The sequence below is a fragment of the Hypanus sabinus genome, chromosome 3, assembly GCF_030144855.1.
Source record: "Hypanus sabinus isolate sHypSab1 chromosome 3, sHypSab1.hap1, whole genome shotgun sequence".
NCBI classification, from domain to species: domain Eukaryota; kingdom Metazoa; phylum Chordata; class Chondrichthyes; order Myliobatiformes; family Dasyatidae; genus Hypanus; species Hypanus sabinus.
Genome location: NC_082708.1, coordinates 63,597,757 through 63,741,935, shown reverse-complemented (window position 1 = coordinate 63,741,935; position 144,179 = coordinate 63,597,757). Strand labels below are relative to the sequence as shown.

General features: G+C 41.7%; 1 protein-coding gene across 4 annotated transcripts; it reads left to right on the top strand.

Moving 5' to 3' along the window:
* Positions 1-36,165: 36,165 nt before the first annotated feature.
* On the top strand, positions 36,166-111,944 carry rab30 (RAB30, member RAS oncogene family). 4 transcript variants are annotated; one of them, XM_059964508.1, is made up of 7 exons: positions 36,166-36,309; positions 39,400-39,465; positions 39,698-39,743; positions 68,152-68,252; positions 79,712-79,795; positions 101,916-102,099; positions 107,485-111,944. In XM_059964508.1, exons 4-7 carry the CDS (start codon positions 68,160-68,162, stop codon positions 107,733-107,735), a joined length of 612 nt encoding a protein of 203 aa, XP_059820491.1. In that variant the 5' UTR covers positions 36,166-36,309; positions 39,400-39,465; positions 39,698-39,743; positions 68,152-68,159; the 3' UTR covers positions 107,736-111,944. The 4 variants fall into 4 exon arrangements, with proteins under 4 accessions (XP_059820491.1, XP_059820492.1, XP_059820493.1 ...); XM_059964509.1 differs by lacking the exon at positions 39,400-39,465; XM_059964510.1 differs by lacking the exon at positions 39,698-39,743.
* Positions 111,945-144,179: the final 32,235 nt, after the last annotated feature.

Sequence of the window (144,179 nt, the reverse complement as noted above, 5' to 3'; positions counted from 1 at the left end):
TCTCCCCGTCACCATCTTATCTATCTCACCGTTGTGTCACCTCGACACCATCTGATCTATCTCACCACTGTGTGTCTCCTCGTCACCATCTGATCTATCTCACCACTGTCTCCTCGTCACCATCTCATCTATCTCACCTCTGTGTGTCTCCTCGTCACCATCTCATCTATCTCACCGATCTGTGTCTCCTCGTCACCATCTGATCTATCTCACCGCTGTGTGTCTCCTCGTCACCATCTGATCTATCTCACCGCTGTGTCTCCTCGTCACCATCCGATCTATCTCACCACTGTGTCTCCTTGTCACCATCTGATCTATCTCACCACTGTGTCTCCTCGTGACCATCTGATCTATCTCACCGCTGTGTCTCCTCGTCACCATCTGATCTATCTCACCACTGTCTCGTCGTCACCATCTGATCTATCTCACCGCTGTGTCTCCTCGTCAGCATCTGATCTATCTCACTGCTGTGTGTCTCCTCGTCACCATCCGATGTATCTCACCGCTGTGTCTCCTCTATTCCATCTGATCTATCTCACCTCTGTCTCCTCGTCACCATCTGATCTATCTCACCGCTGTGTGTCTCCTGATCACCATCTGATCCATCTCACCGCTGTCTCCTCGTCACCATCTGATCTGTCTCACCGCTGTGTGTCTCCTCATCACCATCTGATCCATCTCACCGCTGTCTCCTCGTCACCATCTGATCTGTCTAACCGCTGTGTCTCCTCGTCACCATCTGATCTATCTCACCACTGTCTCCTCGTCACCATCTCATCTATCTCACCACTGTGTGTCTCCTCGTCACCATCTCATCTATCTCACCGCTGTGTCTCCTCGTCACCATCTCATCCATCTCACCGCTGTGTCACCTCGACACCATCTGATCTGTCTCACCGCTGTGTGTCTCCTCGTCACCATCCGATCTATCTCACCACTGTGTCTCCTTGTCACCATCTGATCTATCTCACCACTGTCTCGTCGTCACCATCTGATCTATCTCACTGCTGTGTCTCCTCGTCAGCATCTGATCTATCTGACTGCTGTGTGTCTCCTCTTCACCATCTGATGTATCTCACCGCTGTGTCTCCTCTATTCCATCTGATCTATCTCACCTCTGTCTCCTCGTCACCATCTGATCTTTCTCACCACTGTCTCCTCGTCACCATCTGATCTATCCCACCGCTGTGTCTCCTCGTCACCATCTGACCTATCTCACCGCTGTCCCCTCGTCACCATCTGATCTATCTCACCGCTGTGTGTCTCCTCGTCACCATCTGATCTATCTCACCGCTGTGTCTCCTCTATTCCATCTGATCTATCTCACCTCTGTCTCCTCGTCACCATCTGATCTACCTCACCGCTGTGTGTGTCCTCGTCACCATCCGATCTATCTCACCGCTGTATCTCCTCTATTCCATCTGATCTATCTCACCTCTGTCTCCTCGTCACCATCTGATCTATCTCACCACTGTGTCTCCTCGTCACCATCTGAACTATCTCACCACTGTGTGTCTCCTCGTCACCATCTGATCTATCTCACCGCTGTGTCTCCTCGTCACCATCTGCTCTATCTCACCGTTGTCTCCTCATCACCATCTGATCTATCTCACTGCTGTGTGTCTCCTCGTCACGATCTGATGTAGCTCACCACTGTCTCCTCGTCACCATCTAATCTATCTCACCGCTGTCTCCTTGTCACCATCTGATCTATCTCACCGCTGCGTCTCCTCGTCACCATCTGATCTATCTCACCGCTGTGTCTCCTCGTCACCATCTGATCTATCTCACCGCTGTCTCCTTGTCACCATCTGATCTGTCTAACCGCTGTGTCTCCTCGTCACCATCTGATCTATCTCACCGCTGTGTCTCCTTGTCACCATCTGATCTATCTAACCGCTGTGTCTCCTCGTCACCATCTGATCTATCTCACCTCTGTCTCCTCGTCACCATCTGATCTATCTCACCACTGTCTCCTCGTCACCATCTGATCTATCTCACCGCAGTGTGTCTCCTCGTCACCATCTCATCTATCTCACCGCTGTGTCTCCTTGTCACCATCTGATCTATCTCACCACTGTCTCCTCGTCACCATCTGATCTATCTCACCGCTGTGTCTCCTCGTCATCATCTGATCTATCTCACCGCTGTGTCTCCTCGTCACCATCTGATCTATCTCTCCGCTGTGTCTCCTCGTCACCATCTGATCTATCTCACCTCTGTCTCCTCGTCACCATCTGATCTATCTCACCGCTGTGTGTCTCCTCGTCACCATCTGATCTATCTCACCACTGTCTCCTCGTCACCATCTGATCTATCTCACCGCTGTGTGTCTCCTCGTCACCATCTGATCTATCTCACCGCTGTGTGTCTCCTCGTCACCATCTGATCTATCTCACCTCTGTCTCCTCGTCACCATCTGATCTATCTCACCGCTGTGTGACTCCTCGTCACCATCTGATCTATCTCACCGCTGTGTCTCCTCGTCACCATCTGATCTATCTCACCTCTGTCTCCTCGTCACCATCTGATCTATCCCACCGCTGTGTGACTCCTCGTCACCATCTGATCTAACTCACCACTGTGTCTCCTCGTCACCATCTGATCTATCTCACCTCTGTCTCCTCGTCACCATCTGATCTATCCCACCGCTGTGTGTCTCCTCGTCACCATCTGATCTATCTCACCACTGTGTGTCTCCTCGTCACCATCTGATCTATCTCACCGCTGTGTGTCTCCTCGTCACCATCTGATCTATCTCACCGCGGTGTGTGTCCTCGTCACCATCTGATCTAACTCACGGCTGTGTGTCTCCTCATCACCATCCGATCTATCTCACCACTGTGTCTCCTCTATTCCATCTGATCTATCTCACCTCTGTCTCCTCGTCACCATCTGATCTATCTCACCGCTGTCTCCTCGTCACTATCTGATCTATCTCACCACTGTGTGTCTCCTCGTCAGCATCTGATCTATCTCACCGCTGTGTCTCCTCGTCACCATCTGCTCTATCTCACCACTGTCTCCTCATCACCATCTAATCTATCTCACCGCTGTCTCCTCATCACCATCTGATCTATCTCACCGCTGCGTCTCCTCGTCACCATCTGATCTATCTCACCTCTGTGTGTCTCCTCGTCACCATCTGATCTATCTCACCACTGTGTGTCTCCTCGTCACCATCTGATCTATCTCACCGCTGTCTCCTCGTCACCATCTCATCTATCTCACCGTTGTGTCACCTCGACACCATCTGATCTATCTCACCGCTGTGTGTCTCCTCGTCACCATCTCATCTATCTCACCGATCTGTGTCTCCTCGTCACCATCTGATCTGTCTAACCGCTGTGTCTCCTGGTCACCATCTGATCTATCTCACCGCTGTCTCCTCGTCACCATCTGATCTATCTCACCGCTGTGTGACTCCTCGTCACCATCTGATCTATCTCACCGCTGTGTGTCTCCTGGTCACCATCTGATCTATCTCACCGCTGTCTCCTCGTCACCATCTGATCTATCTCACCGCTGTGTGTCTCCTCGTCACCATCTGATCTATCTCACCACTGTCTCCTCGTCACCATCTGATCTATCTCACCGCTGTGTATTCCATCTGATCTATCTCACCTCTGTCTCCTCATCACCATCTGATCTATCTCACCGCTGTGTGTGTCCTCGTCACCATCTGATCTAACTCACCGCTGTGTGTCTCCTCATCACCATCCGATCTATCTCACCGCTGTGTCTCCTCTATTCCATCTGATCTATCTCACCTCTGTCTCCTCGTCACCATCTGATCTATCTCACCGCTGTCTCCTCGTCACTATCTGATCTATCTCACCACTGTGTGTCTCCTCGTCAGCATCTGATCTATCTCACCGCTGTGTCTCCTCGTCACCATCTGCTCTATCTCACCGCTGTCTCCTCATCACCATCTGATCTATCTCACTGCTGTGCGTCTCCTTATCACGATCTGATGTAGCTCACCACTGTCTCCTCATCACCATCTAATCTATCTCACCGCTGTCTCCTCATCACCATCTGATCTCTCACCGCTGCGTCTCCTCGTCACCATCTGATCTATCTCACCGCTGTGTCTCCTCGTCACCGTCTGATCTATCTCACCGCTGTCTCCTCGTCACTGTCTGCTCTATCTCACCACTGTGTCTCCTCGTCACCATCTGATCTATCTCACCGCTGTCTCCTCGTCACCATCTGATCTATCTCACCACTGTGTCTCCTTGTCACCATCTGATCTGTCTAACCGCTGTGTCTCCTCGTCACCATCTGATCTATCTCACCGCTGTCTCCTCGTCACCATCTGATCTATCTCACCACTGTGTCTCCTTGTCACCATCTGATCTGTCTAACCGCTGTGTCTCCTCGTCACCATCTGATCTATCTCACCGCTGTGGCTCCTCGTCACCGTCTGACATATCTCAACACTGTGTCTCCTCGTCACCATCTGATCTATCTCACCGCTGTGTCTCCTCGTCACCATCTCATCTATCTCACCGCTGTGTCACCTCGACACAATCTGATCTATCTCACCGCTGTGTCTCTCCTCGTCAACATCTGATCTATCTCACCACTGTCTCTTCTTCACCATCTGATCTATCTCACCGCTGTGTGTCTCCTCGTCACCATCTGATCTATCTAACCGCTGTGTCTCCTCGTCACCATCTGATCTATCTCACCACTGTGTCTCCTTGTCACCATCTGATCTATCTAACCGCTGTGTCTCCTCGTCACCATCTGATCTATCTCACCACTGTCTCGTCGTCACCATCTGATCTATCTCACCGCTGTGTCTCCTCGTCACCATCTGATCTATCTCACCGCTGTGTCTCCTTGTCACCATCTGATCTATCTCACCGTGTGTGACTCCTCGTCACCATCTGATCTAACTCACCGCTGTGTCTCCTCATCACCATCTGATCTATCTCACCGCTGTGTGTCTCCTCGTCACCATCTGATCTATCTCACCGCTGTGTCTCCTCTATTCCATCTGATCTATCTCACCTCTGTCTCCTCGTCACCATCTGATCTATCTCACCGCTGTGTGTGTCCTCGTCACCATCTGATCTAACTCACCGCTGTGTGTCTCCTCATCACCATCCGATCTATCTCACCGCTGTGTCTCCTCTATTCCATCTGATCTATCTCACCTCTGTCTCCTCGTCACCATCTGATCTATCTCACCACTGTGTGTCTCCTCGTCACCATCTGATCTATCTCACCGCTGTCTCCTCGTCTCCATCTGATCTATCTCACCACTGTGTCTCCTTATCACCATCTGATCTGTCTAACCGCTGTGTCTCCTCGTCACCATCTGATGTATCTCACCGCTGTGTCTCCTTGTCACCATCTGATCTATCTAACCGCTGTGTCTCCTCGTCCCCATCTGATCTATCTCACCGCTGTGGCTCCTCGTCACCGTCTGATCTATCTCACCACTGTGTCTCCTCGTCACCATCTGATCTATCTAACCGCTGTGTCTCCTCGTCACCATCTGATCTATCTCTCCGCTGTGGCTCCTCGTCACCGTCTGATCTATCTCACCACTGTGTCTCCTCGTCACCGTCTGATCTATCTCACCGCTGTCTCCTCGTCACCATCTGATCTATCTCACCACTGTGTCTCCTTGTCACCATCTGATCTGTCTAACCGCTGTGTCTCCTCGTCACCATCTGATCTATCTCACCGCTGTGTCTCCTTGTCACCATCTGATCTATCTAACCGCTGTGTCTCCTCGTCAGCATCTGATCTATCTCACCGCTGTGGCTCTTCGTCACCGTCTGATCTATCTCACCACTGTGTCTCGTCGTCACCATCTGATCTATCTCACCGCTGTGTGTCTCCTCGTCACCATCTGATCTATCTCACCGCTGTGTCTCCTCGTCACCATCTGATCTATCTCACCGCTGTGTGTCTCCTTCGCACCATCTGATCTATCTCACCGCTGTGTCTCCTCATCACCATCTGATCTATCTCACAGCTGTGTCTCCTCATCACCATCTGATCTATCTCACCGCTCTGTCTCCTCATCACCATCTGATCTATCTCACCGCTGTTTGTCTCCTCGTCACCATCTGATCTATTTGACCGCTGTGTCTCCTCGTCACCATCTGATCTATCTCACCGCTGTGTGTCTCCTCGTCACCATCTGATCTATCTCACCGCTGTGTCTCCTCGTCACCATCTGATCTATCTCACCGCTGTCTCCTCGTCAGCATCTGATCTATCTCACCACTGTGTGTCTCCTCGTCACCATCTGATCTATCTCACTGTTGTGTGTCTCCTCGTCACCATCTGATCTATCTCACCGCTGTATGTCTCCTCGTCACCATCTGATCTATCGCACCGCTGTGTCTCCTCATCACCATCTGATCTATCTCACCGCTGTGTGTCTCCTTGTCACCATCTGATCTATCTCACCGCTGTGTCTCCTCTTCACCGTCTGATCTATCTCACTGCTGTTCGTCTCCTCGTCACCGTCTGATCTATCTCACCGCTGTGTCTCCTCGTCACCATCTGATCTATCTCACCTCTGTGTCTCCTCTTCACCATCTGATCTATCTCACTGCTGTGTGTCTCCTCATCACCATCTAATCTATCTCACCGCTGTCTCCTCATCACCAGCTGATCTATCTCACCGCTGCGTCTCCTCGTCACCATCTTATCTATCTCACCGCTGTGTCTCCTCGTCACCGTCTGATCTATCTCACCGCTGTCTCCTTGTCACCATCTCATCTATCTCACCGTTGTGTCACCTCGACACCATCTGATCTATCTCACCGCTGTGTGTCTCCTCGTCACCATCTGATCTATCTCACCGCTGTCTCCTCGTCACTGTCTGCTCTAGCTCACCACTGTGTCTCCTCGTCACCATCTGATCTATCTCACCGCTGTCTCCTCGTCACCATCTGATCTATCTCACCACTGTGTCTCCTTGTCACCATCTGATCTGTCTAACCGCTGTGTGTCCTCGTCACCGTCTGATCTATCTCACCGCTGTGTCTCCTCGTCACCATCTGATCTATCTCACCACTGTGTCTCCTTGTCACCATCTGATCTATCTAACCGCTGTGTCTCCTCGTCACCATCTGATCTATCTCACCACTGTCTCGTCGTCACCATCTGATCTATCTCACCGCTGTGTCTCCTCGTCAGCATCCGATCTATCTCACCGCTGTGTCTCCTCGTCACCATCTGATCTATCTCACCGCTGTGTCTCCTCGTCACCATCTGATCTATCTCACCGCTGTGTGTCTCCTCGTCACCATCTGATCTAACTCACCGCTGTGTCTCCTCGTCACCATCTCATCTATCTCACCGCTGTGTCTCCTCGTCACCATCTCATCTATCTCACCGCTGTGTGTCTCCTCGTCACCATCTGATCTATCTCACCGCTGTGTCTCCTCTATTCCATCTGATCTATCTCACCTCTGTCTCCTCGTCACCATCTGATCTATCTCACCGCTGTGTGTGTCCTCGTCACCATCTGATCTATCTCACCGCTGTGTCTCCTCGTCACCATCTGATCTATCTCACCGCTGTGTCTCCTTGTCACCATCTGATCTATCTCACCGTGTGTGACTCCTCGTCACCATCTGATCTATCTCACCGCTGTGTCTCCTCTATTCCATCTGATCTATCTCACCTCTGTCTCCTCGTCACCATCTGATCTATCTCACCGCTGTCTCTCCTCGTCACCATCTGCTCTATCTCACCGCTGTCTCCTCGTCACCATCTGATCTATCTCACCGCTGTGTCTCCTCGTCACCGTCTGATCTATCTCCCCGCTGTCTCCTCGTCACCATCTGATCTATCTCACCAGTGTGTCTCCTTATCACCATCTGATCTGTCTAACCGCTGTGTCTCCTCGTCACCATCTGATGTATCTCACCGCTGTGTCTCCTTGTCACCATCTGATCTATCTAACCGCTGTGTCTCCTCGTCAGCATCTGATCTATCTCACCGCTGTGGCTCCTCGTCACCGTCTGATCTATCTCACCACTGTGTCTCGTCGTCACCATCTGATCTATCTCACCGCTGTGTGTCTCCTCGTCACCATCTGATCTATCTCACCGCTGTGTCTCCTCGTCACTATCTGATCTATCTGACCGCTGTGTGTCTCCTTCGCACCATCTGATCTATCTCACCGCTGTGTCTCCTCATCACCATCTGATCTATCTCACAGCTGTGTCTCCTCATCACCATCTGATCTATCTCACCGCTCTGTCTCCTCATCACCATCTGATCTATCTCACCGCTGTTTGTCTCCTCGTCATCATCTGATCTATCTCACCGATGTGTCTCCCCATCACCATCTGATCTATCTCACCGCTGTGTCTCCTCGTCACCATCTGATCTATCTCACCGCTGTGTGTCTCCTCGTCACCATCTGATCTATCTCACCGCTGTGTCTCCTCGTCACCATCTGATCTATCTCACCACTGTGTGTCTCCTCGTCACCATCTGATCTATCTCACCGCTGTGTCTCCTCGTCACCATCTGGTCTATCTCACCGCTGTCTCCTCGTCAGCATCTGATCTATCTCACCACTGTGTGTCTCCTCGTCACCATCTGATCTATCTCACCGCTGTGTCCCCTCGTCACCATCTGGTCTATCTCACCACTGTCTCCTCATCACCATCTGATCTATCTCACCGCTGTGTCTCCTCTTCACCGTCTGATCTATCTCACTGCTGTTCGTCTCCTCGTCACCGTCTGATCTATCTCACCGGTGTGTCTCCTCGTCACCATCTGATCTATCTCACCTCTGTGTCTCCTCTTCACCATCTGATCTATCTCACTGCTGTGTGTCTCCTAATCACCATCTAATCTATCTCACCGCTGTCTCCTCATCACCATCTGATCTATCTCACCGCTGTGTGTCTCCTCGTCACCATCTGATCTATCTCACCGCTGTCTCCTCGTCACCATCTGATCTATCTCACCACTGTGTCTCCTTGTCACCATCTGATCTGTCTAACCGCTGTGTGTCCTCGTCACCGTCTGATCTATCTCACCGCTGTGTCTCCTCGTCACCATCTGATCTATCTCACCACTGTGTCTCCTTGTCACCATCTGATCTATCTAACCGCTGTGTCTCCTCGTCACCATCTGATCTATCTCACCACTGTCTCGTCGTCACCATCTGATCTATCTCACCGCTGTGTGTCTCCTCGTCACCATCTGATCTAACTCACCGCTGTGTGTCTCCTCATCACCATCTGATCTATCTCACCGCTGTGTCTCCTCTATTCCATCTGATCTATCTCACCTCTGTCTCCTCGTCACCATCTGATCTATCTCACCGCTGTGTCTCCTCTATTCCATCTGATCTATCTCACCTCTGTCTCCTCGTCACCATCTGATCTATCTCACCGCTGTGTGTGTCCTCGTCACCATCTGATCTAGCTCACCGCTGTGTCTCCTCGTCACCATCTGATCTATCTCACCGCTGTGTCTCCTTGTCACCATCTGATCTATCTCACCGTGTGTGACTCCTCGTCACCATCTGATCTATCTCACCGCTGTGTCTCCTCTATTCCATCTGATCTATCTCACCTCTGTCTCCTCGTCACCATCTGATCTATCTCACCGCTGTGTGTGTCCTCGTCACCATCTGATCTAACTCACCGCTGTGTGTCTCCTCATCACCATCCGATCTATCTCACCGCTGTGTCTCCTCTATTCCATCTGATCTATCTCACCTCTGTCTCCTCGTCACCATCTGATCTATCTCACCGCTGTCTCTCCTCGTCACCATCTGCTCTATCTCACCGCTGTCTCCTCATCACCATCTGATCTATCTCACTGCTGTGTGTCTCCTCGTCACAATCTGATGTAGCTCACCACTGTCTCCTCGTCACCATCTGATCTATCTCACCGCTGCGTCTCCTCGTCACCATCTGATCTATCTCACCGCTGTGTCTCCTCGTCACCGTCTGATCTATCTCACCGCTGTCTCCTCGTCACCATCTGATCTATCTCACCAGTGTGTCTCCTTATCACCATCTGATCTGTCTAACCGCTGTGTCTCCTCGTCACCATCTGATGTATCTCACCGCTGTGTCTCCTTGTCACCATCTGATCTGTCTAACCGCTGTGTCTCCTCGTCAGCATCTGATCTATCTCACCGCTGTGGCTCCTCGTCACCGTCTGATCTATCTCACCACTGTGTCTCGTCGTCACCATCTGATCTATCTCACCGCTGTGTGTCTCCTCGTCACCATCTGATCTATCTCACCGCTGTGTCTCCTCGTCACTATCTGATCTATCTGACCGCTGTGTGTCTCCTTCGCACCATCTGATCTATCTCACCGCTGTGTCTCCTCATCACCATCTGATCTATCTCACAGCTGTGTCTCCTCATCACCATCTAATCTATCTCACCGCTCTGTCTCCTCATCACCATCTGATCTATCTCACCGCTGTTTGTCTCCTCGTCATCATCTGATCTATCTCACCGCTGTGTCTCCCCATCACCATCTGATCTATCTCACCGCTGTGTCTCCTCGTCACCATCTGATCTATCTCACCGCTGTGTGTCTCCTCGTCACCATCTGATCTATCTCACCGCTGTGTCTCCTCGTCACCATCTGATCTATCTCACCGCTGTCTCCTCGTCAGCATCTGATCTATCTCACCACTGTGTGTCTCCTCGTCACCATCTGATCTATCTCACTGCTGTGTGTCTCCTCGTCACCATCTGATCTATCTCACCGCTGTATGTCTCCTCGTCACCATCTGATCTATCGCACCGCTGTGTCTCCTCATCACCATCTGATCTATCTCACCGCTGTGTCTCCTCTTCACCGTCTGATCTATCTCACTGCTGTTCGTCTCCTCGTCACCGTCTGATCTATCTCACCGCTGTGTCTCCTCGTCACCATCTGATCTATCTCACCTCTGTGTCTCCTCTTCACCATCTGATCTATCTCACTGCTGTGTGTCTCCTCGTCACCATCTGATCTATCTCACCGCTGTGTCTCCTCATCACCATCTGATCTATCTCACTGCTGTGTCTCCTCATCTCCATGTGATCTATCTCACCGCTGTCTCCTCGTCACCATCTGATCTATCTCACTGCCGTGTCTCCTCATCTCCATCTGATCTATCTGACTGCTGTGTGTCTCCTCGTCACCATCTGATCTATCTCATCGCTGTGTCTCCTCGTCACCATCTGATCTATCTCATTGCTGTCTCCTCATCACCATCTGATCTATCTCACCGCTGTGTCTCCTCTTCACCGTCTGATCTATCTCACTGCTGTTCGTCTCCTCGTCACCGTCTGATCTATCTCACCGCTGTGTCTCCTCGTCACCATCTGATCTATCTCACCTCTGTGTCTCCTCTTCACCATCTGATCTATCTCACTGCTGTGTGTCTCCTCGTCACCATCTGATCTATCTCACCGCTGTGTCTCCTCATCACCATCTGATCTATCTCACTGCTGTGTCTCCTCATCTCCATGTGATCTATCTCACCGCTGTCTCCTCGTCACCATCTGATCTATCTCACTGCCGTGTCTCCTCATCTCCATCTGATCTATCTGACTGCTGTGTGTCTCCTCGTCACCATCTGATCTATCTCATCGCTGTGTCTCCTCGTCACCATCTGATCTATCTCATTGCTGTCTCCTCATCACCATCTGATATTTCTCCATGCATAAATATCTTTTTTAACTATACAATCTCCCCCGTTACAATCTTTTACCTGCAAATTTTCTCTAGATTACCTTTAATGTTTTCTTCCACTCTTTTTTTCTTGCATTCCATTTTGTCAGTATAATTCTCATTTCTCATATTGCTCCTGAGGTTGCTAGAAACTGCATGGTTTTCAGTTGTGTCGACAACATGGTGTCTGCTGTGCATTCTTTTTTCATACTTTCTATCTTTTCTTTCATTCAGGGAGCTTTGGCTTTAATTTCCAAACCCTTTTCCCCTGTTGAATGTACCAAGACTGTAGGTGTATCATCTCCAGTTCAAGTGCTACCATTACTCAATTGCAGTTCTGTCTACTAACATTTAAGTACAAGTTATTTAAATAGCTGTTCTCCAATTGATGAATTCTACTTTCATCCTCTTAGGGCCAGAGGCTTAGCAAAAACTTTCCCATAACAACAGTTACGAAGCTCCATACCGTCCTGGCCCTTTCGGTTATCTGCATTAGAAAGTTGATGTCCCTGTGTCTCGTTAATCTCTGCAAAGTTGCTCTTCAATTTCCTTCCCTCCAATTGCAGACTACAGAATAGCTAACCCATGCATTCACAGCTCTATTGTTCCATAAGTTTATGGACAGATAGATTTTTACTTTATCGAGTTAGGTGATCCTCTCTTTCCAACCCTGCAGTGTCCTGTTCCAGCAACATTGTCATTTCCCTTCATTCCTTCTCTTCCCGATATTTCAGATTACATTGTACCCAGGAATAGTTATTCTGACCTTTCATGAGTCAAATCTTGGTTATTGATACAAGTTCATAATCACACATGGTTAGTAGCCATGTCTGTAGTCTAGGTTTTTTTCTGTGTTGTTTTCATGTAGTTCAGTGTAGTTTTTGTACTGTTTCATGTAACATCATGGTCCTGAAAAATGTCTCGTTTTTACTGTGTACTGTACCAGCAGTTATGGTCGAAATGACAATAAAAAGTGACTTTACTTGACTTTAATCCTGTTATAAATCTTCTTGTACTTCGCCTTATTTGTCATTCCATGTGTGACATGGTGGTGTAGTGGTTAGCCCAATCATTTTGCAGAGTCAGCGATCACTGATTAGGGTTCAATTCCCATTTCTGTCTGTAAAGAGTTTGTATGTTCTCCAAAGCCGTGAGTGTTTCCTTTGGGGGTGGGGTCCAATTTCTTCCTGCGTTTTATGTACTGTCTGGTATTTCTCCAAACATCTTCATAAATTTTCTTCTGGTCATGGGGGATTTAAACATACAAGTAAATTGGGAAAATCAGGTTGGTGCTGGATCCCAAGAGAAGGAATTTATAGAAGGGCTATGAGATGGCTTTTTAGAGCAGCTTGTGATTGAGCATACGAGGGGAAAGGCAATTCTGGATTGGGTGTTATGTAATGAACCAGATTTGATTAGGGAGCATAATGTAAAGCATCCCTTAGAAGGCAGTGATCAGAATATGATAGAATTCAACATGCAGTTTGAGAGGGAGAAGCTAAAATCAGATGTATCGGTATTAAAGTTGAATAAAGGTAACTACAGAGGCATGAGAGAGAAGTTGGCCAAAGTTGATTGGATGATGACACGAGCAGGGATGACAGTAGGGCAGCAATGGCTGGAATTTCTGAGAGTAATTCAGAAGAAGCAGAATTCATTCCAAAGAAGAAGCATTCTAAAGGGAGGATGAGGCTGACAAGGGAAGGCAAAGACAGCATAAAAATAAAAGAGGGCATACAATTTTGCAAACATTGACGGGAAGCTAGAGGATTGTAAAGCTTTTAAAAACCATAAAAGGAAGGGCACCAGAAGGAGGTGATATGTAAATGAGGAGAAGAGAAGGGTAAGAGGAGAGCCAGAATGGAGAATGATAAAAAGAGAGAAGGGGAAGGGGGCAAAATTCTCTAGAGAAATCAATGTTCATGTCATCAGATTGGAGGCTATCAGAGGGAACATGAGGTATTGCTCCTATACACTTATAGGAACCTGGGCTGAATGGCCTAATTCTGTTTCCACTTATTATGGTCTTAAATATCTTTATCAAATCTTTTCATGGTCTTCATACTTAACGAACTCCAGTGAATTCTTTATCTCCTCAAGTTCCTTATAAGCATTCTATTATTTTAAACCTTTTTTTATTTTGGTTATTTATCTCTGTTGAAAGGGAAGTCAATATCTCAAAAGCCTTTTCCATTCTAAAGAGAATAATAACTCCAACTTAAACAGCCTTATCTCAATGTTAAACTTCCCTCAGATGATAACATCCATATAAATCTTATTGAAACATTCTCCTGTGCTAGTACATGCTTTCTATAATTTGGTGACCACAACAGTAAGTAGTACACTGACGGTAACTTAATTAGTGTTCTAACAGTAAACTTTCTCTTGTTTTTTATGCTTTAGCAACAAAAGAGGATAGTCCAGATGTCTTTTTAATTACCTTATCTATCTCTTCCTTGACCTTCAGTGATCAATTAACATGCACCTTAAATACCCTCTCTATCTTTACTTTTCTTGGTATCAATGCATTTACTGTTTCCACCCTTGCCTTCTCTGCCCTTCCCAAATAAATTCTCCAATACTTCTTTGGAGTGAATTCCAGTTGCTACTTTACTGCCCAACTCAACAGTCCACTTTCCCATCCATTTTCCTTAAGTGCCAAAGTGTCATTGGATCTTACTCGCGAATATACACAGTGTTTAAACAGCTGATTCATGGCCATCTGACCAAATAAAATTCATTTGATGCTAAATGGTTAACATCCTACCAGACTGGGACTTTTCATTCTTCAATCTCCGTCAGAGAAAACAGACAGTCAAACTTCATCTTGTCAAATATTCTAAGCCTTTATGCATTTCAAAAGGATCATTACATTCTTCTAAACTCAGGAGAATAGAGACCCAATTTACTCAATTTCTCCTCTTAAGACAGCCTTCTCATTCCAGAAAAGAATCTAGTGAACCTTCTTGATATATTCTCTTCCCTATGTAGGGAGATCAAAACTGATTGCAATCTCACTGGAGGTCCATATAACTGCAGCAAGGAATCTTTATTCTTTTATACCTGACCTCTTATAACAAAGGCATCGTCCCATTTTTCTTTCAGTGCAAGGACCTCCAAGTATCTTGGGATAAAAGATTTAAAAAAAATTCTGCTCATCTATTTTTTCTTTCCAATGCTACAATTTTTCAATTCCACATTCTGCTCTTTCAACATAGAAGGTCAGTTCCTAGTATTTGTACAGATTGTATTTATATATGCCTGGATGTTAATACTTTATTAACTGATTTATTCATTGTCATCTCATTGAATCCAAGGAAATATTTGTCTTAAGCAGCATTTTAACCCTTGTTGTGTATTTAATATTTCAGTAATATTGTAAACATATTATTTGATTAAGCATTCCTTGTTTACATAATTCATAATGGTTATATGTGCAAATTATGTGGACAGCATTATGCCACCATGTCATATGTAAGCACCTTACTAAAGTAAAACTAAATGTTAATGAGTTATCCCCAACTCCATGCTTTTCTTTCAATCAGTTTTATGTTTTGGAGGTACAAAACCTAACAGTAGTATGAGTAAGTTTTAAAATAAACCCAAGACGACTAGCTATTTGTGGGAGCACAGTGGGATGTTTGTATTTTTAAAAATGGCAGAAAACAGACCATGAATTCATGGGTTCATAAACAATGAGTACTGGGTGATAATAAACAAATAAAAAGCAGAAAGAGCTGGCTCATAGGAAAGATAGATGCTTTCAATTACACAACAGATAACTGGATTTTATATACTGAATTAATTGAGCAGTATTTTGAAGCAAATGAAGTAGCTAATGAGAAACACATGCCAGATTTGCTGAATGAAATTGGTGGAAGAGCATACAGTTTGTTTAGAAGTTTGACTGATCCAGCTAAATCAGCTGAAATGAGCGCTGCTGGTATTGTGAATGTAATGCAGGAACACTTAGAACTGAAACCATTGTTGATTGCAGACACTTTAGATTTCATAAGCAGAATCAAAAGGAAGGGAGACCATTTCAGCTTATGTGGCTGAATTGAAGAAATGGTCTGAGTACTGTCAGTTCAGTTTGTATGTGGTAAAAACAGGAGGACCAGCATTATGGGGATGTGATTGGCTGAGACAACTACAACTTGTTTGGAAACCCATTCACAATATGCTTGCCATATTCCCTGCAATTAAGCCAACAGAAAGTGAATTAAGAAAGGTACTGGATGATGCCACAACTGTCTCCATGCCATACACCACAAACTGTTGCCAAACAGAGGGCAAATATGTGTTGGTGCCAACCTCTGCGCCTCTGGTTGGAAAGCATATTGGAGCAAGGAAGGACCACACTGCTCAGAGGAAATGTGAAAGTGACCAAAGCAGTGGTCTGACTAGAACAATTTTTGCAGGGAACATACCTGAGAAAGATTCTAATATGTTAATCAGGCAGTTACTTATGAAATGTGACTTAGTTTTAAGCTGGAAAGAGTTCAAGCAGCCTCAGGAAAGTTGAAAGCATTTGGCTTTTATGACTATAAAGAACCAGAATCAACTCTGCATGCATTGAGGTTTTGCATGAACTGCAAGTGGGAGACAAAAAGCTTCTTGTAAAAGTTAATGCAAAGGCCAAAGCCCAGTTGGATGTTTGGAAGGTGAAAAAGAAAGGAGTCAATGGATATAAAAACAGAGGATTCATCAGATGATGTTATGGATGAGGAACCCAAGAGGAGATATCAGATCGTAAAGGGAGCAATAGGATTAATAACTCTCCAGTGTCAATTCCCCAGGATCAATGAAAAACTACACACAAAATGGACAAACAACCAGTGTGCCATAGATAACAAACTGTGCAAATACAAAAGAAAAAAAATAGCAAATAAATAAGCAATAAATATCAATAACATGAGATGAAGAGTCCTTGAAAGTCAGTCCATAGATTGTGGGACAGTTCAGTGATGGGGTGAATGAAGTTGAGTGAAGTTATCTCTTTAACTGGTTAAAGAGCTTGCTGATTGACGGATAACTGTTCCTGAAACTGGTGGTGTGGATTCTGATTCTCCTGTATCTTGTTCCTGATGGAAGCAGTGAGAAGAGAGCATGGTCTGGATGGCGGGATTCTTTGATGAGGGATGCTGCTTTCCTGCACTCCTTTAGATGTGCTCGGTGGTGGGGAGGGCTTTACCCAAGATGGACTTGGTTGTATCCACTACTTTTTGTTGGTTTTTCAGTTTAACACCTTTGGTGTTTCCATACCAGGCCATGACGTAACCAGTCAGTATAGTCTCCACTGCACATCCATACAAGTTTATCAGTGTTTTAGATGACATGCTGAATCTTCTCAAACTTCTGGGAAAGTGGAGGCATTGCTGTGCTTTCTTTGTAATGGCACTTATGTGTTGGGCCCAGGACAGATCCTCTGAAATGATAACACCGAGGAATTTAAAGTTGCTGACCCTCTCCATGTGTGATCCAGTGACAAGGGCATCCATTTTCCTCCTCCTGAAGTCAATAATCAGCTCCTTGGTCTTGCTAGCATTGAGTGAGAGGTTGCTGTTATGGCATCACTCAGCCAGATTTTCAATCTTTCTCCAAAATCGAGGATCTAGTTGCACAAGTCAACAACCTTGGCTATAATTTCACCAGTTCTAATTTGAAATACTTCTGAATTAAAAGCATTAATATGCTTTTTGTTGTATTAAAATTCATAAATGTTTATGTTATTTGATGATTTCTGATGAACAATATAACCATGCACCTATGCAACAAAGGTGTTTAGTATCTTTGAATCCTTGAATAACTACTTATAACAATGCAATTTAATTGATAGTTATTACCATATGCAGTTGTGTAAAATGATCCTAATTGCCTACAATGCACTTTTCTGTAAATTGAATATCTTCAACACATTCTTCCACGGCACATGTGCTATTTTATATATAGTGGTAATGTGATCATAATTTATCTCACTCATTATTCTGTTTATTCATAGGCTGCTCTTCAGTGCTGCAAAACATTTTAACATTCTCTCAAATTAGAGTTAAGTTTCTTTCATAAAGCAGTTACACTCTAATGACCTTCTGAAGTGAATATATTTTTCAAAGCAGTGGATGCCATTATAAAAAATAGATTCATATAACAGATGAATTGCAATAGTTCAACAAAATTATTGCAGGTATGATATGGCTGTTCAGTTAGATGTCAGGTCATCAAGAAAGTATTCCCAATAGGCTGCTACAAAACCTCTCATTTAATTTGTGCCATATGCAGTGAAACAGAGTAATCTGTTTACTTTTTGTCTGCTTTTCTAGCATTGAAGCTCCAGTCTGTTGCAAAAATATACTGGAACTACCAGGCTATATGACAGATTGAAATGGTCATGAAGCATATCAACTTCTGTCTGAGGAGAGGGTAGATCCACTCCAATTTGGCTACTATCACAACAGCAGATGCCATTTTATTGACTCTTCACTCAGACCCGGAACATCTGGACAGTGAAGATGCTTACATTAGGATACTCTTCATTCTTCATCAACATTCAGCACTATCATCCCCTTGAAACTAATCAATCAGCTCCAAGCCACAGGCCTTGATACCTCCTTGTGCAACTGGATTCTCAATTTCCTGACAGATCCCAATCAATTCAGATTGGCAATGATATTTTCTCCACAATCGACATCAACACAGGTGCACCACAAGGCTGCGTGCTTAGCTCCCTGCCCTACTTTATACTTATGACATAAAATACAACTCCAATGCTATATTCAAGATTATGACTAAAATACAACTCCAATGCTATATTCAAGATTGGTGATGACAACACTGTTGTTGGCTGAATCAAAGGAGGAGACAAATTGGCATAAAGGAAGGAATTCAAAATCTGCTTGAATGGTGCCACCAAAACAACATCTCACATTCTAGGAGTTTAAAAGAATTGGTGGGGGGGGGGGAATCTCACTTAAACTTTCCAAACATTGAAAGGCCGAGAGAGAGTCATGATTGAATGGTGGAGCAGACTTGATGGGCTAATTGGCTTAATTCTTCTCCTATGTCTTATGATCTAATAGTTTGTGGCAACCCGCTTCCCAGCGCACTTGAACCGGTTCACAAATCAGCACGCGCTGGCATTGAGGCCAGTCCCAAAAAGGGTGCCAAGTCTGCTTCACCAGCAAGGGGAAAAGCCCACGCGTGGGACGGGACTGTGAATATGCTATTTTTAGCATTCCCGCCCGGGGAGGGTGGGATCAGGAAGGCTTTAAAGCGAGGCCGCGAAGTTAGAATAAATCTCTTTTGCAACTGCAGCTCATCGACTACGTGTCGTTATTTCAGTGCTGCGTGTAGCACACCGCTACAATTGGTGACCCCGACAGCCCAAATGATATTCGGGCCGAAGATGAACGACGCCGCATCTGTTCATGCAGTTTTGTTAAAACTGCCAAGCTTCTGGACGCTGCGACCTCACCTATGGTCCCAGCAAGCAGAAGCCCAATTCCACATTCGGCAGATAACCTCAGAGGATACACGTTACTACTATGTGGTGAGCTCCCTCGACCAGGACACAGCGGCCCAGGTTGAGGAGTTCATACAGTCTCCCCCAGCGGATGGCAAATACACGGAATTCAAAGCCCTGCTCATAAGGGCTTTCGGACTCTCACGGCGTGAGCGAGCTGCCCGCTTACTGCACCTAGATGGTTTGGGAGACAGACCGCCATCAGCTTTGATGAACGAGATGCTGTCCCTGGCCGGAGGTCACAAGTCCTGCCTCATGTTTGAGCAGGCATTCCTGAAGCAGCTGCCCGAGGACATATGCCTGCTGCTGTCCGATGCGGATTTTAGCAACCCCCGGAAGGTGGCGGCCCGGGCGGACTTGCTCTGGAAAGCCAAGAAGGAGAGTGGGGCGTCCATCACACAGATCACCAGGCCACACTCTCAGCAGCAGACCAGACCAGGCCTGGCCGCACAGCCCACTAGCCCCAGAGGGAGGGGTGAGAAGACCAACGACCAATGGTGCTTCTACCACCAGTGGTGGGTCGCAGAAGCCCGCCGCTGTAGCCCGCCCTGCAAGTTCCCGGGAAACGCCAGGGCCAGCCGCCGCTGATGGCTACAGCAGCTGGCCATCGGGATAGCCTCCTGTATGTGTGGGACAAGCAGTCGGGATGTCGTTTTTTGGTTGACACCGGAGCCGAGATCAGTGTCTTACATCCGACGAGTTACGACACCTGCAACAGGGCACCAGGTCCCACCCTGAGGGCCGTGAACGGCAGCACAGTACGGACCTACGGCACCCATATGGTGCGGCTACAGTTTGGCTCCAGCCGGTTCACGTGGGACTTTACACTGGCCACCGTAGCCCAACTGCTTCTGGGTGCGGATTTTTTGCGGGCTCACAGCCTACTACTCGACCTGCAAGGGAAGAGACTGGTCCACGCCAAGACCTTTCAAACATTCTCCCTGGGTGAAGCCCAGTTGCCAGCCCCTCACCTCGACTCCATCACGCTGTCCAACAACGACTTCACCAGAGTCCTGGCGGATTTCCCATTGGCTCTGGCACTGCAGTTCACGGCAGCCATCCCCCGACACGGCGTACAGCACCACATCCCGACACAGGAACCACTCCTCCATGCCCGTGCTCGAAGGCTTCCCCCAGACAAGCTCCGACTGGCGAAGGAGGAGTTCAAGAGGATGGAGGAATTGGGGATCATACGGCGGACTGACAGCCCATGGGCCTCCCCCCTGCACATGGTGCCCAAAGTATCAGGGGACTGGAGACCATGCGGCGTCTACCGCAGGCTGAACGAGGCTACAACACTGGACTGCTACCGTGCCGCACATACAGGATTTTGCAGCAAACCTGCACGGCCTACGGATCTTCTCCAAGGTGGACCTCATCCGGGGATACCATCAAATCCCGATGCATCCAGACGACGTCCCCAAAATGGCACTCATCACCCCTTTCGGCCTTTTTGAGTTCCTCCGCATGCCGTTCGGCCTAAAGAATGCCGCACAGACGTTTCAGCAGTTAATGGACGTGGTGGCAGCAGGGATGGAGACAAATGATCTACCATGTGCCAAAACCTAACTTCACTTCAGAATGACAATCAGGTTCATTATCACTGACATATGTCATACACTTTGTTGTTTTGCAGCAGCAATACAGTGGAATACACTATAATTTACAATAGAAAATATATTTTGCATATGTACTGTATATATAAATAAATTAAATTAAATAAGTAGTACTGTGGTGAACTACATATACCTGTCTGGGCACGCCCCTCTGCTGACTGCTCCTGTGGCTCCTCCCACAGACCCCTGTATAAAGGCGATTGGAGGCACTGCTCCCCCCTCAGTCTCCGAGATGCTGTGCTCCGTTTTGCTGCTAATAAAAGCCTATCGTTCGCCTCCCGTCTCCGAGAGTTATTGATGGTGCATCAAGTACAAAAAAGAGAGGGATAAAATAGCGAGGTACTGTTAACGGATTCATAGTCCATTCAAAAATCTGATGGCAGAGGAGAAGTTGTTCCTAAAATACTGAGTGTGTGTCGTCAGGTTCCTGCATCTCATCATTGATGGTAGCAATGAGAAGAAGGCATATCCTGGGTGATAGGACTCCTTAATGATGGGTTACGCCTTTTGAAGATGTCCTCAATGCTGTGGAGGATAGTGCCCATGATGGAGTTGGCTGAGTTTCAACATACTGGTGACATTCCAAGTCTCCTCAAACTGCATGCCTTATGAAAACAGGTTGAGTGAGCTTGGCTTTTCCTCCTTGGTGCGATGGAGGATGAGAGGTGACCTGATAGAGGTGTGTAAGATGATGAGAGGCATTGATCATGTGGATAGTCAGAGGCTTTTTCCCAGGGCTGAAATGGTTGCCACAAGAAGACGCAGGTTTAAGGTGCTGGGGAGTAGGTACAGAGGAGATGTTGGGGTAAGTTTTTTGCTCAGAGAGTGGTGAGTGTGTGGAATGGGCTGCCAGCAATGGTGGTGGAGGCGGATACAATAGGGTCTTTGAAGAGACTTTTGAATAGGTGCATGGAGCTTAGAAAAATAGAGGGCTATCGGTAAGCCTCATAATATCTAGGGTAGGGACATGTTCGGCTCAACTTTGTGGGCCAAAGGGCCTGTATTGTGCTGTAGGTTTTTCTCTGTTTCTCATGAAATATAGCTGCTGGCATGTTTTCTTTGTAATTGCATCAATATGTTGGGACCAGGACAGATCTTCGAAGATGTTGATAATCAAGTACTTGAAACTGCTCACCCTTTCTATTGCTGACCCAGGACATAACCTTGTCATTGTTGCTATCAGGAAGGAGGTAAGGAAGCATAAAGGCACACATTCGATGATTCAGGAACAGTTTCTTCCCCTCTGCCGTTGATTCCTAATGCTTCAAAGGTTCAAATGTTTATCTTATTATCAAAGTATGTATGTAGAATACCAGTTTGAGATTTGTCTTCTGTAGATAGCCATAAAATACAGAAAACCATAGAAGTAGTTGAAAGAAAGACATCAATCCCCCCCCTCTGCATGAAAAGAAAAAGAAACAAAACAATATCCTCAATGGACATTGAACCCATGAACACTACATCATTAAAAAAAAATTATTTCTGTTTCTGTACTATTTTTGATTTAACTATTTAATATACATAGACACAGCACACATGTATGTGCCAGTGATATTAAACCTGATTCTGATCCATAACTAGTTCAACCCATCACAGGATTACATAGCCTATTGAAGTGGGCTTCCTGAACTGTAATATTGTCAGATGAGTAGGGCCAGATATCCACATCCATAGAATAGCCAGTCCTGCACCATGCATCTTTTGGACTGTCAATTTCAATGTTTCTGTACTGTTTAAATGTAACTGCTTCATATGTTATAAATTATGTGGAACAATTTGTACAGGAGGTAGTTGATGCGGAAAATGTTAAAGGTGAATTGCACAAATACATATTAGAGTAAATGAAAAAAAAGAGGTATGATGGATGGATTGTAAGTCTGGAAACTGAATTGCATGACTCAGTTTCTTCAGTCACTATGACAATAAGAGTCAATTTTACATGGAATAGTTGGCATTAGTGATTATTTATGGATGAAACTATGCCAATTGCCATACTGAATCAGAGATTTCCATGGGTAATCTATGCTGGAATACCAGATCTTCTTCCAGCGTCAGGAGTTCCTAATGGCATTACAATTCATGTGGTACTCATTCTCACTCGTACTGACACAAACTGAAGCTGAATCTGTGGCAACTGAGGAGCAGTGTAACTGGAACCAGGAGCACACCTTGCTGACTTATTGCTTTTTTTTGCAGGCATTTTACTGACATTGGGAGGGCTGACTGGGCTGCTTCGGAATCCACTGCAGAAATCTTCCAAAGTTGACAGGGTATTTAAAAGGACACTGAGTGTTTTCTTTAGCTGGCAGGCTGCTCATTTCTTGCATGCCACTGTAATGATACTGCTGAAAGCATGCATTGATATGGGTATTACTGGCCACTCAGCGAGAACTCAAGAAGACCTTGGCACAGAGGGCAAGGACAGGCACATTATTAAGAGCTAACTTCTAGAGAGGCTTCAGGGACACCATATCCTTCCTAGGCCTCTCTGATGAATAATTTTTTTTAGGTTCAGCTTTTATAAGTCTGTCATTATTGAGGTATGTGAAATTTTGCAGGGACTATGGTCGTGCACTTTGTCCAGACTAGTCATACCATGGGAGGCAGAGCATGTTGATTCTGATTCCTGATGAAGGGTCTCGGCCCGAAACGTTGCCTACTCTTTTCTCACGGATGCTGCCTGACCTGCTGAGTTCTTCTGGCGTTGTGTACGTAATCTTTGATCCACAGCATCTGCAGTTGTATTTTTGTCTCATATTGATTCTTGACTGCTTCACTGCAGGATGTCTCCAAATAGTCACAATAGATTTCTTACTACTCACCAGCACCTCAGAATAATCATACTGGCACTGAATTGACAATGATTTTATTTTATCAACTTGGTGATTTTGATTTGAGGAGACCTAATTTGTCATCAGTATTGAACATTTTTTTGTTGTGTTAAGAGTAAGTGAGATCTACTATGATCTATTAAAATCCAATTTCTAAGCAGTTAAATCTTACCTTTATCCATGACAAAGTCGATCATTCTGGTCCTGATGTCCCAGAAATTATACTTCAACATGACATGTCTCAGACTGACAAGTCAAATCTCCAAATTTGTGTTGGAATCCTCATTTAGTGGAATAAAATAATGAATCGTGCAAGGAATTTAGGATTACTCAGACATGGCAATTCTGATGCTTTGAGCCGTTAGTCGAGTGGTGGGCATGCATACTGAATTTAGTAATCTTATTGAGGGTTAGCTGAAATTTCTCTACTGTATAAATGTTCATGTACTGATGACTCACTATGGCCTGTTGAAGAATGTAGCTTATGCTATGTATCTGTAAGGAATGAAGACCACAGTACAGTATTTCAAATGCACTGTAATGCTGGTTTTCACGTTGGCTAAGTTCATACTCATCAATGATGCATCATACCAGTTACTGCTTGGTCAAGAAGCTACTTCCTGTTTGCTTACATGCTTAATGAAATAATGGCAATGTGCACATAAAGGAGCTTTGATTTTCAGCTGTGGTTTAATTAGGGTGCTGCATTTCAAAAATTACATAATGTCTGCTTGGATGTCATTTTATTGTAACTTTAACACGATATGCATGACAGTATATTATTTTGTAACCATGGAGTATCCATATTGCTGATATCTTATGGAATACAGATGAGGTTCCTGAGCTGAAAAGGCTGGATATGAAATCTGGGGACAATCATCATTAATGGAATTTTCCAAGATGCAGATTTGTTTACCATTCCTGAAGGTCAATATCAACATCAGCGCTGTTTATGGAAAATTTTAATGCTCAGTTTCACGGGAACATGGGAAAATGATCGATTAAGAGGCATTACCTTGCATGAATGTTTAGAAACTATTAAAAGGCTCCCTACTACAATAAGATGGGCACTTAACCTCACAGTCTACCTCATTATGATCTTACACCATGTTAACCCGCACTGCACTTTCTCTGTAGCTTTTACACTTTATTGTGCATTTGTTCTACCTCAATGCATTATATCATGACTTTATCTGTATGAACAAAATGAAGACAAGCTTTTCACTACATCTTGGTATATGTAACAATAATAAACCAATTCTAATTCTAATTTCAAGATATATGTGAACTTGCAGAGGCTAACTGCTTTTATGGTGTTCTTTATTGCAACAAATGTAACCAATTAGAAATACTGTAGAATATTTTCCTATTTCAGGGATTGAGCACTCCTAGTTGAAGCAAGGTTGGATGCAAGATAAGGTTGTTTCTACAGTAACACACACAAAATACTGACAGCAGGTCAGCTCTCTGCCTGACCAGCAGGTCAGGCAACATCAATGGAGCAAAATGAACAGTCGACGTTTCTAACAGAGACCTTCCTAAGGAGTCTTAAGGAGTCAGGTCTTGGCCTGAAACGTTGACTGTTCAGTTAAGTCAACCTCAGAAGATGTTATCCTCTTGTATTTATTTCTCACAGCAGCTTTTCTGCATGAATCACCAAATGAAAATGAGAATGCAGATGAATCCATGGAATTACAAACAAACTGCATTCATGTTACTTGGAATTTTCCAGTCAATTGGGAAAGGACAATTGAATTCCAGTAGCTTTAGCTATGTCTGATATCAAGAGCCAGAGTGAAAGGCTGGTATATTCTGCCATTGTGTTACCTTAATCTCTCAAACACCACCTCAAGGGTCTTGTGCCTTGAATGCATTGTATGCTTTTGCTGGATTATAGAGAAGTGTATGTGATATTATAAGCCATGATTTTTCACTTTGATTAGGAGATTTCCAGAGGTTCTGATGAGTATGATGATGGAGAGTTGCTTGGCAAACCTTAAGCTTGCTTTGCAATAGGAAGAAATATATCGCACTGTTTGATATTTCAGATTCACCGAATCTTTTTAGGTACTGTAATTAGCTGGACTGTGACATCAAATTTATCGTAATCAGTTAATCCATGGAAATAACAGAGGAACGCTAAAGGATATCATCCAATGCAATGCAAAATAATAAATGTGCTGGCTGATTACAGTCATAGAGTCATTGAACTGCACAACATAGAGATGGGCCTTTAAGCCAACAATGGCTGTGTTGACTTTCTATGCTTCGCCTATTTAAATGTTAGTTTAAATACCTCTGAAATGCAGTAATGGTATCTGATTCCACCACCTCCTCTGTTCCAGATAGCAATCATCTCTGTTGAAAAGTCTTCCCTTCAGATCCCCTCAAAAGCTCCTTCTCTCACCTTAAAACTATGCCCTAACAAGGGAGAAGGATTTTGGCTATCTACAGCTCTTGTAACTTTTCTCCTCAAGCAGGTCACCCCTCAGTCTCCTTCACTCCAGGGAAAACAAACACTCCCTGTCCAATTTCTTAGCATGACTAAAGTCCTGTAGTACAAGGAACATCTGGAGATTCTCCTCTGCACTCTTGCCAGCCTTAGTGTGGTGACCAGGCCTGAACACGATACACCAAATTAGCCTAAGCAATGTTTTATAAAGTTGCAACATAGCCTATACTGTGACTCTTGTACTCTGTGCCCGATCTATGAAAGCATACATCCTCTATGCTCTCTTCACCACTCAATCTACCTGGGCTGCCACTTTAAGGGGAGTAGGACTTACACCCTGAGGTCTTTCTATTCATTAACATTCATTTGTGGCCTACCATTTACACTAGTACCTCTATTTGACTTAACATACATCACTGCACTTTGCACTTGTCAGGATTAAATTCTATCTGCCAATACTCTACCCAACCTACTATCTGATTTATACCTTGCAGTAGCCATTCTATCCACAGTATCACAAATTTTCATGTTGTCTACATATTTCCTAAGGGGACCCACTCTTTTTCAAGCTATCCACTTCCTCCTAATATACTTATAGAGTGACTTAAGATTTTCCTTAATATTGCCTGTCAAGGTTATTTCACGGCCTCTTTTTGCCTTCAAAGTTTCTTTCTCAAGTACATTTCTACACCCTCTATATTTCTCGAGGGACTTGTGTAGCTGCCAATACTTGTCATATGCTTCCTTTTCATCCTGATCGCTCTTCAGTAATCTTCTTAATTTAAGGTTTCCTAATCTTGCCATCTTTGTTCTTCACCTTTACGAGTAATTCTTGCCTTTAACAGCAATCATAACTCTCTGTTAGATTCTCCTGCTTGTCTGATATTGTTTTTCCAACAATATCAAACAAAGTTCCCATTCTACTTTTATTCTTATGTTATTGAATTCATTCTTTCCCCCAATTTTGGAACCTAAACTGAAGACCAACCATATTCCTTCACATAGTTACCTTGAAGTTTTTACAGAATAAGCTCTGTTTCGAAGTGCTCGCCAACCAACACTTCCACCACCTAATTCCTTTTGTTAAGGTCAAGTCTAGCCCCATCAATGGTAGGACTGTCTTAAAAGACTATCTTGGACATGCTCAGCAAATTCTATCCCATGTAAGACCCTTGAACTAAGGCAACCCATTCAAATCTGAGAAAGTTAAAATTCCCCTGTACTATAATGCCGTTCCTTTTACAGATTTTTGCAATTTGATTACAAGTCATAGTTTAGAAGCAAGGTCTATGCAAAATACACTGAATGAGGTAAGAGTAGCACAAATTACTGTTATAGATATAACAGAAGTCACATCAATTCAAAATAGCAAAATATTTTGTTACATACCCCTTAACTGGGTGTCTTACCAGCAAAGATAGAAGTGTCCGTTGGAGTCTGGTGCTATTTTCAAAACAGTGTTTATTAGTAAAATATACAAATCAATATCAACAATGCAAATATACAGATAATACACGTTAGCAATGCTAAACCTAAAAGTGTGGGTATAATAATAATCAATAATAAAGAAGCTCTATCGTTGTCTAGGGGATAATGAATTATCATGGGAAAGTATAAAGTCTCGTTCTGTTCATGTAGGCTGAGGTAGTTGTTGGTTCTTTGTGTTGTAATTGTTGGAGGGGGAGAGAGAGAGAGAGAGAGAGAGCGAGAGAGCGAACAGTGACAGCTACAGTCATGCAAACCTTCCTTTATGTTCTTGATCTGGCGATGTGTTGTGGCCATTCAGGTATGACCCCTTTGTCCTTTAGCTAGACCGTTCCTCTTTGGTGGACTGGTCACCCAGGCAAGGGTGGACACACACACAAGCCCCCACCGGCCTCGGTATAAACACTGAGAGTTAAAATTGACCGATCCTTCGTTCGGTCTCCGATGCCCCACACTTTCTTGTGGGTTCCAAAACTTAAGCAGTGCTCACTAGTGTGTCTCCTGGTGCGCCTCAGGGGTGTCTCCCCAGACCTCACTTTTATCCCTACTCACGGGGTCTCAGGTGTCAATCAGTTTTGAATGGCTTAGCCCATCAAACCAGCCCACTCCGGCTGTCCACTGAGGAATTTTAATGAACAGAACAGTACCAAGTAAACAGCCCTGTCCGGAGCCGTGAGTCTTACAGGAGTCATAATATGGTCTCTCCACCCCGCACCCCCGGTGTTATCTCTCCCTTATCTGAAGCAAATGTTCCAGTCCCAGTATGTTTTTGTTCCATCTCTTTCTCTCTCATTAACAGCCTGGCAACAGCAACGGTTTGTAATTCTGCCAGGGGAGGAGGACATGGGCAAACTTGCACCCTTCTGCCCATCAGAGCTGTTCATCCTTCGTAACAATTTTAATTTAAAAAGATAATTGATCCTTCGTATGCTTCTATAAACAGGAGAGCTTGCTAAGCAAACTCCATTGATGTGATTTCTTCATAGACATTAAGTTTTCCCAATACAAAAAAAATCACAGACAGCAAGTCTAAGTACACATTATTGAAACAATTGGGAACAACATGTAACTTGGTTTATATTAAATAGCATTTATGCCACAGGCAGCAATATTGGAAAGCAAAAAAGCTTCAAGACAGAAGTATGTTTAAATGGTCACTAGACAGTAGATTGCTCAGTCTTCATAATGATACATTTCTGAGTATATCTGCCCAAGTAGCACTGATGAAGAATAATGAACTTCAATTTTTTTTTCAGAAGAAGTACAAAAAGCTGTTGGGCCAGATGAAATATTTTTAATGAATCACTTAGCAAATAAACTACCAGTGGTTACACTAATTGATTGACATAGGTGGGCAATGATTGGCTAGAACAGAAAGAGATGTTTACCAATAATGCTTCAAAATTATACTTAAACGCACTACTGGAAAATTATGCTGAAATGTTTAAATGTCCTGAATGTTTACAGTAGATGGTATTAGTAAAGTTACTTTCAAGGGTATATCAGGTTATGATGTATGTAGCTTTATCAAGCCAGGTGAAAATCAAATATGCTTTGAAGAACCAGCAAGGGGAAGAGTTAGATAATGTATAACAAAATGAAGTTCCAGTGAAAGCAAGGGAGAATGATTGGGAAACACCAACAGTATCACCAATTATGTATTATGGTCAATACTGAATTGGCACTAATGACAAAGTCTCCGTTACCAACTTCATAGGATCGATATATAACATAGAACATTACAGCAGAGTCCTGCCAAAGAGATTCAGCCCGAAACGTAGACTGTACTTTTTTCCATAGATGCTACTTGGCCTGCTGAGTTGCCCCAGCGTTTTGTGTATGTTGTCCAGATTTCCAGCATCTGTAGATTTTTTGTTTGTGATTTGAAAGCACAGTGATGTTTCGACTTTTAACCTACTCTAAGACCAATCTAACCCTTCCCTCCCACATATCCTTCTCTTTTTTATTTCATCCACGTACCTTTCTAGGTGTCCTTTAAATGTCCTGAATGTACCAGCCTCCACCATCACCTGAGAGAGTATGTTCCATGCACCCACCACTCAGTGTAAAAAACTTATCTTTGACGTTTCCCCCCCCCCCCCATACTTTCCTCCAATCACCTTAAATTGTGTCCCCTTGTATTTGCCATTTCCGTCCTGGGAAAATGTCTATGGCTGTGTACTCGATTTATGCCTCTTATCATCTTGTATACCTGTATCAAGTCACCTCTCATCTTCCTTTCCACCAGAGAGAAAAGCCCTAGATTTCTCAACCTATCCTCATAAGACATGCTCATAGTCCAGGCCACATCCTGGTCAGTCTCCTCTGTGCCTTCTCAAAAGATTCCACATCCTTCCTATAATGTGGTGACCAGAACTGAACACTATATTCCAAGTTTGCTCTAAGTGTGCAGGGTTTAATTGCAACAGTGCCTTGTGGCTCTTGAACTCAAACCCTTGACAAATGAAGGCCAACATATCATTATGCATTCTTAACCACCCTATCAACTTGCATGGCAATTTTGAGGGATCTATGGATCCCTCTGTTCCTCCACACTGCTAAGAATTGTGCTGTTAACCCTGTATTCTGCCTTCCAAAGTGAATCATATCTCGCTTTTCCGGGTTGAACTCCATCAGCCACTTTTCAGTGCAGTTCTGCATCCAGTCAGTGTCCCATTATGACCTAAGACAACTTCCTGCACTATCCACAACACCACCTACCTTCGTGTCATCTGCAAATTTAGTAACCCACCTTTCCACTTCCTCATCCATGTCATTTACAAAGAGGAGGGGACCCTGTGGAGCACCACTGGTCACGGATCTCCAGGTAGAATGTGCCTATTCTACAACCACCTTCTATAGGCAAGCCAATTCTGAATCCACATAGACAAATTTCCCTGGATCCCAAGCTTCTTGACTTTCTGAATGAGCCCACCATGGGGAACTTTATCAAACACCTTACTAAAAACCATATACACCATATCCACTACTCTATTTTCATCAATGCCTATTGTCATATCCCCAAAGAATTCCATCAGGTTAGTGAGGCATGACCTGCCCCTCATAAAGCCATGCTGACTATCTTTACTCAGATTGTGCTTCTCCAAGTGCTTGTAAATCCTGTCTATAATAATTTTTTTCCAACAGTTTTCCCATCACTTAAGTAAGATTCAGTTGTTGATGGTTACCGCTACTCTCTGTTTAAGAAAGTAAGAAAATTTGCCACCTTCCTGTGGCTCGTGATGACGCAAATATTATTGCTAAAGGCACAACAATCTCTTCCTCCTACATCTTGTCCAGCCCTGAGGACCTTCTACGAAGAGTAAACAAGAGCAAAATTTTCACCAAAAAGATTGGTCACATGCATAAAATAAACTGAATATACTTGAAGAAAATCAGGAATATTTTACTCTTGATATACATAAGTGTCTGCTATGAAACACTAAAATGACAAAATGGTGTGAAATCATCGCTGAAGATATTTCTGATACAGTATGCTTCAAGATCGAAATCATTGTCTGTGCAAGTAATAAAATATACCAGCAACCAAAATTAATGACGACGAAAATGTTTACACATTAGATACAGTGTTTAACTGGCTACACAATCTCAATGTGAAGTTCAAGTTTAAATTTATTGTTAGCTTAGGCATACATACATAAGGTAGAGATTTATTTTTTATAACAGTAGTACGGTGTATTATATGAGGAGGATAGCATAAGTTAACACCAATATAAATTAACATAATCATTATATAAATTACAAGTCTGCAAAATATCTATCAAAATAAGCTAATACACTAGTGTAATATGAAGAGAGAGAAAGAAGTAAAAATATAGCGCAAGTTAGTTTTGAGGTTTGCAGGCCAATTCAAAAACCTGATGGCATTTGGGGAGTAGAAAGGATAGCAGCTGTAGTTGAACATTCTTCGAGATGTGTGTCCTCAGGCTCCTGTACCTCCTCTAACATGGCAACAAGATGAGGGCATGAAATTCAAAAGAAGCAAATGTGCACTTGGACTGAAAGAATTTGCAGACTTTGGGCTTGGATAGATGTAAATGGTTTGCAAAGAAAAACCAGAAACAACTGAAAATCATGGAAAAACTCAGTAGGTCAAGCTGCATTTCTGAAGAAACAAATAAAGTTAATATTTTGAGTTGACAACTTTTTGCTAGAACTGGGAAAAGTTTGGACTTTAGAACAAGCTGAGAGAGCAGAGAAGGAAGATATATGGGAAAAATGGAGAGAACAAAGAGAAAGGTTTATGTTAGAGTGGAGAGATTGAGCAGAATCAACCATCATATCAAAAATAGAGTTCCTAAACATTGTCCGCTGACAATCAATACTAACATCATCAATGAGTTTCGACTAACCTGGTTCACTGAAATAAATCATATTACTGAATAATGAATAAGTGAATGAAATTTTATTTATTTCAGTCAGTACAAACATAACAAAAAGCATTGTTTTCAACGATGATTTCATAAGACAAAACTAAATAATAAAAAAATCTTTAAAAACAGACCAAAAGGGGGGTGTAGGCTGAAGCTACAGTTATGACGCCAACCTTCTTACTTATACAAAAACACATTTGGTGTCAATCATCACATCAAAACAAAAAAATTTATAATCTTTTAACACAAAATCCAATTCCAATTATCATTTATTTACATTACTCCCATTCATATTAAATCATGTATTTTATATTTGTTCATTAAATTATTTTCAAATAGTTTTTAAAACTTGTTAATTGTGGTACACGTTTTAAATTCTCACTACAACTGTTCCATAGATTCACCCCTGACTGAAATACAATGATTTTTTACATTTGTTCTTATCCTTTGTTTTTGAAATATACATGTTCCTCTCAAATCATGATGACTTTCTTGCATTTTAAACAATCTTTGGATACTTTGTGGTAACTGTCCATTTTTTTACTTTATACATAATTTGTATAATCTTAAAATCTACGAAATCTCTGAATTTTAAAGTGCTTAGTTGAATAAATAGTGGATTAGTTGGCTCATAATAACTTGTCTTATTTACAATTTGTATGGCTTTCTTTTGGAGTAGAAAAATTGAGATTTTATTTGTTTTGTGTGTATTTCCCCATGCCTCTACACAGTAAGTCATGTACGGGATGAAAAGTGAACAGTATAATGTATACAAAGATTCCTGATTTAAGAAATCTTGCGCTTTGTACATTATTGCAATAGATGTTGACATTTTTGCTTTGACATAATTTATATGTGTTTTCCAGCTTAATTTCCAGCTTTATTACTACTTCTAAAAATTTTGTTTTAGATACCTTACCAACTTCAACATCATTTATCTTAAGTTTACTATATGAGTTTAGTACACGGTTTCCAAATATTATGAATTTAGTTTTACTTAGATTCAGTGATAACTTGTTAGTATCATACCATTTCTTTATAGCTTTTAGTTCTTTCTCCACTGTATCCAAAAGCTGTTTCAGATGTTCCCCACTATAAAATATAGTTGTATCATCAGCAAATAATATACTTAAGATTTATATAGGATAATTTAAAATGAGTTAGTTTAGCAATAGGAGTAACAAACATTGAATTCTCCAGAAAATCTGCTGGTCTGACACCACCAAAATCCTAAGGATGCTAAATACTGGTGTTATGTTGCAATTCCTTTATCATTTCCATATTCAACTATTCTGATTCATTTCTGAAAAAAAGCCTTTTTAAAACTTAAATCTGTCCCTCCATAAATGTTGCCTGATTTTCCAACTATTTCCAAGTTTCACTTTAAACTTATTTGTGTATTTTAAATCCTTCATCTTCATCCGATCTCTCTAAAGTCTTCCAGCTTACAGCCTCTTGAAAACCTATACAATCCCCATCTCTTTCCCTCATACCTGAGCTCCAAGATCAGGAATTTCATTTTTAATTCATTCTATCTCAATACACCTTTGCCTCCTTTATTATACCCCTTTTTTTATATCTGGAACAAGTTTTTTGCTAACCCTATTAACATCTGCTTTGGTTTGCGTTCCTTTCTTTCATATTCCCTTTTCAAATGTTTGTGATGCTTTAAAAATGTTTTCTTTTTGCTGTAGTTAATTGAATCAGGCAAATTTAAAGAGAAATTAATTTGGTAAGTCATTTGACACTGGTGGAAATTCAGATTTTGCTTTGTTTTGATTCGATTAATTTAGGTGCCAGAATTCAATATTTTGTGATGCTTCCTACCAATAACATTTTTTGATGTTCATTAGGGGCCTAAAAATAATAAGCTGCTTAAATGTAACAGATCCAGAATTCACATTGTAGTCACATATGGGTAGGCATTGCTTACAATTTAAATGTGGCTGAATGAAAGATTATACCTGCATATCCAGCAGAGTCTTGGAAGATCTCAAGGCAATTAGCTCATTTGTAAATGTTTACATTGACAGCTATGGCTAAAGGATTATCTCACCATCTAATATATAAATGGACATTTGTTTTTATTCTACTGGACTTGTTCCAGTGCCTTGCAAATAATACCATCATATAAACAATATCGAAGAGTCAATATGCTGCCAGACCTGCTAATTATTAAACTTTTCCTGTTTTAATATCATCGAGTCAAAACAAGCAAAGTTTAATAATTACCAGGACAGGCAGCAAATTTGGATAAAGAAAACTAGATTAAATTCTAACAGAACAACTTTCAAAAACAAGATTTGTAAATGAATCCTTCCTCAGCTCTTTCTGCCAAGCATTTCAGATCTTCTGTTGTACCCTGCTTTTAAGTTCAGGAAATCTGCGTATTGAGATAAAGTTTCAATGTCCTTTTAACATTAAATATTGATTGAATTGAATGAATGATTATACATGGAATATTATTAGTATATTTAAAAAGAACCAAACATCTCCCTCAGGGTCGTTTCCCACATGCAGGGTTGATGTGCTTGAATTAAGTGTGGAAGTTTGTAGTGTCATGCTTCATAAGGGCACCAAAACCTATCAGCTCTCAATCCTCTGTTCAGAAATCTCTCAGTTTACAGGCTGATTGAGAGGAAGCTACTGGCATAATGAAGGAAGCCCTGAACACCACCAGTGATGAAGGGCCTTCATTGCTGCCCTAAATGCCAGCGGCCTAACGGACAATAACACACAGGTTGATGGGATTTCAGCTCTCCTCAGTGACTCGTCTTTTGGAAAAGACACAAAAATCAATATGGTAACCATGCCTCCACAATATTGTAATGAACAGCAAAAAAATGATACAGTAGTGACAAAAAGTGGGGAGAAATAAAACTAGTTCTGCCATTCGTAGGAATGAATTTATGTACGTACATTGTGCATATATTGACTGGTTGCATCGCAGCTTGGTATGGGAACACCAATGCCTTTGAATCGAAAAGCCTACAAAAAGTAGTGGATGTGGCCAAGTCCATCACAGGTAAAGCCCTCCCTGCCATTGAACACATCTAGACTAAAAGCTCTTTCAGACAAGCAGCATCCATCATCAAGGACTCACATCAATCAGACCATGCTCTGTTATTGCTATTGCCATCTGGAAGGACATGCAGGAGCAAAAGGCCCCACATCACCAGGTCAGGAACAGTTATTACCCCCGCAGCCATTAGGCTCTTGAACCTGAGGGGCTAACTTCACTCACCCCAACAGTAAATTGTTCCCACAACCTATGGACTCATTTTCATTGAATCTTCCATCTCATGTTCTTAATATTTAGAATTATAGAAAACTACCATAGAGAAACAGGCCCTTCAGCCCATCTAGTCTGTGCCAAACTATGATTCTGTACAGTCCCTTCACCTGCACCGATCCTGTACCTCTCCATAGCTATCACATCTATGTACCTCCCCAAATTTCTATGATTACTAATTAATTTCTTTCTTCTTCTTGTATTTGCACAGTTTGTTGTCTTTGGACATTGGTTGTCCGTCTTGTGTGCGTTTTAAAATTGATTCTATTGTGTTTCTTTGTATTTACTGTGAATGCCCTCGAGAAAATGTAGTATATGGTGACATATATGTAGTTTGTTAATACATTTACTTAGAATTTATGAATTTAATACTATTGGAACTCAATCTTATGTGGGGTGTCCATTAATCGGATGTTTGTAATCTAGGGATTTACCTTGGAGACAAATCCCCTTTGGGCTTCCTTCCCTTATTTTAAACTACCATATCCTCACTATAAGGTCACGTATTCCGGTATTGATGTGGACGGGTTTTCTTTGACCTTGATATCTGTTGCAGCTGACTTTTCTACTGCCTGGGCTCCATTACATTGGATCCAATAAAACAACTTGTGGTTGTATTTGGAAGTGTGCAACCCTACGACACCCAGTATTTTCATTAACGTCACAAAATGCAGTGATTATATGCATCAAGTTTTCTGGCAAGAACTATTGATTTACATAATGTCTACCCCACTTCCAAAACCCTTACAGCTCTTCGAAGACCTTGGGGCTAGAAATATACGGAGCGCATGCGCTACCGGCTAGCGACTACAAATCCCGACAAGCATCGCGGTCGAATTCCAGCTCCCGTTTCCGTTTCGAAAGAAATTACGTCATTGTTAAAGCTGGGAGAAAGTGGGTGCATTGTGCAATATAGCGTCCTGTGGTGCAGCGCTGGAGATAGAGTCAAAAGCAGGGCATGACTGCTGTACTCTCAAGCACAGTGTAACTACACCTTTCACACAGCGACGACGAGGGAAAATAAAACCCGAAGCAAGTAAGTTTCTATTTCAAAGTGGTTTTTGTGTTATGAACGACTTCTTACCTTCATTGGCATGCTTGTGTTTTCTCCCACTTCCAACAGTATTCATGGAAATCAGTCTGAAGTGGTCGTGATTTCTGGACTGATTTCATATTGGTCATTCGTGTATTTGACATTGTCAGAATTGCTCTTGTATTGTTTGATTTTTAAGTATTTACAGCGTCACGGCTCATTGTATGCAGAAGGCTAAAGGCTATTTTTAGTTTCCTAAAGTGCAAATATGTGATTTATCGTTAAATATTTTAATACTTTTGTATTTTTAACACTGAAAGTTTAATTTTAACAAAAGTTGTGATTCATTTTGTATCGTGTGCTTGATTTTTTTTTTAAAAACTGGTTTTAAAAATTACAACTTTTATTTTCCAAAGGGCATATAAGTATTTATGTCAGACTGAATTTGGGTATTGAAGAAAGAAGTGACTAGAGGATTTTCATTCAGTATTTGGCTCATGCATTGGAAAGGGCACCACTATTTTGTACAGTTCAGATATCCTGAGGGCACAAGGTATAATAATACATCAGTAAAATCTTTTTTGATAATGTGAGCAAAATGTCATTTAAATAAAGATATACATTATGTACTTGAAACAATTTGGTTCAGTTTTTTTCTTAAATGCTATTCATAGTCGACAAGCTTTTCTTGTGTTCAAGCAGCAGTGTTTTTATACAAAACTGAATCATAGAATACATTTGAGTCAAATGATCCTTGTGTATTTTGAGAGGTATTTAATGTTGGGGTTTAACACAGATTTGGTGTTTTACAAGCTTTTAATATGACTGAATTCAGTGGATTAGATTTCAAGTTATGCATTGATAACAATATTTGTTAGCTCCAATATACAACTTTTCAAAACTGATCCAGATAAAATCCAAATAAAATGTAGCAGATAAGTATTTTACTGTTTGCACAGTAGGTAATAACTGAAAGCATTGGTTTAGAAATACTCTTACTGAATATTGGGCAGATTTTGCTGAAGATTGTGATTTCAAATCCAAGTACTGGAATGGGTTATCCCCCAAATTGAAACGTGAAATATTTCTACTCTATAAATGTTTGTGTTTTTTTCACAAAGTAAGATTCTAAAATACTGCAATTTGTATACTTAAAAGTTCAGCTGTTGAGCTGTTAATGTCAGTGAAGCTGGGAGCAGAGTTGGGGTAATTTAATAAATGTCATTTTGAAAGTGAGCTGCCAAATATGTGGAGTACTGTAAGTGAAAATTAGAGAGTTAGTTTTGAAACAGTGAAATGTAGTATTTAATTTATTTGTGAATAATAAGTACTGTTACTTTTTGTAACCAAAATTTGGTCAAAGATTATTTTCAATTAAATAAGTTGAAGAGAATGTTTAATGTGAGAGATCAAACATAAAATCAGTGTGCTGCAGTTGCCACAGATACTTAGAACTAGTACTGTGAATGTAGTCACTGCAGATAATATCTGGTGATGATTTTGCTGTTGCAACAACAGTAGGAGTAGTTGTGGACTTTGTCATCAAGTAACTCTCAAATACAGAATCAGTAACCTTTGTTCTGCATGAATCTACAGGTTCTGTCTCTCATCTGACATTAGTGCTTACTTGTAACTATTTGAATCTTGATATCCAGAAACTCGTTATTTAAATCATTTTTTGTCACAATTAAGTCTCATTTTCTTTTAAAGATCACTTCAACTGCCAACTCTCATTATCCTGTCACTTAAATGTAGAGATGTTGGACACTAAATATTTTGTATAAAATGACTTCTCTACTTAAATGTGTTCCTAAAAAGGATTACTATGCCAATGACATTTGCTACCTTGCTTAACATAAGATCCAACCAAATCTAAAGGCAGAAAAGTCTAGTATGTTTCTATAATAATACGTATGTTGTGAATGTAGGCCAATCTTATGTTAAAAATAACTTTGCAGTATGGCTGTTAATTTTTTTTTAGCTAGAAAGAGCAAGATGTTTGGAACTGCCACCTGTAGTCTGAAAGGCCTATGCATCCTGAAGTTTAATGTGTGATTCAGACAATGACTGGGCTTGAGGATGGTGCAATGCATGGGTCATGGACTGATTGATTGCATTAAAAAATCTCTATTTAAAATTGTTGTTTCCTGTGTCCAATACATAACTGCCATTACAAAGAAGACAAGGCAAAGCTTCTTCTCAAAAGTTTGTGAAGATTTGGCATGTCATCTAAAACTTTGACAAACTTCTATAGATGTGCAGTGGAGTGTATGCTGTTTGGTTGCATCACAGCCTGGTGTGGAAACACCAATGTCCTTGAATGCAAAAGAGTACAGAAAGTAGTGGGTACAGCCACAGTAAAGTCCTCCCTACCATTGAACACATTTACAAGGAGTGCTGTCGCAGGAAAGCAGCATCCATCTTCAAGGACCCCTACCATCCCAGACCATCCACTCCACCGTTGCCACCAGGAAGGAGAGGTAGGAGCCTCAGGTACCATGACACCAAGTTCAGGAACAGTTCAACAACCATCAGGCTCTTGAACTAAGGTGGATATCTTCACTCACCCCAACCCTGAATTGATTCCACAACCTATGGACTCGCTCTCATGGACACTACAAGTCATGTTATTGTTGTTATCATAATCTTGTTTTTCTTCTCCCTTTTTCTTTGTGCATAGTTTTTTGTCTTTTGCACATTGGTTGTTTGTCTCTTTGTACAGCTTTTCATTGATTCTATTGTGTTTCTTTGTATTTACTGTGAATGCCTGTATGAAAACACATCCCATGGTGACATATGTACTTTGATGATAAATTTCCGTTTGAACTTAGAATGTCAGTGGTTCAGTTTGGAACATTTGTTTTCAAACTACTTGATTCTTCCTATTTCATGGTAAATGAAAAGTTAGGGAATTTTGTGTTAACTGTTTTGTCAAACATAAAATTACTTTTATCCTTTTTTCATTGTGCTTTACTGTTGTCAAATGAAGTATTTAATAAGACTAACAACTTTGGAAGTAATAAATTGAAAATTTTGTGGAAAAACATGAAGTGTATGGACTAATTCATTATATTACCAATATGATCTTGGCAGGTTGATGAAAATTAACTGATATAAAGAAAAACCCGGTGATAATGGAAAAAGATCAAACAAACTGAGGTCAGATCTAGTGAATATCTTGTTAGTGAACTGCAAAACTAATCAATTAAAAAGTTTATAGATAAGCTTTTCAGAGTATTTTGAATGGATTATATTTAATCTGTATGGTAATGTAATATTACTACTTGCAGTATCTGGACAGCAAAAATATGTCAATTATGTGTACTTATTAAAATGAAAGCAGTAGTCTTCGGAGAGATGTATTGACATTTTTGCCCTTGTGTCCTTTTAGCAAAGTTACTAATCTGGATTGCTGTAACCTGCAGGATGTGTTTAAGGTAAAAGTCTATGTATTTTTAATGGAAAATAGTTGGAAGTACTTTTAAAGTGGGTACAAATACAGAGCTACAAGAAGGAAGAAAAATGTTGATTAGTTTTGGATAAATCTACAAAGGACCGACAGAAATATGATGGGCTAATTGGTAGACCATGCATTGTTTTTTAAGTGTTGGATGGTGGGCAATTTTTGTTTTCTCTGACAGACTTTGATAAGGACTAATTTAACGTGCACTATCTGCACACTTAATTGTATTAAGCATGTGATGTTTTTGGTTTATTTGGTTCTGCTACTGATTAGATAAACTTGATGCTCCTAATGTGAAATATTAATTGGTTTTCTATTTTTTTAATAGTACTATGCATCCTTGGGACTTATTTAAAATTTGAGTTTTGTGCAATTTAACCTTTTTTAAAAAAACCTCTCCTATACACAATTAGTCATTGTCGGTGTGGAGAGGCCTGCAGGAGGTCACTGGCTACAGGAGATGCACTGCCCCCCGCCCCCCCCGCTGAGGTTAACAAAGCTTTGGCTGACGACCTTAATACCTTTTACTGTAGATTTGAGAGGATCCATCTTACACCTGTCCCTCCCCCCTCTTCGGTCTCTCTTCCTGCCTGCCCTCGACCATCACTCACTGGCACTCATCCCCCAATCACTGCAATCACCTCCCCACCATCTCTGCCCAGCCCCCCTAGATCACAGCTTAGAATCAGCGAAGGAGAAGTATGTCGACTGTTCCAGCGACTTAAGACCCGAAAATCTCCAGGCCCAGATGGGGTCTCCCCCTCCTGTCTACGAGCCTGTGCTGATCAGCTGGCTCCCATCTTCACTCATCTCTTTAATAGATCTCTGGAGCTGAGTGCGGTTCCGACTTGCTTCAAGCGCTCTACCATCATCCCGGTCCCCAAGAAACCCACCATCACAGGACTGAACGACTACAGGCCTGTCGCATTGACATCTGTGGTCATGAAATCCTTTGAACGCTTGGTGTTGAACCACCTGAAGACCCTCACCAGCAGCCTGCTGGATCCCCTGCAGTTTGCCTACCGGGCAAATAGGTCAGTAGACGATGCAGTCAACCTGGGACTGCACTATATCCTGCAACATCTGGATCGTCCTGGGACCTATGCTCGGTTACTGTTTGTGGATTTCAGTTCGGCGTTTAACACCATCGTCCCTCATACCCTCTGCTCCAAATTGTCTCACCTCACTGTGCCACCTAACCTCTGCGATTGGATTTCCAGCTTCCTGACAAACAGAAGTCAGCAGGTAAGAATGGGACAGATCACCTCGGATACTCGAATCACCAACACCGGAGCCCCCCAGGGGTGTGTCCTCTCTCCACTGCTGTTTTCCCTCTACACCAATGACTGCACCTCCTCCAACCCCAATGTGAAGCTTTTGAAGTTTGCAGACGACAGCACCATCATCGGACTCATCCAGAACAGCGATGAGTCTGTATATCGATAGCAGGTGCATTCAGAACAATCTGGAGCTGAACACGCTCAAGGCAAAGGAGATGATAGTGGATTTCAGGAGACATCCCCCTGTTATGTCCCCCCTCACAGTCCTCAGCTGCCCTGTGTCCACCGTGGAGAACTTCAGGTTCCTGGGAACCACCATTTCTCAGGATCTGAAGTGGGAGCAGAACATCAGCTCCATCCTGAAGAAGGCCCGGCAGCGGATGTACTTCCTGCGGCTCTTGAGGAAATATGGTCCGCCTCAGGAATTGCTGCTGCAGTTCTATACTGCAGTCATTGGGTCTGTCCTGTGCACCTCCATCACTGTGCGGTTTGGAGCCCCACCAAGCAGGATAGAACCAGACTACAGCGCACAGTGAGGACTGCCGAGCGTATCATTGGAGCCTCCCTGCCCTCTATTGTGGACCTGTACTCTTCCAGGTTGAAGAAGAGGGTGGGGAACATCATAAAGGACTCCTCCCATCCTGCGCACAGACTGTTTGAACTGCTTCCATCTGGTAGGCGCTTCAGATCCCTCCAGACTAAGACTAATAGGCACTGGAGAAGTTTTTTCCCTACTGTGGTCACTTTGCTGAACAGTTAACTGCCGGTTAACTGTCGGCTAACTATTACTTGGATTGCACTACTTGTATGTATAATCTATATTTTCATTTATATTTATCATCTGTTATGAGCAGAGAGACAACATCTGCCGGAAGTAAATTCCTAGTATGTGTACAGGTACTTGGCGATTAAAGTCTGATTCTGATTCTGAATTAGTAATGTTCTCTGCGATGTGAATCAGTGCATTGCTGGATACAATCAACAGTGGTTAAAACAACCTGCCTTTTAATACAAAGCAAAATTATACCAATCATTTAAGTAATGTGGTTGCACACACAGGATTGTGCTAATTTGTTATTGGCTGTTTAACTATGCAATTCTATATGGTAAATAGTAGAAATAAAACTTTGTAACTCCTTCCCACGTAACGTCCATAGATTTAACATCTGCTGAAGCCAGACATGATATTTTGTCATTAAGAAGTTGCCAGTTGCAATGTAGGTATTGTTTATATGTAATACTGTACCACTAATCCAATTGGATCTAAATATCTAATCATTGAGTCTAATGCTTCTGTGAATGATTCAATTATGAACTAGCTTCTTCTGACATCCACTTGTTGAAATACCTGTTAACTATGCATCAATGAGAAACCATACAAAAGTTAAACTTAAAAAAAAATCTCGACATTATTCCTTTACCTGCATTTATTTGATCCTTAATTTAAATTTATGTCAAATGCAGGTAACCACAGATTAGTTCTAAACTACCTTTCCTGTCAATGATCATAATAAAGCAAGGTATTCAAGCAAAAGACAGTAGATGAACAGATGAAGCTCTTTAGCCAGAATGTGCTAAATCTGTGGAATTTTGTTGCCGCAGTTGACTGTGTAGGCCAGATCTTTGGGTGTATTTAAAGTGGATCTTAATAGGTTCTTGATTAGTTAGGGCGTCAAAAGTTACAGGGAGAAGGCAGAGAATGGAGTTGAAACAGACAATAAATCAGTCCTGATAGAATGGTGTAGCGCACTCGATTGGCTGAATGGCCTAACTCTGCTCCTATTTCTTTTGGTCTTGCAAAAGGTGGACTAATTGCAATGTAAGCAGAACTGGAATTGCATAATTTTGGTCTTGGAGTTAAGTGTACAAACTTTAAATCTAATTTTGGAGTTAAATCGTGAAATATGTTTTCAGGGCATGATGCATTGCATTTCAACACAAGGAAGAGGGAAAGCAAAACAACCCCACAATTTTGGGCAGCCTGTGATTTGAATTGCCTTCAGGATTAATACTTAAAATATTAAAATTTCATTAAACTTGCTTGTTTAAAAATAGGACTAGATCCTGGACAGTAGGAAATACAGGTTCTTGGGTCTTGTGTTCAACAGAACGGGAATTTTGTTTTGTTTGTGAGTGATTCATACTGGTGAAGCTGAGATCTTTGTTTCATGGTCAAAAGTATCACGATGAACTCCTGATCAGTTGATAGGGGCAGTTAATTTTTGGAGCTTTGGCTGATTAAAGGCCAGAAGGAAAGATGACAAATCGTTACCTGTTGTTAAGAACTTTGGCACTCAGTTCAAGATATGTGCCACGTGCATATGTGCTTTGGAACTGTTCAAGGATAAGGCTTGGCCAATTGTATGGCAATATGATTAAGAAACTTATTTACTGCTCTCAACATTCCTAAAGAGAGCTAAGCCAAGTGGGTGTGACATTTGGTAGACAACTTACAAAGGAAAAGAGAGAAACACTAATTTGTTTGACTCCTCTTCCATTAATAGTTACTTTATAACAAGCCACCAACATATAATCTGTAGCACCAGAGGTCCCAACACCTAGATCACTGCTATACTAAAAGTAATGTCTACCATTCCGCTCCCAGACTGTATTTTAGGAAATTTGATCACTTGGCTGTTCTCCTACCTGCATGCAGGCAGAGGCTAAAGAACAAGGCTCCAAAGATGAGGGCAACAAAGAGGTGGTCATGGGAGGCAGAGGAGCAGCTACTGGAAGAGGGTGGACTGGGGCGTGTTCAAAGACTTGGAGGATCTGAGTGAATACACTGTGGTTGTCACAGAACAGTTGTAGGTGAGTGTGTTCCCAATTCAGTCTTCCCCACCCAGAAATCCTGGATGAATCATGAGATCCACAGTCTGCTGAGGGCCAGATCAGTGACATTCAGGTCTGGCAACCAGGAAAGTTACAAGAGATCCAGGTATCTCCGGAAAGTCACGTCACAGGCCAAGTGGCAATTCTGAACTAAACTTGGATCACTGAAGGATGCTTATCAGCTGTCGCAGGGCTTGAGTGCTATTACTTCTTACAAAGTGAAATCAAGTGACACAGGTGGTAACAGGGCTTTGCTTCAAGATGAACTCAATGCCTTCTTTGTTCGCTTTGACCATCAGAAAATGGAGGAACCATTTCAAACTCCTGCAGCCCCTAATGGTCCTGTGTTTTCCACCTCTGAGGCCGAAGTGCGAGCCTCCTTCTGGAGGGTGAACCCTCGGAAAGCATCCGGCCCAGTGGGATACTTGGCTGAGTACTAAAGACCTGTGCTGATCAACTGGCTGGAGTGTTGGCAGATATCTTTAAAATCTTGCTTGGCCGTCTGAGGTGCCCGCAGACTTCAATTATACCGGTGCAAAAGGAAAACATGGTTACCTACTTCAATGACTAGCACTTGGATCCTCTGAAGTTTTTTGAGAAGCTGGTGATGAAGCACATCAACTCTTGCTTGAGAAGCACCTTGGATCCACTCCAATTTGCCTATTGGCACAAAAGGTCCATGCCAGGTGCTATTTTATTGGCTCTTCACTCAACCCTGGAACACCTGGACGGCAAAGGTGCATACATCAGTATGCTCTTCATTGACTACAGCTCAGCATTCAATACCATCATCCCCTCAAAACTAATCGGTAAGCTCCAAGACCTTGGCCTCAATATCTCTTTGAGCAATTGACTCTTTGATTTCCTTGCTTGCAGACTCCAGTCAGTTTGATTGGCAACAACATATCCTTAACAATCACCATCAGCACAGGTGCACCACAAGGCCGTGTGTTTCGCTCCTTACTCTTCTCACATTTATACTTATAACTGTGTGGTTAAGCACAGCTTCAACACCATAATTTAAGGTTGCTATAGCCTATCCACTTCAAGGTTCGATGTGTTGTGTGTTCAGCGATGTTCTTGTGCACGCTACTGTTGTAACGTGTGGTTATTGGGATTATTGTCACCTTCCTGTCAGCTTGAACCAGTCCTGCCATTCTCATCTTACCACTCACATTAACAAGGCGTTTTGGCCTATAGAACTGCTGCTCACTGGCTGTTTGTTTTTTTTTTGCTCTTTTTTGTACCATTCTTGATTTTAAAATTATATTGAATTGAATTTTGGTCTATTATCATTTAGAAACCACAACTGCAATGCAGTTAAAAGATGAAACAACGTTCCTCCAGAATGATATCACAAAAGCACACGACAAAACAGACTACACCAGAAAATCCACATAACATTTGGCAATCCCCAAATCCAGAGTCCGGAGAGGCTGCTGCGTATTAATGTCGTGTGTGTCTTAGTGCGTCCCTGGAAAGGAGCTCCAAATTCACCAGACGAAACAAGACTACCCAGACACACCAAGTCAGAAGACCAACTCTACCACCCGACAAACCAAAAACTAAAGCTACAAGACCTACACAAAACCACATAGTTACATATAGTTATAGTTAACATATAGTTACAACAGTGCAAACAATATCATATTTGATTTAAAAAAAACAGACCAAGGCACAGTGAAAATAGTTCAAAGATGTTAAAAGCCTTTAAGTTCGAAAGAAACCACCACACTGTTTCCACAAGTCCTCAGGGTCCCGATAGACTCGTCATCCCACGCAGGCGGTAGAAGGGAATACCCGCACTATAGACTTCCACGGCGCTGCCGGACTCAGCCTCGCAAACGCAGCACACAATGAAAGCTCTGCTGGACCCAGCCTCACAGACACAGCACACAGTGAAAGCGCCCTGACTGCAGCGGACTCCGAGTTCGTTGAGCCTCCGACCATCCCCTCTGGCACAGCCACTCCGAGCACCATCCTCTGCCGAGTGCACTATGACGCCTCTCACTGCCGGCCACTGGCAACGCGACCCTGAGGACTGGGGGCCTGTTCTTCCCAGCAGAGACCCGGACCTCACAACAGCAGCAGCAACTAAGAAGGCCTTCCTGGAGATTTCTAGATGTTCCTCCATGCTCCCATGTCCGTTTTTCATCAGATTAGGATTGTGCACAGCACCCCACTTGACTAATAACAGATATCAACTCCGGGGAGGCCGCTGCAAACTGCGTCATGCTGCCATCTTGAAATTCCAGGAAATCAGCAGTTTGAGGTACTCAAACCACCCTGTCTGGCACTAACAATCATCCCACAGTCAGTCACTTAGATCATATCTCTTCTCTCATTCTGATGTTTGTCCGGAACAACAACTGCACCTCTTGACCATGCAATGAGTGACCGGCTGATTAGATGTTAGCATTGACGAGCAGGTATACTTTTATATCTAATAATGTGGCTTCTGAATACTGTATATTGTATAATGGTTCTTGTATCATACTGTTAGTTCCATTTCTCATCATTAAAAAAAGAGCTCCTGCAATATATTCAGTTATTTAAACAATAATATACAAGAGCATGTTAGGTGAATTAGCTGATCAAATATGCTCTGCCATTTATCATGACTGAATTATTTACCCTCTCAACCCCATTTTCCTGTCTTCTCCCTTTACTGATCAATAACCTATCGGCCTCCACTTTAAGCATACCTATTTTCTTGGCCTGCACAGACATTGGGGCTCAGGAATTCCACTGATTTGGCACCCTCTTGCTAAAAGAAATTCCTTCTTATTTCTATTCTGAGATTGTGTGCACTGGTCTTAGACTCACCTGCTATTTGAAGCTTACTCTCCATGTCCATCCTATCCAGGCCTTTCAGTACTCAGTAAGTTTCAATGAGATACCTCATTCTTCTAAGCTCTAAGTACAGGCCCAGAACCATCAAATGTTCTTTGTACATTAACCCTTTCAGTCCTGGGATATTTTTTAAATTACCTCTGGACCCTCCTCAGCACATCCTTAAACATAAGGCCCAAAACTGCTCACGATGTTTCACTTTCCCAGTTGTTTCTCTAAAGTCAGTCATTCCCCTCTTCCCCACCCCTTCTGAATTGTTTTCAAGTCTTACAGTTCTGACATAACTGTGATCAGTCTGTCCTGTGATACTTGTGGGAAGCTGTACTTGGCTGAAATTGGAAAGACTATAGTTGCTGTAATATCCTTCAAAGGGTCCTTGAAGCTTTGGTAGTATCTCCAAGTTGTGGCGTAATCCTCTAAAAAATGCCTATTCTATATATTGAATTGAGCTCATTTGATAATTTCGTAATTAACTTGTAGAGCATATGGAGTCTCATCTTTTTACTTTGCCAGACCAAATCATTAGCACTGCAACAAATTCAATTAAACCTATTGCCTCACTGTGTATATGGATTCTCGTAATGAGAGTTTTCCCAAAATTTCTGTGAACCTAGCTTTTAGTACTATTCAAATAGATTGGGATCTTCCTCTGAAGTTCTAACAGCTATGTTTAATGTTGGCCTCATTGTTCTGAAAATGCGAAGTGACATCTTAACTCAGATCTGTTAGTAGCCAATCATTTACTGAATGTGGAACATCTCACCTTGCTTCAAATTTATGCTCTAAAGATCTGAAAAGGGATATGAGCATTGTGAATACCTTTATAGGTGCTTCTGCAACCATCTTTTTGTCTCTGCATTTCTTTACCATATGCTTCAGTTGTTGACTGTAGGAGAAATGGGTAAATGCCAGCCTTCATTTGCTGTGCTGAACTTTCAGCACAGTAGATTCATGATTATTAAAGAATGCCTTCAATGAAACATTTTACAATATTATTTGCATAAGTATATAAATTGTGGAACCCTAAAGACAACATCCTTAATTAACACAACTCTTAAGAAAACAGCAGTGGTTAGATGCAAGAGGGTATCAAGAATCTTTGCATAGATTTTAAAGGTTCCCGATAGATAACAGTGGGCTGGCCAGTGAGTGGTGTAGTGGCATCAGCACTGGACTTCGAGGCCAATGGTCCAGAGTTCAAATCCATCTGGGTCCCTAACTGGGTGGCAGCAGCAGTATTTGAGCAGAAGAAAACTCTGGCAGTCTACTTCTGTATCTTGGCGTGAAAACCCTATGGACCGTTAGATTATCCATAGTCGCCAAGTCAATAACGACTTGATGGCAACATAGATTGTGTCAACAGGAAAGGTAATAATAATGACTGCACATTTTAGAGGTCTGTTGCAGTTTACTATTTTGTTTTCTCTTGCTCTGCTTCAATTCCCTGTTGAATCACTAGCTAATGCTTATTTCCTGACATTTAGAATACACAATAGACACTACTTTTCAATTCCAAAAAGTTGCCATAAATATAGCTGTTGTTCTGTGCTTTGTTGATGTGCAAGAAATTCTGAACTTGAAGTAGATTTTTTAAGTTGAGGAAAAAATTGAGGAAACCCCAGCTGGTGTTACAGTGTGACTTAGTCAGGATATGGTGGTCCAGTCCTTCATGTTAGGACTAATGTTGAATGAGCAGACTGATTGATATACAGTAGTGGATATAAAATATGAACAAGTTGGATGAATTACAACAAAGATCTTGGCCACTTGGATCAGTCATCAATCCATCTATAGTAGAGTGGTAAATTGTTCCAGCAGGGGCACAAAGCATTTGTAAATGTCTGATGTTATCCTCTCTGCCTTTATGACAAAGACCATGCACTTAATGGTGCATAGCCTCATGGGTATTGGCAGTCATACCTTCTGTATAGGTCCTGTATAGTGTAGGTCCTTGGATTTATATAACATTGACTTACATCAAAATGTTGATGAGTTGTCCAAGTACCAAACTTGCAATAATATCTCTAAGGATCTTCCCCAATGCATAAGATTCTGTGCTCTAATTTGACCTATTTACTTAACGTTAATTATTGTGTTTACAGGCCATCTGTCAATTCTTTCTTTTAAATCAGTTTTTTGGTCTGGTACCGTTGAAGAATGTGGCCCAGCAAAGGCAAACTCCTGATACTGAATTACCATATTAATTGGAATTTGTTGTTTTAGGAACTGATCTACTGACCTGCTGAGTTCCTCCAGTTTGTTGTTTGCTCCTTATTACAGCATTTGCAGTCTGTGTCTCTGCTTGTTTTCTAATTTATACTTTGATAACAACGTAGATTCAGTTTTCATTCTGTTTTGTGTTTATTCACTATGCTCTAATGTTAATATATTCTTGACTGGTATTTGATGCAACATTAATTGCTGAGAGTTGCTGCTGAATCGTGAATATCCAATACATAAACACAAGATATTGTTGCAGGCTTCCTGATTTATGTACAATGTTGTTGCAGCCCTAATTATAACTCTCCAATGCTCAGCAGCTGATTTTGCAATGAAGATTAAGGGGATTTGCAAAATAAGAGAGTGAGATAATAACATGAAATATATACATGTATGATTTTAAATTAATACTTTCTATCCTGATACCAAATTTATTTGTATTGATTAAGTCATTTGTGGTACCATCAGAAATGACATCAATGTGAAGGAAAAAAATTAACTCTTGGGTCACTGACAAAATTAAAGCCTCAATAATTGCTTTGGTTGTAACACCTTTAGAGTTCCACGATAATAAATTTACTGATTTAAATAATCATGCTTGTAATTGACAGAGGTGGTAGTCTAATCATCAAACAACAAATTTTATTTTAGTATTACAGTAATTACTCTGCTATTTTATTTTTCAGAAAAGCTAAATTCAGGAGTAAAACAAAAATATCGCGTTAGCTGGAAATCAGCAAGTCAGAAATATAAGCAAGATAATGCTGAAAATACATGCAGTCCAGCGGTGTTCATGGAGGGAAATGAGGTTAACATTGTAGATCAGTGACTGTCCAGGACTGGGAAAATTTAGAAAGCAGGCATGTTCCTCTCTGCAGAGAATGTCTGTAATAGTATGGAACCTGAAATTGATGATAATGGGAGAGAATAGAAGCAGGAATAGAATCAAGAAGAGAAACAGGGACCAATTTAATGGTAGTTGGAAGTTTTGCAATTGGAGGAGGAAGGTAAGGGAGAGAAGTTCTTAGAATTAAGGACCATGGCAGTTGTTGGAAATCTGTAATAAACATAGAAAACCTACAGTCTAATACAGGCCCTTTAGCCCACAATGCTGTAATGAACGTGTACTTTAGAAATTACCTACGGTTACCTATAGCTCTATATTTTTCTAAGCTCCAAATACCTGTCCAGGAGTTTCTAAAAGACCCTATTGTATCCGCCTCCACCGTCACCGGCAGCCCATTCTGCGCACTCACTATGCTGCATTTTTAAAAAAAAAACTTGCCCTTGACATCTCCTCTGTACCTACTTCCAAGCACCTTAAAACTGTGCCCTCTTGTATTAGCCATTTCAGCCCTGGAGGAAAAAGCCTCTGACTATCCACACAATCAATGCCTCTCATCATCTTATAGACCTCTATCAGGTCACCTCTCATCCTCCGTCGCTCTAAGGAGAAAATAGGTTGAGTCAACTCGGCCTTCTTATAAGGCATGCTCCCCAATCCAGGCACCATCTTTGTAACAACAACCCACACAAGATGCTGGTGGAACACAGCAGGCTAGGCAGCATCTATAGGGAGAAGCACTGTCGACGTTTCAGGCCTGAAACATCGACGGTGCTTCTCCCTATAGATGCTGCCTGGCCTGCTTTGTTCCACCAGCATTTTGTATGTGTTGTCGTCTGAATTTCCAGCATCTGCAGATTTCCTCGTGTTTACCATCCTTGTAAATCTCTTCTGCACCCTTCCTATAGTTTCTACATCGTTCCTGTTGTGAGGTGGGTACAGTACCCCAAGTAGGGCCTGACCAGGGTCCTATATAGCTGTAACATTACCTCTTGGTTCTAAAACTCAACCCCACGATTGATGAAGGCCAATGCATTGTATGCCTTCTGAACCACAGAGTCAACTTGCGCAGCAGCTTTGAGCGTCCTATGGACTCAGACCCCAAGATCCCTCTGATACTCCAGACTGCCAAGAGTCTTACCATTAATACTATATTCTGCCATCATATTTGACCTACCAAAATGAACCACCTCACACTTACCTGGGTTGAAATCCATCTGACACTTCTCAGCCCAGTTTTGCATCCTATCGATGTCCTGCTGTAACCTCTGACAGACCTCCACACTATCCACAACACCCCCAACCTTTGTGTCATCAGCAAATTTACTAACCATCCCTCCACTTCCTCATCCAGGACATTTATAAAAATCATGAAGAGAAGGGGTCCCAGAACAGATCCCTGAGGTACTCCACTGGTTAAGGACTTCCATACAGAATATGATCCTTCTGTGGGCAAGTCAATTCTGGATCCACGAAGCAAGGTCCCCTTGGATCCCATGCCTCCTTACTTTCTCAATAAGCCTTGTATGGGGTACCTTATCAAATGCCTTGCTGAAATCCATATATATTACATCTGCTTCTCTACCTTCATCAATGTGTTCAGTCACATCCTGAAAAAAATTCGATCAGGCTTGTAAGGTATGACCTGCCTTTGACAAAGCCATGTTGACTATTCCTAATCATATTATACCTCTCCAAATATTAATAAATCCTGCGTCTCAGGATCTTTTCCATCAACTTGCCAACCACTGAAGTGAGACTCACTGGTCTATAATTTCCTGAGCTATCTCTACTCCCTTTCTTAATAAGGGAACAGCGTCTGCAACCCTCCAATCCTTTGGAACTTCTCCCATCCCCATTGATGATGCAAAGATCATTGGCAGAGGCTCAGCAATCTCCTTCCTCGCCTCCCACAGTAGCCTGGCATACATCTCATCCGGTCCCAGTGACTTATCCAGCTTGATGTTTTTCAAAAGCTCCAGCGCATCCTCTTTGTTAATGTCTATGTGCTCAAACTTTTCAATCCGCTGTAAGTTATCCCTACAAATGCCAAGATCCTTTTCCATAGTGAATGCTGAAGCAAAGTATTCATTAAGTACCTCTGCTATTTCCTCCGGTTTCATATACACTTTTCCACTGTCACACTTGATTGCTCCTATTCTCTCATGTCTTATCCTCTTGCTCTTCACATACTTGTAGAATGTCTTGAGGTTTTCCTTAATCCTGCTCGCCAAGGCCTTTTCATGTCCCCTTCTGGCTCTCCTAATTTCCTTCTAAAGCTCCTTCCTGTTAGCTTTATAATCTTTCAGATCTCTATCATTAGCTAGTTTTTTTTGGAAAGCTTTTCTCATTAACTAGATCTCATGACAGCCTTTGTACACCATGATTCCTGTACCCTACCATCCATGTCTCATTGGAACGTACCCAGGCAGAACACCACACAGATGTCCCCTGAACATTTGCCACATTTTTTCTGTACATTTCCCTGAGAACATCTGTTCCCAATTTATGCCTCCAAGTTATGCTGCCTGATAGCTTCATATTTCCCCTTACTCCAATTAAACATTTTCCTAACTTATCTGTTCCTATCCCTCTCCAATGCTGTGGTAAAAGAGATAAAATTGTGATCACTGTCTCCAAAGTGCTCTCCCACTGAGAGATCTGACACCTGACCAGGTTCGTTTCCCAATACCAGATCAATACAGCCTCTCCTCTTGTAGGCTTAATGAACAATGGGGAATATATTGAGGAGCAGAAGGAGGTGGGCTGCAGGCAGAAGGAAAGAGTCCTCTGCAAGGTAGAATCCCCGGGGCAGGAAGCACAGTGTGCAAGGAAACCTTCCTGAGCACACCTAACAAACTCCACCCCATCTAAACGCCTCGCTCGAGGGAGATGCCAATCGATATTTGGGAAATTAAAATCTCCCACCGTGACAACCCTGTTATTATTACCTTTTCAGAATCTGTCTCCCTATCTGCTCCCTGATGTCCCTGTTACTACTGGGTGGTTTTAAAAAAAAACACCCAGTAGAGTTATTGACCCCTTCCTGTTTCTAATTTCCACTCACAGAGACTCAGTAGACAATCCCTTCATGACTTCCTTCTTTTCTGCAGCCATGACACTATCTCTGATCAGCAGTCCCCACCCCCACCTCTCTTGCCTCCCTACCTGTCCTTCCTGAAACATCTAAAGCCTGGCACTCTAAGTAACCATTCCTGCCATGAGCCATCAAAGTCTCTGTAATGGCCACAGCATCACAGCTCCACGTACTGATCCATGCTCAAAGCTCATCCTCTTTGTTCACAATACACTTTACATTAAAATAGACACATCTGAAACCATCAGTCTGAGCGTGTCCCTTCTATATCACCTGCCTATCCTCCTTGCACGCTTTCACTCCTTGCACTCCAAGCTTTCTCTAGTTGTGAGCCAACCGTCCCTTCCTCTGTCTCTTCAGTTTGGTTCTCCCCACCCCCCCCCCCCACCTGCAATTCTAGATTAAACTCTTCCCAATAGCTTTTGTCCCCCAGGGATTCAAGTGTAACCCTCCCCTTTGTACAAGTCACGCCTGTCCCAAAAGAGGTCCCAATGATCCAGAAATCTGAATCCCTGCCCCCTGCTCCAATCCCTCAGCCGTTTATCCTCCACCTCACTGTATTCCAATACTCACTGTCAGGTGGCACAGGCAGTAATCCTGAGGTTACTACCTTTTGAGGTCCTGCTTGTACCTTCCTTCCTAATTCCCTGTAGTCTGCTTTCAAGACCGCCTCCCTTCTACCTATATCATTGGTACCAATATGTACCACAACCTCTGGCTGTTCTCCTTCCCACTTCAGGATATTATGGATGCAGTCAGAAATATCACAGACCCTGGCACCTGGGAGGCAAATGACCACCCGTGTTTCTTCCCTGCATCCACAGAATTGTCTGTCTAACCCCTTAACAATGGAGTTCCCTATTACTGCTGCCATCTTCTACCTTTCCGTACACTTCTGAGCCTCCGGACCACACTCTGTGCCAGAGATGCATCATTGTTGCTTCCCCTAGGTAGGCTGTACCCCCCAACAGTACTCAAACAGGAGTACTTATTGTTAAAGGAGACAGCCACAGCTGTACTCTCTAGTATCTGACTCTTGCCCTTCCCTCTCCTGACTGTGACCCACTTGTGTCTCCTGAGGCCCCAGTGTGACTGCTTGCCTATAGCTCCTCTCTATCACCTCTTCACTCTCCCTGACCAGGCAAAGGTCATCAAGCTGCGTCTCCAGTTCCTTAACCCGGTCCCTAAGGAGCTGCAGCTTGACGCACCTAGCATAGATGTGACCATCCGGGAGGAAAGAGGAATGCTTGGCAAGTCCAGCAGTCAAGTCAGATGACAGCTGTTAAGAGAACCGGAGATTGGCCAGGTATTGGAAGGTGCAAAAAATTCAGACGCCTAAACTAAAAGCGCAGAATGTTAGAAAGTCTTCGTAGATCAGGTAGCATTCCAGAGAAAAATGAAGCCATTGCCCAGACTGTAATCCAATCTCTTTCACCATGAAAGATGATTGATTTGTGATGGAGCTTGATCCCTGAGCACCCTTTGCACTCTGGCTCTTGTATCAGGTGCCATCTCTTCTGATGTGAGCTGGGAAATGCTGATTGCTAAAATTGCTGGAATTGGTGGTGAACCCCAAGGAACTAAGCAAATCTTGAAGGAAGTGAAATGCCATTGCTTGCGTTTATATTGAAGTTTTAGTGTATTTCACTAGATAGTAAGAAAAAGAATGAAGAATTAAAGTAATGGACATTTGTAAGCTCACGGTCACCCTTGTAGGCTGAATGCAGGTGTTCTACAGGGCAGACCAAGTCAACATTTGATTTCTCAAATAGAGGAGAGTGCTTCATGAACCTGGTGTTCAGTAACATACACAAAATGCTGGAGGAACTCGGCAGGCAAGGCAGAATCTACAGAAAACAGTATAGTTAACCTTTTGGACCAAGATCCTTCATCAGGCTTTGGTTGGGGGGGGGGGGGAAGAAAAAGATGAGTCAGAGTAAGAAAGTAGGGGGAGGGGAGGAAGAACCACAAGGTGTAGGTGAATCTGGGTGGGGGTTGGAAGCGGTGAAGTAAAGCATTCAACATACTGAATTGCAAGAAGTACAGATGAATTGCTTCACCTGGAAGAAATATTTTAGTGTTTGGGATGGGAGAAGGTAAAACAGAAGGGAGTTGTGGTGGAAAGGTGGGTTAATGTTGGTGGCAATTTGCGAGTGAATCCAGGAGTCATAGATGGGACAGTCACTAGAATGCTGGAAGTGCAGAAGAGATGAAGATTTCTTGTGATAAAGTGTTGAGTGGTGGAAATTGCACAAAACTTTACATTGAATGTTAGTGAAATAGAAACTGAGGATGGGGAATTCTCTTTTCTCTATGTAGAAGGAGAGGAGGAAGTGAGCGGAAATAGAATAAATGTGCCTTCCGTTAGACAATTTCCCTAAAATTTCCCTTTGACATCCAACAATCAGTCAATAGTGTCATTGCAGGAATTTTCCACTGACTTTATCTAGATAATCAAACACAGGAAAAAACAAATGTAAAAAAAACCTGCAGCTACTGGAGATCTGAAATCAAACTGGGAGAACTGGGAACATAAGACTAGAAACACTCAGTAGAACAGACAGGACCTGTGAAGAGAAAAATGAAATTAACATTTGGGGCAGAAAACCTTTCATGAGAACCAAGAAAGATAAAAATTAATTTTTTAAATTGCAGAGAAGGTGGGAATTAAGTCCAAAAGGCATAGGAACAAATTTAAGCCGATTGGCTCATCAAGTTTGCTCTGCTCTGTGGCTAATTTATTATCCCTTTTCAATTTCATTCTCCTGCCTTCTCCCCACAACCTTTGATGCCTTTACTAATCAAGAACCTGTTAACCTCTGCTTTAAATATATCCAACGACTTGGCCCATAGTCATCTGTAGCAATGAAATACACAGATTTACCACCTTCTGGTTAAAGAAATTCCTTTGTTGTAAATGGACACCCTCTATTCTGAAGCCGTGCCATCTGGTACTAGACTCCCACACTATAGGAAACATCATCTTCACATCCACTCTATCTAGGCCTTTCAATATTCAATAGATTTCAATGAGATTCCCCGTCATTCTTCTAAACTCCAATGAGAACAGGCCCAGAGCCATCAAACAACCCTCATACCTTTCCATTTCTGGAACCATTCTCATTAAACTCCTCTTTACCCTTTCCAATACCAGCACTTTTTTTTAGATAAGGGGCCCAAAACTCCTTATAATACTCCAAATGCTGTCTGACCAATGCCTTATAAAGCCTCAACATTGCATCTTTGCTTTTATATTCGATTCCTTGAAATCAATGCTAGCATTGCATTTGCCTTCTTTATCACTGACTCAACTTGCAATCTCCCTAGCACCCTCTCTAAAACTTACTCATCCTTCCTATGACGAGGCAAACAGAACTGAGCAGAATACTCCAAGTGTGGTCCAACGAGAGGTTTTTGTAGAGCTGCAACACTACCTTGTGGCTCTTCAACTCATCCCCTAACTAATGAAGGTCAACACGCCATACCCCTTTTTAACCACCCTTGTGCGGCAGCCTTTGAGGGATCTGTGGACATGGACCTGCCATTTACCTTGGGTCTCTGTCTTCAGGATTGACCTTCCAAAGTCTATTACTTCACTGGATTGAATGCCACCTACCTCTTCTCTGCCCAAATCAATGTCCTGTTGTAACCTATAGCAACCTTCTACACACCAGCAAATGTCATGTCATCTGCAACCTTACAAACCAATTCATTCACTTCCTCATGCAGTCATTTATTTAAAAAAAAATCACAAAGAGCAGGGTTCTACGACAGATCCCTGTGGAACACCATTGGTCACAAGTGTCCAAGCAGAATATGCTTCATCTACAACCACTCTCAGCCTTCTGTGGGTACACCAATGCAGAATCCATACTTCCAAGCTTCCCTTGGTCCTGTGTCTTCTGACTTTCTATCATGAGAAACCTTTACGAATGCCTTACTCAAACCAATATATACTGCATCCATTGCAATATATACCTTCATCAATTTATTTTGTCACTTCCTCGAAGAATTCATTCAGGCTCATGAAGCATGAAATGACCTGACCCTCTCAGGCCATGCTCTCCCTAATCGGAATTGGCTACCCCAAATACTTGTTATTCCCGTCTCCAAGAATCCTCTCAGTAGTTTTCCAACCACTGATGTAAGACTCACTATCTATAATTACCAGGATTATCCCTATTACTTTTCTTGAATGAAGGAATATCATTTGCCACCTTTCAGTCTTTTGGTAATGCACTTAGGGCCTGTGCAGTAACTTCTTTGCTCATTTCCCTTTGTAACCTTGTATATAATCCTCATTTGGCTCTGGGGACTTGTCTATCCTAATGTTTTTCAAAAGTGGCAGCACATCCTTTTACTTAATGTCAATGTGTTCCAGCATATTAGACTATTGTATGTTCTGTGTCATGTTTGTCAAGGTCCCTCTTGCTGGTGTATACTGAAGCAAAGTATTCATTATGGACATCCCCCTACTACCTCTGACCCCAGGCACTTGTGTGTTCTTTTACCCCCAAGCAATCTTACTCTCACTCTGGCTATTCTCCCACTTGTCACCTAAGTGTAGAATGACTTGGAGTTATCCTTAATTCTACTCACCATAGCATTCTCATGTCCCCTTCTATGTCTCCTAAATCCATTGTTAAGCTCTTGCTTGGCTACCTTTTAGCTTTCAAGAGTCCTGTCTGGTCCTTTCCTCCTAAGCCTGAAATATGTTTCTTTCTTCCTCTTGACTAGGTATTCCACGTTTCTTGCAAACCATGGTTCCTTCACCCTATCATTTTCCCCCCCGCCTCAACTGGACAAACCTACTCAGGATCCCATGTATATATTCTCTAAACAACCTCCATATTTCATAAGACCATGGGATATAGGAGCAGAATTAGGCCTCTTGGTCCATCAAGTCTTCTCCGCCATTCTCCATTGTTCATCACCCTTTGCCATTTTGTCTCCATGTTATACTTCAACTCATCCCATTGACTGCAGTGTTGCCTTATCTGTCTGTCTTTCTTCAGTTGTCACTACACACTGCATTGATTTGTATACCAATTTTCCTGAGTACATCTGTTCTCAATTTACACTCCTAAGTTCTTGCATAATAGCATCATGATTCGCCCTCCCACCCCCATACCATCTATTATCGCTGTTCATGGTTACAGTAATGGTCAGGGAGTTGTGATCACTGTATCCGAAATGTTCAGACTATAAACCTGACCAGGCTCATTGCCTAGTACTACATCTAATATGTCTTGTGTTCCTATATTGTGGAAAAATTCTTCCTGGACAGTCTCTCCAAACTTCTCCAGCAAACCTGCCCACAAGGATATTGGTCCCTCTTGTTCAGATATAACCTGTTCCATTTGTCCAAATTATACCTTTCCCAGAAGAGATCCCAGTGGTCCACAAATCTTAAACTTTGCCCCTTCCACTAACTCTTCAGCCATACATTCATCTGCCATATCATCCTATTCCACTTTCACTGTTGCATTGCAAAATCAGCAATCCTCGGATTACTACTCTTCCTTTCAGCTTCCTAACTAGCTCCTATAGACCTTATTGCTTTTCTTAACTAGGTTTTCCACATCTTGCAAAAATAATATATCACTACCCTGAGATCCATTCCTGCTGCTCTAGCTGGGTACTAATAAAGAATGAAAGCAGAAACTTTGATATCCTTGATTAATAAAAGCTTATTTAAGTCTTAAATTTCAATTGGCCTTTTGTGGAGATTAGATCTAGATTTTCACTAGCTTTTTGTGTGTGCAATTGCTTTTCTTTGTCTTCATTACAAAGTAGAAATAGTATAATAGTCTATTTTGTTTTCCCCTTTATGGATTTCAAAAAGAAGATAGTGCTTCCATTGTACCTAGCTTATTAGTTTCACCATTCAGAGCACCTTGATTTGATCCATTCTGAAGAAACGGTAGCATATTGGTTGGCAAAACATTTTACTGTACCAGCCACCCAGGTTCAATTCCTGCTGCTGTCTGTGAGAAGTTTGTACATTCTCCCTGGTGACCATGTGGGCTTCTGGGTGCTCCAATTGTCTCCCCACAAATCCAAAGACATACCAGCTGATAGGATAATTGGTCATTTGAAGTTGTCTCATGATGAGGCTAGGATTAAATTGGTGTGCTGGGTGGCACAGTTTGAAAGGCCTATTCTGCACTGTATCTCAATTAATAAATAAAGAATCCATCCTGTGCATCCTCTCCTATAACTTAATTTTTCCAGTTCCTGTGCACCCTCTCCTATAACTTAATTTTTCCAGTTACTGTGCACCCTCTCCTATAACTTAATTTTTCCAGTTCTGGTTTTATTCTAGGAAGGTTTTACTGTAATCCTTCCAATATGTTTTACTGAATTTTAGCACCCTAAATTGAAATCTGGATGTCTGCATTTAAATTCTAAGACCCTGAAATAAAAACCTCTGTTTCATTATCTCAATTAATTCAGTATTTTATAATCTTAGTGGCTGGTTTTCATATATCTAAACTTTTTTGACTGTTTCACCTAACTTGCATCTGTCAGTGATCTCAAATTGAGCTGCATTTCTGACCCTTTATTCCAAATGGTGTATATTCCCTTGTAGTTTAATGATCTCTTGATATCTGGTCAAAAGTAGTGCCTTGAATACCATCGTGAATGTTATTAAGTGGAGAATACAATTCCCTCCTTAATCAGGTGCCTTCTCTCCCAACCAGTTACAGACTTGTATAAAACTTCAGATTGACAGAGACTCACCATCCACCTTGTAAGTCATCTCAAATGAAAACAAATAAGGCTAAAGTTGACGTGATCTATACTGTTGTCTTTTTCCAGTCAACTGATGTTTGTCCAAGTATTTGGTACCTCTTCCGTGATGGACTCTAGTAAATTTAGCATAATTGGTATTTACTGACAACCCTAATATGTTTGTTTCTTCCTCATTTGAATAATGTAACAGGATTTGTAATGTTCTAATTAAAAAGCACAGATATGAATTCCTATACTCTAGAAAATTATGGTTAAAGCTGCTGCTTCTCTTTTACATTTCTTCCAACATAGAATGGAAAGTTTAAGGTATTGTTCCAGTGCAAAAAATGGCCTATTTTAAGTTACCACTATTGTTACCACTTATGAAAGCCTTTAAGTCTGTTATATTCCAACCTTGTGTTTTTGGTTTCCCTAATCCAGCTAAACTTTTATCTGTTTTTCCACTGAATAAATACATGCTTATTTACCCAGGCTGACACGTCTTTATTTGTTGGATCCAATCTTCTAATAGGGTGATTTTTGATCTGTCATATGCTTTCTTTTTTTTTATCAGGTTTTATATCCCTTGCAAGTTTAATTTTAATTTTTCTCTTTGAATCTCTGTAATTGTTCATTGTATTGATCACCAGCTATTTTTTATTTTCATTACAGATTGGGGTAGTTGGACAGGCCCAAATTTATTTAGTTTCCTTAAGTTTTGTCGTTCACTTTTTTAATCGTAGCTGAATGAATCAAAATCGCCTCTCTTCCACTGCTCACCTTTTTGCATTAAATAACTGAGAAACTTAATACAGCTGTGCAGTTAATGGATTTTAATATTTGACCTTGAATATCCATGTTCTTTTTCTGAAAACAGGTGGTGAATTTATTTAACATCCTGTCTATTTTGGCACTTTTACTCTGAATTTATTGAATTTATCTTTTTTCATTTATTTTCAAAATTGCTGTTTGAACCAATCAGTTATTTTGTTCCTCTTTACACTCGTGTACTGAAAATAGCATTAAACAATTTTGAATTTTCTTCTGACTTTAATAATTTACATAATTTGCCTTAATGTGCTGCTTATTAAGGTCTTGCTGAAGTAAAAGTATTGGGCCAGTTAAATTCCACTTCTACTTTCTTGATACTGAGGTAAATAGCTTAAGCTTCATGGGTCTGTTGTAGTTTTCCTCACAGTCTACCTGGTGTTTCTATTGTTGACCTGAACTGTATTTTCTCTATAAACTTTATTCTGAATTGTTTGTGTTTTACCATGTTCTTCCTCAACACGCAGATCAATACAGATTTGATCTGCATTCACTGGCCCTACCTAGACTCCCCCATTATAGTGACAACAACAACAGAACAATTCTAATTCCTTGAAAGTAAGAACCAAAAAGGCTGTATCAGTAACTCAAGATCCAATGCCCTAAGTTTCTGATGAATTGTAAGATGCTTCCTTTGTGCATAGATCCTCAGTGAGGGAGAAATTTTGAAGTAGTATAATTTGCCATATATTTATGTGATACTGGTGAGGTGAACTACATATACCTGTCTGGACACGCCCCCTGCTGACTGCTCCTGTGGCTCCTCCCACAGACCCCTGTATAAAGGCGATCGAGGCCTGAGCCTGGCCTCTCAGTCTCCAGGATGTAGTATGGTGGTCACTCACTGCTTGTTCCTTCTTCCGGTCAATAAAAGCTGATATCTCGCCTTACGTCTCAGAGTGAGTTATTGATGTGCATCAATTTTATTGACTGGAAGTTTTAAAACATGGAAACTGTTTTACATCCGGAAAGATTGGATTTGGACCCCCAAGACCCTGAAGCAGCTCTTGCTTTTGAACTCTGGCTTGCATGCTTCCAATCATACTTGGAGGAGGTTTGTGCAATTGAACCCGCTGTTATGCACAGAATTCTCCTCTCGAGGGTCACCCCAAAAGTTTATTCATTTATCAGAGACCTGCCAACCTACGAAGGGGCCCTGGACTCCCTCAAAAGACAGTACCTGCGGCCGGTGAACACTGTCTATGCAAGACATCGTTTAGCCACCTGGCGACAGAGGCCTGGAGAATCGAGCGCCGAGTTTCTCCGAGCACTACAGACACTCGTCCGAACTTGTGACTGCAAGACGCTCACGGCGGAACAACATGCGGAGCTGCTAGTACGAGACGCCTTTGAAACAGGACTGAGGTCAGTGTACATGCGTCAGAGGTTGCTGGAAAAAGCCGATCTTAACTTACACTTGCCGACCGAGACGGCCGACACTCTGGAAGCTGCTCGGCACAACGCTGATGCTGTCCAGTCACGCGATTCCCCGCCGGTTCCGTGGACGCCTCAGACCCCGCTGCCGCCGGTTCCTGCGAGCGAATTCGCCAACGCCGCTGCCAGTCACGATTCCACGAGCTCCCCGAACCCGACCACGGCTGCGGCCCGTCAAAAGCCCATGCTGTGTTATTTCTGTGAAGTCGGAAAACATCCCCGAAAATGCTGTCCGGCCCGAGAAGCGACCTGCTCCAGCTGCGGAAAGCGGGGCCATTTCACCAAGGTCTGTAAGTCTAAACGAAGAGCGGAGTGCAGCGCTGCGGGTGAGACATGGGGGCCGCCATCTTGCATGCCCGGATGTGGGCGGCCATCTTTGTCGGCATCAACATGCCCCACCCCCGACCCACCGGTGTTTACCGGGCACCAAAACGGCTCAACTCTGGCCACTGTAACCCTCGACCAAAGCACCCCACACCAGCTTGCAAGGTCAATGATGGACATCCTGGTGGAGGGGCACAAGACTAGATGCCTGTTTGATATGGGCAGCACTGAGAGTTTTATTGACCCGGACACAGTGCAATGCTGCGGACTCGCAACGCGGCCGGTCAGTCGGAGGTTCCATTTGGCTTCTGGGTCGCATTCCACTGACATCCGGGTGGGTTGTGTAGCGACATTGGTGGTGCAAGGCACAGAATATCGGAACTTTGCGCTACTGGTCATGCCTCAACTGTGCGCACCTGTGCTATTGGGGCTGGACTTCCAGAGCCACCTCGAAAGTGTGACTATGGCATATGATGGGCCCCTCCCACCACTCACTGTCAGGAATCCTCAGTTTGGTGGGACTTCATCACTACTGACCACACACACACATACACACACCCCCCCCCCCCACCCAGCACCATGCCGACAGCTACGCTACTGACACCACTTGCAGTCTCTCCATCCTCAAGGTCCCTCCCCCACCGCTGTTCGCCAACCTGACCCCCGACTGTAAACCTGTGGCAACTAAAAGCAGGAAGTACAGCGCGGGGGACAGGGCCTTCATTCAGTCAGAGGTGCAGCGGCTGCTCAGGGAGGGGATCATTGAGCCAAGCACGAGTCCTTGGAGGGCCCAGGTGGTTGTTGTTCAGACTGGGCAGAAAGATAGGATGGTCGTGGACTATAGTCAAACCATCAATAGGTTCACACAGCTTGACGCGTACCCCCTACCCCGCATCGCGGATATGGTCAACCAGATAGCTCAGTACAAGGTGTACTCGACAATAGATCTGAAATCCACTTATCACCAGCTCCCCATCCGCCCAGAGGACTGCCCCTACACCGCCTTCGAGGCGGGCGGCAGGCTCTATCACTTCCTGCGCATCCCCTTCGGTGTCACGAATGGTGTCTCTGTCTTCCAGAGGGAAATGGACCGGATAGTGGACCAGTGCCAACTGAAGGCCACATTTCCCTATCTGGATAACATCACCATCTGTGGTCGCGACTGGCCGGATCACGACGCCAACCTCCAACGATTTCTCCAAGTGGCCGAAGCTCTGAACCTTGCTTATAACAGGGACATGTGTGTGTTCGGAACCACCCGACTCGCTATCCTTGGGTGTGTCGTGGAAAATGGGGTCATTGGCCCTGATCCCGACCGTATGCGCCCCCTGTTAGAACTCCCTCTTCCCACCACTCTCAAAGCCCTCAGACGGTGCCTGGGCTTCTTTTCTTATTACGCCCAATGGGTCCCCCATTTCGCAGACAAGGCCCGCCCCCTGGTCAAGTCCACCATTTTTCCCCTCTCTGCTGAGGCCTGCGTGGCCTTCAGCTGCATTAAAAGGGACATTGCCAAAGCTACGATGCATGCGGTGGATGAGACCATTCCCTTCCAAGTAGAGTGTGACGCCTCCAATGTCGCTGTGGCGCTACCCTCAATCAGGAAGGCAGGGCAGTAGCATTCTTTTCTCGTACCCTTCAAGGCTCTGAAATTCAGCACTCCGTGGTGGAGAAAGAAGCCCAGGCCATAGTGGAAGCTATTAGGCACTGGAGGCACTATCTCGCCAGCAAAAGGTTCACCTTGCTGACTGACCAGCGCTCGGTTGTGTTCATGTTCAGCAACCAACAGCGGGGCAAAATCAAAAATGATAAGATTTTGCGGTGGAGAATAGAACTGTGATATTCTGTACCAGCCTGGCAGACTCAATGAGCCCCCTGATGCCCTATCCCGGGGAACGTGTGCTAGCGCACAGCTCGACCAGCTCTACGCCCTTCATGCACAACTTTGCCATCCAGGCGTCACCCGATTTTTACCATTTCGTGAAAGCCCGGAACCTGCCATACTCCCTGGAGGACATCAGGACGATGACCAGGGACTACCAAATCTGCGCTGACTGCAAACCGCACTTCTATCGTCCTGACACGGCGCAATTTGTCAAGGCCACCCACCCTTTTGAGCGACTGAGTGTTGACTTTAGGGCCCCCTTCCCTCCACCGACCGCAATGTCTATTTTCTCAATATTATCGATGAGTACTCACGGTTCCCCTTTGCCATCCCCTGCCCCGACACCACTACCACGTCCGTCATAAAAGCCCTGCGCCAGCTCTTCACTCTGTTCGGATATCCCTGCTATATCCACAGTGATAGAGGGTCCTCCTTTATGAGTGACGAGCTGCGCCAGTACCTGCTAGCTAGGGGCATTGCTACTAGTCAAACCATGAGTTATAATCCCCGGGGAAATGGACAGGTGGAGAGGGAGAATGCCACAGTGTGGAAGGCCACACTTTTAGCCCTTAAGTCAAAAGGGTTGCCGGTCTCTCGATGGCAGGAGGTCCTCCCTGAGGCACTCCACTCTATCCGCTCCCTGTTATGTACGTCCACCAATGCCACCCCTCACGAACGCCTATTCTCTTTTCCCAGGAAGTCTGTCACTGGGACCACCCTACCAGCTTGGTTGACGTCCCCAGGGCCAGTGCTGCTCCGGAGACATGTGAGGAGTACTAAATACTCCCCGCTGGTCGAGAGGGTTCACCTTCTACATGCAAACCCCCAGTATGCCTACGTGGTCTTACCTGATTGGCGGGAGGACACGGTCTCCGTCCGCGACCTGGCGCCCGCAGTTGCAGCAGACCACTACCCTGAACACTCCACAGTAACTATGAACCCTGTACCCGAGGTGACACCGCACACACCAGGCCCTACACAGACTCCTCACGACACTCGTATACCGGGCGTTTCATACGCATATATACCAGGTGCCTTGCACATGCGTGAGGGATCACTGATGTCTAGTGGGCTGGAACCAGCACAATGTCCGTCTCCTGTGCAATCACCACCACCTGCACCGGCACTTGTGCAATCACAGCCGGTGCTACGTAGAGCGCAGCGACAGATTCGACCTGTAAATATACTTGTAAGAAACTTCGCCCCATGGGGACTCTCTTTTAAAACAAAGGCGGGGGGTGAATGTGGTGAACTACATATACCTGTCTGGACATGCCCCCTGCTGACTGCTCCTGTGGCTCCTCCCACAGACCCCTGTATAAAGGCGATCAAGGCCTGAGCCCAGCCCTCAGTCTCCAGGATGTAGTATGGTGGTCAACTACTGCTTGTTCTTTCTTCCAGTCAATAAAAGCCGATATCTCACCTTACGTCTCAGAGTGAGTTATTGATGGTGCATCAAATGGCAAGACTGATTTTGAAATTTTCAAACATTAGCTTTGTAATTTTACATACTATACAGCTTTGTCCATGATTTAGTTGGATACTTTAATGATTATACAGGGATAGAAGCGTGACTGATAAGTTAGTAGCAGCAGAATTACGATCAGAGCCAGATTCTCAGTGCATCACCATACAGTGTAAAAGTAAACATCTCTATTTTGAACAAAATCCTAAAGCCAGCTGTTGCCAACACGTCCCAGAAGATCTAGTTTCTGAAATTGTTTTGAGCAGAATAATTTATTTTGGGCATTGTCAGTGTCTCTGTAACGGTTCAATGATGTATTCCAGTGTGTGTGTGTGTGTGTGTGTTCCCATTACATCAGGAATTTTGTCCAGTGACCAGAAGAATAATGATTTAACAATGTTACAGTACATCAGTGGGTTAAGTATGTTTAAATGATGATTTTCATTTAACCAATTTTGTTTAAAATCATTTAGCCTCATTTTCTTCAACCATGCAATTTTAAAGTCATTTTCTCCACTGCTTAAGTTATTCACTTGCTGAAAACCTGTGCTTAATCTCAATTTAGTGTCTGTTACCCAACCGCATCATTCGTAGACTAGGTGCCAGTTTGAAAATCGGTTAAGTAGTTTCTAAAGTACTAGCTTCATTCATTATTTAGATAACATGTTATTACACCCGAGATGTGGATGCCATATGCATGTTATAATAAAGCTAATCTGGCTTGGAAGTATTCACTGAGTAATAAATCCAACCTCCGTATTGCCACATCAATCATCGTATTTAACTTTGTAAAAAGATGTGCTATTTATGAATGCAGTTTGCAATAGAGTATCGGTTTTTCAACATACCATGCTGTTTGCTTGAGTCTGTTGTAAAATGCATCTTGAATCCACAATCATGAAATATTTTATCTTTATCTACATGGTTTATGCTGGAATAAAGCAATTCTGTCTAGCCAGATTTGGGCCACAGCTCCAGAAAATAAGAGATGAGTACGTGTTGTATAGAAATCTATACTTCTATACAACTTTTCAAGTTACGAGGTGATTGATAAGTTCGTGGCCTAAAGTAGAAGGAGTCAATTTTAGAAAACCTAGCACGTTTATTTTTCCTACATTTACACACTTAGTCCAGTGGTCGTGGAGTATACAGATCCCTTCTATGTAGAAGTTGGCATCTAGGGCCATAGCATGGGGTGTTTGATAAGTTTGTGACCTAAGGTAGGAGATGAGTTATTAGCTGCAAACTTTGCATTTCCTCTCAGAGTTGAACTGCATATGCATGTAACGTGAACTGTATAACTCATGTCCTTCTACCTTGGGCCACAAACTTATTACCCCTTGTATTAGACTTCTTTACACCAAATATCCAGGTATTTGTTATTTCTGCCTCTTGAATTCTTTCTGGATTTTAATTTGGATATGGGAGATTTTTTTTGAGACACAGAAAAGGTCCAGAGGAGGTTAATAACAATGATCCCAGGAATGAAGAAGTTAAGTTGTGGGGAAGCATTTGATGGCACTGGACCTGTACTCACTAGTGTTGAGAAGAATGAGGGGATATCCCATTGAAACCTGTCAAATATTGAAAGGCCTAGATAGGGAAGATGAAAAGCTTTGGGGACGATGTTTTCTATAGAGGGGAGTCTAGGACCAGAGTGCACAGCCTAAATAGAAGGACGTCCCTTTAAACCAGAGACAAGGAGGAATTTATTTAGCCAGAGGGTGGTGAAACTTTGGAATCCATTGCTACAAATGGCTGTAGAGGCCAAGTGATTGTGTACATTTAAAGCCGGGTGAAGTTCTTGATTACCATAGTAAGATTGTCAAAGGTTACCAGGAGAAGGCAGGAGAGTGGAATTGCGAGGGATAATTAATCAGCAATGATGGAAAAGCAGACCAGACGCAGTGGCCTGAATGGCTTAGTTCTGCTCCTATGTCTTATGGTCTTGTTTTTTTTAATTTTTGTGTTAAAATAGAGAATTTTCCTACTATCATTTCTCAAAACAACTGACAAAATAGCAAATGAAAGTGTCTTGGAAATATTTAGAATCTTTTTCTTTACAATAACAAGTATTGAAAATTTCTTTTTACAAAAGGAATGTATTTTTGGAAAATATTTTAAGTTTTAAAAACTGAAAGGTTTATGCGGGATGTTATGAGGTATTTTAGTAGTACACATTCCGATATGCAGATGATGGCAAATTAAGAATAAGAAATCAAAGATGCCTACCACAGAGTTAATGGTATTATACTAAAAATGTGAATAAAAGGTTCATAATTTTAATAACTTTTTAATAAACTGAAAATTATAAGGGGACACCTGTTTCTTTGAAAGACAGCATGAATCACTTTAATATGTTTAAAAATGATACTAAAAATTAAGTGACTTTTAATGTTGTACTTTCAATATCAAGATTTATTACCTATGGTTATCAAATTCTTGTGTTACTGATGCTGGGAACTTTAAGAAACCAGCTGTTGAAATTACCCTTCTGCTCAACTACTTCACTGTCTTATGGAAGGGATTTAAAATTTAATCAGGTTATTGTTGACTTTGTAACAAAAGCTCTTGTCCTCCTTTTCCAGGTGTGTAAATGAGTATGGAAGATTATGACTACCTATTTAAAATTGTCTTGATTGGAAATGCTGGTGTAGGAAAGACCTGTTTAGTACGAAGATTTACTCAGGTAAGGAAGCTGAGGTCCTGAATATTAAAATTTAATATTGAATATTTAAAATTTAAATTGGGATTACTCTGGTATGGGTGAAGTGTGGTGCACATTTTGTTGTTTTGATTCAGTCATGTCTGGCTAATATGGGGAGAAATTCTAACCTAAAATGTATGTAGCTTGAGCTACAAAATTGAATTTACAGGAGGGGGTCACTTAAGTGACATGGGTAAGTTCCCAATATTTCTTATCAATTTGCCTCGAGTTTTTCGTTTTGGCAGGGGCTAATAATTGTGATTTTGGTAAGGAAGAGGAATCTAGTTCAACAGTTTCCTGTACCCGAAACTACTATTATCTTTGAGGTAGTCTTTGGATTGATGTGGTTAGTAAAACAATAAATGAAGGGGAATGGGATGGTTCTCAGAATTTATCTTTTTGACGTTTTATTTAAAGAGAAGGGGCAGACTTGGGTGATGTTGGTCAGGTAACACTAACTTGGGTGAGGTGTTTAGGAAAATGTATATCATGGAGCATTACTGTTATGACTCAAACAAAAACATAGGATTGCAAGTGTAGATTTGCATCTTTTATACCGATGAGCATTTGTATTTTATATGCATCTCCTTTGCACAATTCAGGATATGTTGAATTTGTAGATTATGCATTTCCTTCGCACCATCTGCGTTAATGTCATCAATCTGGTTGTTGTATTGCATTACGTCAGATCATCCAACGCCGCTTCATTGTTCTGTTTCAATTAATCACTTCTCTGTGCTCATCTTGCTTACCCTTAGACGCTTCAGAGCCAGATTTAATATCACTGGCATATGTTATGAAATTTGTTTTGTGGCAGCAGTACATTGCAATACATAACTGCAAATTAAAAATTTAGTGAGGTAGTGTTCATAGTTTGGTTCATTGTGCATTCAGAAATCTGATCGAGAGAGGAAGAAGCTGTTCCTAAAAAGTTGAGTCATCAGCTTCCTTTAACTCCTCCTCAGTGGTACTAATGAGATGAGAGCATGTCCTGGTTGATGGATGCGGCCATTTATGTATTTGCCTCTATTACGTGAGGTAGCAAGTTCCATATTTTAACAATATGTAAGAAATTTCATGAAATAGTTATTGAATTTGATAATAAACTGTTTTGACTGTGCATGTGGAAATAGTTCTGTGTATCCTGTCATCCTTTTGAAGACCATCTTTGAAGTTATTCATTGGCCTTCTCACTTCTAAGAAAACCCTGCTGAATCATTCTTTGCTTATTACAATGTTAGGTTTGGTTTCAGCCTCAAATATGTACTGTCCAGTTGTCAATATGTCCATATTAAAGAATATAGATAATCAGAATAAGGTTTACTATCACCGATGTGTGGCGTGAAATTTGTTAGCAGCAGCAGTTCAATGGAATACATAATCTAGCAGACAGGAAAAAAAATAATAAGTAAAATAAAAATAAATAAACAAGTAAATCAATGGTATATTGAATAGATTTTAAAAAGTGCAAAAACTGTATATTTTAAAAAAAAAGGTGAAGTAGTGTCCAAAAGTTCAATATCCATTTGGGAATTGGATGGCAGAGGGGAAGAAGCTGTTCCTGAATCGCTGAGTGTGTGCCTTCAGGCTTCTGTATCTCCTACCTGATGGTAACAGTGAGAAAAGGGCATGCCCTGGGTGCTGGAGGTCCTTAATAATGGATGCTGACTTTCTGAGACACCGCTCCCTAAAGATGTCCTGGGTACTTTGTTTACGAGTGACCAAGATGGAACTGACTAGATTTACAACCTTCAGCTTCTTTCAGTCCTGTGAAGTAGCCCCTCCATACCAGACAGTGATGCAGCCTGTCAGAATGCTCTCTCTGATACAACTATAGAAGTTTTTGAGTGTATTTGTTGACATGCCAAATCTCTTCAAACTCCTAATAAAGTATAGCCACTTTCTTGCCTTCTTTATAACTACAACAATATGTTGGGACCAGGTTAGATCCTCGGAGATCTTGACACCCAGGAACTTGAAGCTGCTCCCTCTCTCTGCTGCTTATCCATCTGAGGATGTGTTTTATAGTAACCATGTGTCGGTTTACAAAGATGTGAGCAAGGTTTAACATTGCTTTTCATTTGTATTCCTTCAGAAATGACTAATGCTTATTTTTTTTTTAGTGACCTTGCTATCTTGCATTCTACATTTTTAAACATTCATGAATGTATGTTGTTTGATTTTTCCTAATTTTGTACTTTATTTGTATAAGCAAGGCAGCCGTTGTTGAGAGTAGGTCAGTGGTGAGAGTAGGAGTGTCAGGCTTTGACTCAAAGGAGGCCTCGGCTCGAAAGAGACGTTTGCTCTGGGTGAGGTTCTGTTAAGGTCTCCTTTCTTTTCCTCTTGCTGCACCGAGTGTAGTAAATGGCTGTTGTGTGTTCAAGTTTGTGATGTCAGAGACCCAGAGTCTCCCTGGGAACTACACCTGCATGAAGTGCATCCAGCTGCAGCTCCTTGAAGACCATGTTGGGGATCTGGAGCTGCAGCTGTATGACCTTTGGCTTGTACAGGAGAGTGGGGAGATAATTGATCAGAGTTACAGGGAAGTAGTCACCCCCTTAGTTGCAGGAGGCGAGTAGCTGGGTGACTGTCAGGAGAAATGGAAATGTGAATAGGCAGCTAGCACAGAGCACACCTGTGGCCATTCCCCTCAATAATAAATATACAGGTTTGGATACTGTTGTGGAGGATGACCTCCCAGGGGTCAGTGCTGTACTGGCACTGAGCATGGGACAGTGGTGCAGAAGGAGAAGAGGGGAGTGGTAGTGATAGGGGATTCAATAGTCAGAGGAACAGACAGCAGATTCTGTGGACATGAACGAGACACATAGATGGTATGTTGCCAGGGTCAGGGATGTCTCGGATCGCATACACAACATTTTGGAGAAGGGGAGGGAGCAGTCAGATGACTTGGTACATATTGGTACCGACGACATAAGAAGGAAAAACAGTGATCCTGAAGAGAGAATTAAAAAGCTAGGCAGAAAGCTGAGGAGCAGGACCTCCAGAAGAGTAATTTCTGGATTGCAGCCTGTGCCACGCACCAGTGAGGGTAGAAACAGGATGATTTGGCAGTTAAATGTGTGGCTGAGAAGCTGGTGCAGAAGGCAGGGCTTCAGGTTCTTGGGTCATTGGGATCTCTACTGGGGAGGTATGACCTGCTCAAAAGTGATGGGTTGCACCTGAACCCAAGGGGTACCAATATTCTCGTAGACAGGTTTGTTAGAGATGGCTTTTTAGAGCAGTTTGTCGTTGGGGAAGTATTGTAAGGATAAGTACTGGGTAAGTATCATGTAATGAACCAGAGGTGATTAGGGAGCATAAGGTAAAAGAATCCTTAGGAGGCAGTGATCACTATATGATTGAGTTCAACTTGAAATATGATAGGGAGAAAATAAAGTCTGATGTAGCTGTATTTCAGTGGCATAAAATAAATTGCAGTGGTGTGAGAGAGGAGTTCGCCAAAGTAAATTGGAAGGAGATGCTGGCAGGGATGACAGCAGAGCAGCAATGGTGTGAGTTGCTGGGAAAAATGAGGAAGGTGCAGGATGGGTGTATTCCAAAAAGAAAAAAATACTTAAGGCAAATGGTACAACTAGGCTGACAAGGGAAGTCAAAGCTAATGTAAAAGCAAAAGAGAGCATACAACAAAGTAAAAATTAGCGGTACGAGAGACACTTGGGAAGCTTTTTGAAAACCTACAGAGAGCAACTAAAAGAATCATTAGGAGGGAAAAGATGATATATGAAAGCAAGTTAGCAAATAGTATTAAAGTGGATAGTAAAAGCTTCAAGTATGTAACAAAACGAGAGATGAGTGGATATAGAACTTAAAAATTAGACCGGAGAAATGATAATGAGGGCCAAGGGGCAGATGAAATAAATGGGTATTTTGCATCATTCTTCACTGTGGAAGACACCAGCAGTGTTCCAGGTGTTGAAGGGTGTGAGGGAAGAGAAGTGAGTGCAGTTAATATTACAAGGGAGATGGTGCTCACAAAGCTGAAAGACATAAAAATGCATAAGTCAAAAGGATCAGATGAACTGTGCCCCAGTGTTCTGAAGGAGGTAGCGGGAGAGATTGTGGAGGTATTAGTAATGATCTTTCAGAAATCATTGGTGTCACAGGACTAGAAAATTGAAAATGTCACTCCACTCTTTAAGAAATGAGGAAGGCAGCAGGAAGAAAATTATATACCAGTTAGCCTGACCTGAGTGGTTGGGAAGATACTGGAGTCAGTTGATAAGGATGAGGTTATGGAGTACTTGGTGACACAGGGCAAGATGGGACGAAGTCAACATGATTTCCTTAAGGGAAGATCTTGCTTGATGAACCTTGAGGAATTCTCTGAGGAGATTACAAGTAGGGTGTTGTGTATTTGGACTTTAAGAAGGCCTTTGGCAAGGTGCCACACATGAGGGTGCTTACCATGTTAAAAGCCCTTGGTATTACTGGCATGGTTAGAGAATGGCTGATTGGTAGGAGGAAAAAAGGACCAGCCTAATTTTGCTTCTAAGTCTTATGTTCTTAGTCTTACTAGAATTATTTCCTATATAATCTTCCTCGTTCCTTCTCTCTCGCATACTTTTCTCACTCTCCTCCGTCATGAGTGATATCAGACCACATTTGGCAGTTGTGCATCGAGCAATCTATATTTACTGTCTGAAGAGATTTCTGTTAAACTTGAGTGCCCGTAGGAGTTATTTTGGACCTAGCTAGCTTACAGCCATGTCCCATTGCACTGATTTTCTTTTTCCTTTTCAGTCTTGATTTTTTTTTTGAACTGCTGTTTGTTTTTTTTTCCCCCTCCCCTTCTGGGTACAGTTTTTTATTTCTTTTCCTTGCGTGCTGATCCTTTCCTAGCAATATGGCAAGTAACAAGCTCCAGGGGCTCTTTTGATAGCATTCTTGAGCAATTCCCTGCAGTATAGGGTAGTAAATGGGGCAGCAACTTCTTTTCTGAACAAGAGAAAATCTGCAGATACTGGGAATCAAAGTAACACACACAAAATGGAGGAACTGATCAGGCCAGGCAGCATGTATGAAAAACAGTAAACAGTTGACGTTACAGACTGAGACCCTTTATCAGGACTGATGAAGGGTCTTAGTCTGAAACATCGACTGTTTACTCTTTTTTCATGGGAGTTTGCCTTGATTTTTTTGTTCATTTTTTAAACTCCGTCTCTCAGATCTGCAAGATCTGTGGAATTAGAGTTTGGAATTGCAATCCAAAGAGAATTTCTGTGCTAAATCTTTTGAACAGTGCACTGGAGCATTGAAGTGCGACTAGTGCTATTTTCAGCTGTTGTGTTGCTCTTTTGCATTCTCTATTCATGTTTTTCCTTGTACATCAGAATTCAGATCCTCCCCATTTAGTCTTTTATTTACTGTATATGTTGCATGGCACTTTACATTATGTGTTTTAAGAATATACACATCACAGCAGTGTGAGCCACTTAAATTAGCTCTGCTTAAAGACTCATTTATCACTTTGTTTGTCAGATCGTAAATGTAATAAATTCAAAGCCACAAGTGTTTGCTAAACCACAGAGTATATGGCAAGTCATGGCTGAATTGTACTGGATACAGTCCTTTGTCTGCAGTGTCCAGTTGCCCAGTCCTTTTGTCCACATCCAGAAGACCGCTTTTGCTGTCTTTTTGCCTTCTAAGTCCCTGCCCCAGAACGACTGGAGGACTTTGACAAAAGGCAAAACTGGCATTGGAGGAGCTTTTATCTGCATTCAGCGAGGACAATTTTAATGTTTAAATGCCTGACATTATTTCACATTTTGCCAGTTCCTCCTCTTATACGCTTGTGATTGCTAATGTGATTCCCTCTTCTCCATCGAGCAAGAGAAAATCTGCAGATGCTGCACATCTGAGAAACACACACAAAAGTGCTGGAGGAACTCAGCAGGCCAGGCGGCATCTATGGAAAAGACATTTCCGGCCGAGACCCTTCATCAGAACTGGAGTAAAAAAAAAGTTAAGGTGTCAGAATTAGAAGGTGGGGGGAGGGGAGGAAGAAAGACATGGTGATAGTTGAAACCGGGAGGTGAGGGGAGGGATGAAGTACAGAGCTGGGAAATTGATTAGTGAAAGAGATACAGGGCTGGAGAAGGGGGAATCTGATAGGAGATGACAGAAGGCCATGGGGGAGAAAAAAGGGGAAGGAACACCAGAGGGGGGTGGTGGGCAGGTAATGAGATGAGGTGAGAGAGGGAAAAGGGGATGGGGAGTGGTGAAGGGGGGGGACACTACTGGAAGATTGAGAAATCGATGTCCATCCACCTTGCTTGTATCACAGGAACTATTTGGACGTGTCATTCTTTGGCTAAGTTGAATTATCTTTAAATATTCCACAGTAATCTTCATTTGCAAATATAAGATTTGCCCCCTTATAATCAATATACACTCCAGTATACACTAGTCTACCACCCAATGTACACTCAATGGCCACATTATTAGGTACATTATTACATTAATACAAATATTTAATCAGCCAATCATATGGCAACAACTCAATGCCTAAAAACATGCAGAGAGGGTCAAGATGTTCAGTTGTTCAGACCAAATATCAGAACAGGTAAGGAATGCGATCTAATTGATTTTGACCACAGATCGATTGTTGGTGCCAGACAGGGTGGTTTGAGTATCTTAGAAACTGCTGACTTCCTGGGACATTCATTAACAACAGTCTCTAGGGTAGTGGTCACCAACCTTTTTAAGCCCAAGATCCCCTATCTCAGCCTTAGTAAAAGGCAAGATCGACCCCAGATCAATTAGTTACATGCATGCCCACCAGGGCAGAAAAGACCGGAAGTAAAACCCCGCAACCTGGAAGTAGAAATAATGTTATATACACCAGGGGTACCTACCCCTTTTTTTTTGCACCGCAGATGGGTTTAATACAACGGGTTTGTCTTTAAGTGCAGGGTACTTGGACTCAGGGTACCGAAGCAGTTTTGAGGGCTTCATTGCCTCATTAAGCAGCCTCCAGGTCCGAGCTCCAGCCTCCTGCCCACCTGCCGCCAGATGCCTTGGCCAGGTGTGGCTGATGGTGGGTGGGGTGAGAGGACAAGGTCAGGGCCAAAGGTCCCCGTGCCGGGGCCGCGGCAGTCGCAGACCAGAGAGAGCGAGTGACCGAGCGAGGGGTGTGACAGGGCGCCTGCCCTCCCTTGTAGGACCTATCAACCAACAAAAGTTTGTTTCAGTAGATCGCAGTGCAGTAGCTGCTCTGATGCTTATGAAACCCTGAGCCCAAATTAGGTCTGCGAATATTTTAGCACCAGGTTCCCCACGAACATTCGGTGTGTTAAGCAGGTTTGGAGGTAGCGCTCCAGGCCAGTAGCGATAGCACTTCCCGCCAGCAGCCTGAGGCCAGCCAGTGATCCCTGGCGTGAGGGTATCACTGCGTGTAGGCAACTGATGACCTCGCGTTGGTTCAACTTCAACAGTGGGCGTGACAGGAAATGAGGAAAGATGCAGCTGACTCGTATCATTTCCTCGCGGACCAGTAGTTGGCGACCACTGAAGTACACTGCGTAGTGCAGGGGAGCTACACGCATGCGCACTGGGCAGAAAGAACGGAACTAAACCCCCGCAACCCGGAAACAATCTCTCAACAGTATTTGTGTATTTCTTTTTCTTTTTTTTCCGGGATCTACTGGGAAAGTCCAAAGATTGACGGGTTGGCGATCACTATGCTAGAGTTTACAGAGAATGGTGCAAAAACTTAAAAACATCCAGTGAGTGGTAGTTCTGTGGATGAAAATGTCTCGTTAATGAGTGGTCAAAGGAGAGTGGCCAGACTGGTTCAAGCCAACAGGAAAGTGATAGCAAATCAAATAACCACACATTGCAACAGTGGTGTACAGAAGAGCATCTCTGAATGTACAACATGTCGAACAAGATGTACCTATTAAAGTGGTCACTGAGTGTATACTGTCCTCTTCCTTTATAAGTGACTTAAGTGTAAGAGGTTGAAGTCCCAAATTCCTGGCAATAATGGTATCCTGCTGAATGAAATACATTAACTATATCCCACCTATGACTCTGTCCTTTTTCCATGTCTGTAATTAAATGTGTTCCATTTCTTGAATAAACATTTCAGAAGGCTCAGAAGACACTCCTTTTCAAAATGTTAGAAGTCTTCACAAAATTCTGTATGTTGGACGTAAAGTACAATTTCCAATGTTTGATCAAGTGCTCATTCATTCTGTAGCCCTTTAGCAGTTTTGAGTATTGAACTCCTTTGGTAATGGAAGACTTGGCTTATGGAATTGGACTTTATTCAAAATTTTCCATCAGTTTTAAAGAATTTTTCCAGATGTGTTAGTTAATTGCAGAAATGAGAACATTTTCAGGACTCGTGCAATAGAAATTGCAGCAATTTAATTAAAAATAAGAGCAGTCTTTAAAAATAAAGCTGTAAGGCCATCAAATCTACCCTTTGGACAAGGGACATTCTGACTCTGTCCCATTGTAACCTCATAAAAAGACAATAAATAAAAGGTCATCAATAGACCCTCATTGAAATGTCCATCTCTGGTTTGTGGAAATGTTAGTTTATGCATGGTTCTCAGGAACTGACCTTTGTGTAGCTGGGAACTGCCTGTAATTCCTTACACAGATTTTGGACTTAAAAGCCCCCAAGAAAATCATTCCACAATATTACAATGTAGCTTTAACTTTGTTCTTGAATTCAATGTATAATCAGAATTGTACAGCATTAAATAAATAGTAAAGATTTATAATGCAGCTTGACATAAGTAATTGTTACAACTTCTGTGCCTTCTAAATGGTGAATTTTTAATTGCCCATGTTAACATTGCTTTCACTACTTAACTCCCTGTGTTAAATAAATGGCTCAATTCTAAGTGAACATGACAACATTAAAGAAGATGAGCAGGAGTAGGCCATCTGCCCCATCAAGCTTGCACTGCCAATCAATAAGATCAGGGTTGAACTGGCTGTGGATTCAGCTCCAGCTACCTGCCTTTTCCGCACAGCCCTCCAGTCCACTGTTACGCAAAAATATATCAAATTGTGTCTCATGTTTAATAAGGCAGCCTCTACTGCTTCTCTGGGCAGAGAATTTCCTAGATTCACTTGTCTCTAGGAAAAGCAGTTTCTCCTCATCTCCATCCTCAATCTATCCCCCTTGAATATTGAGGCGATGTCCCCTGGTTTTAGTCTTACCAGTGGAAACAACTTTATTCTCTTTTAATGCATTTTAGATTTGTGTCCATTTCAAGGATTATACATTTAATTATTTTTTTAAAAAGAAGATTTCATGCCTTTGGCCCTGTCTCCAATCCCAAATCCAATCTTTAGGTCTGAAATTCAAAAAGAGTGAAATATTACAAATAGTGTAACCCTTCTCTACCAAGTTTGCACATTTTAGGGCAAGTATTATTTAAGTGAGCTGAAAAAAAGACTTGGGATACTCCCAATATCTATTTGCCCTTCTTAGTTTGGTGGGTCTACTCCTTATGGTAGGAACTTCTGCCCATTTAATAAAGATGATCAAGAAATACTAGACAATGACACAGTTTATGTCTAGGTTGTCCAATTTTACTAGAAACCGCTTGAAGCATATGTATTTCCTGTACTGTATCAAGTTTCTCTGAAAGAAATTATTGTGATCATAAAACTATCCACGTTATATTGCTATGATATTGCTATGTGTTCACAACCATGATGTCTTAATTTCCTTTTTTTTCTTTCATTTCTAGCAAGTGCATATGTATGTATGTTTAATCTATGCTTAAAAATCTACAATGTGCTCTTTATTTCTTGCTTTAGAAGGAAGTATAAATAGTGTTTCTGTATTTATTTATGCATCCGAAAGAACGGGATCTTTGCCGGTGTTCGGGAGTTGGAATTGGGTGTGATGATCAGATAAGTAGTTTGGGGTGGAAAGTCTTAGAAACTCTTCCCTTTGCTCTGGGGAAGAGATTATGTTCATTGCAGAAATCTGGGGGGGAGGGAGGGAAAAGTGGAATTTCAAGCCAGGTCTACAGGAAAGAAAATGGTGGACCAAAGGAGATTGTCTTTAAGGAGTAGGACCTTAAAAGAATGGGGAGTAGAGATAAAATTTTCAATGATTGTGTCCTTAGGCTGACACTGGGAGAATCTTCAATGATTATGATCTGGGAGGATGGATGGGAACTTCTCCATTGAAATAGGACCTAGCAAGAGTGGAAGTTTGGCCAAAAATCAGGGGTTAAAATTAGGAATGGGATCTTTGCCAGAGTTAGGAGACTGCAGTTGGGTGAGATGATCAGATAAATAGCTGGGGGCAGAAGCAAAGTTGGTAGAGATCAAAGACTGAATATAATTGGGTGAAACTAGCAGAACAATTGCAGGAATTGGGTTAGAAGTTGATCTGAGGAGTCTTGGAAGGTCATGAGTTGGATGGACATTAATGTTGGGGGTTGGGATCGTCAGGGTTGGCGATTAGGGAATGTTGTAGAGATGTGAGCTGAAAGACCATTGCTAAGTAATGTCCAGTAAACAGATGATTCAATCCGGTGTAGTATTATTAAAACATTGTTGTTCCTAGCGTATCTAATGGTAGTTGCTTCTGGCACAAGTTGACCTAAATTTCCCTGCAATATTTCAAAAGCAACATTATCTGGAATTAAATCATTCAAAGTTCAATGATGAAGTAAAATTTGGACACATGGACGAGGTTACTTTGTGTTGAGAATTGCCGGAAACGTCTTGGAAATGGTTCTTAACACCCTCTGCTCTTGGGCAGTGTTGATGTTCTTTGTAGAATTTTGGGGAAAAAGAGTGGAATTTCAAACCAGAGGAAGGATTGCTGCTTGAACTTGCTTGGCCTTCTGGGGAAATTCCCATTCTTTAGGCAGCACTAACTTGGAAGCAGAAGTACTGATGCTCAGCAAAAAAACACATTTTAAGAAATGTTTCCTTTAAAAATTACATTTGTGGTGATTTCCATGCTTTCCTGGTGGCTCTTGCCTGTTTGAAATGTACTTCCCCTGGTGTTCTGAAATCATCAGCTGATGCCAGGGAAATGGAACTGAAACTACTGTTGCTGATTACCATCCTAGAAACACAGAACATAATTTTATATAAAGTTCCATTTCCCATTGATTTGATGGAGGTGGTAAACTACTTAAAAATGGGGCAGGAAATGCTCCCAGTAATTTAGCAGGGGAAACATTATATTACCAGCTAAATTTCTGGTTATTTTAGTTTTAGAAATGTTTTTTATTTCTGGAGTTGATGACCTGTTAAATGACTGCAAATTCTTCCGAGTTCTGTTACATCAAGTTTCTCCACAACCCTCCCACCCCCCACACTATTTAGTCAAGAAAGGTGTCTTGATACAAATAAGGTTTATGTGGTTATTTCAGAATTGCATTGATCAAGGTGAATATAAAATTAATAAATGTATACTGTTGTTACAGGGTTTGTTTCCACCAGGCCAAGGAGCCACAATTGGAGTTGACTTTATGATTAAAACTATTGATATAAATGGAGAAAAAGTGAAGGTACAGTATTACTGTTCAAATCCCTTTGACATGTGACAAATTTTGACAAATCAAAAACTTGAGATTTGCAGAGTATTTTACATTTTATATAGCATTGCATTTAATTCAGTTTGGTACTTGATATACTGTTGATATAATTATGCTTATCACTGATGATACATTGTATTTCAAAGAATATTTATTCTCACTAAAATGAATTATTGGGCAAAATGTTTAAGGATTAAACAGAATAATAAAAGACTAGCTCTTAGTTCAGATATCATTCATTTAAAAAGAGCTATCAATATGAGGAACAGGTTGAACATAAAATTAGGATTACTACTGTTACGAACCCCGTAACTGGGTCACTTACCAGCAAAGATGGAGATGTCCTTTGACATCTGATGATACTATTTTTAACAGTATTTATTAGTAAAATTACACAAAAATAATATCAATGCAAATATACAGATAATATACGTCGTCAATGCTAAATCTAAAAGTGCGGGTATAATAATAATCAATAAGAAATAGCTCTATCGTTGTCTAGGGGATAATGTATTGTCCGATGGAAATATAAAGTTCACTCATTTTATGCAGGCTGCAGCCTTTGGGGACCGCTGTGTTGCAATGGTGAGAGAGAGAGAGAGAGATTTGGAGAAAAACTTGCCGATTTTCCTTTTATGATTTTGATCCGTTGGAGTCTCGGTGTGGCCGTTCACTTGTGGCCTCCCCTTTAGCTAAACCGTTCTTCCGTGGTGAGCCTGCCAACCCAGGCAAGGGAGGACGCACACAAGCCCCACCGGCTTTTGCTATAAAACGCTGTCACTGGATTTCCAGCGTTTCTCCTGGTGCATCTAAAGGGGTTGTTCTCCAGACCCCTCTTTTATCCTTACTCACGGGGTCTCAGATGTCAATCAGGTTGGAATGATGCAATCCCTCAACCAGACCACTCTGGTCGTCCCCTGAGGGGCTTCAATGAATAGTACAGTACTCAATACTCAATTCCATCTCCAAGAGACAATGGCCGTTATCAGTAGTTCCATTTCGCTGAGGCCAGGACACATTCCAGACCCTGTGTATTCTGGATGTCTCTCTCTCTCATTTCCTGGGTCTCAGACCCAAATTAATAGCGATCTTGCGATTCTCAAAAAGGAGGGGGCAACTTTGTACCCTTCGGTCCCTCAGAGTTGCGTCACATTCGTAACATTACTTAGTCCAATTGATGGATATTTGGTTTTGCAACATTAGGGGTGTCCTGATGGATTTTTAGGAACCAACTGGGAAGCTTTCATATTGACTGTTTAACTGTATGGTTCACTAATTGGGTTTTATTTGCACTCGTACGGGGACCAGTTTGGTTCTTGCAGGAATGAAAGAGGTGGCTCTTTCTTTTCTTCATCATGCAGTCCAGCATTAATGGTAGCTAGTATTCCCATTGGCAAGTTCGAGAGCAGCAGAATCTGTGAGGTTTTCTTTTGTGATGTTAGTTGCAGTTTGTTTCTGTATTTGGTGTAATTCTCTTGGGTTTCACCATCACTTCTCAGTGGGCCAGTTGTGTTTGGTCAGTTCTGTGGGATTATGGGAAAGAAAGTAATAACAAAAATGCCAGTGTACTTTGATGGAACACGGGTCATAAATGGGATGATTCCTAATTTACTGCAGTTGGAGAAGAAATGGCAGAACTACGTATTTTTAGATATTGTTGTCACTTTATTCCTCTGCGCAAAAAAAAAACAAGCAAATCTGATCAGGCACGGTGATCAACCCACAAATCCCTCCTCCTGCACAAAAAAAACAAACAAATCTGATCAGGCACGGTGATCAACCCACAAATCCCTCCTCCTGCACAAAAAAACTCAAACAAATCTGATCAGGCATGGTGATCAACCCCCAAATCCCTCCTCCTGCACAAAAGAAACAAACAAATCTGATCAGGCACGGTGACTGTGGTGAACTACAGTCTGGACTACCTGTCTGGATTCGCCCCCCCCCCCCCCCCCCCCCCCGCTGACTGCTCCTGTGGCCCCTCCCACTGACCCCGGTATAAAGGCGATTGAGGCCTGAGCCCGGCCTCTCAGTCTCCAGGATGTAGTATGGTGGTCACTCACTACTTGTTCTTTCTTCCAGTCAATAAAAGCCGATATCTCACCTTCACATCTCAGAGAGAGTTATTGATGGTGCATCAATTTCATTGACTGGAAGTTTTAAAACATGGAAAGTATTTTACATCCGGAAAAATTGGATTTGGACCCCCAAGCCCCTGAAGCAGCTCTTGCCTTTGAACTCTGGCTTGCATGCTTCCAATCATACTTGGAGGAGGTTAGTGCAACTGAACCCGCTGTTATGCACAGAATTCTCCTCTCAAGGGTCACCCCAAAAGTTTACTCACTTATCAGAGACCTGTCGACCTATCAAGGGGCACTGGACGCCCTCAAAAGACAGTACCAGCGGCTGGTCAACACCGTCTACGCAAGACATCGCTTAGCTACGTGATGACAGCTGCCTGGATAGTCGAGCGCTGAGTTTCTCCGAACCCTACAGACACTTGTGCGAATTTGCGACTGCAAAACTCTCACAGCGGTACGGCATGCAGAGCTCCTCATACGAGACGCCTTTGTTACGGGGATCAGGTCAGTGTACGTGCGCCAGCAGCTGCTGGAAAATGCCGATCTTACCTTGTGCTCGGCGATTGAGACAGCCGACACACTGGAGGCTGCTCTGCACAACGCTGACGCTGTCCAGCCGCGCGATCCCCCGCCGGTTCCGTGGACACCTCAGACCCCGTCGCCACCGGTTCCCATGAGCGAATTCGCCAACGCCGGTGCCAGTCGCAAGCCTGCGCAGTGTTACTTCTGCAGACTCGAAAAGCACCCTCGAAAACACTGCTCGGCCCGAGAAGCGACCTGTTCCAGCTGTGGGAAGAAGGGCCATTTCGCTAAGGTCTGTAAGTGTAAACCACGAGCGGGGTCGGGCAGCGCTGCGTGTGAGGCACGGGGGCTGCCATCTTGGTCGCACAATGGAAGCTATAATTGGTGCAGTGGGCCAGCAAACACTGGCTTGTGCCCCATCCTGCAGACTGCCTGCTACGAAGTTTGCTCACGTTGCCTCTGCCTCCCTGAATCCTCTCGGAGACTCCAGAGCACTGAAGCACCCAGGCGATCTCCAGGCAGCAAAACACAGGGTCGGACAGTTCCAGAATCACATTCAAGATGAGAAAGAAACATAACAGACATAAAAAGAAGTGAAAAAGATGGTTTCATGATCTATCCAGAAGATGTTGATCAATGGAGCAATTTACACAGGCACCACCTTGGCTGGAAGTCACTGTGGTCAATAAAACAGCGAATTACAGGTCAAAGGGGAAAAATTGTGGAACCCAATGAGTCTAGCAGCATCTGTGGGAGAAAGGGAATTGTTAATTTTTTCAGCTGAAATCCTGCATTAGGACTTGCTGTGGTGCCTGTCCCACTAGTTCCTCTGTTGCTCCTGATTCCAATATTTGCAGTCTTTTGTTTCTCAAGTGAGTTTGAGATGTTGTACAAACATCTGAGCAACCATTCAGGAAAAATTGGTTGCTGGATGTCGAGAATGACTTGTGGGGTGGAGAGGAGAGAGGTTGTTGGCATGGTCTCTGCCTGTCTACAGGAGTGTTAACAGCAAGAGCAAGTAGACTGTAGGGATTTTAGAGGACAGAGAATTTATCTGAGGATAAAAAAAATGTAATACCAGAAATAAATTTTTTAAAATATCTATTTTTGATAAAAGCCTGAGGAAGAATTATTTTTGAGGGGTCTAAATGTACCAGAAGTTGTTCAGAAAGCTCAATAATGTACATGGCATCCAACCTGAGATATGTAAAATTATGGATGTAGGGAAAAAATAAGGGGGAGAAAGAGAAAATGAGATACTGTGACATTAACATAGTGACATAAAATCAGTTAGACTAAAGAGGAAAGGCTGCATTTGGTGACCAATTTTACAGCCCATGAGAATGGAGATTACTCTGCAGTCAATCAACTTTAGTGATTGAACAGCTGTTAAGTGACCAAGATTAATATAGAGCAAGTAATTTCTACATAACAACCTATTGCTAACTGCATTTTGTTTGGAAAGTTAGTGTGGTTTTACTGAGGAAATGTTGTAGTTTGTTTCCTCTGCTGTTTAAGTAGACTGTTTGGTAGAGGAATAGGTTTTTGCTGTCCAAATGATCATTAGCTACAAATCATGCGCCCTGACGCCTCCAATTAATTGGCTGAATGGCCCTGGTAATAAAACCCTGAAAAGGAAGTTTTTCTATTGTAGTAGATGGACACACTGTAAGAGTTGAAATTTGGGAAGATGTGGAACAACCACTTTTGCTTCCATGGATTCTATATTGGGAGACTGGAACATGGACCTGTTCAGCCTCGTTGGCCCAAGATTTTGTTGATGTTGTGCCAACCATTTAACCTATTCCGAGATCAATGTAACTTCTCCCTCTCACATAGTCATCCATTTTTAATTTCATCCATGTGTCTATCTGAAAGTCTTTAAAATGTCCCTAATGTATTTGAGTTGACTATCACCTTTGACGATGTGTTCTACATACTGCGTGAGTATATATGTAGACATTTCCCCTCCCCCTTTACATACCTCCAATTACCTTAAAACTATAATAACACTAACACCCACACCCCACCAGAATTCAACAGGTTGGGCAGCAACCTATGGAAAAGAGTAAACATTTACAGTTGTGGATCGAAACCCTTCTTCAGGACTAAAAAGGAAGGGAGAAGATGCTAGAATAAAAAAAGTTGGGGGGGGGGGAAAGAGAGGAAGGAGGCTAGCTGGAAGGTGATGGGTGAAGCCTGGTGGGTGGGAAAGGTCAAGGGCTGGAGAAAGAATCTGATAGGGGAGAGGAGTGGACAATAGAAGAAAGGGAAGGAAGAGGCAACCCAGTGGAAGTAATACTTTTCCATATTGTCTGCTCCTATTCCTCTTTGAGGTTATGGTAAAGGTCAGGGAGTTGTGGTCACTGCCTCCAAAATGCTCACCCACTGAGTGATCTATCACATGACCAGGTTCATTGCCTAGTACCAGATCCAGTATGGCCTCTCCTCTAATCTGCCTGTCCTGGTTTTATGTTAGAAATTTTTCCAGGACACATCTAACAAATTCTGCCCCAGCCATAACTGCAACCCTGGATCTTTCCAGTATCAATCTGCTCCTCTGTTTTTTTGCTATTGCAGGTGTTTATAGAGTACTCCCAATAGAGTGATTGCCGCCTTCCTGTTTCTGACTTCCAGTCACACATTCAATGGGGAACCCCTCCATGCTAATTTCCTTTTCTGTGATACTATCCCTGATTAACAATACCACTCCTCTACCTCTTTTACTTCATTCCTTGTTTGTCCTCTTTGAAACATCTAACCTCCGGAACATCTGGTTGCCTCTCCTGCCTTGTGACAGTTATGGCTCTGTTATGGCCACAATACGTAGTTTCATGTACTGATCCATCCTCTCAGCTTATCACTCTTGTGTCTGATATTTCTTGCATTAAACACATTTCAACCCATCCAATGACTGCATTTATGCCCTAGCCACAGCCAGTTCTTCTGCACCATCTCTACATGTTGCATCTACCTTTACATCAGCTGCTCCATCCTCCGACCTATCATTCTTGTTCCTCTCCTTCTGCCAAATTAGCAGCTCGAGCAAACCTATCTGTAAGGACATTAGTCATCTCTTGAGTTCGGGTGCAATCTATCCCTTTTGTACAGGCCACACCTTCCCCAGAAGCGATCCAAACGATCCAGAAATCTGAAACCCTGCGCCCTGCACCAGTTCCTCAGTCACACGTTTATCTGCTGTATCAACCTATTCTTACTCTTACCGGCAAGTAGAACAGTCAGTAATTCAGAGATTCCTTGATGTCCCTTCAGGACTTCATTCCTTTTACCACCTGTAGTGGTTACTTGAAAATGAACCAAAGATGTTCATAGACTAAGCAAGGGCTGACGCATATGACACATTCCAAATAATGAAATTCCAAAGTTCAAGAGAATGTTTGATCCTTTATTAAGAAATCAGCAAGACAAACAATTTTATAGCAATAAAAAAAAACCTAATGAAACTAAAACTAGCGATGTAACGAAATGAGGACTATGTGTTAGCGGTCAACAAAAAAGCCCCTGACCCTCTCCCTGGCTTTAAACAGATCAAATGACTTTAGACTAAGTGTGAATACATAACTATACTCCACTTGCTTCTACCATGTCCCAATCCACATGACAAATTACCCATAATAAACATGCAGCACAAAATACAATACAGACATAAAATGTGGCTCCTTCATCTCAAACCCTAATAATTACACTACCATAATTACAACTACATATACCAAAAAAGAGACATGAAATTTATGGAAATGTCCTCTTTCTTCTTCCAGTCATGTTATGTAACAGTCAACAAGGCCAGAGTTTACTAGGTCCTGTAAAAGGCAGATCTTGGTTATAGGTCTGTCCAGACACCTGGTCTTGATGCACACCTACTGCACAAATCCTCTTCTTGTTGGAAAGACTTGAATGGCTCCTCCTATAATCTATGAGTTTTGAGGCGCTGTGTCTTCACCTAAAAGCACAAGGTCTCATGGGAGGAAATTGCAGCTGTGGTAAATACTCCTTGAACCACCGTTTCCAAAACAAGTTGGACATATTTTGCACCTGCTTCCATTCACAACAACCATAGATGTTTATCTTTTGGAACTCTCCTGGTGGTAAGGATTGTGAGGTCTTTTGCTTGGGTATGAATGCATTCAAATCATTGGTGTCAGAGGATGCTTTAGTAATTGGATGACCATTGATAATGGCCTCTACTTCACAAAGGACTGTGTGGAAGCCCTTTTTCATCAAGATTTTGTACCTTCATGGTGGAAATGAGGACCTTTTGAACAGACCTGATCAATTTCTACCATGTTTCTCCATGATGTGAACCAGCCGTGGGGGTTAAAAATTCACTCAATTCCTTTCTGAAGCTCTGATCCGTGAGTGATTCTCGCTTCTCAATGGTTCTCTCAATTCGTGCTTAGCTCCAACATTGTTGCATTATCAGAGCGCAGTTCACGAACCTGTCCTTGTCTTGCTAAACAGCATTAAAGTGCATTAACAAAGGAATCTGTGTCTAAAGAAGATGCCACTTCAATGTGAGCAGCTTGTATATCTAGTCAGGTAAATATGACCCCATACCTCTTCACTGTACTTCTTCTGCTCTTCACCTCAGAAGGTCCAAAGTGGTTCATTTGTACACATGCAAATGGAGATTCATCTGGGGAGACCCTGTCCAGAGGTAGATCTGCCATGCACTAGCATTCTGGAGCTGTGTGCAACTGTTGACAAACAACACACTTGGACAGGATTCTTACAGCTGTATTAGCAGTGGGAATCTAGTATTTTTGGCACAACTAGGATAATGTGGTCACGGCCACCATGTCCCATTCCTTTATTTACATGCCTCAGAATGATGTCTGAGATATGAAGATCCTTTGCCAATGGGATCACACTTCCTCCCTTTTGCAAACTCAAGAGTTCACCTGGAAATCTTTGGTAAAGCCCAATGATTTCCACTTCAGCCTTTCCAAGCTCCTCCACTGAGAGACCATCTCAGCCATCTGACCTTTGACTTTCTCAATCTCTTGCTCCAAAGAATAGCCCTTGTTGTTCTTTATCCAAGTCAGATTGAGAAAGAGTGATGTTCAGTTGTTTCCTCTTCTAAGAAACAAGACCAGGTTTTTAAGTAAAGAATCCACGCTACTGTATTCTTCAAATGGGTCCAAGGTGAGAAGTGATGGATTATATATGTTATGGTGTCCACTTCCTCTTCAATCTGCATGGCATTCATAGTAACACTCTTGACTTCTGGAACGAACAGGATTCACAGGCCATTCCCTCTTGACGACTATACCTATTGGTACAGATGAAGTGCAGTGTTGTATTAATAAGGTTGTTAATTCATTTTGTTTCCTCGTAATATCCATAATACTAATCTGACATCTGTTATTGCCCCCATGATCCCTTTCAGCTGTTAGATATGACATGCAGTAGGTTTGGAGTGCCACCTTGGTGAAGGCTGAGAGTAAACACCTTGACCTACCTCTTGGGTATTTAACTCTTGTTTCAATGACACTTGAATAAATGAATCAACATTAACATTGGGTGTGGTTTTCCTGTGTCCTATCAATATTGGAACTCATACCATAGGACTGTCCTGCTGGAGCACTTTCAGCATTCACTTGAAGTTCTTAGCACACTAATTTTGGCCACCTGTGTGGCAATTTCTTCCTGCAAGTTAAGCTGCTCCTTCCTTCTCCATAGTTGTTCCTCTCGCTCTTCCAGAGCGTGTTTGTCCTTCATTAATTGTTGCTTTGCTATTAATGCAGCTAAAGCAGCCTCCTTTTTAATGTATGCAGAGGAGGCATCAGATGCAGAAGATGTTCTGCCTGCAGCACAACTTGGAGCACAGTCATTTGACCCACTGTTGCCTGTTGCTTGTATTTACGTCATCCTGTGGATCCTTTGCGTGGTCAAAACATGACTTGGAATTTGAGAAACATATTCGTCTGTTTCAACAACATGACCTTCAATATGACATATTTGGTTCAATCACCGTTTTAACATCCATTATGAATGTACTACCAACTCATCCAATGTTTGAAAAACATTCATTATGTTTACCTCGCTCGACCTCAGGAAGTAGTGACAACAGCATGTGGTGTTGCTTAGCAACAGCTTCATAGAGACTAGTTGGAAGATAAGATTGCACTTGTAAAGCATTTTTCTTCGTTCCCATAAAATCCTTAATTGATGGTATTAAACATTTAATTTTGTTTACATTTGTTCTATACGATTGAAGACTTTCGATTCTGCTTGCTAAAAGCTTTTGAAGTAAGTTTAATTTCTCTTTTGACAGTCCTGATATGAGGGTCATTTCTATGCTTTGATTCATTTATGTTATTTTCTCCTTATTGCGCCACTCGCTATTAACTCTTTATTTGCCCATAGCACTGTTGATATTCCAGTTCAGTAAACATAGTCAACAAACAAACTGCCCACGCATCCACAGCACTTAAACCAGACCAAACAGAACAGCCTTCAAATTTAAACATTGGCAACTGGAGTATTTCAGCACTTCAGGAATACAAAGCGATGAACCCTCGGGCAAACATCACATGATCGAGCAACAGTCCCCAATGGACGGGCAGTGCTGACCATTCAGAGCTGTGTTCAAACCACAAATGCACAGCATGGATCATCAAAAAGGTTGTTACTTGCCGCAAGCTGCTCTGGCTTCTCGATACTGCGATTCCAATTTCGCCAACTGGTCTGTGGCCATCCTTAGCCATAGACTGTTGTTCATTTGGTATAACTTTTTTTCTGTTGACAAAATGTAGCAATTACTTGGGGGGAAAACCCACAAAGCCACTCAGAGACAAAGCAGGGGGTTGATATTGTGTGATCCACTCCAAATAACAAAATCTCAAATTTCAGAAGTGTACATTTGATCCTTTATGAAGAAACCAGCAAAGTCTAACAATCTTGTAGCAATTTTAAGGAAAAAATCTAATGAAACTAGTGCTATAACAAAATAAGTGGTCTAGTAATGACATAATGGTCTAAGTGTTAGCATCAACAAAAAGAAACCACCCATAGCCCACTCCCTAGTTCTGAACATAATAAACTGAACTTAACCAGAATAAACTAAACTATGTAACTATACTCATTCACTTCTACCATGACACCACCCATGTGACAGATTACCCATAAAAAGTATGCAGTACAATACAATACAAACAGAAAATAGATACATGGCTCCTACATATCTATGTTATTGGTACCAATGTGTCCCAAGGCTTCTGGCTGTTCACCTTCCTTGTTCAGAATGTTGTGGACCCAATCAGAGATGTCTCATTGAAACCTACAAAATAGTGAAAGCCCCAGACAGCGGAGCTGGACAGTATAGGTCAAGTAGAGCAGAACAGAGAGGAGGAGGAATTTCTTTAGCCAAAGGGTGGTGAATGTGTGAAAATTATTGACATAGGTAGTTGCAGAGGCCAAGTCATTGGGTATATTTAAAGCAGAGGTTGATAGGTTCTTTTATTAGTAAGGGTGCCTAAGGTTATGGGGAGAATGCAGGCAAAGAGTTAGGGGGCAAAAGTTTAAGGCTAACATGAAGGGGAATTTCTTTACTCAGAGAGTGGTAGCTGTGTTGAACGATCTTCCAGTAGAAGTGGTAGAGGCAGGTTTGGTATTGTCATTTAAAGTAAAATTGGATAGGTATATGGACAGGAAAGAAATTGGAGGGTTATGGGCTGAGTGCAGGTCAGTGGGACTAGGTGAGAGTAAGCATTCTGCATGGACTAAAAAGGCCGAGATGGCCTGTTTCCGTGCTGTAATTGTTATATGGTTATAAATGGGGTTGAGAGGGGAAATAAATCAGACATATAATTGAATGGCTGAGAAGACGCAATAGGCTAATACTCCTCCTGTGTCTCATGGTCTTACAAATATCGATAATTTAGAGGTACCGAAGAAAGACTAGTTTATCAATTAGACAATTCTGAAATCAGTTTGTAACAAAAGTCACTTTGCACTATATAGTATTTAATTGGTTGACCAGGAATTTAAAATGGAATTGATAACTAATTGATATTTACTTCACAGTTCAAGGTAATTAACAAGTTAGAGTATTGTCAAAAGTAAAAAAAAATTGCTGGTTAGAAAATGTTTTAATGGGAGCTTTGTGTTAAATCAATCAGTCCCACTGAACACGAGTTTTATACCCTGCAAAATGAATGTATTTCATTTTACAATACATTAAATCACCTACTCCCTTGGGAGAAAGGAGAAATTATCTAAGGGAGGTTCATCAGAACATTACATTAAAAAGTAGAAGCAGGAGTATACAGTGTGCTCTCCAGAGAGTGTTGTGCAATTCAGTGAGATCATAGCTTATTGAATCTTTAATTCACTATTCCACCTGGACCCCAGTAGCCTTGATTACCCAAAACTGTATACTGCTACCTTGTCCTTGTTCAGCCTTCACTTCTGAGGTAGAGCATTCCAAAGATCTTCAATTCTGAGCAAAGAATTATTTTCTCATCTCTATATTAATTTGCTAGTCTCTTTATCGTGAAATTATCCTAACTAGTTCTAGATAACTCTAATAGAATAACATCCCCTCAACATTTATCCCTATGAGGCCTCCTTTGGATTTTTGTGTCTTTCAGTAAAAGCACCTTTCCTTGTTAGCTCCAGAGTCCGAGGAATATTTAATACAGTATTATCCATGAACAAAGTTTGATGTGGCTTCCTTGGGTAGAAGTGAGAAGTACCAAAGGTGGGAGTCAGCTATGGAAATGGTGTACAGGCTTCTAAAAGTAACCCAAGACATTTCAAAAAGGGACCTTGTCAGAAAGATAAAATAAGGACGGGATTATCTACATAGATCTGCAAAATAAGGTGACAATAGTAGCTGAGATCAAGACTTCATTGCAAGTCCAGATTTTGTTTTGGAATAGCACTTTTTGGACCCAGCCATAGAGTATGTTATACTAGATTTGGAAATTCATAGCAAGATGTGTTTAATTAAAACTATACTCCACTTTGGGGTGCAAATAATTCCTGGTTAGTGTCTACCTGCATATAAACTAGTTTGGCAAGGGGCTGTGAACCAGAGTGATAGGCAGTTGGTACACAAGCAGATGTAGTGTATAGTGAGGCTATCATAATATGACAGAATTCACCCTGCAGAGGGGGTGGGGTGTGTTTATAATATCTCAATCAGATGTATCAGTATTACAGTGGAGTAAAGGAAACTATAGAGCAGGGGTGGGCAAACTTTTTGACTTGAGGGCCACAAAGGGTTCTAAAATTTGACAGGGTGGCCGGACCAGGAGCAGATGGACAGAGTGTTTTGGTAATACACCTCATAAGAGAAAATAAAATATCATGGGATATGTAGAAAACATGTGCTTTAATTTCAATTGAAAATGAACAAATGCATTACAACAAAATATCTGTCTTTGAAGTCCCATGGTATTTAGCTATTTATTAAAATGACTTTTAAAACACTGAAAATTAAATGAATAAAATACAGCTTTTTTTAATAGTAACAGTTATTATTTTAAAGCACTGAAAATTCTGTTATCCTTCAAGATATTATCATCATCACTCTCCTCCTGACTGTCTTTATTTCAAAAACGGTAGGAGATGCAGGTCTACTTGTCCTGCTCCTTCTTATTCAATTGTCCCCTGTGCCAAAATTCAACAACGACCCGCAGAATGACAAAGCAGGGAGAGCGCGCCGGTATGCGGAGCTCTGTGCTCGCAAATCCCTGCAGGCGATCTCCCTTAGCCGGAACGCTGGCTAATTGTGAGCCGGTTCGGATGTGCCAGGAAATGGGTCGCCACAAGGTCACAAAGTAAAGCACAAATGTGGAGTAATACGCTGCACCTCAACAAAGGTCAATGTATATAGAGTGCGTCATCTATTGGGAAAACGCCAGAATTGCGTGGAGAAAACGTTAACAAGGTTTATTAATATAATTTCATCAAGTTCTGCGGGCCGGATTAAAAAGCTTAACGGGCCACATATGGCCTGCGGGCCGTAGTTTGCCCATGCCTGCTATAGAGGCATGAAAGAGGAGCTGGCCAAAGTTGAGTGGAAAGGGCACTAGCAGGGATGATGACGGAACAGCAATGGCTGGAGTTTCTGGGAGTAATTAAGAAAGTGCAGAATAGATACACCCCAAAGATGAAGTATCCTAAAGGGAGGATGAGGCAACTGTGGCGGACAAGGGAAATCAAAGAGCATAAAAGCAAAAGAGAGGGCATGCAATATAGCAATTACTGGGAAGCCAGAGGATTAGGAAGACTTTAAAAATGAACAAAAGGCAGCATAAAATAAGCCATATGGAGAGGAATGAAATATGAAGGTGAGCTGGCCAATAATATAAAAGAGGGTACCAAAGGTTTTTCAGACATATGAAGAGTAAAAGAGAGGTGAGAGTGGATATTGGACCATTGGAAAATTACATTGGAGAGATAGTAATGGTGGACAAAGAAATAGCAGGTGAAATTACTAATTATTTTATTTCAGTCTTTACTGTGGAAGACACCAACAGCATGCCAGAGTTTTGAGAGTGACGGGGAAAGAAGTGAGTGTAGTTGCTATTACTAAGAAGAAGATGCTTAAGAAGCTGAAAAATCTGAAGGTAATTAAGTCAGCTGGACCAGATTGACTATACCCTGGGTTTCTAGGAAGGTGGCTGAAGGCATCTACTATTTAATGGTAGCTGGAGGCATTAGTAATGATCTTTCAAGAATCACTAGATTCTGGAATGGTTCTTGATGACATGAAAACTGCAGATGTCACTTCAATCTTCAGGAAGGGAGTGAGGCAGAAGAACGTCTGCTTGTGACATCCAACGTCAGTGAAAAAAGCCTGCTTGTATTTATCCTACCTATACCCCTCATAATTTTGTATACCTCCATCAAATCTTCTTTGTCTTCTACGTTCTAAAGAATACAGTCCTAACCTACATAATGTGAAATTAGTCAAATTAATGCTTTGAAATTAATTTGAATTTAATGGTAAGATTTTTGGCAGTGTGGAGGATTGGAGGGATCTTGGGGTCAGAGTCCATAGTGGTAAAGTTTTAAGGGAATTGGGGAGTCTCAGGTTTCCTGTAAATAATAGTTAAGGTTGAGTCTGTGTATTCTGGTTTGAGAATGGCTGCAGTTTGAGCAGCTCTTGTCTCTTGACTTTTCACACCTTTTGATTTTTGTGTTTAAATTTCAACTTTGGGTTAAGTACGGATTACGTCTGTAACTGCAGTATGTTTGAATAATGTCTCACAACTGCTTCTTTGAGGCTACATCCACACTACACCAGATAAATCCATAACCAAAGCTTCTCTTCGTTTTTACCCTCTGTCCACACTAAAACGGTGTTTTCGTCCCCCGAAACCGGAGCTTTTCAGAAATGCTCTCTAGGGTGCGTAATTTTGAAAACGCCACTTGGGTAGATCAGTGTGGACGGGGTTACTGAAGAAATCTAAAAACACTGTCAGACTGCAGAGTGCCATTTCATTGTTTTCTTGAAGGCAACCTAACAATTTCAGAACAGACAGCAACGAGACTGAAGCCAGAAGTTAGAAATGTACTCAACAAATACTTTGACCCATAACTTACTGCCCTGTTTTCTGTCCTTGTAGGAAGGTGGGTTGCCTGTTTTGCAAGTACTTCTCTGACAATAGATGTGTAACAGCCTAATTTCCATTGTATGGAAATACAAGATAATACTGACGCAGACATGTTTTATACATTTAACAAGGTGCTTTATTAATGCAACAGAGTTAATGTTCGTCAGCCAGGTCATACTCCCTGTGGGTTGCCTCCATACACTCCAGTATTTGTTTTTTAAAAACTTTTAAGTCCTCCTGCCCAAGAGCCAACAGCTGCCTGTCATTTAAGTTTTTCTAGTTCACAGCGAGATTCAACACCAAACATGTCGCTTGTTTTCAGCAGATCTGTCCTGCGCATGCACAGTAGGAGAAGATTCGCCAAAATATCTGTTTGAATGTGGGCAGAGATATTTTTAAGAAAGCCTAGTGTGGACACCCATCATTTTTATGCGAAACCGGCGTTTTCAAAATTATCCGCTCTAGTGTGGATGTAGCCTCAGTGAAAATAAGGATTATAAATTTATAAAACCCACAAGAAGATGTCTCCTAACTTTTCATGGTGGAGATAAGACAGGACATTCTTTACATTCCTTTCTTAATTTTGGAGAAGTCTCTTATCTAAATTATTAAATTCTGCTCTAATTGAGTAGCTGGAATGTCTATAGATCTGACTGTTCTTTTGTATTGATATGTTAAAGGATCAATTTGTCCTGTTGACTCCTCCGCTCACTTGCAGGATGTAACAACAGGATGTAACAATCTATACTCTGTTTTCTGATGACCTCTGCCTGATGTGATTAAGTGTTCTTTGTCAAGTACAGTTTACCTTTGTTTTAGGTGATTAAGTGGCCTTTGTTTTGGACTATCACTGTTGACGGCATTCTTGACAAAGATAGTGTTTAAAAAAAACACTGGACCGGATAATTTTGAAAAAGCTGGTTTTGCGTAAGAACGACAGGCGTCCACACCAGGCTTTTTTAAAAAAATACCTCTGTCCACACTAAACGGATATTTGGGCGAATCTCCTCAGGAGTGTGCGCAGGACACACAGAAAACAAGCGAAGAGGAAACAGTATACTTGGTGCGCGTTTGTCCAGTTACAGACTAGAAAAACTTGAAAAGAAATTACCAAACAAAAGACTCGGTGTGCATTTGTCCAGAAATATTTCCTACAGCCATAGCCTCTTCACCGATGAAAGGGACGACAGCGACAACTAAATGCAATAAGGCTTGTTACTGGGCAAAAGTGAAATTTGCTGATACCTCATCTGTTTGTGTATTATTTTGCTGAACTTAACGTGTGCAGTAAAACCAGTTACTGGGCAAAAGTGAAAAATGCATCTATTGAATGTTTGCACAAGCAACACATTAATAAAGCACCTTGTCTTAATCGGTGTTATCTTGTATTTCCATACAGTGTTATATTAGGCTGTTACACAGATAGGCTGTTAGTCAGATACTTTTGTGGTGTTGGAGGTTGCGTTCAAGAAAATGAAATGCCCCGCTGCTGCCCCCATTTGTTCCAGTATGTCACGACAGCGGTTTTAAAAATAGCCAGTTACCCCGTCCACATTATGTCAGATATTTGGCATTTTCAGATTTATTCACTCTGGAGAGTTTCTGAAAATCTCCATTTTCGGGGGACAAAAACACTGTTTCAGTGTGGACGGAGGGTCAAAATGAAGAGTAAAAGCTTCAGTTACGGATTTATCCGGTCTAGTGTGGACGTAGCCTCTGTATCTCTGTCCTTAGACTTCGAGTGTCTGACTCTGAGCACAGATGGAGTGTTCTGTCTTGTAGCTTGCTACTAATAAAGGCAGAAAAGAATCAAATGTGGTATTTGCTTCATTACATCGGGTTGCTAACCGTTGACAATAGGACACTCAAGGCTGCCGCGCAGGTTAACTCTGTGATTAAGAAGGCATACGGTGCATTGGCCTTCATCAATCATGGTATTGAGTTTAGTAGCCAAGAGGTAATGTTGCAGCTATATAGGACCTTGGTCAGACCCCACTTGGCATACTGTACTCAATTCTGGTCACCTCACTACATGAAGGATGTGGAAACTATAGAAAAGGTGCAGAGGAGTTTTACAAGGGTGTTGCCTGCATTGTGGAACATGCCTTGTGAGAATAGGTTGAGTGAACTCGGCTTTTTCTCCTTAGAGCAACGGAGGATGAGGGGTGACCTGCAAAAGGTATATAAGATGATGAGAGGCATTGATCGTGTGGATAGACAGAAGCTTTTTTCTAGGGCAATGGTTTCCATAAGAGGACACAGGTTTAAGGTGCTGGGGAGTAGGTACAGAGGAGATGTCAGGGGTAAGTTTTTTAATTAGAGTGGTGAGTGCATGAAATGGGCTGCCAGCAACGGTGGTGGAGGCGGATACGATGGAGTCTTTTAAGAGACTCCTGGCTAGGTATATGGAAAAATAGAGGGCTATGGGTAACCCTAGGTAGTTTATCGGGTAAGGACATGTTTGGCACAGCTTTGTGGGCTGAAGGGTCTGTATTGTGCTGTAGGGTTTCTGTATTTCTTTGTTACCTTAGATGTTGTTGAATGCTGTAGTTTCTTGTCTTGTATCTAACAAAGTGTTTTCTATCTAAAGTAGTATGTAATTGATCACTATAGTAAAAGATTTAATATGTGGAATATTTGGCTTTGGGCCTGTACTCTGGAATTCAGAATGATATGGAGGGATCTCATTGAAACATACTGAATACTGATTTGATAGGGGGTTGTGGGTTACAGGGAGAGTGTTGTGAAGAAAAGAAAATTTGCCGTTATTATAGGGTGGAAGAAGACTTAATGCATGGAATGGCCAAATTTTGCTCTTGTATTTTATAGCTTAATTATCTTATGCTGTCAAAAGTCTAGTCCATAACTTAAGTAATAAATGATTTTCTGAATGCATCTCTAATTTCGGTACTCATTTTTATTTATCAGATAATCCGCCAAACTTTTAATGGGAAATACAAATAGTCATGACAGAGAATGCTAATCACATAGAATGTTGTTTGTAACTTTGCTTGTTTTTTTGGTAACCATGCTGATCACAAAGACAATGGTATCACTGCTTCAAAGAAACAGTATTCTTCATTTCATAGATTACATTCTTTTGATAATCTGAAAGCAAACCTTACAAAATAGGATAAAGGACTTTATCGCATAATTTAGGTCTTTTTTGAAAGATACAAAGCCTACGCCAATTCAATTTGTTTTCAATTTGTTCTAAATCATTGCTATCAATTTAACATTCTAGGTGTCCACTGACTGATGGGTTAAAGTAATCCTGCCTCATCTTTTTGTATAAAGAGATACAGTCTGCCCTCCTTATCTGCGAATTCAACCAACCGCGAATCGCGAAAACCCGGAAGTACTGTTCTAGCACTTGTTATTCGAGCATGTATAGACTTCTTTTCCTTGTCGTTACTCCCTAAACAATGCAGTATAACAACTACTTTACATGGCATTTACATTTGTTATGAATGTACCACAGCTCTGAGGGGCCGAAGGAGCGGGAGCAGCCCCCTCCTTCCGGAGAATCGCAAGATCGCTATTAATTCGGGTCTCAGACCCAGGAAGTGAGAGACAATGCAACGGTTTTGGCCATTGTTCTTAGAGGCACCTGTGTGACATGCATGTCCCTGCTACGTGACAGCTACCATGGACATGGACACCCTCGGGCAATGTGGGGGTGGGGATTGCATCACCCTACTTTGATGGACATCCACAACTCTGCAAGTCAAGATAAAAGGGGGACATCAGGAGGCAGTACCCCAGCGACGCACCAGAAGGACACCCTCGCTCAGTGCTCCCGTGGCTGGAAGCCACTCAACACCACGTGCGCTCCTAACTCCTTTGCCTGGGGAGCGGGTGGCTGATAATACCAAGAAGGAATTTGAACTAACAACGGGGAAACAACGCTCCCCTGATTTTACAGAGTGGCTTCATAAAGACCCGGGCAAGTTTTTTTTGTCGTTTTTCACCGATCCCTCTAAAACACGTGAAACCCAGCGATTCCCCGAAAGGCTAAAGTCTGCAGACTTCTGAGTGACTTTTATATTTCCAACGGACAATATATTATCCCCTAGACAACAGTCGAGATTACTTCTTAATGATGATTATTACTATACCCGCGCTTTAGATTGAGTATTGATGACGTGCATTATCTGAATGTTTGTATTAACCTTACTTTTGTGCCCCTTTATAAATAAAAATGTTTGAAAAGTGACATCAGACTTCAACGGACCTCTCTATCTTTGCTGGTAAGTTATCCAGTTACGGGATACGTAACACATTGTATTAGGTATTATAAGTAATCTAGAGATGATTTAAAGTATGCAGAAGGATGTGCGTGGGTTATTGTGGATTGGGATCGAAAAAAAATTGTAAGTTCTCTTACTAAGCATTTTTTACAGGTACATCCGGTATTATTTAACGTCAGTTAGTCAAACGTTTACATTCGTATATAGTATATATTTTACTTTTCTATGCATATAAAACACTAAAGAACGTATGTTTCAGCGCCGGGCTTGGGAAGTTCCTGAGTTCGATATAGTGACAGATCGCTATGGAGTGCGCTGTCCGTCATGCTGGGTTGATGTGGAGGATCAAAAACCTAAAACCCAAAACCCAATAATTAAACCACTGCGTTGCTTAGTAATAATTGTATCTTTCATCGGGGCAGAGCCTTTCTCACTTAATCCTTTAAAATTGTTCTGATCGTTGACCAACGTAGCCTAATGCTTTTCCAATGACCGATGGCGTTTCACGTCTTTCCAATTGCTTTATTATTTCCACTTTATTTTCAATTGTTATCGTGAATATTGTCAAGAACAGAAACACTGCGGATTCAGATCTCTGCCGCTGGGTCCTAATGTCCCGCAATGAGACCAGTTAAATAAGGTCCGGGGTTCTGCTGGGTTCTAAGATGCACCGCATTGAGACACATTGAATAAGGGACTTGAGCATCCGTGAATTTTGGTATCCGCGAGGGGTCCCGGAACCAATCCCTCATGGATAAGGAGGGCCGACTGTACACAAAATGGTATTGGGTGATATTTTGTCTGTCTACTGCCAACCAAGGATGCTGTGTGGAATGCGTTTGTGCAATCCTAATGTCATTTCTAATAGGCATGGGCCTGTAAGACAAATGATTTATAAATGTGGCAGTCTCAGAGAGAGCAGCTAAGAAAATGTAATGAAACATACCCCTTTGGAATTTGTGACTTGGACACGTTGATGAGAAAGCCACTGGATTAGAAATTCTACTGTGTATCACCCTGTTTTTTTTTTCACTTCACTATAGCTGAGAACGAATAGCAAAAAATGTTCTTGATGCATGTATACTCCACTTCGGTAATTTGTCACATGGTCTTTTGTGTTTATGATAAGCTTGTGCACCGAGGTCCCAAGGCATGTAGCAGTAATGTCATTTGTTGTGCAATGCCTGATTGACATTGCTGCTCCAATATTTGAGCAGAGGCATGGATTTAGGAATATTTGAATCCAGGAGCAAATTTTATGTGGAGATTGAAGGCTTGTTCTAGTGCTAGTGTAAATATATCTATGTGTATATTTATGTATATTGAGCTGCTGTCAGATATTAGATCACTAGAAAATGTCTTGTAATTTACATAGTTAGATGACGGTGGTAATGTCTTCCATCTTCTGTGCACCCATTTCTAGTGGAACTATGACGTTCCATTATTCACCTACCAAATAAATATTATCTAAAGTGCTCCAGCTCATTGTGGCATTGGTTTTGACTAAGAAGCAACCTTTCAGAATCCCCACCATTTTGGGAGATTGAATTGCAGAATTTGCTTTTGTACAGAACTTTGGTTTCTGCATGATTTTTATGAACCAACTTTAAAAAGATGAAATTAGTATTGGCAAGTGGAGCTGGAGTGTACTGTGAAGTGAACTGAACAGGCAATTCCTCAGGGACTTGAAACATGCAGCCTGCCAGTCAGATGGAAATTCTTCACTGCCCTACACTAAGGTTAATTGGCTCATCCTTGATATAGTTATTCTCAACAAATTAACTTTAGTTTTTGGGCATAGGTGGTGAAAATGTGAGAGTTATGAATACTCTCTGTTTCGTGTCAAGCAAAATCTGTGGCTTTGATTCTTATTTTTTTGTGTATCAAACTGTCTTCTGTTTGTTGCCAGATGCTGATAGTTTCAACTGTAATGAAAACTCTTAGATTTTTGTTTTAAGAAAACTCTTGTATTATGACTGAAAAGCTTAAATGTGTCATTGTGGAATATTTTAGTCAAGCCTAACAGGCTTGGATTTTATCAATGTGTGGAATTCTTTGACAGTTTAAGCTTTTTTTTCTCTTCAATTTTTTAAAAATATGTGCATCATGAGTGTTGGGGCCATGCTAGGGTAGGGTAGCAAGCATTTTTTTTTCTTCAGCGTTGCAGCATTTTATGTTTTGATATTGACAATTTTCCTCATTTTTGACCATCACCCCCACCCTTCTTCACATGTGCTCACAGTTAGGAATACAATGCCTGGCCTCTGCAAAAATTAAATGAGCACAGAAAAACTAATTGGAAGCAAAATGTGTAGGGATTTTTAAAATACCGGGATAGCTATTAGAATGATTACTTCAAAGTAGAATAAGGGAATAACAAATTTAGACAGTATGTTCTGGTGCATTCTTGTTGGTATAAATCCTATTTCCATAGTAATGTACAAAATTATAAAGGAAAGGAGAATTCAGCTTGCACGATATTAATTCTGATACAATTGTATGAAGAAAGCTTGTGTTGATTTTTGTTCGTAATCTGTAGAAGCTAAATCTTCACTAGCAGTGATTATGTTTGGACCAGAGTTACAAACAACTGAAAATATTCAAGAAACTTCTTAAGACATTTTTCTGGTAGATATTTGTTTCATAATGTTGACAAAACTTTGATTTTTATTTTGGAAAACTTTCAGGCAAACTGATGCAATTCATCGGAAACTCTATTGCTTATATTGTGTTTTCTGCACAGGAGTCCTGTTCACTCCTCCTGATCTGCAATAGCACTTAGTCTTGCAAATCCTCATAATTATCCTGGTGATTCAAAAAACACCTCACCTTTTCTTTGGTATCAATGCCTGTCATGGACACTCTTTCTCCAACACCAGCAGCTTGCCCTCTTCTATATACTGAAATTCCTTTTTCTAACCTTCACTATCCTCTTGTCTTTAACTTGCCTTTGGTCATCCTAATATCTTGTCATCCACTCTTGACTGATTATGCCTCTGAATTGTCTTTGGATGTTTATTTATTTGTGAAGGCGTTGTATAATTGTAACTTTGTTATAATGTGTAGGTAGGGCATTGATTTAAGGTTTCTTGTTGCTAGTTGAGAATGACCTGCTAGAAAAATCAATGTCTCAGAAGCTGAAACACTGGCTCTACTAATTGTATATCTGCACATACTTTTGTTTTTGAATGAAATTCTTATGCTGATGTAGTCAAGCTTGAAGTGTGTGAAATTGTTAAATCAGTATTGCCATCCTGCTGAAGTATAGTGTAGACCTGTAATTCCCAAATTTTTGGGGGGAATTTGGGAATCTTTATTAGTCACAACATGTTTGGTTGTGAGGATGGTGGAAAATGGACAAGAAGAAAACTGCATTCAAGCAAAATGATAATATGGTTTGAAAACAGAGGAAAATCAACAAGTAAGGGGAGATGAATGTTGTATTTACCACGCAGGAGGAAATTGAATTGGCTTCTTGCTTTGAACAATGAAACTAGTATGAGAACCAAATCTGATGGGGTAGCAATTTGTTGGGGTGTAAAACAATCGACTTGTATAAACCTTTCAGTGTTGTGTTGCATGGGTTAACGTGTACAACGACATGCAAGTTGTTCATGGAAAGCTCATTGACCTCCTGTTTTCTGTACCTCAGCTCCAGATTTGGGATACCGCTGGACAAGAGAGGTTTCGATCCATCACACAGAGCTATTATCGCAGTGCAAATGCCTTAATATTGACCTATGATATAACCTGTGAAGAGTCTTTCCGTTGCCTTCCTGAATGGCTGAGGGAGATTGAGCAGTATGCTAGCAATAAAGTCACCACTGTTTTGGTTGGTAAGTAGAAACAAGGCTCAATCTTTACGTCAAAAAATTTATATTTCAAGCACTAGTTCCTGTCCTTGAAGTGTGTGTAAAGCTGTGTCCATTAACTCTTTTGGTGTTGGAAGTAGTTTTGCCAAAAACTTATGAGTGATCTTTGGTAGGGAATTCCACAACATGTACAGTATATCTTGGATTCCCACAGAATTGTGTTGGTGCTGGAAATCTCAGGTGAGAAAACCCCATTGTTGAAGTGAATTGCTCAGGAGCCACTTGAATATCACATAGGAGGTGAACGGCAAATCAAAGTGCTTAGGCTTTGGTTAAGTAGTGCAGAGTCCAAAAGAATGACAATTGATTTATTTGTTGTGTACATGTTTCTAAGATATCATGGCAGGGTAGACCAACAGTTTCCGATGGAAATAGAGGTATAGTCTCTGGAAAAGTGGTCAGTGATTTAGAACTGAAATGCAGAGAAATGTCTTAATGCTGTGTTGTAGATCTTCAGGATTCCTACCTGCAGAGCTTGTGATGCTTTCACTCAGCATATTCATGGGTGGGATTGGCAAGGAAGAATTATTAAATATGATCTTAGAGGGAGCAGGAGCAAATGATCTATCCCACTTCTACTTAATATGGTCTTGCATACATTGATAATTGACCACATTAATTACATGCATATTTCATAGAGGTGAGGTTTTTGAATAGCGAGTTGCCATGGATTGGACTATATTGTAAGGGTACCCTTCTATTTGAGTCCTACATTGTTCCAGTTCAGTTTCTGATCATTGGTGACATGGTATCATTAAAATAAAAGCATTTTCTCCCCCTAAAAGTCCAATTCAAAACTTTGGTGCTTGACTAGCAGATTTCCAGTATGTGGGATCTGATGATCGTCTCTGGGGTACCTCAAATGTGTGCTTAGCCCACTGCTCTCCTCTCTACACCCATGGCTGTGTGGCTAGACACAGCTGAAATGCCATCTATAAATTTGCCAATGACACAACTATTGTTGGCAGAATCAATTGTTACAACAATTGTTGGCAGATAGATCAGCTCGTTGTAACAGCAAACTTGTACTCCATGTCAATAAGACTAAGGAATTGATTGTGGACTTTAGGAAGGAGAAGCCAAGGGAACATATACCAATCCTTGTGGTCCAAGATGGCATTGGCATAGATTGGTGATTCTCTGGGGGCTGCAGGAAATTGTACCAGTTTTCCTCGCAAATATTCTCCTTTTGAACTACTTTTGCTGCAATCTGCAGCATGTAAATTTCCTCTTAACAACTGACTACGAAATTACATCAATGATCTGCACATCTCATGTTTGACAATTACATTTGGAGCAATTAAGTGTGGTATCTTTGATCAATGCCATGGCTGAAAACGTGGCAGGAGAGGCAGGATTCAAACCAGGCTGAAGATTAGAGGGATAAGGCCTCCTGTACCTTGCACTTTGTTGGTGAATGTACAGTCACTGGAAAATAAGATTGACGATCTTCTGGCAAGGCTGCTGTATCAGAGGCAGATGAGGCAGATCTCAGCTGTTCGTTTCACTGAAACTTAGTTAAATGCAGATACACCGGATGCAGTGATACGAGTGGAATATCTTACAATTCACCGAATGGATCAAACCGTGAACTCTGGAAAGGAAAGAGGTGGTGGCATATGCTTTTTAGTCAATTCTCATTGGTGCTCAGACATTGGGTCATCTGTGATCCTACCATCAGCGGCTGATTAGAAACAAGCACTCGCAAAACTGCACGATCTTGCCTTTAATAACAAGAAACAGCTCATCACAACACATTTCAAATTATATTTGGAGGCTTTAACCAGCCCTGTTTGAAGAAAACCCTGTCCAGTTATCACCAGCACGTAACCTGTTGCATCAGAGGTCCCAACATACTAGACCACTCCTTCACTACGATAAGGAATGCCTAATATTCCTTCCTGAAGCCTCATTTTGGCAGGTTGGATGATTTGGCTGTACTCCTACTACCTGTATACAGACAGAGCCTAAAGAGCAAGGCTCCAGAGATCAAGACAATAAAGAGGTGGTCGTGGGAGGCTGAGGAACAGTTGCTGGATTGTCTTGAGTCAGTAGGCTGGGCTGTGTTCAAGAACTCATCTGAGGACCTGAATGACTACATCAGGGTTGTTACAGACTTTCATAAAAAACAGCTGTAGAGAAGTGTGTCCCTACGAAACTGTTCACTGTTTTCCCCAATCAGAAGCCCTGGATTCATTGCCACAGGCAGCTGTGGAAGCTAGGCCATTGTGTGTGGACAGTCCACTCCAGGGGTGCGTGAAAAGAGCTACTTTTTAACCAGGGCAGCAATCGAGATTTTGAAGGCAAAATTTCGTGGCAGTTTTTCCTGATTTGAGGAGCAACCAATCAGCAAGAAGTGATGCATTAGAAAGGGCCAAAAAGAATAATTCAAGTGCAAGTGGAGCAGCCATTCTTCTGGAGTGAGCCAGCATTTCGAATGGCTTTGGCTCAGCAGGCTTGGGTGAGGTAGGTACATTGTCTTCTGTTCTCTCTGTCATTATTTGTTCATTCCTCATCTGTTAGGGCATAATGGATTAGTGAGACTGGCGCCAGGGGCAGTGTTTTGTACTCTTTCTGGGAGATTGGAGGCGAGAATCAGGGGTCCTGAAGTGTGTGAGGTTACTATTACTAGGGAGAAGGTTCTTGGGAAACTGAAAGGTCTTCAGGTAGATAAATCACCTGCACCTGAAGTCGTACACCCCCAGGTTATGAAAGAGATGGGTGAAGAGATTGTGGAGGCATTAGTAATGATCTTTCAAGAATCACTAGATTCCTGAATGGTTCCAGAAGATTGGAAAATTGCAAATGTCACTCCATTCTTCAAGAAGGAAGAGAGGCAGAAGAGAGGAAAGTATAGGCCAGTTAGTCTGACCTTGGTGGTTGGAAAGATGTTGGAGTTGATTATTAAGGATGTCTCAGGGTACTTTGAGGCACATGGTAAAATACACTGTTGTCAGCATTGTTTTCTCAAGGGAAAATTTTGCTTGACAAATGTCTTGGAATTCTTTGAAGAAATAACAAGCAGGAGAATCAGTTGACGTTGTGTATTTTCAGAAGGCCTTTGACAAGGTGCCACACATGGGGCTACTTAAGCCATGAGCCCATGGTACTACAGGTAAGATTCTAGCATGGATAATGCAGTGGCTAATTGACAGGAGGCAAAGAGTGGGAATAAAAGTACCTTTTCTGGTTAGCTGCCAGTGTCTAGTGTCCTACAATGGTCTGTGTTGGGACCACTTCTTTTTACATTGTATGTCTATGATTTGGATAATGGAATTGTTAGCTTTATTGCAAGTTTGCAGATGACTTGAAGATAGGTGGAGGGGCAGGTGATCTTGAGAAAGTAGAGAGGCTAAGAAGGACTTGGATGAGAATAAATTTAACTTTGAACTTTCTCATCAAGGGGTCAGCAATGGAAAGAGTAAGCAATTTCAAGATTCCTGGTGTCAACATCTCTGAAGATCTATCATTGTCCAACATTTGGATGCAGTTACGAAGAAGGAACGTCAGTGGTTGTATTTCATTAGGAGTTTGAGGAGATTTGGTATGTCAGCAAATCTGCGGAGAGCATTCTAACTGGTTGCATTGCATCACCATCTGATGTGGAGGGGCTACTGCACAGGAACAGAAATAGTTGCAGAATTTTTGCAAACTCAGCCAGCCCCATTATGGACGCTATCCTCCCCATCATCAAGGACATCTTCAAGTGGTGATGCTTCAAAAATACGGCCTCCATTATTAACATGACCTCTTCTCATTATTGCTACCATCAAGAGGGAAAACAGGTTCCTGAAAACACACACTCAGTGTTTGGGAACAGCTACTTCTGCTCTACCATTAAATTTCTGAACAGACAATGAACCAACTGTGAACTACGTCATTATTTTGCTCTCTTTTTACACTATTCATTTAATTTAATGTTTGTGTATCTTATTATAATGTATAGTATTTTTATACATTGCACAGTACTGCTGCCACAAAACAACAAATTTCATGACATGGATCAGTGATAAGCAAATATGATTCTGATGTTATTAATAGCCAAACATACTTATTTCACTTTAAAAAATATCTGTTGCACAATAATGTACACACAGTGGCCACATTATTAAGTACACCTGTACCTCTTTAATGCAAATATTTTATCAGACAATCATGTGGCAACAACTCATTACATAAAAGCAAGCAAACATGGTCAAAAGGTTCAGTTGTTTAGACAAAACATCGGAATGGGGAAGAAATAAGATCTCAGTGACTTTGGCCATGTAATAATTGTAGCTGCTGATCTGGGATTTTCACACACAACGGTGGCTGGAGTTTGCAGAGAATCATGAAAAAACTAAAATCATCCAGTGAGTGAGTGCCAGTTTTGAGGTCAAAAACACCTTGTTAAGAAGAGAGGTCAGAGGAGAATGGCCAGACTGGTTAAAGCTGACAAGGAGGTGACAGTAGCTCAAATAACCACACGTTCATTATGCAGTGGTGTGTAGGAGTGCATGACGTGTCAAACCTTGAAGTGGGTGAGCTGCAGCAGCAGAAGACCACAAATACACACGCAGGGGCCACTCTGTTAGGTGGAGGAGGTAATTGGGAAATTACAAAGGGAGCACTCAGAATCCTGGTTTAGTCTGCAAACCCATGCACATTCCTGACTCTTAGTGGTTCCAGTGGAATACTGATTAAAACGGCAGTAAAGTTTAGATTCTCATCATTACCAGCAAAAACACTATTTTTGTAGTTTATATGCAATTACCATTAATAGACAGGGTGCTGATGATCATTTTGTAATCATGTTGATAGTTAACTTTATCATGATCTGAATCCACTGACAGTATATTTCTTGCAGGTAGGTTGCCTAGGCAGCCGTTTTTACCAGGCTTAATCATTGTCCACCTTAATTTGTACTCTTATTTAAAGATTTTTGGTTCTGTTTCTAGGTGATGTATCTAAATTTAAAAATAATCAAATACATTAAATAGCCCCTACTTTCAAAGGAAGCTCTTTTGTGTAGTCATTACAATAATGTTAAAAAGCGTGCAAATATTTCTTGCTTTCATCATAATGCCACAAACAATAAATAAATGAACAAAATAATTGTATTTTGTTCTCCACCTGGTTCATATTGGCCAAGGCATTATTATCCTTGTTCAGTGATGTTATCGGATATTTTGCATCATCTGAGAAGACAAATGCATTATGTTTTGCCTTTCTCCTGAGGGATTGCATGAAAGCTGGATGGTGTTCGAGATTCTTGACTCTTGGCCTTCTGATGGAATGGCAGCACTGCTCATGCAGTACCAAGACCAATGCTAGCATTGATGTTCTGACTTTAAGTCTCTTATTTTGCAGGCAACAAGATTGATTTAGCAGAGAAACGAGAAGTGTCCAGAGAGAGGGGTGAAGAATTTTCAGAAACTCAAAATATGCATTACCTGGAGACTTCGGCAAAAGAGTCGGACAATGTTGAAAAACTGTTCCTTGACCTTGCGTGCCAGTTGATAGGTGAAGCAAAACAGCACACTCTGGTCAATAATGTATCATCTCCTTTGCCTGGTGAAGGCAGAACCATCAGCTACTTGAACTGCTGCAACGTTAATTAGGCATGAACACCATTAAATTCAGCTGATGTTTTGCAAGGGTATTTTGTAGGTGAAAGAAACTTCTGCATTTCTTACCTATTGACCAAAGCTTGAGGTTATTTTCTGGGTTTCAGCATGGTAGACTGATTTAAAGAAAAAAAGCAGACAAATTGGAAATCTTCTATGCTCCAGATTGCCCAGGTAAAAGTAACAATACAAGATCTAAACATTTTAAAAAATCTTCCTCACTTTGCTGTGCTTTGAATTAGCTTTACCAAGTGCTCACTTGAAGCACAGAACTTGCCATTTTATTGCTGCTTAAACAATGAAGGCTTGTATTAATAGTTAATTAGGAGTAATTTTAAGTATAGAAGGTACAATATTTGGATTTGCTTTTAACTATTCATGGTGCCGTGCTCCACACAATATATCAGTGCTAGACTTTTTTATTGAGTTATCCATCACTGAAAATTTATTTAGGTAGTTAATATAAATGGAAATAGCCAGTTTTATAATCCCTGCATGTTGTTGCCATTAAGCTCTTTTATTTAGCTCTAAGAAATTTTGCCACTCCTACAAAACTTGGTTTTCATGTGCGCAACTAGTTTTTAATTCTCATTCTGCAAATATTACTATTTGAGCTGATTACAGTTTCACTGAACAATAGATGTTGTGTTCCTGTTTTGGTTTAAATCATGAGGTTTGGATCTCAGCCTATGTTACATTTTGTTTGAAAGTGATCAGGGAAGATTTTACCCATGGGTTGTGTAGCATAATCATGATTCAAAACTATTAATTCATGCAATTTTTGTTACACATCACAAACTCTTCCCTACATATTATTTAACTATTTCCTCCAATTATTATACAGGCATTTCTTAAGATGACAGCTCCTGCTGGGATACACCATTTACTGATACAGTGTTCATCTGCCCAAGGGAATTTAAACATGCATGACTGTAGACATCAGCACATTCTCTCATGGTATGGTGATATCATAACCTCCATGCATAGCATTAATATAATCAACATCAATTATGTATTGATTTGGGAAAAGAACTTTAATCCTATTATATGTTTGCATTTCAAGCTAGAGAACACTATAGTCAATAATGGCCTTGTACACAGTTCTTACTGACACAACAAGGATGAAGCATTGGACCTAAAGCCTGTGTAGTTTCTTGAAGCCCAGACTATGTTATGTTGGCTGATACTTAAACATTAGCCCATTGTAACATATGGAATGTGAAGGAGGCATTATTCATCAATATTTTTTCTGCAGAAAATTCTTGTCATTTTTCAATTAACTACATTATATTTATACCACAGTCTTCAATTGAAAGTATCATTACTGGGGGGGGGGGGGGGGAAGAAGCTGGAAATATACTAAAATGAACTGAACATTTTATATTCCACACAGCAAGAACTCAAATAAAAGCACTGCAGGTATGCAAATGACAGCAACATATTTATCTTATACTATAATGAAATTAGTTCCTGGTTTAGGATACATTCTCAAATAATGGAGAAGGCAAATCAATATTTCTCTGAACTTTTTCATTTTAATTCTTAGCAACCACATTATGACATCCCAATACAGGTCCTTGTGTAGTCTATAAGTACTTTCCAACGTCTTGTTTGATTATATTTCATCTTGTAATCCATCATTATCTTGTTGATATTTTGGGAACATTTTAAAGATTTTTGTTCACTCTGTTATTACAGTTATGAAATAGCAATTAACCAGGGCTGTTTCAGGAAATTAAATTATTTTTTTTGCAATCATTTCTTATGAGCACATAACATGATTTTTTACAAACTCTCCTTTTCTAAGGTATTAGCACATTAGTAAAAATCTGATCTTTTGAAATTGAAATAATAAGAACATTGCAAAATACTATGGAGCTCTCTAATCACTGTGCATCATTTACTGCCAATGTTGTGAAAACAGTAGCAACATCACCAGTTGTTTTGTACGTCTTTGCACTTTACATCAAATTAACAGCCTGGGGTTGTTGATTTATTCCCAAACACTGATCTTTTCTATATTTGAAACAACTTGCAGTGCCATGGAAAAATTCTGAAGTACTTGCTTTTTTTTTGCTTGTGGCACTAGCAGAAGCTACATTCCATTTTGTTTGTTTTTCTTCCCCATTTTTTGAAATGTAGGATGGTGCCATTAGGACCCGCTGATTATAGGGTTGTATTTTCCACACAACATTTTAGTTAAAATGTCATTTACTTGATATAATATAACCATGTGAATACCTTCACAAGCTTTCTACTATATTTTGTATCTAGATGTATTATAGGATGAATAAAGGATTGTTTTTATTTAAACTAACACTACCCTTGCAGTAGAGCACAACTCTAGAGAGAGCTTGACAGAGAACAGTAATGTGGGAATCATTGAATCTAGACATGCTAAATCCTTGCAAAAATATTGACAGCTAAAAGTATTAATTAACAATGCTACTTTATTGAAATGATTGATAATTTGATGCAACTGAGCTTTGCAGTGAGCTATAAGTTGCACCTGAAAAAAGGCTGTTATACACAGTACTTCATCTGAATCTACATCACAGCTTTGATAATTGCACAATGCACACAAAACTGGTCCATTGGTGACTGATTTTAACTTCCTGATAGAGCTGAAGCTGGTTGAGAAAACATCAAACAATTTTTCCATAGCATACTCAATATCTGTACCGCAAAATCGACTTCTAAATGAAAAGTATTTGTCAACTAAACAGTGGGGGAAAGAACTTATAATACATTGTTCCAATATGTTTTCTGTAAATATCATAGCTTCAATATTAAGAACATAATTTGCATATCGTATTATTTTAATTGTTTTGATTTACTATTAATTGTGTAGAGATACTATTAAAGTTCTCAATGACACATTATATTCTGTGAGAAAATCCCAAATTTCAAACTGCTTTGAATTTATAGTTTGGGTTGAAATAAATCATCTTCTTTAAATTGTGCATGTTTCTACTGCTGTTTGGGAACAAGTTAAATTATTCATTGGCTTTCCCTCTCACTGTCCACTGTCACCCAAACATGGGATAAATGCTGCGAGCTATTTGAAAATGCTGCTGTCCACAAGTATTTACACAAACAATGGAATTCTTTTCTGTCAAACTATTTTCAAAAGCAGTAACAACCTGTACAAACTCTTAATCTTATTGAGCCTTTTGGTAAATGTGCAATTTAAAAAAAAGTTAACTGTTTGCTATTATCATTAAATGAAAATGTGAATGTTGATCTGGAAATGGAATATAATTTTAGTGTTTTAATACTTTTACATGTAAATGAGAAATGTATAGCCCTTTCCTTATTGGATCCTGCATTAAATCAATGAAAGTACAGCTGGTGGTGTCATGCAGTTAACAGTATAATGGTGGAAACAAAGAGAACACTCAGCACCACTCTGGGTTGAGAGGTGGTATCTGGTTGAAAATATAGAGAGAAGAAATTTGTCAGAAAAATGTATTGTTGACAGTTCTCTGCTGATATTTGGGCATCTCTAGAGAAAATGGAAATTTTGTACAGGCTGTCACTGTTTTATTTTTTAAATATGTGAGATTTAGTTGGCTGTGCAATAACACTAGCCATTTTCTGTTCATGACTTTGGCACAATAATGTTCTTGATATGGCACTAAAGCTAAAAGTACAGAACAACTGGCAAAAGTTGAACTACAATGCTAACAGGTGCTTGTAGATCAGTACATTTGCATTGCAAGAATCTCCAAACTGTGAATAGCTGTAATCTAAGAAATACATAAATGTTTTTCATGTGAACCTAATGGTGCTGTTATTTGGAATGAAGAATGTTAGTAACTAATAGTTTGGTATAACTAATTTGAACAGAATGTAAATCTTGTGTTAAACTGAACAAAATGAATGTGTTTTTGTCACACTTGTTGTCTCATTCTTTACCTTTTTTAAATTTTGCACTCAACTGTTTACAACAATTTTTTTTTACATTTAAACAGAGTTTTCATGTTTTAATGGCCCATTAGTTTAAGAATTTGACCCATCTGAAATAAGTACTTGAAGAAATACATGCATTATGAATCTGGGGAGAAATAATCTTCACAAGTTGTGTTGTTGACTTTGTTTCTACAGATGGTTAATTGTAATCTCCCTTTTACAAATCAAAACGGTAATGCTAGAAAGGACAAAAACTAGAGTTGTTTTTTATTTGTTAATGCTTATCAATAATGAATACTGCTTCAACATTTTTCTCTCCCCTTTTCATGAGACATCATTTTCTTGATGGGACATTATTGTATAGGTGTAACTGACCTTGCATCAAGATCTTTTTTCCTGTGTTGTAAATCACAGGATTACCTGCTGGGTTATCTTGGGAAGTCTACAAACAACCCTAACATTGCAGTGCACTTCCCTCAAACATCATCTCACTGTATGCAGAAGGAGCAAGAACATTGGAACAAGATGTTTGGGACTGCTATCTTACTAAAATAGTGGATTGCACTCTGTCTTAATGGCAACTGCACACTAATTTGACACATGATCAACCCTGTCCTTTATAATTGACAGAGGAGAAAGCTTTCTTTTATAAGTTTACAATTGTTTACCATCAAAGCTAATAATATGATTTTTATATGTTTATTTATAAAGAGCTTCCACGGGGTGAATTGGAGTGAAAACTAGAAACTCTTGATTACATTTGTCAGTTGGGCAGAGAGGATGCTTCAGTAGACTAAAGTGAATTATTCAACAACTGTATTTAATAGAGAATAGGCAACAGCTCTTTTTAAAAGAATAAACAAATCTTTTTGTCAAAATCATTTGGTTTCCTAATGCAATTTTGTTCTTACTGTCATTTATTGGCCAACTACCCATTCCTTTTATAAATTTAAATCAGAATCAGGTTTAATGTTACTAGCATATGTCATGAAATGTGTTGTCTTTGCAGTACAATGCAATACATAATAAAAAAAACTCATCAGTTTTGTGTAACTTATCTATATATAGAGAAGCAATTTATTTTAATTTGAATCTCTTGTTTTAAATTACTTCATTACTGGTCTCCCCTGCATCATCATCCCTTATTGTCACTTAATATCTCACAGATTTGCTTTATAATACCTTCAGTATGATTTTTTTGCAAAATAGGATTAGAACATTTATGGCATGGGAGGAAGCAGTTTTTTCCCCATCTAAAAGGTGCTATGGAAGATAATCTCATCCTTTGGCTCTTAATCTGTAGCCTTGCGTTTTGAAATGTGATGAGTAATTCAGTCTGTACCACTCTTTCAAGAATAGCATTTCAAGCATAGAATTCCTTGTATAGTCCTCTGCATGAAAATGTTATGCACCCTCCCCATTTCCCCTTTAATCTTTTTGACCAATAATTTGCCATCTAAAACTTGAAGTCTGAATATTTAACCTTCTCCAATGTTGATGAAAACACCATAGCAAAAATATAACTGTGTCACAGTATTATTGAACATGAAATTTATGCTAACCCATATAAGCATAAAAGGGCAGTCAACCAAAAAATTGTTTGTTAGAGCACCTTAAAGATATAACCATATAACAATTACAGCACAGAAACAGGCTATCTCGGTCCTTCTAGTCTGTGCCGAACGCTTACTCTCACCTAATCCCACTGACCCGCACTCAGCCCATAACCCTCACTTAGTACTTTTCTGACAAATAATGTAAGTAATTTAAATTTTTGTTTTGAATATATGTTAATAGTCTCTGTTCAGATACTTAATTGGTTCAAAGGTTTTTGACAGAAAGTAAGTTTTCAAAAGGTAAGGACATGATGTGCTGCAGCTTTGGGGAAATTTACACCAGAGGAGGGTGAGGTGAGGTGGGTGAGGAGGAAGAGGTGGGCCATGTTGGGCAATAAACTTTGGGATGTGCAAGATATTATGGAGGCTTAGGGATGCAAATTGTCATAAGGTCGGATGATTTTTACAAAAATGGGAAATAATGAACCATGAGGATGAGAAATTATGTTGTGCAAAGTGAGGAAGATGGTCTCAGGATAAGGAAGATATTGATTAGCTGGTAAGTTTTCATTGGAAAATGGCAGATTCAGTTTAATCCTAGTAGATATGAAGAAATGTGTTTTGGAAGGTCATACTTGATGCATAGTAGGGCCTGAAGGAGTATTCAGAAAACATAGCTCTTTATAATCAAGAATCCTTGATGGTGGCAGCAGAGGTAGAAAGGATGACTTAAAGAAAGTAGAAGGAATGCTAATCTTCATTAGCCAAAGCGTAGAATATAAGAGTAAGGAAGTTATGGTACAGCTTTATGAAGCATTGATGAGACCAAATGTCGAATGTCGTGTGCAGTTTTGGTTGCCTTATAGATTGGATTGAAAACTAGTTGTGTAGAAGAGTTGAATAAATGAGTCTTTTTCATGCTGCAAGGGTGTAATTAGTTGAGTACTGAGAGTTTCTTGGCTCTCAGTTATTTAATATTTACATTAATGATGTGGAAGAGAACGAAATGCAAGATTCAGCCTGCATTGAAAGAGAAGGGAGGAGATTGGAGCTGACCATGTGTATGATTGGTTCAAGGTAATGCTTGGGCTTGTACACACTGGAATTGAGGAGATTGAGAGGGGATCTGATTGAAACGTTTAAGATAATTAAAGGATTTGATAGGATTGAGGCAGGAAATATGTTCCAGATGTTGGGAGAGTCCAGTACCAGAGGGCATGGATTGAGAATAAGAGGTCAGTTATTTAAAACAGAGTTGAGGAAGAACAACTTCTCCCAGAGAGTTGTGGAGGTGTGGAATGCACTGCCTCGGAAGACGGTGGAGGCCAATTCTCTGGATGCTTTCAAGAAGGAGCTAGATGGATAGGGGAATCAAGGGATATGGGGACAAGGCAGGGACTGGGTATTGATAGTGAATGATCAGCCATGATCTCAGAATGGCGGTGCAGACTCGAGGGGCCAAATGGTCTACTTCTGCACCTATTGTCTATTGTCCATTGTAACAGATGGTGAGAGCAAACAGGTGGCTAAAGACACTGATTGTTGATCTAAAGCATCTATTGTGTTTTCAGTTTTACCTGCACTTCTCAAAGTCGTTAACTGCAACAGCACTCAGAACTAAGCAGTGACCACCCTTAATGGATAAAACTACTTGTTTACTGTTCCTGCAGACATCTAGGACAGTGAAATGTATTCCATCAGTCTCATAGTGCTTGCAGATGGTGGAAATACTTAAAAATTGGGAAGTGACTTACTAACTAACCAGAAGCTAACCTTCACTTGTGGTCTGATACTTAGTGATCTGCTGTGAATCAATGGAATATTAATAGTTATTTTGTGATTGCAATTGTGATATTTCATTTGAGGTGATATCTGTCTGTCATTTGAGTGGCCTGAATATTACTTGGCATGCAGGTACAGACTACCTATCTGAAAACTTGTGACTAGAAATGAATATTCTGCTTTCATTCATGAACATTCCTTCCTTGGCCTGATAATGGATGGAAGGCCATTAATTAACAATTAAAAATAGTTTGATCAAAGACATTGTCCAAAACAACTCCTACATGGTATCCAATGGTCCAACACCAACAATAGACTTTTTGTGCTCTGTGTGACTTAAATCAGTGGAAGTTTTGATTGTTTCTCAGAAAGGTTCCTAACAAAATGAGAATTAGGTGCAAAACATAATATCCAATAGCATTTTTTTTGCAAACTATAAATAATGCCTACAAGTCAAGAACTTTGCCTGAAATTAATGTGCCTGAGTCCTCAAAAATAATAGCACCTTTTGTTTTAAATATATATCTTTTCCCATTTGTTCTATAGCAACCAATCTTTTAGGGACTATATGGACAAGTGATGTTCTATAATGGCAAACAATCCAAATCAGCTAAGGTTTCTGTTTGAGAATATGGTCTGGTGACTTGCTATTTTATGTTTGTATGAAAATTGTGATTATTTTTCTTCCACAATATTATTGTCCTCAAGTTATGGTCCCAGATAACAGTGGGTACTTGGGGAGATTGCAGAGACTGCTGATGTTATTATACCAATGTCTTCAAAAGGAAGGCAGAAAATTTGAAACAAAACTCTCTTGAGTGATAAAAGAAAATTAGAAATTCACAAATTACACAGCCTATTACGGACTGGAGACTGGATTTCACATCCTCATCTCATCCTGCTGAGATCTAACTGATCAGAAAATTGTTGCTCTCAATGTACACAATTAAAATTATATCTGATACATTAAAACAATTGAAGAATTTACAAACTTGTTTTATGAATCTCTTTAACCCCAAGAATGTGCTCTGATATGCATAATTACTTAAGTACAGTCATAGGGCAACAAAGTATAGAAACAGGCCCGTCAGGCCATAAGACATGAATAGAATTAGGCCATTTGGCCCATCATTTCATCATGATGCTATTTCATCATGTCTGTTTTATTTTTCTCTCTCATTCTACTCTGCCTTCTTCCCATAACCTTTAATATGAATATTAATCAAGGACCTATCAACCACTTTAAAAATATTCAATGATTTGGCCTCTGCAGCTGTCTTTGGTAGTGAGTTTCACAGATAGATCAGCCTTTGGTCAAAGAAATAAGCCAGTATCTGTTTTAAAGGGATACCTTTTTTATCTGAGGCTGTGCCCTCTGGTCCTAGACTCTTCCACGGCTGGAAACATCCTGTCCGTGTCCACACTATCCATCCAGGCTTTTCAACATTTGATAGGTCTGAATGAGATCCCCTCTTACCCTTCCTTGTAAACTCCAGCCCAACTTATTCATGCTGACCAAGATGCCAGTGTAAGCTAGTCCTATTTGTCCAATATCCCTTAAAAAAACTTCCTTCTACAGAAACCGAAATAATAATTTAAAATGAAGTATAGCTAACTTTTGTATGGTTTTGCTGTTAAAGCAACAATTTTAAAATATTATTATTCTAATGTATTTTAACATCTCGAGATGGATCCCAGGAATTTTTATCAGGTTTTAACATTGATCTATGTAAGGAGATATTAAAGTAGGTAATTCAAAGCTTGGTCAAATATTTTGAGAGACATCTTAATGTTAGAGAGGTTTTTGGTAGCAACTCCAGAGCTTTGAGACTACACAACGGAAGCAATAGTCACCACTAACAAGCACTGAAAGTAAGTGATGGGAAGGCAGCCAAGAACAGGACACAGCAGGGCTCACTGAAGTTTATGAAAGAGAAAGTGAAAGAATGGGTTTTGGAGGCATTTGAAAAACAGGAATTTAAAAACCTGAAGCATTGTTGAGTTGATGCATATCGGGTAACACAGGAGTAATTAAAAATAAATAAAAATGTAGATATTAGAAATCTTCAGCAGAATTGGTTCTTTGACCCAAAATGTTTAACTCTGTTTTCCTGTCTGAGAACGCTGCCTGACCTGTGCCGTGTTCCACATATTGAAGCAATACTTGATCAGATGTGCAGCAATATTTTATGTAAACTGAAGTTTGTGGAAGGTGCAAGAATGAGGCTGAGAAGAATGGAATAGTCAAATTCTATTAGTGGTGAAGGTGTAAATGAGTGAGTGCTGGATATGGGCTGAAGCACTGTCACTGGGCGAGGAGAAGAAGGAAGCGCCTTTGGCTAGATGAGATGGTGAACTAAATTCAGGTGGGGTCAAACTGATTATGAGTAAAATTTTATTTACTATTGTTAGTAGTTTCCATTTGATATTTTCTAATGTAAATACTGTTCTTGGTGTTAATTTCCACTCAAGTGGCTGGAATGAGCAGGAGTGAGATCATACATGGAGTCAAGTCTCCATTGGGAAGCTGTGGCCCACATCATGATGGGTAAGTAGATTGAAGGGGATCCGAATTTGATTGGTAATATTTTTGATGCTCAGTTTTGAATCTCAGTACTATATAGTTTTAATTATCATTATCTATAGCCAGGGAGATGAACTACAAGGAAGTGACTAATCTGGGGTAGTGGATTCAGGACCCGGCAAAGACAAACCTTTTAGACCACTTGGCCCCTTCAAATCTGTTCCACGATTCTATCACGGCTGATTTAACATCCCTCTCGACCTATTCCCCTGCATTCTCCCAGCAAGCTTTGACCCCCCTTACTAATCAAGAACCTATTAAACTCTGCTTCAAATATACCCAATGATTTGGCTCCACAGTCATCTGTGGCAATGAATTCCACAGATTCATCACCCCCTGGCTAATGAAATTACTTCATCTCTGTTCAAAGGAACATTCTTTTGTCCTGAGGCTGTACTTTCTCCCCCCACACACACTATAAGAAGCATCCTCTCCACATCTACCTTATCCAGGCCTTTCAAAACTTCATAAATTTAATTGAGACCCCTACCCCCCCCCCCCCAAATTCCATTAAGTACAGGCCCAGAACCAACAAACTCATCGTACCTTAACCCTTGCATTTATGGATAATTCTTGTATCTTTCTAAGATAAGGGGCCCCAAACTGTTCACAATATTCCAAGTGCAGTCTCATTAATGCCGTATAAAGCCTCAACATTATATCCTTGCTTGACCCTGCTGCAGTGGAAACTTACTGCATTTGCAATTCACCAACAATGACTGACTAATGTTGAATGAAAAAAATTGGAAGTCATTATACTATGGAAACTTTACTGTATATTTTACTGCCTTTACAGTTTGTTTTTAATATTTAATGAGAATGGCTGTGCAAATGTTTTTGCTGCCACCTCGTGGAAAAAGCTTTACTTAATTTTTATTGAAAATGGGAAGGTTTTTAATTATGGGTAAGAATTAGTGGACCAGATAGTTTTTTACAGTAGCTCTGCACCTTGATGATTCTTATTACTTGTCCTAACTCTTCCCCCCATTTATTTAAATTAAATCTTAATTTCCCAGCTCCCATTGTTGTCTTCATTTTATTTGTCCAGGCCTCTATCTTACTCTCACAAAAAACGAATTGAATTTACTTGATTTCTTACACCCTTCATGTACATGAGTAAAAATCTTTGTTATGTCTTTATCTAAATGTGCCGCGTGCAATCATAGTAATTTATAATAAACAGAACAGTCAATGTAATATGGATTACACTCAGATCAGTGTGAGTTCTTAAATTCAGTAGGTACATTATTGGAAGGAATACTAAACATAGAACATAGAACACAGAGAAGTACAGCACATTACAGGCCCTTCAGCCCACAATGTTGTGCCGACCCTCAAACCCTGCCTCCCATATAACCCCCCACCTTAAATTCCTCCATATACCTGTCTAGTAGTCTCTTAAACTTCACTAGTGTATCTGCCTCCACCACTGACTCAGGCAGTGCATTCCACGCACCAACCACTCTCTGAGTGAAAAACCTTCCTCTTAATATCCCCCTTGAACTTCCCTCCCCTTACCTTAAAGCCATGTCCTCTTGTACTGAGCAGTGGTGCCCTGGGGAAGAGGTGCTGGCTGTCCACTTTGTCTATTCCTCTCAATATCTTGTACACCTCTATCATGTCTCCTCCATTCCTCCTTCTCTCCAAAGAATAAAGCCCTAGCTCCCTTAATCTCTGATCATAATCCATATTCTCTAAACCAGGCAGCATCTTGGTAAATCTCCTCTGTGCCCTTTCCAATGCTTCCACATCCTTCCTATACTGAGGTGACCAAAACTGGACACAGTACTCCAAGTGTGGCCTAACTAGAGTTTTATAGAGCAGCATCATTACATCGCGACTCTTAAACTCTATCCCTTGACTTATGAAAGCTAACACCCCATAAGCTTTCTTAACTACCCTATCTACCTGTGAAGCAACTTTCAGGTATCTGTGGACATGTATCCCCAGATCCCTCTACTCCTCCACACTACCAAGTATCCTGCCATTTTCTTTGTACTCTGCCTTGGAGTTCATCCTTCCAAAGTGTACCACCTCACACTTCTCCGGGTTGAACTCCATCTGCCACTTCTCAGCCCACTTCTGCATCCTATCAATGTCTCTCTGCAATCTTCGACAATCCTCCACACTATCTACAACACCACCAACCTTTGTGTCATCTGCAAACTTGCCAACCCACCCTTTTACTCCCACATCTAGGTTGTTAATAAAAATCACGAGAAGTAGAGATCCCAGAACAGATGTGGGACACCTCTAATCACAACCCTCCAATCTGAATGTACTCCCTCCACCACGACCCTCTGCCTTCTGCAGGCAAGCCAATTCTGAATCCACCTGGCCAAACTTACCTGGATCCCATGCCTTCTCACTTTCTGAATAAACCTACTGTGTGGAACCTTGTCAAATGCCTTACTAAAATCCATGTAGATCACATCCACTGCACTACCCTCATCTATATGCCTGGTCACCTCCTCAAAGAACTCTATCAGGCTTGTTAGGCATTATCTGCCCTTCACAAAGCCATGCTGACTGTCCCTGATCAGACCACGATTCTCTAAATGCCCATAGATCCTATCTCTAAGAATCTTTTCCAACAGCTTTTCTATGACAGACATAAGGCTCACTGGTCTATAATTATCTGGACTATCCCTACTACCTTTTTTGAACAAAGGGACAACATTCGCCTCTCTCCAATCCTCCGGTACCATTCCCGTGGACAACGAGGACATAAAGATCCTAGCCAGAGGTTCAGCAATCTCTTCCCTTGCCTCGTGGTGCAGCCTGGGGAATATTCCGTCAGGCCCCGGGGACTTACCCGTCCTAATGTTTTTTAACAACTCCAACACCTCCCCTCCTTTAATATCAACATGCTCCAGAACATCAACCTCACTCATATTGTCCTCACCGTCATCAAGTTCCCTCTCAGTGGTGAATACCGAAGAGAAGTATTCATTGAGGACCTCGCTCACTTTCACAGCCTCCAGGCACATTTTCTCACTTTTATCTCTAATCGGTCCTACCTTCACTCCTGTCATCCTTTTGTTCTTCACATAATTGAAGAATGCCTTGGGGGTTTTCCTTTACCCTACTCACCAAGGCCTTCTCATGCCTCCTTCTTGCTCTCCTCAGCCCCTTAAGTTCCTTTCTTGCTACCCTATATTCCTCAATAGACCCATCTGATCCTTGCTTCCAAAACCTCATGTATGCTGCCTTCTTCCACCTGACTAGATTTTCCACCTCACTTGTCACCCATGGTTCCTTCACCCTACCGTTCTTTATCTTCCTCACCAGGACAAATTTATTTCTAACATCCTGCAAGAGATCTTTAAACATTGACCACATGTCTGTAGCACATTTCCCTACAAAAACATCATCCCAATTCACACCCGCAAGTTTGAGCCTTATAGCCTCATAATTTGCCCTTCCCCAATTAAAAATTTTCCTGTTGTCTCTGATTCTATCCTTTTCCATGATAATGCTAAAGGTCAGGGAGTGGTGATCACTGTCCCCCAGATGCTCACCCACTGACAGATCTGTGACCTGACCCGGTTCATTACCTAATACTAGATCTAGTATGGCATTCCCCCTAGTCAGCCTGTCAACATACTGTGACAGGAATCCATCCTGGACACACTTAACAAACTCTGCCCCATCTAAACCCTTGGAAGTGCCAATCAATATTAGGGAAGTTAAAGTCACCCATGATAACAACCCTGTTATTTTTGCACCTTTCCAAAATTTGCCTCCCAATCTGCTCCTTGGTATCTCTGCTGCTACCAGGGGGCCTATAGAATACCCCCAATAGAGTAACTGCTCCCTTCCGGTTCCTGACTTCCACCCATACTGACTCAAAAGAAGATCCTGCTACATTACCCACCCTTTCTGCAGCTGTAATAGTATCCCTGACCAGTAATGCCACCCCTCCTCCCCTTTCTCCCCCCTCTCTATCCCTTTTAAAGCACTGAAATCCGGGAATATTGAGAATCCATTCCTGCCCTGGTGCCAGCCAAGTCTCCGTAATGGCCACTACATCATAATTCCATGTATGTATCCAAGCTCTCAGTTCATCACCTTTGTTCCTGATGCTTCTTGCATTGGAGTACACACACTTTAGCCCTTCTATCTTACTACCTTTATACCCTTTATTCTGCTGCTCTTTCCTCAAAGCCTCTCTATATGTTAGATCTGGCTTTACTCCATGAACTTCTTTTGCTGCTCTATCACTCTGGGTCCCATCACCCTTGCAAATTAGTTTAAACCCTCCCGAACCATGCTAGCAAAGCTACCAGCAAGGATCTTGCTCCACCTTGAGTTCAGGTGCAACCCATCCAATCTGTACAGGTCCCACCTTCCCCAGAAGAGATCCCAATTGTCCAAACATCTAAAACCCTGCCCCCTGCACCAACTCCTCAGCCAAGCATTCAACTGCCATCTCCTCCAATTCTTACCATCACTATCACGTAGTACTGGCAGCAATCCTGAGAATGCCACCCTTGAGGTCCTGTTCTTCAGCCTTCTGCCTAGTTCCCGAAACTCACACTTCAGGACCTCATTCCTCTTCCTGCCTATGTCATTGGTCCCAACACGGACCCTGGCACCTGGGAGGCAACAAACCATGCGGGTTTCCTTCTCACGTCCACAAAATCTCCTGTCTGCTCCCCTGACTATATAGAGTCTCCAATGACGACAGCGCTCCTCTTCTCTGTCCCATCCTTCTGCACCACAGGGTCAGACTCAGTGCCAGAGGCCCTGCCACCATGGCTCACACCTGGTCGGTCATCGTCACCAACAGCATCCAGGATGGATCTACAAGTATTTGGATAGACAGGGACTTATTAGAAAAAGTCAGCATGGCTTTGTGCGTGGTAGGTCATGTTTAACCAATCTAATAGAGTTTTTCGAGGAAGTTACCAGTAAAGTGGATGAAGGGAAGGCAGTGGATGTTGTCTACATGGACTTCAGTAAGGCCTCTGACAAGGTCCTGCATGGGAGGTTAGTTTGGAAGATTCAGTTGCTAGGTATATATGGAGAGGTAGTAAATTGGATTCGACATTGGCTCAATGGAAGAAGCCAGAGAGTGGTAGTGGAGGATTGCTACTCTGAGTGGATGCCTGTGACTAGTGGTGTGCCACAGGGATCAGTGCTGGGTCCATTGTTACTTGTCATCTATATCAATGATCTGGATGATAATGTGGCAAATTGGATCAGCAAATTTGCTGATGATACAAAGATTGGAGGTGTAGTGGACAGTGAGGAAGGTTTTCAAAGCTTGCAGAGGGATTTGGACCAGTTGGAGGAATCGGCTGAAAAATGGCAGATGGAGTTTAATGCGGACAAGTGTGAGGCATTGCACTTTGGAAGGTCAAACTAAGGTAGAACATACAAGGTAAATGATAGGACACTGAGGAGAGCAGTAGGACAGAGGAATCTGGGATTACAGATACATAATTCCCTAAAAGTGGCGTCACAAGTAGATAGGGTCATAAAGAGAGCTTTTGGTACATTGGCCTTTATAAATCAAAGTATTGAGTATAAGAGTTGGAATGTAATGGTGAGGTTGTATAAGACATTGGTGAGACCGAATCTGGAGTATTGTGTGCAGTTTTGGTCACCTAATTACAGGAAGGATATTAATAAGGTTGAAAGAGTGCAGAGGAGGTTTACAAGGATTTTGCCGGGACTTGAGAAACTGAGTTCCAGAGAAAGGTTGAATAGGTTAGGACTTTATTCCCTGGAACGTAGGAGAATGAGGGGTGATTTGATAGAGGTGTATAAAATTATGATGGGTGTAGATAGAGTGAATGCAAGCAGGCTTTTTCCACTGAGGCAAGGGGAGAAAAATCCAGAGGTCATGGGTTAAGGGTGAAGGGGGAAAAGTTTAAAGGGAACATGGGGGGGCTTCTTCATGCAGAGAATGGTGGGAGTGTGGAATGAGCTGCCAGATGAAGTGGTGAATGCGGGCTCACTTTTGACATTTAAGAAAAACTTGGACAGGTACATGGATGAGAGGGGTTTGGAGGGATATGGCCTAGGTGCAGGTCAGTGGGACTAGGCAGAAAAATGGTTCGGCTCAGCCAAGAAGGGCCAAAAGGCCTGTTTTTATGCTGTAATGTTCTATGGTTCTATGGTTCATTCTGATGGCCTGGTGGAAGAAGCTATCCCAGAGCCTGTTGGTCCTGGCTTTTATGCTGAAGTACTGCTTCCCCGATGGTAGCAGCTGGAATAGATTGTGGTTGAGATGACTTGGGCCCCCAATGATCCTTTGGGCTCTTTTTACACACCTGCCCTTGTAAATGCCCTGAATCATGGGAAGTTCACAACTACAGACATGCTGAGCTGTCTGCACCACTCTCTGCAGAGTCCTGCGATTAAGGGAGGTACAGTTCCCATACCAGCCAGTGATGCAGCCAGTCAGGATGTCCCAGTTCCAGTACTGTCCCAGTACCGATGTGTCTTGGATGTGCCAAACTTGAGATAAATGGAGAGATTTTGTTTGATATTTTGAGTGTACAACTTGAGCTCTTACACATTCTCTTTGCTCTAAAATGTTCTCAATTTTAGTCAACGATAACTGGAGTTGATAATGCCACTGCCTATCCAGGGTAGATCAGCGGATTTTCTTCTTACAGATGATTAGAACACAGAACAGTACTTAAGCTCTCAATGTTTGCACTAGCTCTGTTACCAATTTAAACTGTGCCTCTGCCTGAACATGAACATTTCCTCCCTGTTCACACACCTGTCAAAATTTCTCAGATTTGCTGGTGCATCTGCTTTCTTCACCTCCTCTGAAAGTGTTTCAGGCACCTACCACTTAGTAAAATAAGTCTTACCACAAAGCTCTTTTCAACTTTCCCCTTTCACCTTAAAGCCATACTCTCCTGGTATTCAACATGCCCATTAGATGCTCTGCCTGTATCCAACATACCAGAGAAAACAATCCGGGAGGTTAGGCAAACCTCCTTAAAGCTAGTAAACTCCAATCCAGGCAACATCTTAAGGCACTGTATTTTGGGGGCTAAATATAAAATCAAATCCTACCAATCAACCATACACAGACAAACAAAATAGTGTTCCTCTGGGGCCAAGGTGCAAAACGTATGCAGCAGAAGGCATACAGTACATTCAGGATAGCAGGCACACATAGGCATGCAAAAAAAAAGCCCAAGTCCTGCAAATTTGTGGTGTGGTTCCCAGCAGACTGCAGCCAAATGCACATGCAATTCAGCTTGTCATTCCACTGATCAACCACTGGAGGGAGCACTGCCAGGAGAGGCCAGCCCCAACCGAGCATGGACACCACACTACACTGCTTCTGGCATCCCCTCTTCTGGATGGCAGCAGCAGGGGCTTGAGGCATAGTCTTCACTACAACCAAGGTCAGGCAGCTCCCCTGCCATCTGTCACACCCAGGGGTGTATCTACGGAAAATAGCGCCTGTGGTAAGCACAGAAATTGCTCCCCTGTCTAAACATCTGACACCCATCTTTTAGATAACTTTATCATAATATCAGCTCAAAAATACAAGTCAAGCACATTAATCTTTTAATTAACAAATTATGGCACTACATGAAAATTATATATTAGCACCTTCCTTGCTTTCACTGATGCAAATTGGTCTATGATGTGATCAAAGTCAGTTTTTTCAGTTTCTTCTCTTTCTACACTCAGATGAACAAGATCACAGAGTCTGCCTTGACCCATGGAGGCTCTCAAATATGAAAGTATTAGTTTTAACTTGCTGAATGATCTCTCACAGCTGGCAATGGAAACTGCAATGGTTAGCAGTTTGCAATAGTAATGCAAAGATTGGGGAAGACGTTCTCATCTCCATACTGAACAATAAATTCAAGAAGCTCTTCAGGTCTTGATATTTTCATGTTGACCCGCCTTGATAGCAACGTTATGCAATCCAGAATTTCTTCATATAGCTGCTGTCCATCAACATCAGAGCTGTACAATTCGCCTAAGTTTTCGTACTTCTTCTTTAGGTTGTTACCATCGGCACCGTAACAGTCCCTCGACATTGAGAAGGAACCCAGACTTGGCGCCAGTGTTGTGCAAATGAACAAACCTTTTGTCCATTTCTCTGTGAAGATGGTTGAGTGTTTCTTTCATGACTCTTTCCATTTCCTCCTTAGCTGTTAACCCAGCATCTCTCAAGTTCTCATCAGCAATTCTTTTCTTTAGTCTCTGATGTATTTCAACTTCAATATTCCATTCTTAACAGAGACCGACTCCTCCTTCGAGTGACTCACTGACCAACAAATCTCTTTCATCATAAAAATGATCTGGGAGGGCTTTCAAATCCAGGGCAGCATCATGGAAGTTCATGCTAGGATCCTGCAGCCTCTTCTGAATATGATCAATGCGAATGAGTACTTTGTTCCAAAATCCTAGCAAAATCAGAAAATCGTAACTCAACATGCGGTTGTACAGTTGCCTTGCGTCACTTCTTGTTTTATTGTCTGTCATGTCCTGGAGAACTTGAAGTATCTCCTCAAGGTACTTGTTGACGGCTTCACTGCTTCTGTCCTTGCAGTCCACCCGGTTTCGGGCTCCGACTTAACAACCACAGGCACGGTGTTGAACAAGAGAAAAACACATAGAGAGCTTCGATGGATCCAAAAAACGTGACCATCATTGTATCCTGCTTGGCTGCATGTACAGCCACCAAGTTGAGTGAGTGATTGTCGCAATTCACAAACACTGCCAGGTTGTTTTTCTCACTTATTCTTTGATGAACACCATTTCTGTGTCCAGCCATCACAGCAGTGTTGTCATAGTACTGTGACCGACAATCTTGTACCTCCATTTCATCCTTCTCTAGCTGTTTCAAGATGTCTTCTGCCAAGCTCTCACCATCCTTTTGGCTTATCTGTATAAAACCAAGGAAGGACTCTCTAACACGGACTGTTTTCCTCTCAAAATCAACTTACACATACCTCACTACTTCTGACATCTGCTCACAGTGTGCCCGATCAGGAGTTGAGTTGAACATGAGACCGTAGTACTTGGCTTTATGAATGCTTCTCAATAAACTCTGGCAAGCAGTGAATGCCATCATGTGGATGAATTCATTCTGGACACCCGTTGAAAGATAAGGCGTGGATCCAGGATGACTTACCAAATGAGTGAGGTGTTCTTTTATGACAGGGTAAAAGATGGCCAGTAGTTTCAGTAAGCCAAGGAAATTTCCCACATTGGAGTCATTGTTGAGCTGAAGTGACTCCCTGTGTCCTTGCAGTCGCAAAGCCAGGTTCTGGGTCACAAGGAATTTTATGCAGTGAAGGATTCTCATCAAGATATCACACCACACCTGCTTTTCCTTCTTCACCTGTGACTGAAATACCGCGTCAATAACTCCTCTGTTTCCAGCTAAATTTCTTTCCACTGTGTGAAACATACCCAATGATACTTGGTGCTTACATGAACATTAATAATTTCAGGTGCTTTCCACTGGTTGAATCCACTTTCCTGCTCCAATGAGAATTAATGGTCTGACCAGGAATAGAGAAGACAACAGATACAAAATGCAGACTTTTTAGAAGGGGAATAGACCAGCCATGAGCGAGTCACTTCCTCACTACGGCCATTTCCCAATTTCCTCTGGAACCAAGTTTTGTTCATTGAGCGGTTATTTGTTGTTAGGAAAGGCCCCTCACTGTTCTGGAAATACTTTGAACCCAGCTTCATTATTTCTGTTCTCAACGAATCAGGGAGAATTGCTTTTCCAGTATCCTTGTCAGACTTCAGAAGTCCAATGTCATGCTGTTCAATCACCTCTGGTATGACAGTTCAAGGCTCTTTGACACCATTTAGTTCACTAGGTTCAGTGTCATCAGGTTCAATCTTGTCTGGTAAAATCTTGTCAATAAACTCAACACCACCACCATCATCTTCCCCTCCTGTCATGTCCACGTTCTCTGTGGCAGCCTCACTTTTAATCTTATCATACTCGGATTTATCTGACTTGACTTCCTCCTTGGCTTGTGACACTTTTGTGCTTGATCCACCTTCGAATTCTAACAAATTTGCAGCGGGTGCTGGTGACCCCATGGAACGTGTTGAACTACCTTGTTCCGGGCTTTTCAAAGAAGGGCATGAAGAACTTGCTCGACTTCTTGGCTTCCTCCACCTCCAACTTTCATCTCTTCTGTTCTTCAGCTCCACTTTCCTTCTTCGTGAAGAAAAGTTTCATGGTCTTCTTACACAATGCTCTGAAATAAGGCCATCCTAGTGCTTCTCACCCGTGATAATCACAGACAGATCATACATCTGAAGAAAATTCTTTTTTCACTGTCCGAGGATGGCTTGTCTGACTTTAATATTAACTGCTCAGTGGTGCCCCCCCTTCAAGTGGCGTCCAGGACATGTGCCATACCTTAGCTACACCTCTGGTCGCACCACCAGACAAGGGAAACAGGCCTGCAGCATCTGACATGATCAATGTTCAACAGGGTCTTATGATTGCAAGTCCATAGCTTCCTCAAAGTGGCTGCACAGGTTGATAGGGTGGTGAAGAAGACGGATAGGCATGTTCGATATTACTAGTTGAGGTACTGAGTTCAAGAGTCAGGAAGTTGCATTGCAGCTTTGGTTAGATCATACCTGGGTTATTGCGTTCAGCTCTGATCACCCTGTTTGAGAGGGTTATGATGATGGTGCCTGGATTAGAGGGTATATATGGTAAGAGGAGAAGTTGGACAAACCTGGATTGTTTTCTCTGGAATGGTGGAGACTGAGAGGAATACTTGATAACGGTTTGAGAGGCATAAACAGAATAGAAAGCAGTAAAAGCCAGCATCATTTTCCCCTGGAGCTAGATGTCTAATAGCAGAGGGCATGCATTTAAGGTGACAGGGGTAAGTTCAAAGGAGGTATGATGATCAAGTGGTTTTAAACGGAGTGGTGTGTGCCTGAAACGCAATGCTAAGAGTGGTAATGGAGGTAAAAATTATAGAGACATTTAAGAGGCTCTTAGATGGTCACAGGAATTTGCAGAGAATGGAGAAATATGGACAGCATGGACAGCATGTAAGTCCTGACGAAGGGTCTCGGCCCAAAACGTCGACAGTGTTTCTCCCTATAGGTGCTGCCTGGCTTGCTGTGTTCCACCAGCATTTTATGTGTGTTGGGTATAAGTTTTGTTAATATGTTTAATTACTAGTTTAGTAAGTTTGGCATGTTGTAAGCCATAGGGCTTGTTTCTGTGCTGTACTGATCTGTGTTCTACACACAAACCACCAATTTTTTATGGAGCTGCAAAAGTACTTACCGACTTTTTTACTCAATACTCTGCCTGATGAAGACAATCGTGCAGCCTTGCCTAATTGTGTTACCACTTTCTGGAAATCATGGACATGTGCCCGAAAATCCCTCTACTCTTTAGTACTCCTGCCATTTCTTACATTTGATCTCTCAAAGTGGATCATCTCACCTGTCCTGATTAAACTCAATCTGCCATTTCTCTGCACATATATGCAGCTGATCTATATCCTGCTGTATCCTTTAACAACCTTCCTCACTGTCTCCAGTTCCACCAACTTTTGTTTTGTTTGCGAACTTAATCAGCCCGCCTATATTTCCATCAAAATCATTCATAGAGGTCCTAGCACTGATCCTCCTGGAACAGCAATGGTCAAAAATTTCCCATCAGAATAATACCCTTCTGCTATTGACAAGCCAATTTTGAATCCAATCTACAAATGTCCATGGATCTCACATATCTTAATCTTTTGATCAGATTACCATGAGTGATGTTGTTGCTAGCTTTACCAAATCCATGACACAATATCCACTGCTCTACCCTCACCACTTTTGTCCCACCAGAAAAAAAATTTCCCACGTTTTGAAGATGTGACCTACTCCATATAATCCCCTGTTATCCCCATTAAGTCTATGATTTTCAAGATGTGGGCACTTCCTACCACAAAAGTTTCTTCCAAAAATTCTCGTATCATTGAAATATGGCTGATTCAATATTTTCTACTGCCCTTAAATAAAGAATCTGCATTAATTATTCTTCAGTCATCTGGGACTAAAGAGGATACAAAGCACTCTATCAAGGTCTCAGCAATCTCCCATCTTAATGACCTGAGCCTAAACCCAAATGGCTCTGGGACATGTCTTATCCTAATGCTAAAGTTTTCTCACTTGTTCAGTAAAGGTCCACCTACGTACACCCTCATGCCTGCTCTTCCCTTCAATGTGATCTTGGCTGATCTTCCACATCACTTTTACGCACTCACCCAATAGCCTTGATTTCCGTAATGTAGGAGCCATGTATCTATTTTCTCTGCCTTGTAGACTCTCCCTGCCAGTATACAGGATCCCCAACAGCAAGCCTCATGTAGTGCCTCTGTGCTGCCAACACATGGAAACGGAACTCCTTTCGGATTCAGGCTGAACTGCAGAGGATGGGGAGGAGGTCTGGCCCCTGCACGTGTAGCATGTAGGCTCACCGGTCTGTGGACATGCCCTGGTGCTCGTGAACTAGATCCCCAGCAAGATAGATAGCCTCACTGCCTTGTGGGCAGCCTCAGGAGTAAACCCAAACAGCAGATCCGGAGTGGAGACCCTAGGGTGGCTGGATGTCATCGAACATTCTTCCACCAACTTCTGCAGCCAAGCTGGTGCCAAATGCTTCATAAGCTTTCTTTTTGGACTATACTGGTGAGGCCAAGAGGGGGGATCTTGAGGACTGGGTATCTCAGGATCTCCATACCTTCTGCCCAGGCTTGTCATGGTCATCATCATCACCCATTATCCTGCGAGACAACCATTGTATTTAGAGGCATATTTATTATGGTAATCTGTCACGTGGGTTGGGTGTGGCAGAAGCAAGTGAGTAAAGTTACGTATTCAAACTTATGCTTAGTTGCTTATTTTGGTCTAGTGGGAGGGGTTGAGCCACAGAGAATTATATTTTTTGTTAATCATCAATTCAGTTTGACAACTTAATTATACTAATTGGGCCAATAATGCAATACTAACTTTTCTTAAATATTTTAGTTCAAATGCTAGTTTTGTTACTTTGCTAAATTGAATGTTATATTGCTAATTTAATTTTGTTAGTATAAAAATACACTCTAAGATTGTTCATCTTTGCTGGTTTCATAATAAAGAAATGAACATACCTTTTTTTGAATTTGTAATGTTGTTGTTTTGAAAGTGCATGATACAGTGTCAATCTCCTGACTGTTTTAAAGTAACCACTACATTCTGTCAACAAAAAAGTTATACCAAATGAACCCCAGTCTACAGTTAAGGATGTCCTCAAACCTGTTGGCAAAATTGAAATCACAACACTGAGAAGCCTGCATGTTGGTTTCCCAGAAAGCTCGTGGCGAGTAAACAAGCTTTTATTGAATCATGCTGTGAATTTGTGATCTGAAAGGTCAGTGCTGCCTGCACATTGGGCACCTTTGCTCAATCGTGTGGCGATTGCTTCATCACTTTGTTTTACTTAAGTGTTGAAATACTCTGGTTGCCAACATTTGATTTGAAGAATGTTTGCTCAGTCTGGTTGTAAGTGCTGTTGACGTGCAGATAGTTTGTTTGTTGATTATGTTAATTGATTTGAACATTACTGATGCTGTGGGCAATTGAAGAGTTAATTGTGAGTTGTGCAACTAGAGAAAGTAACGTGAGTGTATTGGAGCATGGAATTATGCCAACGATCCTGCAGTTGCAGCTTGCAAAAGAGAAATTAAAGCTAAAGTAAGGGTAATCCAATTGAAAGTTGTCAAAGGAGTATAAAATAAATGTGAACAAAATTAAAGGTTTAATACAATCTATTAATGATCATTTGAAAATTAAAGAAACGCCTTACACGTTGCTTCAGAGCTATAGCATGTGATTAGTAACATCATGTTCTAATCTTATTACTTCACAAGTTCGAGCAGGAAGAGCAAAACTGATGTTCTTTCAAGCACTGGTTGTTCTTGTAGTGCATTCAGAATCAGGTTTATTATCATTGGTATGTGACTTGAAATTTGTTAACTTAGCAGCAGTTCAATGCAATACATAATATGGAAGGAAAAAAATAATAAATAAATAAATAAGTACAATACAGTATATGTGTATTGAATATATAAAAAATCAGATGAAAAAGTGAGATAGTGTACAAGGGTTCAATGTCCATTCAGGAATCAGGTGGCAGAGTGGAAGAAGCTGTTCCTGAATCGCTGGGAGTGTGCCTTCAGTCTTCTGTACCTCCTACCTGATGGTAACAGTGAGAAAAAGGCATGCCCTGGGTGCTGGGGGTCCTTAATAATGGACACTGCCTTTCTGGGACACTGCTCCTTGAAGATGCCCTGGGTACTTTGTAGGCTAGTACCCAAGATGAAGCTGACTAGATTTATAACTTTCTGCAGTTTCTTTCCGTCCTGTGCAGGAGCACCCCCCGCCCCCATTCCTGACAGTGATGCAGCCTGTCAGAATGCTCTCCACAGTATATCTATAGAAGTTTTGAGTATATTTGTTGACATACCAAATCAATTTGCGGGGATGTGAAACAATGGTCGAACCAAACATGTTATATTGAAGGTTATGTAGCTTCAAATTGAATATGTGTCTCACCTTCCATTATTAGACAATGTTTCTCAAATTCCAAGGTATGTTTTGATTCATATAGCTGAAGACCCACAAAATGTCAGACTTGCAACAGTGTGTCAAATATCAGCACTAATATCTCTTCTGCATGCATTAAAATGGAGGCTGAATTAGCTGCAAGTATTGCATGGTGACAACTGAAGTACGAACATGCAAGAGGGAACAGCTGCAGAAGAGGAAGGAGCAGATTAAGTTGCAGGAAGAAATTGCCACACAGGTGGCCAAAATTGTATGCTAAGGGCTTCAAGAGTGTTGAGTAAGAGCACCGGGAAGAGTTTAAAAGCGAGCAGAATTTAAAGGTGATGGTTATTTCTTCAGCGATTTGAACGGGGCATGACTGCGCAAGTGCATGGAGATCGGCCAGTGGGAAGAGTTTTAAAAGAAGACAGATTTACAGAGCAGGAGACGGAGTAGAGGGAGACAGAGTAGGAAGGCTTTGGCTCAACAGTGCTTCGGTGATAAAGGGTCGAGGTGAGGTAGGTTATCTGTTTAGAATACAGACAAAGTATGTGTGTGAGGCTGATTTTCTGTGCTCAGTGTCAGATATGGGAGGTTCTGGAGACTCCCAGCCTCCTGGATGACCACATCTGCACCAGGTGTGTTGAGCTGCAGCTCCTTAGAGACTGTGTTAGGGAACCAGAGCTGCAGCTCGATAACCTTCGTCTGGTCAGGGAGAGTGAGGAGGTGATAGAGAGGAGTGATAAGCAGGGGTCTCCCAGGAGACTGAGAAGTGGGTAACAGCCAGGAGAGGGAAGGGCAAGAGGCAGATGCTAGAGAGCACCCTAGTGGTTGTCTCCCTTAAAAATAAATACTCCTGTTTGAGTATAGTTGGGGGAGACGGCCTACCTGGGGGAAGCGACAGTGGTCACACCTTTGGCACACGGTCTGGCCCTGTGTCTCAGAAGGGTAGGGAAAGGAAGAGGATGGCAGCAGTGATAGGGGACTCTTATAGTTGGGGGCTCAAATAGGAGATTCTGTGGATGCAGGAAAGAAATGTGGATGGTAGTTTGCCTCCCAGGTGCCAGGGTCCGTGATGTTTCTGATCGTGTCCATGATATCCTGAAGTGAGAAGGAGAGCAGTCAGAGGTCGTGGTACATATTGGTACCAATGACATAGGTAGAAGGGTGGAGGTCCTGAAAACAGACTACAAGGAGTTGGGAAACAAGTTGAGAAGCATGAGCTCAAAGGTAGTAATCTCGTGATTATTCCCTGTGCCACATGACAGTGAGTACAGGAATAGTGAGGTGGAGGATAAATGCATGGCTGAGGGATTGGAGCGGGGGAAGGGATTCAGATTTCTGGATCATTGGGACCTCTTCTGGAGCAGGTGTGACCTGTGCAAAGAGGATGGGTTGCACTTGATTCCGAGGGGGGGAACCAATATCCTGGTGGGGAGGTTTGCTAAGACTATTGGGGAGAGTTTAAACTAGAAGGGCTGGGGGCTGGGAACCAATCTGAAGTGACGGAGTAAAGGGAGGTTGGCTCACAAATAGAGAAAGCTTGGAGACAGTGCGAAAGGGAGGATAGGCAGGTGATAGAGAAGGGACGCACTCAGACTGATGGTATGAGATGTGTCTATTTTAATGCAACGAGAGTTATGAATAAAGTGGATGAGCTTAGAGCGTGGATCAGTACTTGGAGCTATGATGTTGTGGCCATTACAGAGACTTGGTTGGTGCAGGGGCAGCAATAACTACTTTGAGTGCCAGGCTTTAGATGTTTCAGAAAGGACAGGGAGGGAGGCAAGAGAGGTGGGGGCATGGTACTGTTGATCAGAGATAGCACCAGGGCTGCAGAAAAGGAGGAAGTCATGGAGGGGTTGGCTACAGTGTCTCTGTGGGTAGAAGTTAGTGTTACGTATCCCGTAACTGGATAACTCACCAGCAAAGATAGAGAGGTCCGTTGGAGACTGATGGCACTATTTTCAAACGTTTTATTCAAAAGGGGAGCACAAAAAGCAGGGTTAATACAAACATTCAAATCGTGTATGGCAGTAAAACTCAATCTAAAACGCGGGTATAGCAATAATCATCATTATGAAATAATCTCAATTATTGTCTAGGGGATAATATCTTGTCCGTTGGAAATATAAAAGTCACTCAGAAGTCTGCAGACTTTTGCCCTCCGGCTGGGTTTCACGTGTTTTAGAGGGGTCGGTGAAAACGAAAAAAGAACTTGCCCGGGTCTTTACGCAGCCACTCCGTTAAATCAGGGGAGCGTTGTTTTCCCCCTTTTCAGTGCGATGTCTTTCTCGGTATCATCAGTCACCCGCTCTCTCGGGAGCGTCTCTCTCTCTCTGGGGTACCGCCTCCTGCAGCCCCCTTTTATCCTTACCTGCCGAGTTGTGGCAGTCCATCAAAGTGGGGTGATGCAATCTCCACCCCCACATTGCTCGAGGGGTATTCATGCCCATGGTAGTTGTCACGTAGCCGGGACATGCACGTGACACAGGTGCCCCTACGAACAATGGTCAAGACCGCTGCATTGTCTCTCGCTTCCGAGTCCCGAATTAATAGCGATCTTGCGATTCTCCGGAAGGAGGGGGCTGCTCCCGCTCCTTCGGCCCCTCAGAGCTGTGGTACCTTCATAACATTAGCAATAGGAAGGGGTCAATAACTCTACTGGGTATTTTTTATAGACCACCCAATAGTAACAGGGATATCAAGGAGCAGATAGGGAGACAGATTTAATAATAACAGGGTTGTTACCCAATTTCTCTTGGGGTCAATAAAGTATGTCTGTCTGTCACGGTGGGAGATTTTAATTTCCCAAGTATTGATTGGCATTTCCCTAGAGTGAGGGGTGTAGATGGGGTAGAGTTTGTTAGATGTGTTTAGGAAGGTTTCTTGACACAATATGTAAATAAGCCTACAAGAGGAGAGGCTGTACTTGATCTGGTATTGAGAAATGAACCTGGTCAGGTGTCAGGTCTCTCAGTGGGAGAGCAGTTTAGAGATAGTGATAACAATTCTATCTCCTTTACCACAGCACTGGAGAGGGATAGGAACAGACAAGTTAGGGAAATGTTTAATTGGAGTAAGGGGAAATATGAGGCTATCAATAGGAACTTAGAAGCATAAATTGGAAACAGATGTTCTCAGGGAAATGTACGGAAGACATGGCAAATGTTCAGGGGATATTTGCCTGGGGTTCTGAGTAGGTATGTTCCAATGAGACGTGGAAAGGATGGTAGGGTACAGGAACCATGGTGTACAAAGGCTGTTGTAAATCTAGACAAGAAGAAAAGAAGAGCTTACAAAATTTTACAAAAGCTGGGTAATGATAGGAATCGAGAAAATTATAAGGCTAGCAGGAAGGAGTTTAAGAATGAAATTAGGAGAGCCAGAAGGGGCCATGAGAAGGCCTTGGCGGACAGGATTAAGGAAAACCTCAAGGCATTCTACAGGTATGTAAAGAGCAAGAGAATAAGATGTGAGAGAATAGGATCAATCAAGTGTGACAGTGGAAAAGTGTGTACAGAACCAGAGGAAATAGCAGAGGTACTTAATGATTACTTTGCTTCAATATTCACTAGGGAAAAGGATCTTGGCGATTGCAGAGATGACTTGCAGCAGACTAAAAAGCTTGAGCATGTAGATATTAAGTTAGAGGATGTACTGGAGCTTTGGAAAGCATCAAGTTGGATAAGTCACCGGGACTGGACAGGATGTACCCCAGGCTACTGTGGGATATGAGGGAGGAGATTGCTGAGCCTATGGTGATGATCTTTGCATAATTACTGAGGACGGGAGAGGTTCCAGAGGATTGGAGGGTTGTGGATGTTGTTCCCTTATTCAAGAAAGAGAGTAGAGATAGCCCAGGAAATTATAGACCAGTGAGTCTTACTTCAGTGGTTGGTAAGTTGATGGAGAAGATCCTGAGAGGCAGGATTTATGAAAATTGTGACAGCATAATATGATTAGGAATAGTCAGCATGGCTTTGTCAAAGGCAGGTCATGCCTTATGAGCCTGATTAAATTTTTTGACAATTTGACTAAACACAATTGATGAAGGTAGAGCCATAGATGTAGTGTATATGGATTTTAGCAAGGCATTTGATAAGGTACCCCATGTAAGGCTTACTGAGAAAGTAAGGAGGCATGGGATCCAAGGGGACATTGCTTTGTGGATCCAGAATTTGCTTGCCCGCAGAAGGCAAAGAGTGGTTGTAGATTAGTCATATTCTGCACGGAGGCTGGTGACCAGTGGTGAGCCTCAGGGATCTGTTCTGGGACATCTACTCTTTGTGATTTTTATAAATGACCTGGATGAGGAAGTGGAGGGATGGGTTAGTAAATTTGCTGATGACACAAAGGTTGGAGGTGTTGTGGATAGTATGGAGGGCTGTCAGAGTTTACAACAGGACATTGATAGGATGCAAAACTGGGTTGAGATTTGGCAGATGGAGTTCAACCCAGATAAATGTGAGGTGGTTCATTTTTGTAGGTCAAATATGATGGCAGAATAGAGTATTTAATGGTGAGACTCTTGGCAGTGTGGAGGAACAGAGGGATCTTGGGGTCCGAGTCCATTGGCCATGCAAAGCTGCTACGCAGGTTGACTCTGTGGTTAAGAAGGCATGTGGTGCATTGGCCTTCATCAATTATGGGATAGAGTTTAAGAGCAGAGAGGTAATGTTGCAGCTATAGAGGACCCTGGTCAGACCCCATTTGGAGGTACTATGCTCAATTCTGGTCACCTCACTACAGGAAGGATGTGGAAACCATAGAAAGGGTGCAAAGGAGATTTACAAGGATGTTGCCTGAATTGGAGAGCATGCCTTATGAGAATAGGTTGAGTGAACTTGGCCTTTTCTCCTTGGAGCAATGGAGGATGCGGGGTGACCTGATAGAGGTGTACAAGATAATGAGAGGCATTGATCATGTGGATAGTCAGAGGCTTTTCCCCAGGGCTGAAATGGCTAGCAGGAGAGGGCATAGTTTTAAGGTGCTTTGAAGTAGGTACAGAGGAGATGTCAGGGGTAAATTTTTTATGCAGAGAGTGGAGTGCATGGTATGGGCTGCTGGTGGAGGCGGAAATGATAGAGTCTTTTAAGAGACACCTGGATGGCTACATGGAGCTTATTAAAATAGAGGGCTATGGGTAAAGCCTAGGTAGTTCTAAGGTAGGGACATGTTTGGCACAGCTTTGTGGGCTGAAGGGCCTGTATTGTGCTGTAGGTTTTCTATGTTCTATGTGTGCTAAAGGTGCTCCAGTAAAACCATTATACGGTGTGATTTCCAATATTGTTAGGGCACTGAACAAAAGCAACGTACCCAAATGTCAATGTTGAGGTAGTTTGGGCTATTTACTCTCTGCCTGCACTAAGGAGACACTCTGAACCCATGTCATATCCAACTGCTCAAAGGGCTTTGCCACTAGTGTGTCCACTGTGAGAGTAAAGCTAAAATTGACTTGGAACAAAGGGAAGGGAAATGGTCTCATCAGCTAAAAGGGATTGTCTGTTCTGCAAGGGTGAACATATATTGGATATGTGCTGTCAGCTGGAAAGAATGACACATAGTGAGAAGGTTGCCTTCCTAAAGAAGAATGGTGTTTGCTTTGGCTGTTGGTGTTTCAGATACATCAGCAAGTGTTACAGGAAGCATTCTTCATGCAAAGTGTGCAGTGGAAAGCATCCCTACCTACTTCATATTTACTACAACAAAAAGTGGCAGAATCAAGGCAGGCTGTGGCAGAATTGGACACAATTGTGTCCCTGTAGTACTCCGGTAACTAATGGCCTTACGGGGGCTGGCAATCATGATTATAAATTCCCATAGTTCCAGTACAAGCGAAATCTAAGGAGGGTAATGAAACAGAGGTTCTGCTTTCCTAGAACAGGAAAGTACAGCAGTGTTCTGTAGTGGGCTTCATGAACAAGCTCAACTTCACAGGAAAAAGAACATGCACTCCCTTATGCTCCATGGGTTAGGAGAAGATTATGAGTAGCTACATTGTCACAGGATTGGAAATGGCTGACTTAGATTGTGAAAACTATTGAGAACTACCTAACGTCTACATGCAGAAAAGTATGCCTGTCCACAGAGGGAACATTCTAGCTAAGGGGTATCACCGGGGATAGTTTCACCTGAAACATGTCCATTACTCAGAGATTGACTCAGAAATTGAGCAGTTGAAAGGGACTAATGTGCTAAAGCATTGAAGCTATTGTAAATGATTCATAATATTAATGATGCAATTAGAACAATGTTGGTTTAGACTGTGAATAGAAAACTGAAAGGAGACCATGGTAATGGAAGAGACTGTGAATGACTAGAGCTAACAGTTAACAGGTTCTCATTTTTTAACTTGTATGAGCTTTGGCAGAAGGCAGAGTTCACAGAATGCAGTCAGGATGAAGAACCTGGTTTGTCAAGAGAAGATCACAAGTTTATGGAGCTGGTTACAAATTCTGCAAAAATGGTGGATGGCCACTACCAGATTAGTTTTGCTTTGAGAAAGGAGGAGATGAACAATAATAGGAAGATTGCTGAACAGTGTGCTCTAAGGATGAGGCTTTAGGAAGAATTTGAAATTTCATACTGACTGCACTGCTTTCATGGAGGATATCATCTTCAAAGGTTATGCCGAAAGAGTTCCAGGAGAGGATCTGAAACAGTGATGGGAAAATCTGGTGTTTTCCACACCAGAAAGGGAAACTTTATGTTGTGTTTGCCTCTGGAGCGATGTTTCAGGGAATATGACTTAACACTTAGCCTTTACAGGGACCCAATCTTAGTAGTTCACTGATTGGAGTCATAACCAGATTTAGAAAAGAACCAGTGGTTATCATGGCAGATACTGAATCCATGTTTCTTCAGGTTGAAGGATCAGTGGAAGATGCAGGTCTGCTGAGGTTTACTTGGTGGCCCAATGGTAACCTCCTCCAAATATGGTAGACTTGGTGGTACATCCCTTTGGGGCTATTTCATCACCAAGCTGTGTCAACTTCACTCTTATGAAATGCATGGAAGACAATGAAGAATAGTTTTGCTGCAAGATTATGGGTATTTTTTGTTGCAATCCTTCTATGTAGATGACTGCCTTGTTCATTGTCCTCTGAGGAAGGAGCAGTGTTTCTCTATTATGACCTATTATCATTTTGTGCTAGAGGTACCATTTGACTTACAGAGTGGTTAAGTAACCAACAAAAAGTGCTAACTGTGATACTAGAAGAGCAAAGAATGAGAAAGTGAAAAACATGAAGGATATGGCTTTGGATTAAGATACACCTTTGGTGGGGAGATTACTGGTGTGCAATGGTGCATTCAGTCTGGTACTTTCAAGTTTAAGATTACAGTCTAATGTAGACCACTCACCAGAAGGGGGAATGATCTCCACAGTTAGTTCCAACTATGATCCCTTAGGAATCTTGAGTCCGATGATGCTATCTGCTAAGAAAATCCTGTAAGAAAGGGTTTGGTTGGGATGATACTGTACCACCATCAGTTGCTCATGAGAGAACACAAAGAACTCTGCCAATTGGAAGACTTCAAGGTTAGACATTTGAAGCCCCTGGACTTTGGAGAAGCCACTGCTCCACAGTTACAAACTTTACAGATCAAGTAGAGATGACTATAGAGCAGTGACTGACCTTTAAATGCACAATGTGTGTTTTCAGAACGTTTATCATGGGGAACTCGAGGGTAGCTCCTTCCCTTTTCCCAAACTCACGGCTGCTATGTATGCAAGTCGTATAAACTCATTGCACATGCAGCTGGAAGACAGTGTTTTGAACTGGTAGTACTTCTGTGCTAAAGTACATCAAGAGTGAAACTTATGGGTTCCAATCCTTTGTTGCAAATAGTTTCATTAATTCTTAAGGTCTCACAAGCATCTCAATGTATGTAAACACTTCAAGCAATTTGGCAATTCTGGCCTCTGAAGGGTTGAAGGTGAAAGCATTCTGAAGAATGAAACCTGGGTGTCAGGGCTTCAGTATCTTCAGTTTGAAAGGAATTACCTGTGAAACCCTATTATTCTGGGGAACTTATGCCAGATGATCCCGAACTCGAGAGGAATGCTACAATGAATGCCATGCAGTTGAAGAGGTGGTGGACAGAGTTATATGTATAATCCATTTCTAGTCTTGGACCCTATTTAGGAAGGCAGTGGCCTGGATTCTTAGATTTAAGACCTGCTCTTGTTCCTTAGTCAGAAGAAGAAACAATTGAACACCACTCTTACTCATTCTGACTTGGATGAAGAACAAGGGTATTTTGTTAGAGAGAGAGATTGAGAAGCCCAAAATTCAGATGTGTCTCAGTGGAGGAGCTCAGAAAGATTGAGATGCAGATCATTGGGTTTAGGCAAAGCAAGATTTCCAGATGAATTCTCAAGTTTGCAAAGGGGAGTAAGTGTGAAAAGGAACAACCATATTTTCAGGCTCAATCCAGTATGTGAAGATGATATCTTAAGAGTTGGTGGACAGCTTGGAAAGGCAGCCATGTTGGAACAGTTTAAACATTCTATTATATTGGCAAAGTATCTTTGTGTCTCAGACATCATTCTGAGGCGTGTACATTGAGATGGGTAATAGTGGGAATGACCACATTATCCCGATTGTGCGAAAAATACTGAGATTTCCGGTGCTAGTACAGCTAGAAGAAACCTGTGTGTGTTGTTTGGCAGCAGTTGCACGCAGCTCCAGGATGCCAGTGTGTGGCAAATCTACCTCTGGATAGGTTTTCTCCAGTTTAACCTCCATTTACACATATAGGAGTGAATTACTTTGGACCTTTTGAGGTGAAGAGCAGAAGTACAGTGAAGCGATATGGGGACATTTTTATCTGTCTAGCTTTACGAGCTGTTCACATTGAAGAAGCATCTTCTTTAGACAGATTCCTTTGTTAATGCACTTTGATGCTGTATAGCAAGACAAGGACAGGTCCGTGAACTGCGCTGTGATAATGCAACAATGTTGGAGCTAAGCACGAATTGAGAGAAGCCATTGAGAAGTACGAATCATTCATGGATCAGAGATGAACTTCATCAGAAAGGAATTAAATGCATTTTAACCCACATGGCTGGTTCACATCATGGAGAAACATGGCAGAGATTGATCAAATCATCAAGTTTGTGAGAAAGGTCCTTAATTCCACCATGAAAATACAGAATCTTGATGAAGATAATTTCCAGGTACTCCTTTGTGAAGGACAGGCTATTATTAATGGTCTTCCAATTACTCAAGCATCCTCTGATCCCAGTGATTTGGAAGTACTACCAGCCAACCATCTGTTGCTTCTGAAGATTTCACCATCAGGAGAGTTCCAAAAGGAAGACATTTATGTTTGTAATAGATGGAGCAGGTCCAATATGCTACGTACCCCGTAACTGGGTGTCTGACCAGCAGAGACAGAAGAATCCGTTGGAGACTGGTGGTACTATATTTAAAGGTGTTTATTAATAAGAATAAGCAAAACCATATCAATAATGCAAATATACATATAACACAATTTAACAGTAATAAACCTAAAAGTGTAGGAATAATAATAATAAGCAATAATAAACAAGCTCTATCGATGTCTAGGGGTAAATGAATTGTCATAGAATATAAAGTTCAGTTCAGTTCATGAGTGCTGAGGTAGTTATGCTTGTTGAGTTGTAATCGTTGGAGAGATAGAGCGAGCAATTAAGCAGTTGCAGTCAGCAAACCTTCCTGTTGCCTTTTGATTCCGTTGCACTGTTGTGGTGGTCATTCAGCTATAACCCCTCTGTCCTTCTGCTAGACTGTTCTTCTGTGGTGGACTCGTCACTCTGGCATGAGTGGACACACACACAAGTCCCCACCGGCCCTGCTGTAACACTGTGAGCTTTACTGACCGATCTCCTGGTTTGGTCTCCGAAGCCCCCACCTTTCTTGTGGGTTCCAACACTTAGTCAGTGTCCACTGGCGTGTCTGGAGGGTGTCTCTCCAGACCTGTCTTTTTATCCCTACTAACGGGGTCTCAGCTATCCATCACTCCTGAATGACTGTGTCCATCAAATCATGCCACTCCTACAGTCCACTGAGGAATGTTAATGAGCAATCTATTGACCTTGCAGTGAAACAGTAAATAATTCAAAAGGAGTCACAATACAGTTAATCAGCAGTCTCCCTCTCTCTCTTATCTGTCACAGATGCTCTTGCCTGTTTTTCGTCTCTTTCTCATGGTCAGCATAGCAACAGTAATAGTTCATGGTTCTCGGGGGGGGGGGGGATGGTTAACTCTGTACCCCATTGTCCATCAGGTCTGTTCATCACTCATAACAAATACAAGTTTTGGGAAACAGTGGGTCAAGGAACACTTACCAGAGTTTCAGGAAATTTGGAAGTGGTCAGGTATAAAACACAATTTCCACCCAGGAGACAGTGTTTAGCATTGTTGACACAGTGCCTTGAAACTCATGGATCATGGGAAAAATCCTCTTCTTTCCAGACAGAAGAGGATTTATGTAGCAGATATGCATCAAGATCAGGACTAGCTGGCTGGGTAGGCCTATCACCAAGATCTGTCTTCTACAGGAGGCAGAGGTTGAGGAGCTACAGCTCGAGTAGCTTCAAGACTTGGACTTGACAGAGTGGTGGTAAAGATTACTGTGTACTGGACCTAGTGTTGGTAACCTCTGGCCTTGTTAACTGTTATATGACTTGACTGGAAGAAGAAAAAGATGCAATTTGTACATATGTTATGATGTATGTCCTTGAAGATTGCACATCTATTTCAGTATTTGTAATTATTATAGTGTAATAATTAAGCAGCTGGGATGTAGGATCCAGGTATCTATTTTCTGTCTGTATTATATTCTGTGGTATGCTTATGGCAATCTTTCACATAAGTTGGGATGTGGTAGAAGCAAATTAGTTACATATTCGTGCTTAGTTGTTTAATTTAGTCTAGTGGAGTGGGGTTAAGCCATTTAGAATTTTTTTTTATTGTTGACCACTGCTTAATTACTCTAATTAGGACATTATTTGAATGCTAAGTTCACTTAAATAAGTTGGTTCAATTGTTAACTTTGTTATTTTGCTAATTTGAATGTTATACCACTAATTTAATTCTGTTGTTTTTTAAAAAAATCACAAGGTTGTTAATCTTTGCTGGTTTCATAATGAAGGGCTGAACATACCTTTATTGACTTTGGAACTTTGTTAGTTTGGAAGTGCATCGTACAGTGCCAAACCCCTGGCTGTCTCTCAGTAATTTTGGTTTGTTTTAAAATAACTGCCACAAATAACACCCAAGGATCTACCTATTTGCACCTTCACAATAAGACCATAAGATATAGGAGCAGAATTAGGCAATTCAGCCCATCAAGTCGGCTCTGCAATTTCATCATGACTGATCCATTTCCCCTCTCAGTCCCAACCTCCTGCCTTCTCCCTGTATCCATTCATGCCTTGACTAATCAGGACTCTATCAACCTCTGCTTTAAATATCCATAAAGACTGGCTCCAAAGGCACCTGTGTCAACAAATACCACAGATTCACCACTCTCTGGCTAAAGAAATTCCTCATCTCCATTCTAAAAGGATTCTGGGGCTGTGTCCTCTGGTCTTAGACTCCCCCCGCCCCCCAACCTGGGAAACATCCTTTCCATATCCATTCGATTGAGGCCTTTCAACATTCAATAGATTGATGATGTTACCACTCATTCTTCTGAATTCCAGTGAGTACAGGCCTGCAGGCAATAAACACTCTTCATGACAAACCTATCAATCCCAAAATCATTTTGTGAATGTCCTTAGAACCGTCTGTAACCTCAGCACATCCTTTCTTAGACAAGGGGCCCCAAAACTGCTCACAATACTCCAAGTGATGTCTCACCATTGCTTATTAAAACCTCAACATGCATTCTTGATTTTATATTCTAATCCTCTTGAAATGAATGCTAATATCACATTTGCTTTCCTCATCACTGACTCAACCTACAAATAAATCTCTGGAGAATCCTGCACAATGACTCCTAAGTCACCTTGCACCTCAAATTTTTGAATTTTCTTT

What these genes read in the sequence shown, in the direction of transcription:
- rab30 (XM_059964507.1), top strand. Translation starts at nt 68,160, where the DNA reads ATGAGTATGGAAGATTATGACTACCTATTTAAAATTGTCTTGATTGGA. An exon ending in TAGTACGAAGATTTACTCAG is followed by an intron (nt 68,253 to 79,711) that starts GTAAGGAAGCTG and finishes CTGTTGTTACAG; the next exon opens with GGTTTGTTTCCACCAGGCCA. An exon ending in TAAATGGAGAAAAAGTGAAG is followed by an intron (nt 79,796 to 101,915) that starts GTACAGTATTAC and finishes TCTGTACCTCAG; the next exon opens with CTCCAGATTTGGGATACCGC.